Here is a 144,179-nt window from a genome sequence, read left to right as displayed (position 1 = left end):
GGAGAGTGGCGTCTCCACGGACCCCGAGCCATGCGGGTTCGCCCGCCCACGTCTGACTGTGCGTGGCTTTCCCGTGTCTAGGGAAAAGGGCATCTTGGTGGTTGAGCCAAGCCCGGGGTAGGTTTGGACCCTTCGGGGCCCCCCGGGAGAGGCAATACACCACTTCGGCCCCCGCTTCTCATAGACGGGAGTCCTGGTAAGGCCCGGCCAGGATGATTCAGTCTAGTCGCCACTTCTACAATCCCCTCACTACTTTCACCCTTGTCTGCTCCACCTTTTCACTCTTCTCATTTCTCTTCTTTCCTTTTTCAACTCCTTTGGCGGCAAGGGCTAACCTTGGGTGGCGAAAGACCTCTTGTCCAAAACCGCACTTGGTTGTAGATACTGGGTAGCACTAAGAGAGTACCGTCTTCAGCCAAGTCCTTCTTGTTATGAAGCGTTACCTATTCCCTTGTTGGGCTTGGTGGTAGCGGTGCACCACAGGTTCCGAACGCCCTTCCCCTCAAATGGGTTCCAAGCTAAACCTTCTGATCGGGCCCCAAAAAGGGTCCGCAGCGATGCCTATCTACAACCTTTGGACAAGAGCAACACTGACTACGTTACTAAGTTTTTCATTGTACATTCCGAAGTTGAGACGAAACCGATGTCGAAACTCTCCCCTTTCCTTATGGCTAAGGTGTTAAAAGACTTGGTAGGGGAAAAGTGTAATGCAAAAAAGATTTTTTCTGGGGACCTTTTGGTAGAAGTATTTGAGAAAAATCAGGCAACAGCGTTGCTCTGCCTGAACCAAATCTTTGACACGAAAGTGAGCGTCTCTGCACAACGTACGCTCAACACCATTCGTGGTGTTATTTCTGAGGATGACCTGATGGAGAGTCAGGAGGAAGATATTCTTGAAGGCATGCTCAGCCAGGGTGTTGTTGCTGTAAAGCGCATCACCATCCGTAGAGATGACAAAGAACTTCCTACGCGATACTTGGTTCTTACCTTTGAGTTCAACAGCCTGCCTTCTTCCGTGAAAGCGGGGTACTTGAATTGTAGGGTCCGGCCTTACATAGCGAACCCTCTCCGTTGTTTCCGTTGTCAGCGCTTTGGGCACGGCTCGCGGTCGCGCCATGGCCGTGAGACATGTGCCAGGTGTGGTAGCTCCGAGCACAACGCCGACGACTGTCATGAAAACATGAGATGTGTAAATTGTAAAGGCAAGCACCCTGAATATTCTAGGTCATGTGAACACTTCAAAAGAGAAAAGGAAATTCTGACCCTGAAGGATAAGGAAAACATTTTTTATCCCGAAGCGAAGCGTCGCCTCTTAGGTTTTCAGAGAGGCTCTTTTGCCGAGGTGGCGCGCCGGGGACCTGCACCGCTTGTGGCGTCTGTTGGAACGCAAGTGTCTTATGGGGACCTTGCACAACCACTTAAGTCCTCTGGTCCCAAACTAGAGGTGAAACTTCCAGGGCGTGCTATCTCAGCTGCCCAGGCAGGTGCCCTCCTCAACAGTGCAAAAGTCTCGGATTCATCAAGCGAGCAGACGGAGGCCACCCCGTCGCAGAAGAAAGGCACCTCTGGAGCAGTGCACACTGCTATACCTCGGGATGACAGGGTGGATGCCGGTTCGTCGGGATCCACCCGAGCACAGGGGCCTGCGTTCCCTGCACAGGGTTCTGCACCCCCTGCTTCTCCGTCCAGCAACCACGAGGTCGGGGACCTGGTCCCTCTGCCCCTGGTGGATCTCGGGAAGCAGGCGAGCCGTCGAGGTTACATGCCTCCAAGGAGGAGCCCCTCTTGGCTCCAGCTGAGCCAATGGACGAAAGTGGGTCAAGGTCTGACGAGGACAGACCCTCACTCGAGTTCCGAATCTCTACTTCCGGCCTCCGGTGGCACCACCGGCAGGCCAAATGACACTTCCAAAAAGAAAAATGCTCCGCGTGTGAAGATAGATTTTAAGTCGTAGAAAATTTGCTTACTCTTGACAGCTACTTTTAATTTTAATTCTTATTATAAACTTTACAATGGTCCACAATTTTAGCATTATGCAGTGGAATTGTCGCGGCCTTTTTCGTAACATTGATGACATACATTTTTTCCTTGATGAGCTCCGTCCTGTGGCCTTGTGCCTACAGGAGAGTTATCTGAGTGACACCTACACAGAAGTGCTACATCGTCATCAGGTTCTCCGAAACGACCGCATTTCATCAAACCCTTCGAATGGTGTAGCGGTGGTAGTACAGAGTGGAGTTGCCTGTGCTCCAGTCCCTCTGCAGACTCCACTTGAGGCAGTTGCAGTTCGAATTCTTCTTGACCGCCTCATTCCCTTGTATCGCTCTACTTGCCACCCAACACTCCGCTGCATTTACAAGAACTTCAGGGACTCGTCGGCCAGCTGCCCGAGCCCTTTTTAATTCTTGGCGATTTTAATTCCCACCACCCCTTGTGGGGTAGTCCTTGACAGGACTCTCGTGGCGGAGTCATTGAGCGACTTTTATTATCATCCGGGTTATGTATTATGAACTAAAAAGAATTTTTTAGTGCCGCCCATAACACTTTTACAGCTATTGATTTGTCCCTATCATCACAATCGTTACTCCCAAGTTTTTCATGGAAAGTTTTAAACAACCCTTTTGGCAGCGATCATTTTCCCATTATTTTAGAAAGCGTTAAACCGATTCCATTGATTCCGACCCGCCTTCCTAGGGTGAAGTTAGAGAATGCCGACTGGTCTATTTTTGAATTAGAGGCTGTGATTGATCCGTCTTTGCTTCGTACTATGAGCCCCGAGAATGCGACAGTTTATGTCACTGAATATATAATTAGTGCAGCTTCGAATTCTATTCCTCAATCATCTGGACATCTTCCTAAGAGGTGCAAACCGTGGTGGACTAAGGAGTGCACAACCACTCGCAAGGACCAGAATAAAGCCTGGGGAGTTTTTCGTCGGTACCCTACCGATCAAAACCTAATTGCATTCAAGAAAAGTAGGGCTAAGGCGAATTGGACACGAAAACAGGCTAAAAGGGTTTTATGCACCAAATATGCCTCTTCTATAAATAGCCTTGTTCCAGTGAAGGAAGTGTAAGACCGATTGCGAAAAGTCCGAGGAGACTGCCAACCCTTCCGAATCCCTCTTTTTCCCTTGCCTGCCGTATCTCTCAAAGATCAGGCAAATGTCCTTGGTATGCACTTCCAACATATATCTCTTCCAACTTTAGTGTAAAATTTAAAAAGTTTCAGTCTACTGCTGAAAAGCAATCAATCTCAATGTCAGGATATGACCGGGCAACTTACAATAGACCGTTCAGTATGTGCAAACTGGAAGTGGCGCTGGGTGTAAAAAAGCAGTCTGCACCAGGTTCAGACAGGATTCATTACGAAATGCTGAGGCACTTGTCCCCAGCATCATTAAGTCATTTGCTTATGTTTTTTAATCATCTATGGAAAGTAGCTGCTTTCCCTCGATGCTGGAAAAGCGCCCACATTATTCCTCTCCTGAAGCCTGGTAAAGACCCCTCTCTTCCAGCGAGTTACCGTCCCATTGCGCTCACTAGTTGTCTTGGGACGACTTATGAAAGGCTCATCAACCGGCGTCTGGTGTATTTTCTGGAGGAAAAAAATATTTTTGACATTAATGAGTGTGGATTTCGGGAGGGACGATCAGTCACAGACCATTTGGTTTGTTTGGAGACATTTATCCGCGAGGCATTTGTACATCGAAAGCATTGTGTCCCGGTATTTTTGGATCTGCAAAAGGCCTATGATACCACATGGAGGTATGGAATTCTTCGGGATCTGCACAACTATGGAGTATGAGGCCGCATGCTCCAGTGTATACAGATTTTTTTAAGCGACCGGACTTTTCAGGTCCGCTTGGGTTCTACACTGTCTGATGTGTTCCCTCAGGAAAATGGAGTCCCCTAGGGAGGAGTTTTAAGTGTTACTCTGTTTGCTATAAAAATTAACAGTCTTGCGAGTGTGATGCCACCGTCTGTGTTTTACTCATTGTATGTGGATGAAGTACAGATCTCTGTTTCTTCTTGCAACCTCTCCAGCAGTGAACGACAACTACAACTTACAGTCAATAGGATGAGCAAATGGGCAGATGAAAACGGCTTCACTTTTTCTCCTGAAAAAACTGTCTGCGTTTCATTTTCGCTCCGCCCAGGATTGTCCCTTGGTCTTTCCTTGGATTTAAACCACATTAACATACCCGCTCGCCAGGAACACATATTTCTGGGCATAATTTTTGACAAGAAGCTCACTTTTGTATCTCATTTGAAGGAATTGAAGCGCAAATGCTTAAAATCATCAAACATTCTCAAGGTGTTGTCCCACAACTCGTGGGGGTCCGACAGGCGTTGCCTCCTGCGACTCTACAATTCCTTAGTTCGGTCTCGCCTCGACTATGGTGCAATTGTTATGGATCTGCACGTCCATCTACACTAAAGACGCTGTATCCGGTTCACCACCTAGGGCTCCGACTGGCTACAGGTGCTTTTCGCCCATCACCTGTGTTGATTTTGTATGCAGAAACCTTTCAGATGTCTCTCGAGAAGCGTAGACACTACCATAGCCTTTCTTATGCTTGCAGGGTCTATTCTGACCCGCAACATCCATCCTACACTACCATCCATACCTGTCGATTCTCTCAACTTTTTTAAAACAAGCCACGTATCGTGCGTCCTATTAACTTCCGCATTCAAAGCCTTTGTGCCTCCCTCTAGTTTCGACTGAATGATGCTGTGATAATAAAGCACAAAGAAAAAGTTGCTCCGTTGGACGAAGCGCCGATTTTCTGCGACTGGTGACTCACAAAGTACGATAAACGGGATATTTCCCCTCACGCCCTGCAGCAGGAGTTTCAGTCATTGCAGGAGACATATAGAGGTTATACTGATGCGTCGAAATCTTCATCTTTTGTTGGTTGTGCCGTATATTCTGGTGCCTTCGCAAAAGCTTTGCGAATGGATGGTAGGGCAAGCATTTTTTTGCAGAGCTTTATTGTGTTTTCCTAGCCATTCAACATATCATAAGCAACAACATATTAAAGGCTATCCTCTTTGTCGATTCACAAAGCGTGATACAGGCTGTTTCTTCTAGACTTCCCACAAAGAACCTTCTTGCACTACATATACGGTCTGAAAATATCTTGGGTTACCCTATCAGGACCTCAGGCCACTTTGGAAGAAATAACTTTTGAAGGCATGGCAGTCGGAGTGGGACGCGGAGTGTAACAATAAACTTCATGTCATTAAGCCCATCTTGGCTCTGCGGGAGAGCTCGTTTCATAAGGAACGTCGACTGGAGGTTCTATTATGCCGCGTGAGGGTTGGACATTCACGTCTGACTCATCTACATCTGCTTTGTGGCGAAGACGAAAAGCTCTGTGCCCATTGTGGAGTACTGACAGTTTTACGCATTTTATGGCATTGTAGATTTTATCACCAACATCGCCGACAAAGTTTTCCTGAGCTTTTTAGAGGTAACCTTCTATTTCATACTATGTTTCTGCTTGGTGATCATCCTTTCGGTGTCACTTCACCGTGTTTTTGACTATCTTAAAAAGACCGGATAAATACATCAGCTGTAACTTAAACATGAAAACTCTCTAATATCTCCTTCTTTGTAGAGCCGTCTTAAGTAATGTTGTCTGGCGCAATATGGCCTAAGTTGCTTGTGCGCCATAATACCCCATCATCATCATACGCTGGAACACCCACTATATACAGGGTGACCCATGTCACCGGGCTCAATCTATAATGGACCGTAAAACTCGACGCCTGCACGTAGCAATCTAAACTTTTCGTCAAAGGTGTATTTCACAGGTCTGTTTTCCCTTGTAAAATTACAAAGCGTAGCATTTTTTTTTTGTGAAAAATAGGGCCAAGAACTTGCCAGGGTCTACGGTGGGCGGCGACGCAGACGACGAAGTCTAGGAGCGGGGAGTGTTTAGCGTTCGTTTTGATAGATGGCGCTACCTCCTTATAGCAACGGGTCGAGACCACCGTGGTTTATTAAAATAAACATAATATTTTTGCAAGATACCTTTGGTTAAAAAATAAATGCGGACAATCAAAGCAAAACGTAAAGTAAAAAAAAAAAACTTTTTTTGCATAACGACGGCGCTTGTGCTGGCAACGGATTTCGTCTGCGTGTCGTCTGCTTCCTTTCGCTGGTCGACCGCAACTTCGGATGCCCCTCCCGACACCATCTATCAATACGAACGGAAAACACACCCCGCTGCTCGACTTGGTCGTCTGCGTCGTCGCCCGCCGTAGACCCTGGGAATTTTCTTGGCCCTATTTTTTTACAAAGAGAAAGCTACGCTTTATAATTTTACAGGAAAAAAACCGACCTGTGAAATACACCTTCGCCGAAAAGTTTAAATTGCTGCGTGAGCCGTCGATTTTTACGGTCCATTTTAGATCGAGTCCGGTGACTAGGGTCATCCTGTAAATTGAAACAGATGATGGGCCTTTTTTCAGCTAACGCCCCAATAAAACGTAAATTAATATAAACGAACAATGACATCCACACAATTTAAAAAGATGAAGATTAGTTTAACATAAACGTAATGACAATTAAAAGTTAGGTCTATATTTTCTGCCGCTGTCACTTCTGCTGATTCGCATTAGTATGACTGTAATCTGACCATACTTGCTGTCACCTCGAGGGCTAAAGTGAAACGAATCCGACTGGTATCGAACCGCTTTCAGATTTTTCCAATGAAGCGACGCCATGACGTGTACACAACACCACTCTATGTGGGAGGGTGGTGGGTTTTAAATCTTTAGCAACGAAACCAAATGCCGGCAAGCAATATAGTACATGCCAGGAGCAACAAAACAGCAACATAGTGCCGTTTATTAATTGTCAAAGAAAATTAGCCTTAAAATTTTGGTATGTATTCTTCAGCTACTTTTCATGTAAATATTTCTTATATCGTCTTATAGGTTATGACCCTATTGCTTGCAATTTCTCGGACCGGCGCTAACATGTTGGAGTAAAAAAGGTTACATTGTTTTGCAGAATGCCCTGCAGGTGAAACCTTGTAAACCAAATTTCCGATTTTTTTCCGTTTTATCGGTGTTGTTTACAAATGTAAAAACCAAAGTTGTGTTTATCATTTGTTTAGAGTTTATTAACTTATTCATATAGTCGGGTTTCAAGCCGCTTTTACGGCCAATGACTGTCGTATGGGCACATGACCATCCAGCTTGCGAGACATTAAGTGCTGAGGGCCCCTCCTTCACCAGTAGTAATAGTAAAATTAGTTGGACCAGTTTACGTGAAAATTACGGGGAGATTTAGTACTGGCTTCTGATGATCTTGGTCTCACTTAAATTTCGGGGTGGCTTTGTTTCTACGTCAGTTGAATGACCCACTCACTACCGTCATCCGACTCACCCATGGTGATTTCGGTAGAGCTCTTAAGGTTATTCAATGGCTGAAAAGGTCGAACATCGGTGCATGTTCACAGCGGTGCAATCAGGTATGTCATGTTTTGTGGAGCCCGAAGTACGGAGACGGGCATCAGTTTTGCCGAGAATCCTTTCTTCATTGCGGCAGTCTAAATAAGGTTCTTAAAAGACAGCCATTTTCGAATATCACTCTTTTTTCTGGCTGTCGGCAGGACACACTCGAACCTCTTTTTATAATATATTGCACTATCACCAAAATTACACTATTCGGCTAATTGCAGCCCAGCAGACGGAGAAACCGCGCTCTAAATGTGTTTTTGAATAGATTTCCTTTTCCTAATCTTCCTCTTTCATGCACGGAAGCCGCCCATACATCGGGGAAGATGGCATGCTTAATTGTTTGCTTGGGTAACAAATACCCTTCCATGTTTTCTCAGAAGGAGTTTAAACCCAATACTCGTTCAATTAAAAACATAAATAAAAATGATGATTTCAAGTTTTTGTCGGTTTATGCGTCTTCAACTGCATAAGACCGGTGTTGACACAATTTTTTCCTTTATCGTGTATTTGCGGTTCTCGGCCTCGTTGCCATGATCACTCTGAGTTACCGCCGTTTCCACTTGAGGATATCCTCGGTCTTGATTTGGGAAGAATCGCGGCTCCGTTTTAATTTCACAAACCACGTCTTCTTTTCTTCAGCTTTGTAATTGTACACTGTAAAGAAAAAAACAAAAAACAAAAAACACGTAAGCTTAGTAGCCTTTTATAAAACTGGAAAGTACTATGAGAGGCGCGCACGAGCAAAACGCCGTAAAGGCGACATGACGGTTGTGGAAACCACGAGCTCCCCGCATCCCTATCTAGGCCTAGCTCATTCAGGCCGTGGGACGTCGCCACGTGGGGGCGCGTCCCGGATGCGAGGGCGAAGCCGTATTCCCTGGTGGGCGGCTTTCCCTCGTCCTTCTCGGGTGATTTGCCTAAGGCACACCCCTCGGGATCATGACTTGGACGCGTCCGCCCCTCCGGGGAGCCACCTACATCCGATCCACCCCGGGCGCGTCCATTCCCGCAGGCTATATAAGACGGCCCTGATCCAACGGGCGGGACTCTCGCTGGGGGAGGCTCTGCTCGACGGAGCCTTCATATCTTTATCTGATCCTCCCCCTCCGTGATACTGTCAATAGCGGCAGCGCGGACTCCGACTGGTGATCCTGTCTAAAGAGACAGCGCCGTCATCTCCAACATTGTTGGCCTTCGGGCAAGCGTGTGGCATCTAAGTCAAATAAACACGTCTTTATCCGGACCCAAGAAACCTTCTGTGTTTCTAAGTGGTACCCCCATAAAAGGGGAATCCCACACGGTACGAGTCAGTAAATGTACGGCTTCACATATTTCTTAGTGTAAGTTTGTGTTCCCTTTTCTTTAAAGTAAAAACACATAACACACGCCACTTTTGCTCCAGGGATAGTTTTCTTGTTGGCAAATGTCTCATGTTACGTGCATTTCGCAAAGTGTCGAGCCGAACTTTTTATCGGTTCAGTTCCGGTTCGGGTTCACAGCTTTCGGTTCAGTTCCGGTGCATTTCTGGGGAGGAAAAAATAACGGGTGAAACCGGTTCGAACCGGTTCGAACTGGTTTAAACTGGTTAATTCGACTATTATATTTGTGACTTGTTAACAGTAACCCTCCATAGCTTTTATTTTGCGCACCGTCAAGTTTAAAGGGGTCATAAAACGATATCGGATTTGAATGCTCATGACTTTGCAGAGGCTTACTTATCCTTGTCTGGCGCAAAAATACTCGCACAGACCGGCACTGATTCAAAGGCTCCTTTGTCGCGGTGAAATTGCGAGGATATCATAAGGCTATTTCTTTCAGTCTTGCCTTCGCAAGGATTGATGACGTCATTGTGGGATGGAAATCACCCGCCTGACGAAAGTCAGGCGGGGTGCAATGGACACGAGAACTGCGTTAGCAGTGAACTTCGGCTTGTAAGAATCAATGCCTCGTCTGACACCCGGGTAGTGACTCCTGTCCAACCACTCCGGGGATGAGAATAGCCGAACTTTAACAATGCCTGGAGCTCGGTACGGGTTTTCTAGTTTTCCAACCCCAGCGCGTGGGTATGATTAGCGTTGGTGGAATAGGATAGGCACCAGGCCACGTCGCCGCTTCTGGCTCCAAGTTGAGAGGATGAACGATGCTTATATTTCTCTAATTTGTTTGGCAAGTGCCATTGCCTAGAAAAAAGTGCTAAGGCAACTTTATGCAGTTATTAACGTTAGGGAGTGATTCTAAGTAGTATTCAATGAAGGTAGCAAAATCGTTTCATGGTTGCTTTAAGCAAAATACAGAGCTGGTCGAAGTTTGGGGAATAACTTAAGAACGACGCTCGCGTACAATTAGAGCGGCTGCCAAAGTTCGGCTGTCCCTCTTATGCCACAAATATCTTTTTGTTTCAAGGAATCCTTTTTTTTTCACACAGATGTCACGTCATATTAATAACTCACATTTAGTCTCTTTAATGCTTCTATTCCCGGGGAAATCTTCCGAGGCAGTTTAGCCACAACAAAACTTGTTTGGATGCCTGAATGATTTAAAGTTGGTCGTGCAACATTTTTTTTTTGTACTTTCAATAAATACTGTTAAGGAATAATCGCCAACTTTGATAGCTTGCGAAAACACCCGTTAGTTTTCCCCTCCGCGCCATAGCAGATGCAGAAAAAAGAAAGGAAAGAAACAGCTGTCCCCTCCTCAACTCTCAACTAGAATAAGCGGTTACGGGATCTGACACTAATTATAAACCGTCAGTTTTCATCATAGTCACGCGCTGGGGTTGGCGAAGTACGGAGCATGGGCTGAGCTTAATATATTGTTAGAGTTAGGCTATTATCATCTTTACTTGAACACGAGCCGTTGGCCAAATGTTCGGCGATGCTGATTGTCATGAACCCGAGCACTCGATCGACTCGGGGTTATGAAAATCGCTTACGCCACGCTGTCACGTGACTCTCGCTGCGAACTTCTGATGTCATGTTTCGTCACGCTGTCATCAAGGTTAATGAATCTAGAGACTTTCTCAGATTAAATCCACTTGACGCAGTGAGTCACTTGACGTTACGGGGTCACGTGACACCACTTGACAGCATGTATTGACACCATGACGTCACGTCACCAAAAGTGCCACGAAAACCCACAATTTATCATATATTGCAATTCGGTATATGGCGATTTGATCAATACATAGAAATACAGCTGCCGATTTCCATTCCCAAATATTCATTTTGTTATACTGCCAAAAAGGAAAAAAGAAAAACATTTCCTCGAATCGTTTGAACCGGTAACCGTTATATTTTTTCCGGTTCGGTTCCGGTTCAGTTCCAAGATGGCGGCGAAGATTTCGGTTCGGTTCAGTTCCGGTTCGGCATTCCACTTTAGCACCTGTCCCTGTCCATAAGTAAACAACTCCAAGGACTGTTGATTCCCCAGCGACTTTTCCTTTCAGCCACAAAAGTTCGGCGCACTCCTTTGTGATCCTTTGAAAGTTCATGTTCTTAATAAATGCTCCAATTCCACCTCCCTTCCTCGTCCCCTTCATCCTGTTGCATTTTTCCCAGACATAGTCAGGGTTGCTAGGTGGCTGCTTCATGTCGCCTGAGATGTGTTTCCACAAACCCATACACCGCTAAATCCTTCTTTCTTAGTTGCTCCTCTACCTCTTCCCATTTTAACCTATTTCTACCACCCTGCATGTTAATATATCCAATGTCTGATTGTGATGTTTGTTTATACCCGTTCTTACGTTTTCTCCTCTTTTTAACCTTGGGTGCCTCTCCTGACTTTGTTGGGTTTTCAGTTACTTCAGTGCCCCCAGGGCCCCCGGTCCCCCCCCCCCCCCCCCCCCTCCCCTTCCCCCCCAAAAAAAAGCAATCACCGTGCGGCCCATCCTATCCACCACCCTGTAACCCGTGGCCTCACTGTAGTGAATGCCATCTGGAAAAGGGCGGAGCCAGCCTCGTACACTTCCCTGTTTACTTCCATTACGTCGTACCGAAGCTGTCGACTCATACCCTTAATTGCTCTGTTGGCTTCGACAACCCTCCTCTCCGTTACCCCGCGCTGCCCCCGAACTTTTTGAATTTTGCACACAACCACGGGCACACTGCCAGACACATCCCTCAGCTTACGTATTCCCGTGTTTAGGTGCTTTCCAAGGCTCTGGCTCCTACCCTTGAGCACATCATTAAGCCCCGCATGAACTATTACTAGGTTCCTCCCCTCCCGGTTATCCCACACCCCCTCACATGCTGCGGTCATAGCATCCACCATACACTTCCCTGGCTGGACCTCTACGGTTACCCTCTGGTTTCCCTCCACCCTGTTCAGTACACCCCTCTTAACCCGTACTACGTTAGAGCTCCCCACTACCAGTACCCTAGATCCCCTGGTACCTGCGCGCCCTTGTCCTGCGACTTATCTCCTGTCACCTGACTGCCCGACGCCTGCTGCTCGAAGACGCTATAGAGCTGAGGGTCACTCGGCTCTCCAGCGTCGTCGAGCCCGTCTGCCAACAGGCTGAACTCCAGACCACCAGTGACCCCAGCCTGCAGACTGGTGGTTCGTCCCGCTAGAACTGACACTTCCTCCTTTCTTCCCTCGCTACTCTCACTCGTTCGAATTACCCCTCCCAGGCGCTCTGCCCTACAGTCTCACTCCCTCTTACGCTCCTCAAAACCCGCCTTCCATACTTCCTCCAGCTCTTCCGCCTGCTTCTCGAGGCCGACCCGCTGCTCCCTCTCATGATTAAGCTGCCTAGTCAGATCCTCAACCTGGGCCTGGAGACCCACCCGCTTCTTTCCTTCTGCCTTAAGCTCGGCCTCAATCTCCCGAACTCTACCCTCCCATTCCACATTTACCTGCGTAAGCTTCACACAAAGCCAACACTCGAAACTCATCCCCGCCGCCTCCTCCAGAACCCCAAAACCCGTCTCCTCTAGATAACACCACCTCCCACACCCCTCGCACTGCACAAACCCATCCCCACCCTTGTCATGCCGACCCAAATCTAGAGCCATATGTCTAGATCGGGAACAAACCGTCACTTCCCGTCAAAAATTCAAACAGAGCCTACTTTGCGAAACTAACTTCTTAGTAGCCTCAACTTACTTCAACTGCTACTGTTCAAAACAGGCGGCACGGACACGCAGCGCCATCTGGCGGCGGTCGCTGAAACTGACGCGCACAGCGGCCAATGGGAGCGTCGTCGCCGTGCGCCAGACAATGGAACCTTTCGTATTTGGAAAACTAGGTGCCGCTTTCGCGCTTCAAACTGATGACGTCTTCTCGTTCCATGGGACAGCTAATGCTTTTGCATTAAAATATAAATATTTTACTGAAAACACGGCGCACAGGCTCGGTAGTATAAGAACAATTAAAACGCTTATCTTCGTGTTTTTTTTTTTTTCATGCCATTTACCACGTAAGTGCAACGGATCAAAAGTACTTTTAAAAAATCGTCAAAATATGTTTGGCGTTTAGGTTGTTGTAATTCGTCATGAAGGTGCTACTAAGTGGCGGACATGTCTTTGGAGAATTCTAAAATAAACACTTGCCTTCATCAAAAGTTAGAAATAAAGACGCCAATTTTTCTATGGGCATAGAAAAAAATTTAGCATTTCGTGCTCCTGAAAAAAAAAAAAAAAGAAGCTTTTGTGAGGTTTGGGGGCATTTCAACAAAACAATATCTGAAAGCGAGGTCAAACAAATTTCCCTCCTGCCGCGTCCCTGTTTAGCTCAAACAGCCAAATAACCATAAAGAAAGGTTTTGTCTCAAAAGCCTAGCTCCTTCTATGCGAATAGGAAAATAAACGTCTTTATTTCTAACTTTTGATTGAGGCCAGTGTTTTCTTAAATATTCTAAAAAAAAGATGACACGCTTTCTTAAAGTGCCTTTAAACCATTGGACCCAAGCGGTATGCGCAATATATATATTGCGCATACCGCTTGGGTTACAATGTGCCGATATAAAGATGTTCTTAGCGGCCCGAACTCTACCCGGTCACGATTCAACGATTCAAAGATTCACATTAATAAGTGTTTGACATTAGTACGCGTAGGTGATAAAAATATAACGTGCGCGTTAATTTGAGAGAGGACGCCTTTTGTCAAGTCTAGGAACGAAAATTTCCTATATTAACCAATATTTCTGATGTGGGCCTATCTGAAGAGGTAAGTGAATTCGGGTATTAATATAATCTTAAGCGCGACAAGTTGGCAGTTCAAAATCAGACACAGTCTGGGAGAACTGTTTTTGCAACGTGAACTTGGACTGCAGTCTTTCATTGCAGTAGCCCTCTATCACACGTGAATGTTGATAAGGGTGCACTGCAAAACACCATTGTGTATTCGAGGGCGCACAAATAAACTAATAAAGAAAATCGTTGATATATCACAGAAAACCTTGGGCTTGTTCGCTAGGCTTGACGTTCAAAGACATAATCATGGCTGCTGTGAGTTTATACTTGGGTGTTGATCCTATGCGTAGCAGGGGAGGGAGTTCCTCAGCTCATATCTGGATTCAGGCATCTTGACCTAAATTCCCCACTCTATGGACTTTTTTTTTTTGTAAGTCGATTTTTTTTTGTTTTTTCTTTATTTTTTTTTTACACAAACTAGAGGGAAATTGGCCACGCGGTACTGGACATTGGACTGGCAGTGAGCCTCCTCGTACACACTGCGCTCATCGCTACTGCCATCAGTTCAGGATTTGTTCACTTTGCAAAGTATCAGCATCGGTATCGGCTAATCAATTTGATTAGAGGTGCTGTTTCACGCATTTGCGTCGAGTGCTACTTTAAAGGTTCAAACATAGTTTGACTCATCGCGGGCGCTATCGCAGCGCAGAGATATGGTAATAATCACAGATCTTATGCTGCAGTCACACGAGCGGTTGAAAAGCGCTTGCAAAGCGGTTTCGAATGCGGCTGTTTAAAGATTCAGTTGAAATTCACGCGCATTCTATGACGAAAACGAGCGGATCCGCTTTGCGGTTGCGGATCCGCTCCCAGTGTGAATAAGCCAATAAATCTCGTGCTCCCATGCCACTGAAAGGCGCGCGTGATGGGCAACGCTGCGCTCGGCATTCGAGACTTTTAGCAAACTATTACCCTGCATCGCGTACCGCACTGCAGGAGCCTTTGACGCATTCTTTTAAGCGCGCGCCCGCCAATCACGGTACCACTCCGGAGTCCGGACAAGCAGTTCGTTCAAAGGCTCTGGAAGTACGGTACCCGGAACACAGTAACGGTTTGCTAAAAGTCCCTATGGGACCGTTCGGCTGGGCCAGGGGGCGCGCTGAAGCGATACCAGTGGCGCCGCGCCGTGGCCCGAATTCTCCCTCGTTAGCAGTTCGCTCGTCCCATCGCGCTGCCAGTTACAATGGCGGGCACCGCGTTGAAGCTTTCTGTCCGTTAAAAAAACTGATATTTTTTTAAGGAGGCGAACCTCCGCAAAGAAAGGTTGCCTGTGTATCAGGTCTCCGGGGTGAAGCAAATAATCCAGGCATAGGAATATTTGTCGTTTGCGAAGTGTGTCTCGCAAGTGCAAGACAGCGTCGACTGTGACATCCGCCTCGAGATAAATGCTCTTTTTCTTTATGGTTTCGCTAGCTCTTCAAAGTCAGGGCTATTTGGACAAAGATGAGGATGCAATATTGTTTAAATTGTCTTTTCGCGCACAGCTTCACTGTCGCATACAAATCTTCAACTCAGGTCAGTTCTCGGAGTTACCGGCTGATGGAAGCATGCCGCGCTTGTTCGAATTCATCCGAAAAAAGTTAATGACGAGGCGCGTACAGCCTAATCGCAACACTGGGTCAAGTTCTATTAAAAAACCGAAACGGTACGTCGATAAAGCCTCCACTTTTGTTTTGAGCGGGTCCAACAAAAATAAATATATTAATATACGCCGCAACACCTTGCTGTGTTTGCGCGCATCTGTCGCTGCCGTCAAAGCGATAATATCCCAATTCATGTACGTGCGCCAGTAACCCACTTTAAATTTTATTAGTGAAAAGAGGGATCTCCAATCGGACTTGCATTTGCGTTGTAAAGCGTCCCCTTTTTTGAACTTATTTTTATGTGACCGCAGAATGATAATTTCAAACACTGTTCCGGTTCATATCAAATAAAAAAATTTGCGTGACTATTTTTTGTTTGCTGTTTAGGTTCAATTAAACTTGATATATCTTGAGTCTGTATGCCAGGAGGGGATCGTCAATATTCCTTCGCTCTCTCTCTCTGCAAGAAAAGATTACGTAATCATAAATTTAAGTCATGAATGCTTAGTTACTGGCCTTTGTGACGCGCCCTGTTCTCGTCCTCTTTATTTTGATTTCAATTTATACATCTAACATTACCAACACAATATTATTGGTTGACTGAGGAACGTCCGGGTTTGATGTTTTAGAGTTCCTTGGAAATTAATTATGCCTGTTATAGGTTAACTAGATCATTTTAATAATATAAATGTATAAAATATTGTAAGAGTACGGCTGTCAGTGTAAATTGCTTTTCAACTATGCGCTGAAGTCACTCAGTGCTCAATAGGGGCTATGATTATCTGCCTCATTGGCCCTCATGTCTTTCGCTGCTTACTCGCCTTCTCTTGTAAGCCTCAGGGAACAGAATTGATAGAAATTACTGTGAGAGCGCAGGTGAGCCAGTGTGTTTATTAACAATTTGGATGAATTGCCCGAGACTTGGGCGAAAAAACTAAAAATATCAACCGCGAATGAGAGATACCTCTTTCTGTCCGCGGTTGATGTTTCTAGTTTTCTCGACCAAGTCTCCACTAAATTATCAAAATGAAAAATCGGCTAGTAAGGAAGGAGAGCTGGGTTCTCGAATTTAAACTTGGTTAAAAAATTGTAAGTGCAAAATCGGGTTTATTTTGTCGACACCCACGGGGAACTATCCTAGCTATTACATTAGAAACATCTAACATCGCCAACACCCTGAAATCGGTCGACCCAAGAATGTTCTAGTGTCTAATTTTGTGACGCCCTTAGGAAGTAATGATGCCCGTTGTGGGCTAACTACATCATTTTAATATTATACAAAAAAACTAGAATACAGCCGTCAATTTCTTTTCAATTATGCGTTCAAGTCAGCACGCAATAGGGGCTTCTGCCTAATTTTTCCCCATGTCTGTTGCCGCTTACCCGCTTTCTCTTGTTAACATCGGGGAACAAAATAAATGGGCGGGTAAGCAAAGTGAGCATGGTTCTCAGATTTAAAGTCTTTTATAAAAAAAATGGTAACTGCATATTCGGGTTTCGTTTGTAGACAGCCATGGGGAACCATCGTAGCTATTACATTAGGGACTTGTGTCGTAGAACATCAGTGTCGGAGTGCGGGCCCCATGGGCGCCAGCTCATACCGTCCCCAAGCAATGCGAAACGCCTGCGTGCTCTCGCATGTGACCTACGAAAAGTCCCTATTAAAGTGACAAGCAAGCATAGCTGCATTACTGAATCACGCGGCAAGATAGAGAAACAATAATTAAACCTGTCCTCCGCACAGCTGGCGATTCATGCTTCTGGCGATCTTGAATCACTTCCCAGGAACCAAACAAAACTTTTCGGGAGGCGGATGTCTTTCTGTTTAATACGATGCTGTGACATTTGGGTACCTTTTGCATTCGGTACGTTACTTTACAAAGCGTCAGGCCAGCACGACAAGCGCACCAGCCTCCCGCGTCGTGTACTCCTCGTGCTTCTAACAGGTGTCGGTGCGCCTCGCCAGGGGGAGGAGTGGCGCTGCGTGTGCGTGGCGAAACTTCAGCCGCACAGCCCTATAGAAGAGCCTTTACGACGAAACGGTCGGTATGAGTAGGTTCGAGACGCCGAGACGCTACGACGAGTTGCTATCATATCAGATCCGCGGCGCCAGGGGAACGCCAGGGCACGCAAAACGAAACTGAATCTGATCTCGCACAGAGTTACTATAATATCTCGACGGTCTCGCATCAATCTTCTGAATGAAAGTACAATGAATATAAACACGCATTTTAATGCTAATAACTGTTGACACAAAGTAACAAACCTAAAAAAAAAATCATTATGCTTCTAAGGAGACGAACAAGGGAGTCATTGCAAAAACCGCACCGCCATTGGCATAATAAAATGGACGCAATGTTGCATGGACGTGATGGCCGGATGACCGCGCTTCAAGAGTGTGGGTATGGGGTAGTGCGCGGGCACCTGCGAAAGGCCGATATGTATATAAAAGCAGCTCTCCCCCTGCATTTTGAAACAGTAAGTCCGACGCGCAGTCTAACATAGTCCAGCCATTGCGGCGATCGTAGACGCCACTGTCCTGAAAACGCGGTCAGGTTGCAGTCGCACTCGGTATATTGTCACAGTTTACGTGAGAAACGATGAATGAACCGAAAAAGAAAGACAATACAGAAATGAAGAGGCGCTGCAGACGCAAAGGGCCATTCGCTAATCCGTCATTCGCTCAAATGAGCGCCGCCATTCGCTAAAGTGTCATTCGATAAAACTTAGGGGGCGGGGTTTCATTCGCTAAAACGTCATTAAATCAAGTGAGTGCCTCCTTCGGACGGCCATCTGGCATGTCAAGAAATCACGTTTTTTGGAGCGTTGCAAAGGCTGGCGGCAGCGTGCTAAAGACACGGTTTCTACTCGTTCATCGTCATTCACTGAAGTTCTTTAAAATCCTTTGTAAGACGTGAGACTTGCTGTTTTACGAAAATTTTACGAGAGCACAGCGCCGCAAGAAAAAGGCCCAACTGGTCGAAAACAAGTTTCGCCGGTCTCGCGGCGTGATTAATGCTTCCTTGGCACACCGAAGCGCTGCGTCTCTGTGCCTTTGCAAGCTTGGACGCCGATCAAGAATCGACACCGTCTGGATATGTTTTGCGAGTGCAATGTGCCCTCTAGCCGATTGTGCCTCTGGAGCAGCGTTTTACATTACTCTGACGACTGTATTTGTAACTAAGTAGCGACGGAAGAGGGGGAAAGGTACGTCAATTTTTTTCGTCGTTAGACGGTTTACAGAATACCGCACACAGCAGCTTCTCATCATTGATCAGCGGTGGCTCATTATCAGCCTACTTAACTACACTTAACGTTTGAGCGCGGCTCGCCTAATTGTGATTGGTCAACGGATTGCACACAACAATATGGGCCGCGCTTCAAAGATTTTAATTCTCGCCATCTTGTACTTTTGCCTTCAAAAACATTCCTTGCTCCACACTGTTGCTCTATTAGTGCTGCCATGTAATTCATTAGAGTAGATTTGGAAAATTGCCATGGTTAATAGTGAATAAGAGACACTGTAGAGACTGCTTTTCCCCCTTTATTCATAGCGACTCGCCTGAACATCTGGACGATCCAAAACCCTGTGGCCGATATATGATGCCAAGACATCTAGGCGCCACACACCTTCAAAACTTTTCCGCGGCGCCGATTCTTGATCGGTATCCGAGCGTGCGAAGGCAGAGACTCAGCGCTTCGGCATACCAAGGAAGCTTCGATCACGCCGCGAGGGCGGCGAAACTTGGTTTCGACAAGTTGTACCTTTTTCCTGCGGCACTGAGCTCACGTAAAACTTTACATATGTTCTCAATAGCAAGTATCACGGCGACACAGGGTGTTAAAGAACTTCTTCGGCGAATGACAACGAACGAGTAGAAAATGTGTCTTCTGCACGCTGCCGCCAGCCTTCGCAACGCTCCAAAAACGCAATTTTTTGATAAACAAGGTGGCCGTCCGGTGGCCGCGCTCGCGGAGTCGGGATGCGCGATCCAACAATTGTCACCGAGATCAGTGAGTTTATATGTAAAAAAAAACTTATTGTCTTTGGCAGTTTGTTTCGAGGTAGGCCACTGATCACCACTAGAGGACTGGATAGCGTACTGAGCAAACAGTTATGAAGCCACTACAAGTAAGCGGATTGTCCCAGAAGTGAGCGCTTGACAGGCTTTCCCACCCTTACGAGCGGGGGTCCAAACAGTGTCGAAGGCGCTTGATTTGCTTTTGTTATAGCAGGAGAGCCTGCTTGTTGCGCAATAACAGTTCATGCAGGCCCCAGAAGTCTTCTTGGAAGCAATTTGATGTGTGAGAATTTCGAGATTCTAGATTATTAAGTGTACATGCCCCAAGTTCAAGTGCCTCATTCTCAAAGTTGGTCACTAAAAGGGATTATTAAAACCCGCGTAAAAATGCAAGAAAGCATGAACCAGACATTAACTAAATGCACTATAAAACACAGCAAACACTGAACTTCGGGGCAAGCATCCAACTTATGGTGGCCTTACTCGCGCCAGACTCGGAGAGAGGCTAAGCGCCTTCCAGCCCCCCCCCCCCCCCCCCCCCCCCCTACACACTAAAAATTTCAACACCCATGTTCGTGTTAAAAGGGTGTTTTTCCGAGCTCACACCCTTCCTACACCATTTTTACATGATTTTTGAATATCCAAGGGTGTACGGAAAGGCCTACATCCTTTGTACATCCTTTTTACACCCTACGGCTACCGAAATTGTGTTAAGAGGGTGTTGCGGTGGTACACCCATGATTTAAGAGTCGTCGAACTCGGAAACCGCCGAATTGCAGACATACGCGCCGACAGCAGAAGTCAAGAAGCAGCCTGCTCAATTTAGAGGATTTCGTGAAGTTCAAGTAAGCACGATGGGCAGCTGACATCCAAGCCAAGCCAACGCTCAAGTTGTTTTCAAGCCAGATGAATGCCGGCGTTGTGTACAAGCTCCTTGGTTGTTTACGTGCAAGCGACCACGAAAATAGCATCGGTTACTCACGCACTTATGCTGAGAATGGTGATACCACATCGGTTCTATTATGATACATTCCGTCTCATCCTGAGATGTACTAAAGCGAAGGCTAGACGTGCGAGACGGTTCGGGCTCACAGCTTTACTGTGGGCCTGTACCGTAAAGGTCGGTTCCGACACTTGCGTTTGAGTGTGTTTGTCTGCGTTGCGTTTAGAACCGAAGACGAGTCACCGGCACATCTGTGCTTCGTATGAAGCGTGGATTCCAATTCAAAGAATCATCTTGGCACGCGATATAAGCAGCAGGGATGTCCTGGTTTCTCGCAGCCGCAACGCGGTCAAACGCAACTGTTTGAACCAGGCTTTACGTGGTTGGCCTGTGCTTGTCCCTCGCGCTTTATTTTTTCGATTTTAAGTATTCATTTTCAACTCGCTCGCTTTTACCAGTACTAGTAGATACTCAAGCTGCACGAGGGCTCGTGCAGTGTGACCATCTAGCGATGCTATGAGCTTGTGCTCGAGCCTTGGCTTTAAAGGCGCTGTGCAACGATATTAAATTGGAATGTTTTTCTCTCTAGACGAGCTTACCGGCACACCTGGGACTCAAGGATACTCACACGCAACGCCATTGGCCAAGAAACTCCTTTGTTGCGGTGTAATTTCAAGGACAAAAGCGATCATTTTCATTCAATCTCTCCTTTGCAAAATTTGATGACGTAACTCGGGGATCGCAGTACACCCAAGTGACGATATCTGAATGCGGTTCATAGATTGGACCCGAGCATTACGTGGGCACTCGACTTGGGCTCGTGACAATTGCTAGCTCGAGGAGCATTCGGGTTGTGACCCGTGTCCAATCGCTGCAACGACGACAACAGCCGAGCCATAACAATGTCTGGAACTCAGCGCGTGTCCTGCGCTTTGCCAACCCCAGCGCGTGGCTATGATCCACACTGGCGGCATATAATCGGCTCCAGATCACGTGGCTGCCTGTTCTGGCTGCGAGTTGAGGGGGTGAACGCTGCTCGTTTTTCTTAAATTTTTTTCTGGGACTTCTATTGCGTGGGGTGAAAAACGAACGCGTGTTTCATAGGTCATTAACGTTAGGGATCCGTTTTAAGCGGTATTTGTGCACAGTACAAAAATTGTTGCACAGCTCCTTTAATGCATCTTAGTGGGGAATGCAATCATCGGGGATATATGACACACGATGATGCCAAGTCTGTTCACGGCGGACTCTCGTGCTGTTCTGATTGGAGGAGAAGGGGCGTCTAAAAAATTGGCAAATGGAACATGGTTAGCGACAGCGCAAATATATGTTGGAAAAAGTTCAGAATATTGAAGTGCAGCAACTTTGGAGTTAAGCAATTAGAAAATCATTTGAAGACATCTTTAGAGGTTCAGGCTTCTCTCCCCCCACACCAATATCGAAGGCTGCTAGGATATTGGTTCAGGCTAAGCCCTCTGTCTTTCAGTCAGCGAACTCGAGCCGTTCCACCTGACCTTGTTATTCCATAACAGATATGTTAGAAAATGGAATGCAGATTTTCTTTACACGGCCAAAACATAAAGTGTTATCAAATAATACCTGCCGTATTCATATTCTACATTTACAGACCGGGGCTGCCCCGCCTGTGGAGGGTGAAGATGCGAGCAGCCTCGAAGCCCACCAACAGTGGCTGTGTGCTGAGAGCGAAAGCTGGTGCCTGACGAAGGCCAGATTGATCTTCGAAAGGATGCGACTGCCTGCAAATAGCTACATACGTTGATATTGATGGGCATATGGACTGCACAGAATGCTTATCCCTACCTGATGGATGCTAGGAAGGTATGCATTCCATATTTTTTTACTGATCTCTACGACATTTGCTAAATTGCGCTTCCCCACTCCGTGATTGCGGCTGCCGGACGACCATCTTGGGACACGGAAAATTAACCTTTTGGAGCGTTGCAGAGGCTGGCCGGCAGCGTGCTGAAGACATGCTTTTTGCTCGTTTGTCGTCATTGGGAGCGTTAAAGTGGCCCTGCAATAACTTTTTGACTGGTTTTTAATTTGGACCGAACCTGAGCGCACTGAACGTAGTAATTTAAAGAAACTTTTCTTTTCTCAAATTTCGCTTTATTTTAAAAGTTATAGGCAAATTAGACTTACAAAACCAAGCAAAAAATAACATCCTTCATGACGTCGTAGGTCCTGGCTTGAGTGGCCGTGAAGTAGTGAGCTCATCGAGCGCTCACGGCTGCCGCACTCAAGTGTCGACGGCTCGAGAGGGTGCCACTAAAGCACGTGTTGACTAGGCTGTATGAAGCGGGCGGCCAGGGCAGCTCGCAATGCATTTGCCGCGCGATTAAAGACTAATTTGGCATAACACTTCATCGGCCACAAACGACGGCAGACACGGGGTAAAGATCAGTTCAGAACGGGAGCCACTTCATGCTCCCATACCGCCAAAGGGTCAAATCGCCAGCCAAGCCCGCGCCGAAAGCCTTGGGAACGCTCGGAACCGGTCGGATCCTCGAGCCGGTATACGACCGCAGTGCCACCGCGTACATCCGGGACCTTTCTAAGCCCATTGTTCGTCGGAGCCTCATCCCACTACGCCTTTCTAGTACAGTAAAACCTCATTATAACAAAACGGGATATAACAAACTAATGGATATAACAAAGCAATCATAATTCCCCTTGCTTGCTAATAGTGGGAAGAAATGGACATTGGCTATAACAAACTAATGGTTATAACGAAATAATTACGACCGCTCCTTCAACTTTGTTATAACGAGGTTTTACTGTATGCGCGGTTTTTTTCACCGCTTGGTGGCGGGTTTGTCGACGGGTCTTTTCTTGTTTCCGTACTTTATAAACTGCATTTGTTTCTTTTCTGATCTAAAATACTGAACAAAAACTACTTTCATACATAATTGAAACGGTTCGTGACACTTATATTTTGTATCGACTAAAAAAAAGCTTTTAGCGGCTCTGACCAGTAGTAAGCCCAGGACCAAAGACGTCACATATTCCGCGCTTTCGGCAACGCGGGCCGCCCTCGTAGGTGGAGGAGGTTTCCGCGTCGTCCGGTTAAAATATGACTCACTGATATTTAGTTATTCTCTCCGTGCCCGCTGGCTTGCCCGAACCCAAAGAGACGTGGAAACCGCAAAAGAGGTAGACGCTTAAGTATGATTGCAGCTCCCCTTTAAGTCCACACTCCTTTACTCCTACTCTTACTCTCCGAGTTTCATATTCCAGGCACAGCAACTAAACGGCGCATGGCGTACAGGAGCGCGACACACCGAATCTATTGACGAGCCGCACAAGCTCCTTCCCACCGCACGGTTATGACGAACCTGGCATCCCGTGGATACGGGTGGGAGAAGCCAAAATTATTTCGGTGGTAAATTAATTAAAGCCAGTGTAGAGCGGCAGGGTACAAAGTAAAAGAGACGGCGACGTTATGAAGTTTCTACGAACGTTTAAGTATTTCTGAGAGGTTTGGAGACTCGCTTCGAGCACGTGCGGGGAAAGGCACCTTGGCTGATCTATTTATTGACCGTGCAGGCTGTTTATATTTGAATTAAAGACAACATTCTTGAACCCGTTTGTCGACGCACGAAACCCTCACACTTGCCAGATACTTCGTAGTTCCGTATTGCAGCGAGACGGAATGCGATGGAAGCTGTTGATGTGCTATGCCGATACTGGAACACTGTCGTTCAATAGATAGCACGTCAATTCGTTTCAGGCGAGACATGAACATGATGTTTCGGCTTTCCATTCGAAGTATCTTGATTCTCTGGGCAAAGCGTCCTAGAAAGGGCAGCGCTCCGACTGTCTTCTCATCTTCTCATCTCAACAACTTTTCTGTCGCTGTGCTGTCGGTAACCTTCCGTTCAATGGATGAATTCGTTTTCAGGCGAGATGCACGAACAAACCTTTCCCGCAATGCTAACTGATGCTTCGGCTTTCCAATCTAAGTATCTTTATTCGCTGCAGCTGGACTAAGCAGTTTAAAAAGTGCAGCCGTCCCACTGTCTTCTCGGCAACTTTTCTGTCGCCGAGCTATCAGCACGCTCGTTCGATAGATCACTTTGTTCTCAGGCAAGGCACATGAACAAACCTTTTCCGGAATGCTAATTGCTGTCTTGGCTTTCAAATCAAATTGTTTTTACCTGCTGGATTAACCACTAATGGACTGAAAAGGAGCAGCTGTCCGGCTACACCTTTTGTTTCAACAATCTCAACAATAGCACAGCCATCTTGTTTGTGGACGTGACATCACGGAGCGCAAAGAAGTCACTTGTGCTCCAAGAAATGCTCGGAGCACGAAGAGCACGCTCGAGTGTCAGTCTCCGGTGGCGCTCCCCTCTGTTTAGTGAAAGGAGCGCCAAACGCTCGCAATGTGTAAAAAATGAGAATTTCCTTTGAAAACGCATGAAATGTTTTTGCAACAGCGCGGCACCGCAGGAAAAAGGCACAACTTGTCGAACGTTGAGTCTCGCCGGTCTTGCGGCGTGATCAAAGCTTCCTTGGCCTGCCAAACTGCTCCGTCTCTGTGCCTTTTCACGCTTGGATACTTATCAAGAATCGATGCCATGGCAGAGCTTTGAAGGTATGTCGCACATAGGCGTCTTCTCTATCACCCAGCTGTTCCAGCGAGTTGCTATCAATAGGAAACGAAATCGGTGGTTGCTATTATGTATTAACCATGGCTATGTTCCAAATCTACTCAAATGGATAACATGACAGCACAAATAGAGCAATGCTGTGGAAGAAGGCCGGTTTTCGAAGGCAAAAGTATGAAGCGGCGATATCTGAAGTTTGTCAAACGTGGCCCGTCCATATGGTTGTGTGCAATCTGTCGCCGTCGCCATAGCCTCCTACCCTCCTTTGTCGCCACTGGATCATGCCCGTTTCTGGACTGCAAGTGCCGCAAGTTACAAATACAGTCGTAAGAGTAAAGTAAAATGCTGCTCCAGAGGCACATGCATCTTCATGCACTTTGCACTCACGAAACAAATCCACATGGCGTTAATTCTTGATCGGTATTCAAGCGTGCGAAGACAAAGATGCAGCACTTTGGCATGCCAAGGAAGCTTTGATCATGCCGCCAGAACGGTAAGACTTGCGTTAGACGAGTTGCCCCTCTTTCTTGCGGTGCTGAGCTTTCGTAAAACTTTCCACGTGTTCTCAAATGCAATTCTCACCGTTCGGGGTTTTAACAAACTTCTTCGGTAAATGACAACGAACGAGCAGAAAACATGTCTTCAGCTTACTGCCGCCCAGCCTCCGTAACGCTCCAAAAGGTTGACTGATAATCTTTGTCCCAAGGTGGTCATCCGGTGGCCGCACCTGAGCTGCAACGACCAAGCGGAGACACGCGATCCAGTAAATTGTCGTGGAGATCAATGGTATTGCTTGCACGGCGTACTATTAGTCTTCAGAGCAAACACAAGTGTCGCTGCGGTCGCCACGTCTTGATTAGGTGAGGTGTACTGTGACGTCTGGTGACGGACTCCGCTTCGCGTTCTGGCATCTGGCTGGCTTCCCTGCGCCCGTTTCCTCACGATCGGAGTTTTGTGATCATGCTGACCTACTGTTCAGCGCTGCAACGCAATTTCTAAAAAGAAGCTGGTATCATATTCTACCTCTCGAAAACTTCAAGATTAAAGAGAGCATGGACAGTCAGACTAAGGATGGGAAAGGCACCGTCAACATCGGCCGTTGTTAGCTGTATGCACGTTGAGAAGCGGGGCTTCGTTTACCCAGTGTACAAGGCGCTGGGTGAGACTTATGCCGACAGAATTTTCATAGTTTTTCCAACCGTTTTTGTCACGTTTACCTTTATAATTGGGTTATAAGTATGGAAAGCTATCGGTGGAGGCAACTCCGTCGATGAACCTCCCCGCCCCCTCCACACGATATAAGGCGGTTGTGCAAGGGGTTGTGGAAGCGGCGGTGTAAGTGTTTCAGACACTGAAATTCTGTTCTTTGCAGATTCATGAGTTAAGCACGAGACACATACGCGAAAAATCCATCCGATCCGACAGTACTACTGCCTGATCCGAAAAATTTGGTCGCTTCAGGCGTCAGATCGGCGATCCGACATGCGTCAAACGCGCCAGATAGTTTCGCACGGCGGACGGATTGTCGGATGCGTCCAGCCAATGACAGCACAGCTAGCGCAAACGTCATGATGACGTACTTGGTCTGTCGGGACGAATAAGAAAACGGGACGGGCGACGGGAAGCCGGACGCGTGGATCCCGCTGATCCATTCGAGAAAGATGGCCCCGGCAAAGAATGCACGCGCTAACAAGAACGAGCTCCTAGCTTCGCTCGTGCGAGCTAAACCATCAATCTGAGACCAGAGAACTATGAACGCGGACCTCCGCTGGAGTGCTTGGAAGTTGGATCTCCTGGGCGGAGCCGAACGGATCGTTGTGTCGCTTGCAAGGTCGGAAGCGTGTGCGTGTGTCTCAATTCGGAGCGGCGTTCGGACTGTCGGATCGGACAATTCAGCCGTCCATTTGTCTCGCGCTTTAGGAGAGCATCAGACCCCGCTTTGCGGGCATACAAATGGCATTTAAGTCAAAGGCCCTTGGGCGGTCTCACTTGTAATTTTCTCCCCATGGCCCACAATATATTTCACATGTTGCTCGAGCAGAGTGCAGCTTTTTCGCTGAGACTATTTTATGTAGAAACAAAGTTGAAAAAACCTCTTAATTTATCCAAATCATCAGCAGCGTTGATTGTGCGAGATGTAAATATATTGCAATGCTCCTGCAAGTGTGGTGGCATTTCTTCCGTTTCATATACCAGCTGTGATTTATGCACTGTCTGCCCTGGAAACCATGCTTGGAATGTTGTTTGAAGTTTCGCCTGCAGCTACAGACCATACCTCAATAAGGCCGAATATAATAATTCACATTTCCTACGTAAAATGCGCACAAAAAAAAAAGAAAAAAAAACCCGAAAGTAATATGCCGACAGCTAACGCCGTCTCGGCCTTTGTAGGGCGAGTGAGGGGGTAAATTTTGTCCTCAGCATGACGTCACCCCGGCTCGCTGTAAAAGGTCGCCACCCAAACTTCTCGGTGCTAATACTCTCACCATACAATGCACCTGTTATTTGTTTGGCCCCTGGTCATGAAATCATTCTCAGTTTGCCATTCCATCTCACCGAGAGCCCGATTTTGGTCATTGAGGTCTCAACCGGCTTGCACTGAAGAAGTATTAGCGAGTTCGTTTCACGGCACTCGTGCCCACGCGTGTCCACTCGCAGCGTGGAGCGGGTTCGTTTCAGCCGGCACTCCACGAGTGGTTGCACTCTCCGAGTTCGTTTCATTGCTGACACCCCACGCGTGCATGCACTCGCTGCACTGAGAAAATCGAGATTGCGCCAAAATGCAATCCCGTCGTGCCTCGCTCCGGCTAGGCCGGCAAGGTGCTGGAGCAGATGACGAAAGTTTGTCTGCTACGATGTGTCGCGGAACTGAAAGGAAAAAAAGTAGATTATCTGATAGAAATTGCGTCCCGCGGGCAACGGAATCAAACGCGAGCTTGAACTGTGAGCGTCTGCTATGTCATGAAGGAAGCAGTTGACAAACCGTGCTTTATTTGGAGGTTTTAAGTCGCTCTGTTGCCGTAAAAACGCTGAAATATACCAGTGTGTAAAGAAATGCTCAGAACAAATGCATCAGCGGCCCCCGAGATGTTTATCACCAACGTGTGCGGGTGAAAAATTGAACATTTGTCGACAAAACTGTCCCAGCAGAAACTTTGACTGCCCAATAAGCATCAGAGAAAGCTAAATTTAGTGATTTTACCCGAGGCTTGGGCAACATCATCATGTTAAACATTTACCTACTTCAGCTAACTTGCCCCGTCATATTTTGTTCGAGAAAGCTCTCGTTCTTGACGCCCTCACCAAAGCTAATATCTGATCCACCTGTAATGACGATCGAAATCGAAAAGTTTTGCTGGGTATTCCAGCAGACTAGTTTTAAGGCGTACCCTTTCAGTGGTCCACGCATAATGCCACACTCAAATGGATCAAGCTTCTGCTGGGACAGCATCATCCATTTTCTTCAGTGTAAACGGTTATGAGAATTGAAAGATCGCAACCAGCTGCTTTGTAGACAGCTGGTTGCGGAAATTTACGCCGCATGTAACTATCCCTATGACAGCCGAGTTGCTTGAAGTCATCGCAACTATAAACTACAGGCTGCAGCGACCAACGTTTGTAGATAAACGTTGGTAGCGACTGTACTCTTGCATTCCCACACAACACTCCGAACAGCAAGGCGCCAGTTTCGGTTTGAGGTCGGTATTCTTTCTACAACATAGATGGCGGCAGCATCAGTCGTCCGCACTTGGTGCATTTGGCGAATTCGTTTGAGTCCAGTTCTCCGTGCAACACTCTGCGAGTGCGATGCATTCTGGGAGAGAACTCGAACGGTGCCAGTGCGTGTAAAACGAACTCGCTATAAAATACCGCTACCAAACGCATCGTCTGCTAACATGAGGGAATAATAATGAGTTTGTTTGCTACTAGGTAGGTATCATTCTCTGACAGAAACAAAACGACGAACAGACTGGCAAGTCATCTGCGAACAGAGCCAAAAAGGGACAATCGTCTGCTATGAATTGTGTGCTGCGCAGAGTGAGATCAAAAACTAATTGAAATATGGAACATCGGCTATTTTACGGATGCGATTGTCCTGTGCTTCGTTTGGCTATGCTGATTTGTTTTCTGGCTGTGTGTAACTTGACACCCACTGGTGCTAAAACAAGAGCTTGGGACACGCACCCACCTTACCACGATATCAATCTCACTATCCGAAAGAGTATTGAATTTAATTACTGAGTGCCTTTTCCATTGACAAGAAGGCCCCAACATTTTTTAAGAATGCCAGTAGGGTTTTGTTGTTGCATCTTTATACTCGCAACTCATTCACTTTGCCAATTTCGTTTTTCTAGCCTGGCTCAGCTGGCAAGCTGAGCGGCGAGTCTGAAACTGTACCAATATTGTTTCCGGTCAGACTGTCCATTATTATTTATTGTTCTTCCCTGCTATTGTGATATGTCTGCACTGTAGTCATGACAGGGGCTTGAATGGTGGCTCCTACTTTCTACACATGGGTCCTAGGAAACATTTTGTAAGTGATAAAGTGCCCACAATCATGGGCGTCAGCAAAGTGGCGGAAAAGGGGGGGGGGGGATTATTCTGAAGGGGTGTAGATTTCAAACCTATAACTTTGAGAGAAAACCAGGTTTGACCCCCTCCCCCTCCTTTTCCTGCAAAACGTACTGCAGATGCCCATGCCCGCAATCTAGGCCGACGGTTCTGGAAAGAGGGTTTGTGGAACCTCTCCGTAAAGACATTTTAAGAGTCCGCAAAACTCTTCCGGCAATAATTTTTTTTTTTTTTTTAAATATGATTTAGGGCATTGAGTTGAGCCCAGTCCGGCCATGGCACATTCACAGCTCCGGGAGAAAAAGGAATCTACAGAAGAATACCTCTTTTCACTCTCCCCCCTTTTTATTCTTGGTAAACACGTTTCCAGTCCACCCCACCCCCCCTTCCCTTTTCCTACACTGCCTGGCGTCTCCCATCACTTCTGCCAGTCCAAAAAGGGTTTGCTTGCCACGATTGGCGGTTTCCTTCTTTTCTCTATAGCATCCTTTCTGCCAAAGTGGAAAGAGTGTAGACGGAGCTTCTTCCCCTCACCGTACCGTCTTAACCTGCAACATACTACACTCTCGGGAACAAGTTAAAAGCCTTGTATCTTTTCTGCCGCCACAAATGCTGTGCTTAGCATGTTTTTGGCAGAGGCTTTTGCTGCCACCACATGCCACGCTATGAAGTGGAGTGCCACGGTGTGTGCGTGCTACATGTCGCATAAAGCAGTGCACTTTCAAGCTGCGTGGATGCAATGACGGCAGAAAAAACACCAGCAGAGCGGACAATACAGAGCATGTTATTAACAGCACTGGTTAATTCCCAATAAATCACAATCTGAATCATTACTGTAAAACCATTTATTTTTGCAAATCGGTCACAGAGGACATAATCGCGGCCACTAAATTTTGCGAATTCCAGACGCATGCATTCAAACTATTAAAGAGATTAAACAAGCAATTTCGAAATTTTATTTGACGTCTAAAATGGGCGTCGGGCTCATCTCAGACACTGTTGACCAAGTTCCAGCCCCAACAGAAGTTTGTGTGCCGCACCAATCAATCAAACAGTTGTGGCTAAGATGCCTGAGACCCCCCCCCCCCCCCCCCCCCCCCCAAGATGGCAGCAGAAAGGTGAACTAAAGTGCGCCGTCAAAGCGTGACGACAACGGGCTCCTCGTCAGGCGACTGCTTCAAACGGTTTAAACGAATGATGCGCTCTTGGTTTAGAATTCGGTAGTGAGATGGCATACAAAAAAGTAATTTGAATGTTGGATAATTTTTTTAAAGCTGTTGTTCGGAATTATTAGGTTTCATAGCGTGTGTAGGAATAGGTTCCATAGCATGTGTAGCGTGTGGGATGACAAGGAAGAAGACTTGTGGAAATAAATGACAGCTGTATGCTGTGCTGGTTTTGAGACGGTGGTGTGTATGTTCCTTTTTGTTTCCTTGTCTCAAGGAAACAAAATTTTGACAGCAAATTTTGAACCCTGCTAGTGCACACCTTTCTGATCCAAAACTGACTTCGAGAGCCAGTAGGTTTCAAAGCCGGTTTCAAATAAGAAAACCAACGCAAAAGTCAACTTCGAAACCTGGGATGTTTTGAAGTGAATTTTGGCGTTAGTTCCCGAAAAGATAGGTCATCAGTTTGGTGGCCGGGAGCTAAAAGCATTTCATGCTTAAAATCATAATCATCAGTGCGGCCTTTATTATTCTCTGACTGAATCAATTCTGCTTTTATATGCAGGAGGGAACCATTTGGCTTTTCGAAGGCTTTACTGTGGTCATGGCGGCCTACTGGCTTTTCGGCTTCGCCCATGGCCAGAAGACGTACAATACGAGCTGCCTTCTTCAGAGGCTTTGTCTTATTCTAATCTACTCACAGCTACGGTCAGTTGAAATCAAGGTGATTAATACAATCAAGAAAACACCTGTAGCCTGATTGCTGATCACATAGTGCAATCGCCAAAGTCTGTGAAACTCATGCCAGGATTGTTCCGATTTTCGAAATCATTAAAGGCTTTGTTTGTTTTTCTTGAGATGGCAGCTGCAAGTTGTGTGGCTCACATACCTAAGTATGCTTCAATTCATGACCAGCTTTATTCGTTTATATTCATCACATTTCTCTAGTCCTCCGTGTTGTTTCCTAGTCATCAAACTATTAGACACCTGTATGGAGTAGTTACATTTTGTTTTTACGTTTTTATCAAAACGGTTTGTGTCACCCTGTCTGGAATTCATCACCCTTACTACGAAATGTCAAATTAATCTCACGTTGAGATACTTTTTAAAAGTGGAGATGACCGGCATTAAATGTTGTGTTTCTTTATCACTCCTGTTCATACTTTGTATATTACTTCAGTCAAAAGACACCACCAGTGTTCAATACGCCCCGTCCGAGCACAAGCTTTTCAGCCTGGATAAGGTGAGAGTGAGTGAGCACGTACTAAGCAGTACCGAAGGTAATGAGCGTGCGCTGCTGCATTTTCAAAGTTTCAGAAATGCTCTGTTTTAGAAAAAAATAAAAGCCAGGCATTGTTGTGGTATATTCATAACATTGTGGCTTTCTTGAAGAATGCGGGCATTCTGAAGGTGTTGCCGCAGGCTTGCCAGGGTGACAGCGCGGTCGAAGGCGACAAGTGCGAGCTAGTACACGCTCTATCGCAAGCTCTTGTTCTGCGAAAGCGCTTCGCAAAGTCGCTCTTGCATGCCTGTAGCCTTTGCTGCCCTACAGTGGTAATGGTAGGCAACTCCGGCTGACACAAGAAATCATCCCATCGCTGCCACACTCCGTTTCCCTTTAAAGGGCTTGTGAACCGAAATTTGGATTTCAGAAAACGATGCAGAAGCCGTAGGCGGGACGCTACAATCCCTAAAACACTACTCGTAGTGACAAGGCGATATCTCGAATGGACGGCCGTATTTTCGGAGAAAGAGGTTGAGATTGAACGAGGCCGATGAGGCGCGTGACGTCGAGATATCTCGTTTTCTCCTCTCTCTGCTTCGCCCCCTCAAGGCGGCGAGGCGGAGAAGACGCGAGGTCGTTCCCCTTCCTTCTCGGAGAAACAAGACAAACAAATCTGTCAAATGCGCCTCCTTTTTTTAAAAAATAAGGTCATCCATTCGAAATATCGCTGTATGAGTGATGTTTTAGTGTTTGTAGCATCTAGCTACAAATTTGTAGCATTGTAGTGTTTGCCGCCGTGTTTTATGGAATCCAGATTTCGGTTCAACATCCCTTTAAGTGCAAGTGAAACTGAAATGCCAAGAATGAGCACGTTGTCCTGAACGACAGTTGCACTGCACGAGCGCGCATGCTTAGCAACATTCAAAGCATGGAGCTTGCTCTTAAAGCCTCTGCATCAGGCTTCCTGTTGCAGCTCGTGGTACCGAAGCAAGCTTTTGGGCAGACACTTGTTTATAAGCAGAAACTTCACCTGGCATCGCAGAGCTCCGACCGGTACTCGGAGTACTTAGTTGCGGTACTTTAGATAAAACAGAAGGGCAACAGGTGAAGTAGAAACTTCACCTGCACCGCAGTACTCCGACCGGTACTCGGAGTACTTACTTGCGGTATTTTAGATAAAACAGAAGGGCATCGAGCAGTGCAAACTATGATTATTGTCAGGTAAGAAGTATGCAGTTGCAGTAATTGTTTTGCTTTACATACAAAAAGGCTGGAGTATGCTTAAATGCTGGGCTAGCAACCAATTGCTACCAGGGGCCCTATGCTACACGACGGGACTAAGCGGAATCAAGGGACCGGCAGCCATCCAGCGACCTGGATGCAAAGATGGGTTCAGCTTCCACGGGATTGGTGCCACCTGGATCTTGTCCCAAAGGGCCAGCAGCAGCTGGATAGCCTCGCATTGCGATGCGGGGATGGGGATGCCGAGCGAGCTCGGGGCATGCCGCCCACTCAGTGTGAGGGCCAGGTGCTCCCACTGACCGGCTAGGTGCATGTTGATGAGTTCCTGGAAGGTGTTGTTTACACTTAGCCGCCGGAGCTTGGTGTTCGACGCGTACGGCGGCACCCCCAGTGCCAGCTAGTACCCCTTGCGAATAATCACGTCCATCTTGCCCTTACCTCTCGACAGCAGGTTGAGATACGGATTTGCGCAGGCGATGTGGCTCACGACGAGTGGTTGGGCCAGCCGGATCAGGTCCGACTCCTCGAGCCCTTGTCTGTGACTCGTTATCCTTCTCACCATGCGCATGACTTGCGTGGTTGTCTTGACGAGTCGGTCGACCGTGTACTTGGCTCCGCCGTCCCGCTGAAGGTGAAGGCCCCAGGATCCGAAAACGCTTCACCACCGGCACGGGGGTACCATCCTTTAACGTGAGGCGGATGTCCGCCTTCTTCTTCTTCGGGAATTGGCTTGCCCGCGCGGAGGAGCAACAGCTGAGACTTATCGGGGGCGCGCTGGAGGTTGCCGGCCTTGAGGTAGTTCTGCACCGTCTCGATGACTTCTTCGAGGAAGTCTTGCCTCCCGCTGTCCGATCCCGACGTAGCCCAAATCGTCAGGTCGTCCACGTAGAGTGGCATAGAGTGTATGCTTCATCCGGGGAATCCGTTCCAGTAGAGGAGGCGGCTTGCACATCGCCAGGTAACAAGGTGGGTGACAGGACCGAGCCTTGCCGGTTGCCCTTGCTCGGTATCGGGATGGTGCTTGTGCGGATGGACTCGATTCCGATGGTGGCCATCCAGTTGCTCAGGAAGTCCCGCACATAATCATACATCCGGGGCCCGCACCCAGTTGAGGCCAAGTTCTCGAACACCAGCGTGTGACTGACGTTGTCAAAGGCGCCGTTTATATCCAGGGCCAGGACCGCCCGTGTTGTCGTGCAGGAGATTCTGTCAAGGATATCCTCCTTGATCTGAAGCAGGACATCCTGCGGTGAGGTGTGACCAGAACCCGAAAATGGTGTTCATGGTGGCATTGATTCATACAGGATGGTCCCCTCAAAAATCGCTGTAAACAGCTCATCAGGGCATGGGCATTTAAAAAACTAAAATGGAGTGTCCAGGTCTGTGACGCTCGGCGGTATACCTGATAACCTCTATTTCTTTTGGATCCTTTTCAAGGGAGTATATTTTCCACTTCGGGGCACTTTTCTTGTTTCTGGCACTTACTACTGCAGGAACTGTTTCACCCTCACTTTCTTCTTTGCTTTCACAGCACTCATTTGATGTTAATGTGGAAGGGAATTGACCGGATTCCACTCTTCGTTCCTGCGTAAAATGTGCTGGCGTCCAATACCTGCCACAAAAAGGGTACTTAAGGTTCCAAAAATGACTAAGAGTGTGTAAACATATGATGCCAGCATTTCTTTTTTTTTTTTTTATTTCCAATGAGCAACATTATATTATGCCAAAACTCTCCCTAAGTGCACACTGCATTTCACAGCGCGCTAAACTCTGCCGGAAAAATCGGCACCTGCACGCAAAGGGGCGTCGTTTCCTCAGCAGTGTATTTTACCTTGTGAAATTTTAAGGCGCTCTTTCCTTTCGCAGCTAGAACGTCCTTAAAAATACTAAAAATGCGTTCGCCAAGGACGACCGAGTCTTCCGCCGGCAAACGATGTCGTTTGCATACGATACGCCTTGAAAGTTTCACCCCATGGTCAATCAGGCGCCGATTTTTCCAGTTGCTTTCCCATACCTTGAGCCGCCCAGAAACACCGCGCGCGCCCGTAAATTAAAAAAAAAAAAAGAATGGAACGGCATTGAGTGTTTTGTTTACTTACCGACTTTGTGCGTGGACCGCGCCACGTTGCGCTGCCTGATGCACCCGCGTTGACTTTGTGCGTGGACCGCGCCACGTTGCGCTGCCTGATGCACCCGCGTTTTGGAACTAATTCAGTTGACAGTTCCCTCCGAAGATGAAGCCACTGAAGCCACGGCGGTAATCGGGCTGGTAGGCTGTTCCCTTTCGAACGGGCGGAAGAAGACTACGAAGAATTCGGCAGCGAACGGGCGGAAACTCCATTAAGTACAGCTTCAGTAGTCGACGCTTTGTTTTCTCGATTGCGTTCGTGGCGTTCACCGTGGACTCGCGCACTCGGCCGTAGCCGAACGGCCGAACCAGCTGGACGGCTGCCGGCGCGCGTACCGACAGCATCGCCATAGCAACCACGCCGCGAGTGTGGTTGCCAGACAGAATTCACACGCTTTTTTTTCTCGTCACTCACGTTGAGTTACTAGAAGTTAGGCGCGTATCATTATAATACATTATGCTGTAAGAAGTTATTAAGGGATATGTGTACCCACCTAAGACAAATGCAGAAAAAAATTATTGAAAAATGAAATTGGCGTAATCTTTTCATATATTGATTAAGACTAGCGTGGTCACTGGGCTAACCGATGCGCGAAATAGGAGGGCATATATACCGCTCGGGGCACTTAAATTGTATAAGTAGGATGTATGTACTATTTGTCGTGTGTTGTGCATTTGATCGGTGCTTGAATCCCCGCGTGTATGTACAGTGTTGTGCGTATTACCATGTCGTGAGTAGATGTAACCGCGCGGCGGGCAGCAAAATAAAAAAAAACAGTGCTGTTTTCTTTTTTCTAATGTTTGTCACTTTTTTTTTCGTCGCTAGATGGGGGTTGTCGCCGCCCAATTTGAAAAGTGTGGCGGTTGGTGATCTATAACTATTAGAGGGCTAGATTCCATTAGTCCATCCGTCGTGTTGATCGCTCCGAGTTGTTCGGTTCCGCTGGTAGCTGTGTCGCCGTGTTATGCTGCCTGATTGCAACAAAAGGAGGTTAGGCGGCTTCCCCAGCGCGTGTTCTAGGTGCTGAATGCCGCTGTTCACGCACAAACGTTCATGAGTGGATAACGCACGTAACAGAGGTGAGCACAGGCAATAGTTAATCGAGAGCCACACGGAGCGCGAGTGCGATACCTCCTAGCCGCTGTCGACAGAGGGTGTCGGAGCGATTCGTTGTCAACTTGTCGTCCACGGCAAGTGGGCGTTTTGTTCAATAAAGCCAGCCTGTCAGTGTTTTGTAAAGCTATCCCTTCTTTATAAGCGCTTCTGATGCGATGAAAATGCGACCGGCATTGAGCAGGCCGAGCGAGACTTCGGCGACAGTCTCGGCTGTTCAGTCTCCAGCGGTTTCGGCCTTACTCGTATTATTTGCGCTGTTGGCGCTTGGACGTAGAGATGTTTGGAAAGTTTTTTGCGCCTACAGATGACACCAAACGAGCGTGCGAGCCGTATGCTCTTGCTCCGGCGAGAAGCCGCGTACGGCTCGCCAGGCTCGTATCGCCTGTCGCATACTGGCCGCCATATTGTTTTTAGGGTGTTAGCAGTTAACACGATTTTCACCACCTTCGGCGGCTAACACCCTTACACGAATAAAGGCGTTAGCCAGAGGACGAGCCATTTACACGAATAAGGGTGTAAAAATTTTAAGTGTGTATAGGCACCCTGCGTGCGCTAGGAGCCGCTACCGATGCCCCATATACGGCTCTGCGATGCCCCAGCGAACAGAGCCGCGCGCGGCCACTTTTGAGTCAACGTCGGGAGAACGGCAGGCGCTGCAGAGCACACGAGCGAAGAAAACAAGCGGACTTGGGGGCCCGCTGCCATTGGTTTGGTTTAGGTACGGTGCTGTGTGCGTCTCAAACGCTCTCAAGAGAACGTTCTAGCCGCCTGCTAAGTCCTTCAACCTCCAAGGGTGACACGGAAGGTGTTGTGAAATCACCATCTAAGCTTGCAACAGGCGGGTCTTCTCGAACAACACCGACGGTGCCGAGAAGAGGCGGCATGACTACGAGCGGGATTGGTTTGGTGTTGATGGTTTGAGGGTTTTAGTTCAAGGTGGGGAATCTGTTCGCCGGAATGTTATTGCCACAGCCGAGGAAGGAGTTAACACGAAGGATGTAGAGAGTGCGCCGAGATGGTGCACTTTATACCGGAGAGACCTTTGGCGTCGTCAGGTTTGACGAGCAAGCCATTCGACGCCGCCAGGAGATGGAGAAACGTGTTGTTTGTTTTTGAATTCCTCTGCTAGATTAGTACTTTGCACTGCGTTGGTAGGTATTTACTCTCATTCATGATGTTTTCATGAAGCTCGGGAATAACACTATGTCACTGCTTATTTCAATGTCACGGTTGAAGCACCCGATAAATATTGCATTCGGTGACACTTCCTTGGCATAAAGTCAGCAAAACATCTCCATGTATTTTTCGAATGAAAGCACCAATTCTATCATGAAAACTCGGCGCGTCTCATACAAGCGATTTCCGCTAGCCTTTTCTGTGGAATCTGGGCCTCTTGGGGCCCCCTAACGCGGCGTTCAAGATTCCGCATACGTTCCGAGCTATGTTTTATTCAGGACTGACACGCCGTGCGCCTCCAGTTGTCTCAGCGAAGTTCGACACGTTGCATTTGAATTTCTTAATGAATGTTTATGCAGTCTACATAATCATTCATTGGAGCAATTTTGATATATACGAATATATATTTTTATTTCAGCTTGCTTGGGTAGAAAAGCAAACACGGCATTGCTGCTAGTGTTGCGAACATACGTTCTGCGGTAATGTTTTTTTTTTTTCGATATTATTACTGTGACAGTAATACTATGGTAGCACAATAACGTTTGCGCCGGTTTTATTTGTTTTATTTTTAATCTGAATACTTTACGTTTCGGGCAACCATAGTGCGTTTTAAAGCGAAGTACTGCCTGTCGCTTTACGTTCGGCGCCAATGGTAGCCAAGAAACTATGTGCGTCGCGCGACGGGCTTTTGCGCTCATGTATTTTGGATACACAAATATCGCGATATATCGCCAGCTGATGCGTCATGCGGAGCGCCGCGCGGGCCGCGGCGCCCAGTTTCAGCGCTCATGTGTTCCTTGCTGTAGTCCAAGCAAGCATGCTGGCCTTGCAACACCCACCGGTGTACCAATACAGTCGAGCTGGGTCTGCCTAGGTCGCTTCCCGGTGAGTACGCGCGACGCCGCCGCGAGAGGCGCGCGTGTCGGCACTGAGTTTGATCTGCAGTGTGCCTATAGTAGATATCAGTGAAGTAGGCCTACCGACCGAACGACGGCCGTGCTCGCATAACGTACCACGGGGTGGCGCCACCAACGTCATTAGAGGCTAGAGAGCTTCAAGTAAGAGTGCCTTCTATTCAAACCCTAGAGAGCGTTTGCAATTTAATGGCTGCGTTCGAGATGGGTGATTATACGCCTTCTCGCGTGTAAAAAATTATAATCCTGTCGGAACAAAAATGGTGTCTATAAAAAAGTGTTAATTTATTCTTTTCGCAAAATTTTCAAGTGTCTGCTTATAACCGGATTTACGTTGAAAACCACCTGTAGACCTATGGACCCACAGACAAATTTTGCAATTTAATGACACCCATAAACACATACCCCGATTTAGCAGTTGCACACACTCTTGAGGCTCTCTATTAGCTGCTGGCTGGAAGCAGACGACGACATGCCACCTGGTTTTGCTGTTATGATTTATTAAATACTTTCAGCAAATACGATGTGTTACCGCTCGACAATAAATAGTACTGAGGAACACAAACCACTTCCGTCCCACGGTGAGCTTCCATAGACGAAAACAGTTTTGCTCATTCATGAAATTGAGGAACCCCGAGTTACACACTTATATTTTCCTACGTAAGAGCGAGAATTAAAATACATATTCCAGCAAAAAGTGGCCACTTTCCGAGAAGAGTGTCCAACCCTAAGTTTCCCTTTATAGTAGCTCCTCATTGGCTGGAACGATTATTGATGCCTTGCACGGGAGGAAGAGAAATGTCAATCATTGTTTCGGTGGCACCAATTACTCGAGGAACACTGGTATGAATCTTCCTCCCATTATTTTCAATTTAGGGGAAAATGCATGTTGTGACAGGTGTGGTTTATTCGCTATGTCAAAATAGTTTTGTTGCTTTGCAATTGTCGAAGATGGGCTGACTTAGTAATTGCATCGAGTTTTAAAGGCAATGAGGTGCTTGCCAACGCTCTTTGTATTTACTTTCTATCCCCTTTTAATACAACATTTCCAACAACAATCTTTTTGCTGCAAATAATCGTATGTGTTATAATTAAAGTTAATATAGTTTTATGGCACTTTGAGGACCTCCGGGTTTTCTATAGTACTTGCGTCGTTTTTAACAAGGTGATAAACCGGAATAACCAGCTCCAATAGGTCAAATGAGGGGGGCACGCTACCACAGCCATGATGCACTCAGGCATATTTTTGCCGCAGATTATACTTCTGAGCATCGCCAGCAATGACAGGGCCCATGTGCTGGGCGGACTACGGGACGCCACTGCACCGATCGTTCTCGAGCCAACCACGGGAAAAGAGTGGCTTCTGGGACCCATCTTGGTGGATTTCAAGTTAGGAGCGTTTAGGAGCCTGCCAACACTGGTCGTCAGCTATGATGCCTCTACAAAAGCCGCTATCCCACGCCAGTCATTCGAGGCACGCTACCACAGCCGTGATAGAGCGCTCGGACATTGTTTTGCTCCATGTTTGTTATTTGAATACTTCAGCTTGCCGTCGTTCAAGCAACTATTCGCTAGTGGTACCGTACTCCAACGACTGGTTGAGTCGTTTTTGTTGCGTGTGCTTTTGGTTTCGGGACGTCATGTCCGCAAGTCTGCAGTGTGAAATAAATTAAATGAATTGTGTGCTACAAAAGCCATATTTTTGCAACAAAAACTGCTACAAGCAGTTCTTTTGTAAGTTTCACCACTGATAACTACATTTTGTTTGTTAAGGCATAGAAACATTAGCCACTTGCGCTTTCTTGCCTTTGAAACATTCTCAGATAATGATATGTTTTGAAGCTGAACTGCATCATTGTTTACTTTTAGAATAAAAAAACGCACCTTCAAGGTTAAACTTGAAGAGCTTCCCGCAACGCCCATCTTTATTGCACTGGGTAAGCCTCTGTGCACCTTTTTGCATGGAGGATACAGTACTCTTTTATTTCAATTGTAGGCTACTCTATAAGCTTAGATTTGTATTTGGAGTGTGTTTCGGTACAAGGTAAATAGTTTTTCTCTATATGTTCACAAATCTGGTTCCCTCCATTTCCAATTGTAATGAAGTGGCACAGATAAGAAAGACTTTAAATAATTTGACTAAAAAAAACAAAAAAAAAAAGAAAAAGACGGAAGTGACACATTATTCCAAAGTTCACAGTTCATGATTTTTATCTCTGGTTTATTTCTATGGCTAGTACTACACAACAAATAATCACATGGTGACACCTACCTTACGTGAACGCCGAGAATGCTCGCTTTTGTTTATATCAGTCCGGGCTCTTCCTTGGCTGCTGGGACCACTGCTGTCGAGTCGGGTTCCGTGTCGTGCCCGCCCTTCTCTCACGTGTCACGAGCGTGTGTGATCTTCCCTTCCCGTCGTCGTCTTCCCTTTTTCATTATATCCATCCCTTGCGCTCTTCCTCTTCTCGTTATTCACATCTTCACCACGTTCAATGTGTCTTCTTCCTCGTCCTTTACTTAGTCTACAGTGTTGCTCAGTCCAACCCGCAGTTTTCACGTGCGTCGGTTTCATCATCGTTTGTTCTCCCATATCATCACAATTACCCCCCTCTCAAGACAATTGTTTATCAAAATGTTAAAGCAAAATAAATAAGACGTGTAGGTAAAACAAGCAATTGTTAGCAACACACACGACAACGACGAAGCGTGTTTCATACATAGGTAAACTATTTACTCCTCCCCCCCCCCCCCCCCGATAAAAAAAAAACAAAAAAACAACAATAGTAACTGCTGTGGGCACATTACATACGACTTAAATAGTCAGCTCCAACCTTCTGGCGGCCCTTAATGTACGTCACTTTAAGATCGTACTCGGCGACTAATAAGCTCCATCTCAATACCTGACTATTCAGATGCCGAGCAGAGTGAATGTATTCAAGCTTCTGGTGGTCGCTCTGTACAGTGAAGCGTTTGCCAAACAAAAATATGTGAAATGTTTCCACTGCCCACATGAGGGCTAGGCATTCACGCTCAATGGCGGAATAGGCGCTTCTCGTTGTAGTAACTTTCGGGTTACATACGCAACCGGATGTAAGACCCCTCCGTGTTCTTGCATTCGTACTGCGCGCAGACAACTATTCGACGCGTCTGTTCTTAAAATAAATTCCTTTGACGGATCTGGAGATTTCGAAATTGGCTTATCGGAGACGAGTTTCGTCAGCAGCTCGAACGCTTTTTTCTGTTTTTTTCTTGCAGATAACCTTGTTGGCCCCTCTCGGCGTAATTGGAAATGCAATCCCGGTAATAGCCGGTTAGTCCCAGGAAGGATCTGACTTCTGTTTTAGTCTTTGGTCTTGTTGCGCCTTGAATTTGTTCTAGCCTCTCTGTTAAAGGCTTGAAAGTCCCCTGTCCGACTTTGTGGCCAAGAAAAGTTATTCTTGAGAATCCAATCTCTGTTTTCTTTGGCTTGACGGTGAGTCCAGCTTCCCTCACCTTAGTCAAGAATAGGTTAATTGTCCTCATATGCTCCTCCCAAGTGTCGGTTGAGATTAGGACGTCATCGAAGTAGTGATGTACGTTTGGCACACCTTCGAGAACTTTCTTCATTAATCGTGTGAATGCTGCTGGGACTGTTTTTTATGCCGAATGGCATAAACCTGAACTGATACAGTCCCGATATTGTTGAAGAAACGGCCGTATCCTCCGATCCTTCGGTCATAGGTACTTGCCAATATCCCTTGGCGAAGTCAAATTTAGAAAAGTATCGTATAGTGTTTAGTTCAGCGAACACCATGTTGACTCGAGGAATTTGTTCGCAATCGGTTTCCAGAACCTTATTAAGTTGGCGGAAATCTATGCATACCCGTGTTGATTAATATTTTTCTTTACTACCACTACGGGCGAGTTATAGGCCGAGTCGCAGTTCTCGATTACACCTTGGCGTAACATATCACCTATCTCCTTTTCTACCTCTTCCTGTAGCGCGAAGAGAATGGGGTATAGCCGCACTTGGATTGGCGTATTTGTCTTCAGTTTCAACTGGAATTTTATGATCCTGGTTTAACCTGGAAGATCTGAAAATACGTCCTGAAACTCTTCCAGCAGCTTCCTGGCATCGTTACTTTGGGGCTCGGTCATCTCTTCTGAGAACTGGACGTCCTTGTAACCTTGAAGCTTGTGAAGACCTACATGAGGGGCCTCCTGTTCTTCGGGATCCTCTTCCACAGCAATACCAGCCAGTACTTGCCTGGGAGCTCCAAGCACTTCTCTCTCCTCATATCTCTTCAATATAATAATATGAAACAAGGTTGTATTCTGACCAGGGTCTATGACGTAATCCATGTCATTCCTCTTCTCAACTACCCGGAATGGACCCTTCCATTGTAGAATCAACTTGTTCCTGTCTGTCCATAACAAGATCAGTACTCTGTCCCTTTCTCGTAGTTGGCGCGCTCGACTCTTCTTGTCGTAGTGTTCCTTTTGTGTCAGTTGGGCCTTCTTGGGTTCCTCGTGGGCGGCTTTACAGGTCTCTTCGAGTCTCTTGCGCAGATCAACCATATATTCGAATGTTGTCTTGGTCTCAGGGTCGATGTTTTCGTTGGTCCAGAGTTCTCTGAGAACCGCCGCAGGACCGCGAACATACCTTCCACAAAGGAGGTCAAACGGGGAGAACCCCAGGCTGCTCTGCACACTTTCCTGTAAGATATCTATCCCACCATAGCGGTTTCTCCTGGAACATTCTCTTGATCATTCGTTTTAAAGTTCCATTAAATCGTTCAACCAATCCAGTAAACATTGGATGGTAGGGGGTGGCCGTCGGCAGTCTGAGCGACAATAGGCGACTTGTCTCCTTCATGAGAGCCGACGTGAAGCATGATCCCCGGATCCCCGGTCACTGACGATTTCTCGTGGCAGGCCTACTCGGGAAAACATTTGCAGTAGGCCCTCCGCTACCTCTACTGTGTCGATGCTTTTCAGAGCGAGCATCTGGGTATATACCTGGTAGCGAAGCCAACCATTGTCAGTATATACCTGTTGCCCGTCTCTGAACTAGGCGCGATAGGTCGTACGATGTCAATGCCAACTTTATGAAAGGAAGTGTCGATGATCGGCATGGTTCCGAGGGGTGCTCTCGGCACCATCTGCTTAGGAATGGTTCTCTGGCAGATGTCGCATGACTTCATGAATCGCTTGATGTCCATTGCAACTCCAGGCCAGTAGAAATTTTCCTCGATGCGATCAGTGGTCTTTTAGTTCCCTGGTGTCGGGACATGATTCCTTCGTGCGCCAAGTTCGTACGATGGTTCGAAAATTTATTGGAAACACCAGTTGTTCCGATTCTTTGTGTGTCGGCGTCTTGTACCTCCTGTAGAGGATTTTATTACGCAACACGAATTTAGACTAGTGTGAGTTTCCTGATATATATTTTTTGCCGGCGGCAGCAAAGAGTTTCTTCAATGATTTGTCGTTATGTTGAAACAGTTTCAACTTGTTGTGGTCAATTCCCGTCGGTTCGAGCGTTATAACTGGTAGCTGGGTATTTTTTTTTTCCTTGCCGGCTGCTCTATCCAGCATTCCCGCAGAATTAATTTCCGGTTCCAAGTCGTCACAGCCTTCTTTTCCTCTCTCGTGCAATACGAGTCCTTCACCAGTCTCACTTTTTCCTCACGGCCCCTTGGATATTTCTGTCTCTTCGTTCAATTTAGACGCGCTTAGTCTTTCCTCGTCATTCCCTTCTTCATCGGGATCATCGATTCCCCTCACCCCATGAACATTTCCTAACACTAAATCGTACAACGGGTTGTCCATGCACTTGGCTGTTAAACTGCCCGTAAAATACGGAGTCCTCACTTCTATCTCTGCCTCTGGCAGATACTTGACAGTCCTATCAAGAAAGAAAACCGGACTAGAGACACCAGTTAACTTATCATCGGGAACCAGATCTCTTTTCACTACAACCGTGTTGTAGCCACTGTCTCTCAGTACGGTGACCGGTCGACCACCCGCTTCTCCCCTCACCACTGGCGTATTATCTACCAGAAACCGGGGAGCCTTTCCGAGTGCCGCCTTTACTATCGGTATCTGTTCTCTGTTTCGCAGTACGATGTATGTCTCTCCTGAATTTTTGCTGTCAGCGATTGATAGCATACACGATGCCTGAGGAGTCTTGCTACTTTTATCTTCTGGCTTCCAGTTACAAGCATCTGATTTGTGTCCTGGCTTGCCGCAATTCCAGCACGCAGATCCGTGTTGAGCTCGGGAACTGGTCCAGAATTCTGCGGCTTTATGTCCAGGATTGCTGCAGAGGATACATCGACTCATTCCTTTGGTGGGAACTTTCAGTCGGCTACCCTCTTTATTACGACCTCCACTCTTAAGGCTTAGGTCCTCTTATTTCGAGTTAGACAAATTAGTTTGGCCCTGCGCCCCCAAAAAGTGGTCAGCAGTTACCACCAATCTCTCGAGGGTTTTGCAGTCTCTTTCCTTCAAAAATATAGAGCGTTTTGTACTACATCTTCTTAAGAACTGCTCTGCGACCATGCGATCTCTGAGCCCTTCGAATGTCTTAATGGTGTCACCCGTCTCAAGTTATCGGTCGAAATAACTGAGGAGCCGAGCTGCAAATGTCTTCCGGTCTCTGCCTCTTCTGGCTTGCTTTGACGAAATGTTTCCCGGTAACCTTCTGCCGTGTAGCGGAACCGCTAAAGCAGGCTAAGCTTTACTTTTGAATAGTCCAACGACTCTTTGGGCGTCATCCTTCCAACGACCGTTAAGGCCTCACCGGTGAGGCAAAGACTTAAAGACATCGGACACTTTTCTTGGGGCCATTCCTGACTGCTCGCCAGTCGATCGAAACGTCGGATGTAATGATCTTGGTTGTTCCTTTTGACATTAAACGGTGGGATTAATTTATGGGGGCGCTACGATAGAATGTTTGCCTCTCTGGGATTTCTCCATGGCCAGTATCCCGCGGATCCACATCTCAAGCTAAACTGTTATTTCCTCGCAACTGAAGACACATCTGCAGCACCGCCTGTTCTTGTTGGAATCTGTGAGCTTCTTTGTCAGCCGTCTCTTGCACCTTCTTAGCTGCCTCTCTTGCATCTTCTCTCATCCTGACCCGTTCTTCTTTCTGTCTGACTATTTCTTTTTCGACCCATTCGCGGAGTTCTATTCCCGCATACCCCAGCTCCCTCCGGACTGATAGAAATTTATCGGGATTCTCACTGTACTTCTTCTTACAGCACCGTCTGGAACTCTGCTCTCTATAAGATGTTAAATAGAGAGAGTCCTGTCGTGGACGCCAGATTGTGATGGAAAAAAATAATCAAAGGGACTCGGAATACTAGAGCGGTGAATATCAGAAGGTAGATATTATTTACAGTCGTATGAGCAAGAACTTAGGAAAAAAACGGTGTGAATATATATACAAAGTCCCCAGTTCAACGAATCGGCTTACGGCACTGCGTTGCACGTCGGCGTTGGCATGGCGTTTCTCTTGTCCTGGAAATGCTCGGCAGGCTCTCTAGGCACAAGTGGAGGTTTCTCAGCACGCTTGGGTGAAAGCCCCACGGGCCTGGACTCGTCCGTCCGGGCTCTTCCTTGGCAGCCGGGACCACCGTTGTCGAGTCGGGTTCCGTGTCGTGCCCGCCCTTTTCTCACGTGTCACGAGCGTGTGTGGTCTTCCCTTCCCGTCGTCGAATTCCCTTTTTAATTATATCCATCTCTTGCGTTCTTCCTCTTCTAGTTATTCACATCTTCACCACGTTCAATGTGTCTTCTTCCTTGCCCTTTACTTAGTCTACAGTGTTGCTCAGTCCAACTCACAGTTTTCACGTGCGTCGTTTTCCTCATCATGGGTTCTCCCACATCATCACAGCGAGTAGGATATCTTGTAACTCCATTTTGGTTGCCGGAGCACCATAAAAATCCACATTGTGTTTCATGAGAGTTACTTCAGCTGTAGAAATTACTTTAGCATTCAACTGGTTGTATACTTTTCAGGAATTAAAAAAAAATGAAATCTAAGATAAGTATGTCACTGAAACCCATTACATATTACTGTGTAACTGCAAATTTGTTAATCAAAGAACTCATTAGTTTCACACAAAAATTTTATTTAGTTGCGGGACCCTCGGATCCACCTATTCATCGAGCCAGCCATGTTTGCAAGCGTCGGTGACGACATCTGCCTCGTCCCTTTAGTGTCCCTAGTCAGCCCCAAACTGCGAGGCGGTGCTACTCGTACATCTCTTATATGCACTTCCAGACGTGGATCAGAAGGCACCCAGGCGTCCTTCTCCCCAACGTGCTCTTTTACCCCACTTTTCTCTCCCAAGTTTTGGGTAATTGGAATATCTGGCACAGCTTGTTCCTTCCAATTCAACTTCACTTTTGGGGGGAGACGGCAGAGGAAGAAACAGGTACAGAGCCTGAGTGACGGAGGAGCGTGGCGTGGTGAACGTGTTTAAAGAACAACGAAAGAGAGTGCTCGTCTCAGTCATAGTCACGTGGTTCATGAACGAACCGCCGTCCCCGGAGCAGGTAAACTACGTCAGAATTGTGTCAAGGTATCTGGCCGCCAGATAAAAACCCCGAACATTAAAAAATATTTTTATAATTATTGGAGTCTTAAATATCCTGAAATGTTTTGTGTATGTTCAGTATGCTATGGTGCTGTGAGGTAACGAATAATCTAACTTGCCTCATTTCTAAACCCAAGCCCCTTTCAAGTAATTTCATTTACGTGTACAGCTTTGTTAAATCACACTGGCACCTGCAGTGCACTTACGTGTAACTCATAGTTCGCAGATATCGGGAGGCTTAGTTTGTCATCGCATTCTATTCAGAACCTTGCCACATTCCACTTTTTTTGTTTTCCAGGTGCCGTAGTTGTTCATATGGACTTGATTGCTCTGGAAGTTCCACTAATTAATTCTCACGAATAAGGGTATGCAGGTGTTTGCTTACTACTGCATCGTGTGAGAACTTCCTTGAAAGTTCTTACTAACATGGTGTTCAAGCACCTGCGTATCTTTGGGAGGTGCACTTGGCAGTAACCTCTGAAAATAACTTGCGACAGCAGGCTTGAAGAAACTCATTGAATGTGGGACCTCCATTTTCAAAGTCATTTGTCAATTTTCTCTTGCTAAAATGGTTTCGTAGTGTAAGCCACAAGTTGGTTTCACTGTCTAGTGCCCGCCAGAATTAAGCTGAGGTTCCTGCATTGCACTTGTTTTTAACTCATCCCAGGCAGCACACCAATGTCGGTCCGACATTGGCCTAACATTGGCAAAGACCGGCCTCAATATTGGAAGCGCTACCCTTTCTAATGTTGGCCCAGTGATCGGTGCCAATGTTGGGCCAATGTTCAGCCATCGTTCCAGCCGATGTCGGCCCCATAATTGGTGCCAATGTTGGGCCATCGCTAAACCATGGTTCCAGCCAAGGTGCTCCCACATTGGCGAATACCGGCGTAATATTGGACAACACTGGAAGCGCGACCCGATCCAATGTTGGCCGTCATGCTGATTTTTGGCCATCGTTGCACTCGCCCAGCTCTTTGCAAGTGCCCTCGCCAAGTTGTTTGCAAAAAGGAAGGTAAACAGACACAAGGGATTGTTTTGAAATCTCCTAACAGTTTATTACACACAGCTTATTCTGTAGACAAGCACAATCTCAGCAATTCGTAATATGTGAAGAGGTACTACTCAGCTGTGATACAATTAAAAAGACTGCAAAGCAAGCAACAACCGGGGTAATTCTTGGGTAGTGTCCAGTCTCCCGGCAGCTGACAGAATTGTTTCGCCAAAATTCCACCACTAGTCGCCCCTCATTGGCGGTGCAATCAGTTCATCGAACTACATTTCATAGACAGATCGTTTCATCAACACGCGATGTTTCATAAAAAAACTCAAAATATGTTTTCTTTTCTTCTTTTTTTGTTGCAATGAACCGCTTCAGATTAGCATGAAGCGGCGTGAAAGGGTGGGCTGGTTCGGTGAGCACGCGCCTCAGGAATACACGCGCGACGAAATGCCCCTACAGCGCGCAATTCGCGTAACGAATGTCGATGAAACGTAAATGTCGACCAGAAAGGTGGCAACGAAACGTGTTTTTGCGAAACGCAGGTAGAATAAAAAAGTCAGTATTCTACCTGCGGTTGTGACATAATTTCAGACAGATAATGGCAGGCGACTGTCGGTAAGATTGCGGGAAAATTATTCTCCCAGCTGCCAGGAGATAGGCAATGCCCAATTCTTGAGGTTATCCGGAAGATTGCCCATACAAGAACGGACAATGATCATCAAGTAGGTTGCAGCACACTTACGTTGAAAATACTGGACTTGAAAGATGTAATCCGACTTATATGTCAACACGGGCACTGCAGAACAACCACTGAAACACAAAAACTACAAGGAAGTGATCCGTGAAGATTCAACACAATGTAGCACACGCTGCCATTTGCCGAAACGGACACTAAACTGTTCACAAGAATGTCTTGGGCCTCTTTGAAGAAATCGACACGGGTGGGACTTTTCGAACGAGATACCATTTACCACAGAAGCGAAATCCACAGCGGGCCTGCACCCCGCAGGCCGCATCACGCGCGAAACTAGGTCCGGTCCTTGCGACGCAGGCATTCCGAGTCATCCGTCAAACCACATGATCACACTTCTGCCGTTACCCGCGCACAGAGAGCGGATTCAAGTCCGGCGAGTACGCACAGCAACCGCGCCTTCAGCTTAGGGAGAGAGAGAAAAAAGAGAGAAGGAGTACAAAGCAAGCAGGCCAGAACGGGGGTGGGGTGCGCTTACAAAGGCTTACCTTCAGGGGCATCTCAACAATGAACGGAGCGAGAGAATTTGTCACCTCTACCCAAGGTTGATAGTGCAGTAGATGTTAGGCGTGACCTTGTGCTTTAGGCAGGTTCCGTGCTCTGCCTTATCGCCAGCTTTGAGGCAGTAGTCACGTGACCCTAACCGGAGACAGGAATGGCCTTAAAGGGGTCATGAAACGCTTCTCCAACTTTTTCCTGTTTCGCTTTCCTCCTCAACTCATAAATCGCGCATTCCACCAAACAGTTCAAGAAGACGAAAAGAAGGGAGGCCCCTCTCGCTCGGAACCTGGTTTGTGTAATCCCCGGACACATTCATTCTCCCCCTAGAAGATTAGCCCGTCGCTCAAAACTCAGACAAAAGTTTCTTTCCCTAGCCCGTTCACCCCTAAGCTGACAGTGCTGCGGAAGCTACGTGCTCCTTGGGCTAACCACACTTTTGCCGCGTAAGCGTGGCAAATGTGGCTGCAGAGAATGAAGTCAGGTGATGAAACGGAGGTGGCTGATTGGCCCGGCAAGCGCGTTGCTTCCACCACAATGTCAGCTTAGGGGTGAAGGTACTAAATGAGGTCCGGTTTTGTGTGACGTCAGTTTGGACCCGATGACACGCTTTTGGGACCGCGGATGTATCCCCGTGAAAAGGCAGAGCGGTTACGAAGGGGAGAAGGAACGAAATAGTCCGCTGTGTTTTCAAATTTTCGCACTGAATGTCAGGCTTTTGACTTTTTACCTTTTTTCTTTTGGCCCACTGAACGATGTTCTATTAGTAAAATCCCAATCTAAAATGATTTATCCCAACCCAAAAATCGTTTCATGGGCCCTTTAAGCACGCATAGCGTCTACCTTGCTGTCATTACCGATTTAACAGGACAGCTCTTTGAAGGTCAGCTTTCGAACTTCTAAAGAAACTGTCCAGTCCAAAAGTGGTTCTAAACGGGGCAAGTGTGACGACAGTGTGTTTTGCGTCGTATAACTTACATTATAATTTAGAATGAAGAACTAAGCGCGACTATTTTTTGCGCACGATGTACACAAATATATCTATAAATATATAAATATATTTTTTATCAATAAATTTAAAACGGTTTGTACACTGCTAGGTTCGCGTTTTTAAACTTCAAATTTTTATAGGAAAGAGTTGCACATAAAAGACACCTCGAACAGCACATCGTCCGACTTTCAACACACGATGAATCACCGACGCTCGCAGTAAGAAGGTTGCGATGCTGCGCGAACGGTTTCTGAAATATGCTGCGTAAGGTACGCCGGGCGCAACGGCTTCGCGACCGTTCGAAGGGCAAATGATTCGCGACAACAAAGTAGCGTCTTGCAGCATCATGGCGAATTCGCGTGGTTCTTTCTGCGCGCTCTCGAGCGCTCTTTCCAGAGCGCGCGAGATCGGGTGGTTGAAAGAGAGTGCTGCGGCCTGATCGGGTGGTTCATTCCGAGGACGCCTCTCCCTCTCAGAGCGCTCTTTGGCACTCCGTGTGTAGCCGTCGGAGTGCGGAGTGGCGCAGGGGTCACGTGGTACTTGGACGGGGATCACGTGGTTTTGTTGACGATGGCCGGCAGTGGTCTGTGGTTCGGTGGTGGTGTGCGGGGCACGGCATGACGGCGGTTGAAATGTGGTTCTACGAAGTGCTTGTGAATTCGACGATGCGAGGATTACGACGGACGGGACGACATTCCTTTGCGACCGTAACAGAAAAAGTCTACGTGTGAAGTATTCCTAGTGCTTTCACGAGATCGTTCATCTCACGGCGGTGAATCCGCTAAGCCTAACCGACGAACAAACAGCTCGCAGGGCTCGCCGCTGTTTTACCGGGTTTTGTGGTCGCTTCAAGACATTTTCAGGTTTGGTAAAAGTGCGTTCAAAGGTTTGTGTTCTGAAATAAAGGGAGAGCCGAATATAATGCACTGTAATTTTGGCCACATGGCGATGCTTGCACGATATTTCGCCGTGACAAAAATGCGGTTTATTAACCATTTTATATTTGCCTGTTCTGTCGCACGCATGACCGCTATCGCTGCGCGTTCACGGACGAAACCGCGATGAGTTGACAACTCTTTCCAAGCGTTGGCTTTCGTTCCGTTCTGCGAAAATCAATTCGCATACTGCCGTTTTCTTCTTTTTTTTTTTTTTTACATGTTGATGCGTAAACCAATTTACGTCCCAACACTTATTTCATCACGTTGCGAGCGTAAAATTTGCTCAGTCGTCCACCGTACGCTGTAAGATCGTGTTGTTTTTAACGCATTACCAATGTCAAGAAATATGAATTCCGTGACTGGTCTGAGAATCTCGGAGCGCTCTGAAGCCAGCAGTTGTGATCGGCTGAAAAGGATCCCGAGTAGCTCTGGCGGAGAGGAGGGGGCGCTCTGCTGAATCGAGGTCAGAGGAGAGAGGCGACCACGCGAATTCGCCATCAGTAAGCTAACGGGGCTCGAGAGTCCCACGCTCACATTTCCGCAGAGCGAGCGCGGCCGGCCAGATCGAGGCGCAGTATGCTCTCGCGTCGCGATTGCTACGTCGTTGCTCTGCCTATACACTGATGACATGTGCACTGGCAGTCGAAGCAACTCTCTTGAGACTTCACTCGAGTTTAATATATGACTTTATAGTGCGATAGACTCTCGCAAAACTAAAATTAGAAATCACTTCGGTTGCGACGTAAGCGGTGGCTTTATGTTTGTTGACACCTGCGTCGACAATGACTAAATATGCACAGAAACATTAAATATAAAAATGGAGCACGCACAAAGAAATACAAACATGGCAGGGGCACGGACAAAGAGAAGACGTTAACGCTACGTATACATACAAAATACATGAGAAAAGACAAAAATACTTAAATCTAAAAAACGGAATTAAGTTGTCACCGCCGAGGTAAGGCAATGCGAAGGGAGAGCAGCCGGCAAAAAACTGCAATAGTCCTATAGGCAGCTAAGGACGTATTTGTGATAGCGGTTATAAAGCCCCGGCGACGCACGCCCCATGAAGTTGGCTAAATAAAATTCTCGCCCGAGCGAGCTCATGAATGACTCTTTTCCAATTTCCTACCTCTGCAATGCAAAAAAGAGGGTCGTGGGTCTACAGCCTAGGCGACACAAATATCGATAAGCCATTGGCTATGGCAGTACAATATTGACCAGCCTATACCAAGACATCACCAATATTGGAAAACTCTTGGCTTTGACAGATTAATATTACCCAGCTTAAGCCAGCGTATATTCAATATCGGAAAACCATTGGCTCTGACAGTCCAATATGGTACAGGTTATACCGGCGTATATCCAATATAGGAAAGCTATTGGCTTAGACAGTCCAATATTGGACAGCTTATGCCGGCGTATAGCCAATATCAGAAAGCTAGCGGCTCCGGCAGTCCAATATTGGACAACTTATGCCGGCATATATCCAATATTGGAAAGCTATTGGCTTTGACAGTCCAATGTTGACCAGCCTATGCCAACGTATCACCAATATTGGAAAACCAATGGCTTTGATAGTCCATTATTGTCCAATGTGTTTCCAATATTGGGAAAGATATGGCTCAGTTGGGGCATTGTTGGGCCATTCTTTGCCACCTCAAATCCAATGTTGGCCCAATGCTGTGTGCTGCCTGGGATAGTTCGCAGAAATCGGGAGGTTTATTCTGTCATTGCATTCTGTCGAGAACCTAATCACATTCCACATTTTTTTGTTCTTCATATAGACTTGATTGCTCTGGAAATTAGAGATTGACTTCCGCATGAAAGCTGGACATGGCCTACTAATTATTTCTCAAGAATAAAGGTATTAATATGTTTTACGTCGTACTGCATCTTATGTGCAGTTGCTTGAAATTTCCTACTAACACAGTGTTTAATTATCTCTTGGAGGCACAGTTGGCAGTAACTTCTGAAATTAACTTCTTACAACAGGCTTGAAGAAACTCATTGGACGAGGCAATTCTGTCTTCAGAAGCATTTTTCAAACTTCTCTTGTTAAAATGGTTTCCTATCATAAGTCACAAGTTGGTTTCACTGTCTAGTTCCCGCCAAAGTTACGCTGAGGCTCCTGTAATGCCCTTATGTGTAACTCATAGTTTGCAGAAATTGGGAGGTTTACTCTGTTATCGCATTCTGTTCATAACCTAACAACATTCCACTTTTTTCCAGGTTCTGTAGCTTTTTTTATATGAACTTGATTGCTCTGGAAATTAGAGATCGCCTTCCATATGAAAGCTGGACATGGCCCGCTAATTATTTCTTAATAGTAAAGGTATGGGCATGTTTTACTTAGTTCCGTATCTTGTGTGCACGACCTTGAAATTTCTAACACAGTGTTGAATCACCTGTTAATCTCTGGGATGTGCAGCTGGCGTTAAGTCCTGAAATTAACTTGGGCCCACAGCCTAATCACATTCCATGGGCACTAGATATTTAATTTGAATTGTTCCCGGCATCAAAAATTAGTTGGCGCGTAGTCTGTAACTTGGGGCCGCAATCACTGAGCTGCTTGTCATGCGTGACGACGGGAAACCTGCCGACATTCAAAATTAGCTGGCGTGTTTTCCGCACCTTGCAGCAACGGCCAGACTCTGCCGAACTGCTAGCAGCAGTGATTTAACAAAACGGACATCTCAGTGGACGAAAAATACCGCACTCAAATGCTATATTGTTCGCTGAGATTGAAACTTGTACTCCCGGAGGTTGTACTTGGAAGAAGGCCAAAGTTTTTTTGTTATCAACAGGTGAGGTACTGAGAAATATTCCGTGCATCTCTGAATGATATCAGAATGGGCTGATTTGAATTAACGTCAAAGGACACAATTGACCATCTAAAGCCTAGGTTAGTTGCCACTTACTAAGTAACGTGAAAAAAGAAACTAGAACAATTCAATATTGCCTTGTGCAATTATAGTGCCGAATAAATTAATAACGGCGAGTTTCGCATAATTCAAACAATTCAATGGTCAAAGGTACAAAGTTTTGAGTAATTTGGAGTGTTTATTTTTTACACATGCGTTTTGGATTTCACGGCAAATTCGTTGCTGTGACATTTTGGGATATTGTGCGTCTTGGTTTCGGGACGGGCCTGGACGTTGAAGATCACGGGAGAACTGAAAGTATAGAGAGAACTTTATCGTTATTTTGTTTTAATGTATCATAAATTATAAACAGCTCTGACACCTGATTTCATTTGAATCGGCGCGTTTAATGGCAGTTTAAATTTACTTTATAAATCTATTAGCGCGACATAATGTCCCTGAATTCATGTCAACACTCAACAAAACCTGTGCTAAAGATTTAAGTATTTATTATTGTCGAAGTATTTGCGACCTCTCTCACGCCTTAGGAAAATGACAACCTTGGAAACGTTTTTTCTCGAGTGGGTTAAGAAAACGAACAAAGGAAGATAAATGTGCGATGAAACCAAGACTGATATTTTTTTTTATATGTCGTCTTTTTGCACTGTTCACAATGCCAGAAGTAGCAAAGGTGATTTTCCAAAACCTCGAGGCATAGTGTTCAGTTATTTACGTAAAGGCTTTAATCAGATCGAACTGATATGACATCCATTTCCACAAAATGTCAGACCCCGCCCCCTTTCGTCACTGCCTCACTACAAAAATTTGTTGGGACTAGCTTTTAACACCCAACTCCCCCCCTCCTCCCCCCTCCCCCTAATTTGATAAGGTGGAACCATAAATACTTTCCAAAACTTGCAGTTCCTAGCAGCAAACAGGCAACTACAGCAGAAGCACTTTAAGTTTGGAGCATTCGCGAGCACATATAGAGTCCACGTTAGTGCCATGTAGTGCATCTGGACGAAACTTTCTTTTGCGTAAATAGACAAATCAAAATGCCTGACAATACATAACTTACCATGACTGATAGTTCACCTTATATATTTGATGAAGCTGGTTTAATAAGAAAGAAAAACTCATGTTTATCATGACGATTTGCTATTAGTTTGGGTAAATGTAACTATAATATTTACCAGTAATGTATACAATAAGTCAGAAGACGAGATTAGCCGAAGAATCCGCCGCCGAGGCCGCCGTAGTGACCGCCGTAGGATCCACCGTAGCTTCCTCCGTAGCTTCCTCCATAGTGACCACCAAAGCCGTGCCCGAAGCCGCCCAGACCACCGAGGCCGTAGCCGCCGTAGCCGCCGAGACCACCGAGGCCGTAGCCCCCGTAGCCGCCAAAACCGCGGCCGCCGAGGCCGTAGCCGCCGAAGCCACCAGCAGCGGCGACGGCGAGAACGACGCAGAGGACGGCAAGGGAAAGCTGAAATAACAAACACTTGGAATTTGTTCGATTCCTTTTGAAATAGCCTGAGTACTGAATGAAGGTAGCATTCAAATTAGTCGCTCTACTAAAAATTTTCGCTTAGAACGTGGCAGACCACCTAACACATTACAAACATACCTCTACGCATGCATAAATCTGTTTGTTAATAATTTAAACGAGAAAAGACACTGCATACTCCATGTAAACATACATTTTCAGAGGAAGACGTCGTTCAGCTACTTATCAATTAAATGCTATCTGAAATGACCCAGAGTTCAATACGGCGCGCAAGTACGTCTGCTCTTTGCGCAACTGGTGTGTTTGTTTACACACTAGATGCCCCCATTTGCTTTTGTTTGCCCCGACCAAAATCAATTACAAAAAAAAAAAAAAAACTTGGCGGACACTTAAGCTTTGACTTTAAGAGTGGAACGCGATAGCGTTATCCGGCGCCGTTCACATCGCCTTCTCATTCGCTTCCCATGCTCGGAGACGAGAGTGCGCTCCGAGATCCGAAGACGCTATCGCATCTCCGGATCGTCCTGTCGCTGCTCTCGCCTCACTTCGGCTTCACGGGCACGCATATAAACATATAAACTCGCGCTCTCTCCCAAGCTGTCTTAAACCGATGGGTCGTGGGTTTAAGGCAAATGAATTACTTTATACAGTGAAACCATTTGAGATACGCGTCGACCTTTGTTTTCCACATAACATGTGATTTTTTAATTGATTTAATTCTAGGCATGACGTCACGTTTCACGGGAACTTTGTGGGTTGTTTGAAATTCCCGCGCGAGGTCATGTGGCTGTGACGTCATGATCCTATCGGCCAATCCTGGATTTTAGTGCACGCCACCGACGGCGGCTTTTCGGCGACGCGAGGTCCTTAACGCTATCAAGTTAAAAAAAAGTATTTAACTCTGGCTATTTGCCTAATATTTTAGCCAGTTTAGGGTGGCATACGATACCAAAATTTAAATTATCAAGAAACCCTGGAGCAATCAAACTGAGTAGGTGTAATGTGGCCATTACAAAACATTTGCTTATCTCTTCGCTTTGGTTTATTGCCCGTCCCTAAACTGTTCTGGTGCTCTAATTCATGCAGCTATGGAACTGTTTATCCATTTAGCTATTTAACGTAGCATTGATACTACAAGTTATATGTATCCGATATTTGGTGACAGGATAAGAGTTCTCGAGAAGCTCCTTCTACCTCTTTTCACTTTAGCAGAGCGAACGCTAGAGAGGAGGTCGCCTCCTCTTCAGCGATCGCTCTACTAAAGTGGAAAGAGGTGGGAGGAGCTTTCCTTGAACTCTTTAGCGGTCACCAACTATAATTCGTTTTATGCATCACAAAAAAAAATTGAAACAAAGTGTATAGCTATACCTATACTGTTCATAATATTCTCGAGATAATCAATGAATCTTGAATTGAAGTCCCTCAGATTGCACTAGGAATATCTATGTGACGATTAAAGTGATAAATAGTAATAATACACTTATCAGAAGGCGTAACTTTTTATATGAGTCTGTCAAACACACTATATGTAAAAAATTTGCCTTGACTCACCACGGCCTTCATGGTGCGGGTCGGTTGAGGGTGTCTAAGTGGAGTTATTCCAAGACTGGTTGTGGAGGCTTGAGAAAACGCCTAGCCCTTTTTATACTAGTTCCACCTCCTCAGGATCATGAGTGGAGTTCTGAAGCTAATGGCAATTAAATATTCATTTTGTATATCATGAGTTGCGAAAGGAGTGGCTTGCGTGATATTATACAATGTCTTAGTACACCTTTGAATGCGAAAATATATTTTACTTATCTTTTGGCTGAACTGAGAAAGTCCAACACTAGGGTGTTCACATTAGTAAGGTGAACTGTCTGCGTGCCATGCATGATTTCGTTCTTGGGTCATTTATTCCGTAAGGTCTGCGCGTTCTGTTGCGAATCCTTAATGTAATCTAAAGATGTAGAATGTGAGTTTCCAGTAGAGGATGAGCCTCAATAAGTACTTTTTAAACACCGATAGGAAATTTGCTGAGCAAAAAATAATCAAATTTGTTTGACTTAATCAGAGCAGTATGCAGCACACGAAACATCCCGCTGCTTTGCACGTATCTAGTGCCGCAAATGTGAAGTAATTTAGTAAAAAAGCATTGCTTCGAGGAGTTGGAGTTAGCACACAAACAAAAAACATTAACATCGCGCTAAACGTTCCAATTTCTTGACACCTGGTTGTGCTCTCGGGTTCACAGCGTTCATTCTTCCTAGAAGACAAGATCGAGGTATTTCCATTGATTTTGTAAATCTCTTGTTATATTGTATACAGGTTTTTGTTAAACCGCCCTACAAAACGTGTTTAGCACATGTGGTAAGGAAAACGTTCTATGCTGTTCAAGTGTGGCAACCACGGGTGCGTACCGTCTTAAAGATGAGACGATGCATACACAGAGGTACTCCAAAACAAAAATCCAACGACGCCGATAGGCCGCAATGTTTATTTTAAAGAAAAACTCTGTCGGAATTTGTTGACTAGAAGTCAGTTGGTTCGTATAAGTGATATACTACCACAATGTGCTGTAACTATAGTTCTTCAGACTGAATCCTCTGCCTGTATTTTAACAATATAATCAATACTTTAAATAAGCATCTTATTTGTCTCCTTACTCTTACAAAGATGACTTTCTAGTGGAAACACGCAATTGTCTCATATGCACCAGGCTATGCATTGGTGTCTCACTACGTTAGGCAACGTTGTGGGACTTAAGGCCCGTTCATAATGTCAGTTTAACAATGCTTGAACACGTTACAACTATGTGACTAGTTACAACTGGAACCACTAAATATGTTTTCAGAGTACCACATTTTTTTGGTTTTGCCCAGAGTTTTTTTGCTTATATTTTGTTCCGTGTCCCATCATCGCACCGTACTCGCTTTTTTACTTGACCGAGAAAAACCAGCACTATGGAATAGCTCTCTGAAAAATCTTCCCAACACTACTCAGATAGAAAGCCACAGTGCCGAATTCGTTACGTCCCCTACTGAGGGTCAGCGCGAGTCACAGATTCGACACCAGTGCTCTTTCAGCGTTTGGCAGGAACTCGTAGGTCTCCTAACTGATTCAGAGCGAGTTACATCCGAACAGTGACCGAACAGTGACGTCACGCAAGCAGAGATCAAGTGGGCTAAGATTTTAAGCCCGACCCGACCCGACTCGACCTTACCCGACCCGACCTGATAACGTCCTGACCCGAACCCGGCCCGATTCCGACTATGGTTTGTGAACGTCGACCTGTGCCCGACCCTGTCGATAAGTATGTCGTCCCGAACCCGGTCCGAGCCCGACTGTTATTTTAATATGAGTCTGATCAGAACTCGGCCGGAACCGAACTTTTTTTTTTTAACGCAGAATGTGTTTCTGAGTGACTGTCTCCTACGATTTGCGGAAACGAAAGTGCGTCATTCTTGGGAACGGATGTGACCGCCATGGTGAAATTCAGCTTGAGAAACAAAAAGATGAGAGGCAATGGCTTTCTAGATAGAATCCGGAACCTCTTCGTTGTGAATCTGGCGCTGAACCACTGGGCCGTACCTGAACGATGGGGAGGCAAAGTTCAATGTTGTTTGCAAGTTGATCGTGGTCTAGAAGAGGCTTCGCCATCGCGAAGCCTCCTCTTGATTACAGTCGCGGCTAAGAGTGCTACTCTTAGCCAGTGCTACTAACACATTCTGTGTTAGTAGCACTGCCTCAGCCACGATTATGGGGTAAAGGCCCCTCACAGTCGGCCACTCTTTTATGAGTATAAAACTCACCCTTCAATTTCTGTGGCACGCAAAGAAAATTTTCTGCCGGTTAGAATTGCACCCGTTGTAACAAAAATGTCTACAACAAAATTTTTAATTTGCTACCACAAGCTGTGTTTATAACGACGTCGTGGATATCAAAAGACGGCTCATTCGCTAAAATATTTTTTTTTTTAATCTAGCAAGGTCGGGTTTTCAGGCTTCAATCTCGGCCCGACCCGAGCCCGACGCAGCTTGAAATAAAAAGGCTCGAACACGACCGGAACTCAAACCGACAGCCATTTCGGGTTCAGGTTTTCGGGCTTGCCCGACCCCGTGCAGATATCCAAGCATACGTGTCCGATTTGTTTCCCGGCCGCGCTGGCCGTCAGTAGCTGACGTAGATAACTCAGCACTTCAATATCTAGGTGATGTTGACGTTGACGGCGCATGAGAGCGATAAGGAGAAGAGGCCAGCACATGTACCTTACTCTCTCGCAACCTGCGCAGTCGTGCGATAAGAAAAAGTGGACGGCACGTGTACCTAATGTTTCCGCACATGCGTATGCGTTTCGATGTGTTGACACAAATGTTTTGGGGGGTGAGTTAGAGAAGCGCTATCGCACTTAGGAGGGGAATTCACCTCGCAGTATATGAGATAAGTGAAAAGGTGGTAATGGACATAAAACTACGTGCGTGATTCTTTCATTTCCGAATAAACCAATCTCAGCGCCCTGGCAATTGTACTGGATCCGTGTTTTATATATCACCCTGTGAGGTGTAGCAGTGAAGCGACAAGTTTCAGTCCAGGGCGTCATCCCCAATTGTTGGTCACAACAAAAGTCTCCTGAAACCAATTAATTATTACATGTGATACAGACCTTAATGTTGGTATTTGCAGTGTCCTTTATTTGCTATTGATTATAAGCAGCTGTAAACCGAAACCTGAAATAACTGAAAGCTGGAAACACAGTATTTGCGGTTCAGAGTTCTCGACAACTGCCGGTATACTTGATGTGTAAGGGGATATAACAGAGCAACAGAGGTTGGTTGCACTATCCCTCCACGGGGCGCGGTGCCGCCGGGGCCGATATGCGCTCCGATAGCAAACCGAAACTTAAAAGCCGTCGATTTGTGCGGGTTTTCAGAAAGCCGTAAAATGCTTCGCGCGCCATCTATCGTTCTGCAATTTCTTGATTTAGTGTTTTTCGATGATGCTGAGCAATTTTCTAATTTAAACCATGCTTAATAACACCATATTAAAAAGTTAATTAAACAAAAATAATTAATAACTTAATTATCCTGAACTTTAATAATTTTCCTAAATAGGCCCCTCATCCCAGGACCAAAACACCACAAGCCGTTTTTTGTTGCGATGAGTAGTTTTCGCAGGAGCCAATTGGCCTGCGTTCTCTAAAACACCCTGTATATATGTTACAAAATGGTATTACTGCGAGTTGAATGAGCGATTTCTTCCGATAGTTTGTCATTTGTACCTTGCCACTCGTACCTTACTGTGAAATGTAATTTTCCTCGATGAAATTTCATCTGAGAGAGATGCCAAATAGATTAGATCTTTACATATGAGGACAAAGGCTTCTTTTGTTGCATTTTGCAACAATGACTAACTTTGCAGTGAGACAAAAAAGAGGTGATTCTAATCGTTGCAATTTGTTTTGATTGTGGCATGATCTAGTAGCAATTGAAACACTCTAAAACTGGGTTTGATACCTCTTTATGCCGATCACACAGTGCCAAGAAGTAAGCAATTACACGATACATTACATGTAAATATAGTCGCAGCCGCGAGAAAAACCACAAATTCACGGTTAAGATGACTATAAAACTATCGATTGCCATCATGAACGAAGTGAAGTGTCTAATAAAAAGGCAGTTCATTCAAGAGTGTCAACTAATCCGTCTAGAATAAAGTTACTGAGCGTATAGTCGTTGCCATTATGTTCTTTCTCAGTGAAGCATAAGGCAGGGGGACCTATCTCGGCTGTTCTCTGCTATGCTTGTGGCAACGACAATGGGTACAATGTTTAGCGTTTAGTTGTTATTAAAACTTTCTTTACATGGCATTTTGTACCGTCCACCCTTGTAGTTTGGATCCGTGCAAGCTTAAAGAACTGCGGTTTCCATCACTGCGGTTGGTCTTGGTGCGAGCGTGAACGCCTGGTGTAGCTTGCCCGGTCCGTCGTCGCCGAGGACGAACTGCCCGATCTTCGTTCACAGAAGGAAAATGGTCGCCCTGCCCTGTGTAATTGAAGGTGTGAAATCGACGTATGACTTCCGAAGGATCTTATAGGTAAGCTCTGATAGTTTTAGTGTTCTTAGGTGCACTCGGCTGTCGCACTCCCAGACTGCATGCATGAGTTGGGTTTTGAACCAAATGAGAAAATACCGCGGCAGCCATAGCGTACCAGGTTACCAGCAGAAACTAGTTTGTGAGGTGATGCTCTAAATCGCAGCAATCTCAATCTCAGAAATACAGAAGAACTGGTGCAAAACCTAACACATTTGGATGTCCAACCCAGAAGAATTAAATCACAAAATATACGGCTCCACACACTATCTCTAGATGCAGCCCTGGGCATTCATGTCGTTTTCTGATCTCAGGTTCATGCTCATGGTGGATATACGGGTAGAAATTGAGAGATAGGAGGACCAGAAAAATATAGTGAGGGTGCAGGCGAGGTGGGGAATACTAAGCATTTTGAACGAACCTGAGACTGGGGAAGAAAAGAAACTTTAAAGGAACCAGAAAGAGTTGGGACGACGTCGTCCTGTTTTCTTCCCTTTCCCTTTTATATTTTGATGTTTCCTTTCTTCCCCAGCCTCAGCTTAATTCAATATATGGAGGGGGAGATTAGAACGCGAGGGACACCCGAGCGCCAAGCTCTCAATGGAATGATTGGACCTCAAAGCAAGCTCCCTCAAGGGCTACCCACTATCTTTTAATGAGATCCAATGAAAGCTCACAATTCTGACGCCACTACAACTCCTGCAAAAAAGCAGACGAACTTGCGCTCACGACAGGCCTGCCACGTTGCCCAGGGGGCGCCGCGAAAAGTTACTTGTTGAGACTTATATTGGGTAGTTCAAACTTGAACGTTTGAAACTCTCACATATCTAGAGGCGTGCCTGCTTTTGTGCAAAACGCGATATATCACTGAAAAAAAAATCGAACGGCGTCGATATTCGGATAAAGCTAAAACGTTAAGGTCGTGAGCCAAGGCACGTCGTCTCATGCGTTCCAAACATAGAAAGGAAAGATAATTAGCAAAAAAGCGTCGGAACGCCAGGTGGGTTTTCATAGTTTACTACCCAGAGACAGGAGAAACGTACCCCTGCGGTGGTGGCGTGACTTTGGCACTTTCGATTGTCCTGCGGTGTTGAACCTAACCGATTTCGGACGTCGAAAAGTGTTGTTTCGTTGTTCAACACTACACAGAAAGAAAAGAGCTCAGCGGAAGTGCCATAAATAGTGCGAGACATAAACAGGTGAGCTTGAGCTTGTACAAGTCAAAATGAAGGAGCCGCAGTTCAAAGCTTCAGCGCAGGAGGCCTATTTGCCCTCGTTCCTACTCTCCCCTCGAACGCGTTAGAGCTCTAAACGCCGGCGTCTGGCGTTCAGTGCTCACGTTTGAACGGGTTCAAACAGGGAGTAGAGACTAAAGCAGGTAGCTTTGCGTCTACCCACTAATCGTACCATTCAGAGCTTGGCGCTCTGGCGTCCCCACACGCTTTACTCTTCTCCTGTCCCTCAGTTCCTATCTGTATGGTCAACATTATCTTCGAACATAGCACGGCAGTCAAAACCGAGACAGGGCGACTGGTATTTAATTTTGTTTTTACCGAAGGCCGAACCATTTTTACCGAACCATATTTTCTGGATGAACTTCTCCCAGCAGAAAACTTTCTTCGCGCGTAGAAAACGTATGTAAATACTCTTTCAAAATATAAAAAAAATAAAATTACAACATTTGGATGATGTTGCTATAAAAAAAATACGCTTTCTTAATGCCAAAATTAAAATATAGCTTTTTTTTTAAGAGAAAATGTTTTACTGCCTGTCATCTAGGTTCAAAGCAAGCAAATATTTGAGTGTAATTAGTTTGGGTGGTTATGATAACCGAATTTTAGCGGGCAGCTGAAAAATTATATTTTTTATTTCTTTTTAATAATTGCTAATTACGCACTTTCTTGTTAACTCAAGGAGCCGGATGCTTTGAGTTGCAAGGCGTTCTTTGACCTTGGCCAACCTGGAATGGTTTCCGGCGCGCTTAGGTCTTGTAAAAATGGTTGGGGGCTCGTGAACAAAAAGTTTTTGGTTCTCGTAATCGCAATTTGACAAAACGAGTGGGAAGCCACGCGTAGCTCTAAGGAATGCACCGGAAATATATTTATCCAAAAATATATTAAAATAAAGGCAGAAAACTATTGCCACACTCAATAACCGTGCAGTGTAAAAAACATTCTTCTATAGTGAATGTACCTTAAGAAACGCAGGGAATGTCATATTAAAACAGTGTGCGCATGCACCTGAAGGTCATCTTTAACTCTCAAACGAGGCACGTTTATACGGCATCGTAAACGGAAACGTCTGGCCACTTCTGAATTGCGGTCGTGTCGATCCTGAATACATTTGCTCACCGGTTGCTCGTAGCAAGCAGGCATTTTACGAGGATCGGACCCGATTTCCTAATTACGAAGCGTAATATCCTCATTAAACTTGCAAGATGCATGATACTTATCCACGTAAAAAGAGTGTGCTTCTAAAAAGCTTTCTGCGGAAGAATTCTACCCTAGTTCCTTGGAATGGCAAGGACAATACGAAAATGACACTCACAATTAAAGGTGAATGAACCGGGGCGAGTGTTTTCTTGTCAGAGTTAGAGGTGAGCGGGAGGGTAAAAAAAGAAGCGGGTTTTTGGAGATATTACTGCATATCAATTCACCGCTCTTCTGGTTTAACAAGCCTCATATCCGGCCAAATAATGAAGGCTTTCGTGAGTATTGTGCGGTTATTGCATGTTCTTACAAATTTGTTTTCAACGGACATTTTAGGCATGTTTTGTAATTTCGTGAATATTTCAGAAAGGATAGACCCAGATACACACAGAAGAGCCACCGTCGGATTAAGAAACGCAAGGCGTGGCAAATACCAAGCATCTCATAACCACTCCACAGACAATGAGATGGTAACCTTAGCCGATAAGAAGGCTGAAGAATGAATAACGAAGAAAGGAGCGTTAATATAAAAAAAACAATCACTGCGTTTCTATGCCGTCGGTGCATATAATAGTTTATTTTCCTGTACCTAGACTTGTCGCGTGCATTCTTTATTCTCAGTAGCGTTTGAAAGGCAAATAGTTAACTTTAAACCAAAGCAAGACTTCGTGCATCGCTAAATTGTGAGCCATAGGGTCGCATGTTACAGAACACGGTTTGCTACCGCTCTACTTTCTTCCATTTTCAGTTTATTATCTTTGGCGCGCACACTGAGTTCTGGCTACGACATGAAGACCGTTGAGTGCCAACTCTTAAAGCGCCAAAGAATTGTCGGTTTTGGTTCTTACAGTTGCCTCCGTTTAAGATTTCTTGCCCCAAAGGGGCATGAAATTGATAAATGTAATTATATAATAATCTATAAAATTGTATCTATTTGTATAAATGACAGTAGAAACTGCGTTTACTGATAGGTAATAAATTTTTTCTATATACACAGAGCTAGAAAACAAGAATGCTCAATGAAGAATTAAAATAACGTGGATAACCAATCAGGAATTAAAATCCACACAAAATAATCCTGCATTGCGATGTTTATTAGAAGAAGCTCTGACATGGTAATAGGTGTTTGTACCTACGGAACTGTATGGTTATGTCCAAGATTAGCTATTTTAGCAGTGCGAGTTTTAGCAGAGCTGGATGCTACGGCGCGTTCGTCACAACGATGACGTTAAAGTATCCACAAGAAAAAACATAACCAAGATGTAAAAAAAAGGGCAGACATGACTCACGAAAAATTAAAAATTAATACAATTTGATTGAAAAAGATATTTTGCAAAAACAAAATAAAATACAAAAATCTTTATGCTCAATGTTCCGAAGCCAATCAAAGTTAACGGTCATTGATATCCCTCCGGAGAATGCTGTTTTGCGAAGCTAGATAAGACATGTTTTAGGGTGCTGTGAAGTAAAACTTTTTTTAGTGAAATGTTACACATGTTTCAGACCCGACAGATTTTTAAAACAAACCTGCGTAACTTTCGAGCGACCGTACACTTTTTCGGCGTCATTTCAGTTCGGCGTGACCATCTTCGCCCTCCTCCTTGCTGTGTCCTCGGCGATACTTCTCAAGGCTGCCGGACTTGGTGCCCTTGGTGTCGGAGCCTTCGGCCTTGGTGCTGTCGGTCTCGGAGCTCTTAACAATGGCGGTGGCTACGGCTACGGCCGAGGCTACGGACACGGCGGATACGGCGGATACGGCGGATACGGCGGATATGGCGGATATGGTCACGGTTACAGTTATGGCCCGCATTTCGGTGAACATGGTTTCGGTGGACACTTTTATGGCTAAGCAAATTACCGATCTCCGCTGTATACCACGTTACGTAATTCGACATCTGACCTCATTTATTAAAAAAAAGAAGCCTCACACACCCCTGCGTCTAGAGTCCCAGACATGCTAAGAAATGCAGGGTGTAGCTAGTGTCGAGCACCTTAATATTGCTATGCAGTCAAAGAGATTGCAGCATTAGCCGAAAAGATCTTCGAATCACCAATCATAAAGCGAGGAGCCTAAATATGAACAGCCTTGCAAAAACGTAAAAAGTTTTGCATTTATTATGCTGTCTGTGGCTATAGAGTACCGCACGACGGCGAGATTCTGTAGTTATAGCACGGCAATGCCTGCAAGTATATTACAAGAACACTAATATGTAGCACCAATTAAACGATTTACCTGTAACGGCACAATGTCAAAACTAGAGATTGAATATTAATTATAATAAAAAAATACAGAACTCGCCATTGTATCACGGTTAAGATGCATTCGTTCCAAGAATTAGTGTAAAAGAAACAAGCTGTGTATGTGTGCGCGTGTGGGGGGGATTATGTTAGGCAGCAATTATTGGGGGGAAAAATTTTGAAAATTTGAGCAGCATGTCCATAAATAAATTGTGAAAACACACTGTTCGGGGTAAGTGCATTGCACTCAGACAAACAAACAAGAAATAGGAAAAAAAAAACCGCCCGCTAAAAAAGAATCGCGTGTGAAGAGAAATCGAACTACCTCTTGTCATGCAATGGTAGTAAAAAAATAAAAAAGCGCGCGGCGTTGGCAAACACAAAAAGACCGCGCTTTGAAAAGCACTCACGGTAAGCCCATTGTTTGGCATCTGCGGAACAAATATTGGAGTAATCAAGTGCGTGTCCTAATAACCTTAAACTCTATATCTTGACCCATGACATTGGCTGAGTCAATTTTTAGGAACCTTTCAGTTCAACAAAAAAGGAGAGGAGTACGCTGCGCTTCCATCTTGGTGGCTCATAATGGTACCTAATGAGATCATTTTCAGTTTTTGTTAGATGCTGCAAACTGTGTGGATAGGACTTCATCCGCAAACTAATAAATATAGTAAGGATGTAGGATTCGATTTTACCAATATAAAATTCCTCCCGGGCGGCTCAGATATGACCGTTAATAAAGAAATGAGTGTGATCTTAATCCTTTAGTGAATTTAGCTTCTCTTATAAATGATGGTTATTATGCCTATATCCTAATTAGCAAACCTTGAGTCATCAAACCTGACATTGATGCTTCCAGTTGATCTACTGTAACTATTCTACAGAAGTTGAGCAGGATGTGATCGAGTGCACCCTGCTGAACAACAACCTACCCATTGCATTAACATTGTAATAAAGATGAGAATCCATGTGAAAACAAGGCGGTAAATAAGAACGAGAGAATAATTTAGGAACTATGATGTGTTTACTTTTTCGTAGAATGCCTTAGGAGGTTCAATTGCTAAAATATACAGATGGTGCTGGGTGAATCATGGGGCTCAAAGTATGTGTAGACCTGAAGAAACTGCGCTATATCTTAGCATGGCACGTGCACCTGAAACATAGCGCTCAGTGTCCCAACGCGGACTGTTTTGTTAGGTCTAAACATATATTTGCACCTGCCATTCACCAAGTTCTCTGCTTAAACTGGAGCGATTGGATCTAACAAGTTCTTTGAGAGAAAATAGACGCACCATATTTCTTATAGCTGAGGCAAGGGACAGCGCTTGACCCTGTTCCTTCTTTCCTTTGGTCCTGCTTTTTGTCCGCCCTGTGTTCACCATACAAAATATAACTTGTTCAACTTTTGAGTATATGGAGATTAATTATAAATATTCTAGGAAAGATATATGGTGCACACAAATTTAAGCTTTGAAGTTTTTTTTTAAGAGTTATACTTTTGCGGATACATGCTGACTTTTTTTACCTTTTTTTATTTTTTGCAGGACATGGGAAAATTTGGAAGCGATGACGACCATGGAAGAACAAGCGATCTTCATTGCTTTAGGTATTTTGAATCTTCTCAGTTCTTCAACAGATAAATAAATTATATTCCTGTATATACAACCCTGCACGCTTGAGTTTGTAAGAGTATATATTTTTACATTTTGTGTTAAATCGGCATATTCGAGGTATCAGAAATACTTTGCAATATTTTAAACTGATTACTTCATTATTTAAGATTTCTTTCTTCACAACAACATTTAAAAAAATATTTTTACTTCCATAAAACAGTATAGGAAAATAAAGAAATAACAATTTTTTTTTTGTGCGCGAGCTTTGAAGGTATTAGAAATGGTGACAGTTTATGGCAGTGCATAGTCCTAAAGAAAGTAAGATCTCGTGAAACGGCGAATGTTCTTGGTCAGTTTCCACTGAATTCTATCTAATTTATAAAAGTTCCCCATTTTTTATTACTGCGAAAAAGTCACGGGAGGTGTTAATCAGCGTGAGAAAATAACCAAACTAGCAATGTTGACTTAAACGGGAATATAGCAATCGCGTATATCTTATCACCCTACACATATGAGTGGCTGATATTTTATTTGAAACATGTATGAAGGTTTAGAAATTGCTGTATATGCACCCCGTGTAGTGGCGGATGACTGCGACTCGAATTAGTTCATGAACTATTCGAGAAATTATTTGGATGTTCGTCTGTTCCTAGTAATGGGAGAACAGTACCATCGTATATTATACATTAATGGTGTCGGGATATACCTTAGGTGCATGAATTTATAAGAAACTAGGCGGTCCCTCTACCTCTCTAGGCACAAAGTCTACTACTTTTAACGTAAACACTATTGTTATGTACTGTGAATATTGCAGTAAAACAAAATTCTTAGTTGAAGCTGACATGTGCAAATACGCCCCATTCGAGGAAAATATAAAGTTCCGACCTTTTTCAATGTTCTTATATGGGAAATAAAGTTGTTTTATTCCTTAAATGTAAATTTTTCGTAAAGCGAGCTTTCTCTTAATACCAGGCACGTTTTGCTTACAAATTAAGAAATTATCAAACATTATATTCGACCCCTTTAAAATAATTAGCCTATATACCCCCCCCCCCCAAATGAAGTACGTCATCATAATCATAACTTTCTTAAAGGGAGTTGCTGGTGACAACAAAGATTTGAAAGTTTTAATTATTCCCAGTTAAATATTTTACCAGCCTGGCTTTGTGTTTTATTCTTTGAAATTTGAGTACGAGGTAAAGGTCAACGGAACAATTGCTAAGCATTTGGATCGCGACTTTGCATGGAGCCAAGGTAAACCTTATAGTTTTATGTGAAATAAATAGATAAACAACCATTGAATCGAGCAAACAATCAAACAAACAAAAAGTCAGAAACAATAAAACAATCATACAATAGTATTATGGATAATTTTAACGCACGGTTACCTTGCGAATGAAGAGTTCAACATTTTATCTGACTACAACTCGTCAGTCGCATGGCGCACATCATGGGCTGTGCGGGCGAAAAAGTAGCCAATCTCTTTTTCTGATATTCTAGGTAATGTATGGAGTTCGATCCTTACGCCTCACTAATCGCTCTTGGGCGAAGTTATATTCGCTGTTCAACGACGCCAGTCGGACCGTCACCGACCTGCCCGACACACCGAGCTTACGGAACTGCGCAAAAGCATTGTCTTGCGTGACAGCCCCGCTAAAAAAGTTGGCATGCACTTGATAAGCCTGGAACGGCAATAAAAAATAGGAAGAACATTGGGATACACAAAATTTCAAATGATGAAGATTAGAATGAACATAAACGTAATGACAACTATAAGTTAGGGCAATATTTTCTGTCGCTCTCACTTCTTGTGCTAATTGACATTAACAAGACTACAACGTGACTATACCAGCTGTCACCTCAAGGGCTAAAGTGAAACGAATCCGACTGGCATCTAACCGTTTTCGTTTTTTTCCAATAAAACAAAGCCGTGACGTGTGCGCAATAACAATCTATGTGGGAGGGTGATGGGCTGTAAATTTCTAGCACCAAAACCAAATGCCGGCTAGCACTTCGGCACTTCCCAGGAACAACAAACAGCAACATAGCGCTGTTTATTATTTTTCGACGAGACTTACCCTTAACATTTTGGTATTTAATCATTATGCTATGTGTCATGATGATATTTTTTCGCGTCTTTTATATGTTGACCATTTTGCTTGCAATTGCGCGAACCCGGGCTAACCAGTGGAAGTAAAAATCGTCAAATTTTTTTTCGCAGAATGCTTGCAGGTGAAATTTTGCACACCAAATTTCAGATTGATTCCGTTTTGTTGGTGTTGTTGACAGCGATAAAAATCAGAGTAATGCTTATCATATGTTTAGAGTTTACTTATATAGTCCGACTTCTAGCCGCTTTTACAGCAGATGGCTGCAGTATCCGCACCTGACCATAAAGCTTGCGATAGAAATTAGGTACTGGGGATCCTTAATTCACCAGCATTAACAGTAAAATTAGTTGTAACAGTCTACGTTAAAACGACGGGGAGATTTAGTACAGGTTTATGATGATATTGGCCTCACCTAAATTAAGAAGTGACTTTGGTTCTACGTTAATTGAATGACCTATTCACTCCCGTCATCCGACTGACCCATGGTGACTTCGGTAGAGCTCTTAAGGTTATTGAATGGCTTAAAAGGTCGAACATCGGTGCATGTTTGCAGTGGTGCAATCAGGTATCTCATGTTTTGTGGGGCCCGAAGGGCGGATACCGGCATCAGTGGTGCATAATTATTTATTCATTGTGGCAGTCTCAAGAAGGTGCTTAAAAGACAGCCATTTTTGCATGTCAATCTTCTTTGTGGCTATTATCAGAACACACTCAACCCTCTTTTTGTGATACAGTGCATTATTGCTCAAAATAACGCTATTTTGCTGATTGAGGCCGAGCAGACGGAGAGACCACGCTCTAAATATGTTTTTGAATCGATTTGCTTATCCTACACTTCCTTTTTAATTAAAGGAAGCCGGTCATACATCGGGGAATAAAGCCTGTTTCATTGTTTGCTTGAGTAACAATTACACGTTCATCCTTCTTACGTCAGAGGGGATTTTAAGCACGCTACTCACTTAATGCATAAAAAAAAACGTGATTTTACGGCACTGTTGTAAAACCATAAAAGTAAAAATTGTGTCGCCACCGGTGTTATCCAGTATAAGGCCGGTATTGACCCAATTTTTACTTTTATAATATACTTGCGGTTCTTGGCTTTGCTTTCTCTGATAATTCAGAGTGACCGCCGTCTCCACTCTAGGATATCCTCCCCTTTAATTTGGGAAGAATCGCGGTTCCGTTTTAATTTCACAATCCACGTCTTCTTTTCTTCAGTTTCGGAATTTGGGTTGGATGTTGGGCATGCAGTTTTTCACGGTCGTTTTCCACTAGTGTTCGGAAGCATGCAGGTTTTCAGATGTCGTAGTTCGCCATCCTCCTTCGTTTTCCAACAGCTTTCGGAAATTTCTTCGATAGAGGTCTCATAACTTGGTTGCCATGGAAAGAGAGATAACACTGACGACTGTTGTGTTGGCAGTGAGATTAACAACTGTATCTACAATTTTCTCGGTTTTGGCGGCACATTCAAGAAAAAAACGATGTTTAAAATAAATCGTTTCTTTTGATTGGAGTTCAACTGGACATTTCCACTCACAGGGTGCTTGAAGTATACTCAAGGGCAAGCGTCTATGGTGACTGCGAGTGGCAATAAACCGACCTTTGAATCTCGCTTTTATATTAAAAAATATCGAACGTATTAAAGTTATTTTTGAGTTATCTTGTCGGAAATTATGAGCTTCAATGCTCACATATGTGCCAAGATGTTTCGTCGGCGAAGTGTCACAAGGGCTATCTGGAGAAGCGGATGGACCTGTGAAATGGAATTCTACCAATAAGCACGCAGCAAGGTAGCCAGATCTACTTTTTTTTAGGTGAAAGCGTGCATAAATTTATGTACAATATTACACGAGCGTAAATAAAGCAAAGCAATGCTATCATCAGAAGGGCAATCAGCATCGTTCGAAATACCGTTTCGTATTGTGGGATGCACGCTTTTTATTATTGGTATTGTACATTTTATCAGAAGTCAGAGCATAGCCGGTGCTAGTAAACCATTCATGGGATCAATTACGCTGCGCCTTAAGAGCAATGCGACAACCACGACTTTTGTAGTCTTTTTTAGTGTGATATCACCACCTAAGCCTATCAAGTCCAGTGAGTGCGCTTGATTGGTGTGGCTGTGGCGGTGACTGGGATTTTACTTTGCGTGTGTGTGTTTGTGTGCGTCCGTTCATGTGTGTTTGTGTGCGAGCTAGTGCGTGTGTGTTTGTAACTCTTTAAGCCTTCGGCTGGCGCTCTGAGGGTGTAATAAAGCGACATACATATTTCCTGCGCATACCGTCACCCAGGCGAAAAATGCCGAGTCACTAAGCGGTGGATGCATGGTGTCAAATATTCAAAAAAAAAAAAAGAGCTAGTGCGCATGGTCAGAGCGCGTTCCATACCCAAGTAGACAACGATGGCAGGCGGCAGAACGTCATGTTTTAAAGGTCTCCAGTATCGATCTATAGTATCTTCTTGTCATCATAAGATGGTTGACCGGGGGGTGAAAACTTAGCACATTTATATATCCGACTGTTCTCTCCGGAGGATCTTATCTCTCTAAAAATCTAAAAGCGCTCACCGGCGCCTTCTTTCCGCTAGAAGGATTCTGATACGCGGGAGGTCACATGGTTTTGTTTAAAGCGGTTTCCAACGTTCACGAGTGTAGGCGGCAGTGGTATACGGCAATGCCGCGATGATATATCACTCCATGAAGTTTGCGCCGAAGAATTACTTTGAGAAGACCTTTTTCTGTGGTAATGCTTAAAAATATTGGCATGAGAGGTATCTTCGCTTCCAGCTTTCATGAGGTAGCTTTTTATCACCGCGATGAAGCGAGAAAGTCCAAAAGGTGAAGGAGCAGCTCTGCAGATCTACGGGTTTTTATCAGTGTTAACCTGATTTTCCATTCCTCGGGTCAGTTGGAAGATGCTCGGAGACGTTCACGAAAATTAAGGAGAGTATTGACCCCCTTAATTTCCGTCCATGTCCATTCTTCGCGTTCTTGTTTAATCGCGATTTTCTGAATTGCCATTTCGATAGTCTCTGTCTTCCGTGTGACGATTCCACCCAACTGTATTTTCACCCCTCCCGAAAACTGAAATGTTTCCTTAGCGTTCAATATTCGCATTTCAAGCCATAAATAGGTTTTTTAACATTTTTATTTTATTCCTCATTAACAGTTTTGACAGAAACTTGGAATTAACGCTGTTTATGTCATGAAACACTGGTACTTCCTATTGCTCTTGCTCCGCACGACTGTTCTGAACAGTACGTTAAGCAAAACAACGTTTTCTCAACCGGTACATCATCCAGCATTTGTCGTGAATCACAATTTGCTATAGATTTCGAATACTGAAACTTCTACTACCTCAGCTTCTACCCTTCTACTTTGAAAAACGCCCGAAATTTTCCTTGTCAACAGGTGTGGAGAACTGAGAAACATTCCGTGCGTCTCTGATCGAGATGAGATTTCAATGATTTGAAATGACGTCAAAGGACAAAATTGACCCTCAAAAGCGTATACGTTAATTTTCACTTACTAAGTAACGTGAAAACAAATAAAACAATTTAATATTGCCTTGTGCAATTATATTACCAAATAAATAAATAACGGTGGATCTTCGGACAATTCAAACAAGTCAAAGGTCAAGCAAACAATACTTTGAGATATTTACAGTGTTTATTTTGAACACATGTGTTTTGAATTTTACGGCGGATTTGTTGCTGTGACCTTTCGGAATATTGTGCATCTTGGTTTCGGGACGGGCCGGAATGTTGAAGATCACAGGAGAACTGAAAATAAACAAAGTATTTTATAATTATCTTATTTTGATGCCTCACAAATTATGAAAAGCGCTCACAATTGATTTCATTTTGCATCGACGAGCTTAATGGCAGTTTGAAGTAACTTTGTATATCTATTAGGGCCGACATCATGTCACGTGAATTTATTTCAGAACTTCACAAAACCCGTGCTGAAATTTTAAGTATTTAATTATTATTTTCAAACTATCTTTAACCTCACTCACGCCTTGTGAAGACAACCTTGGGAACGTTTTTCTCGAGTGCGTTAAGGAAATTAAACAAAGGAAGATAAATGTACGATGAAATCAACATGGATTTTCTCATCTGTCTGCTTTCTGTACTTATCACAATGTCAGAAGTAGAAAAGGTGATTCTCCAAACCTCGAGGCATACTGTTAGGTTTTTACGTGAAGTCTTTAATCAGATCGAATTAATTTGACATTCATTTCTACAAAATGTCAGACTCCACCCTTTCTCATGCCCGTACTACGAAAATTTGTTGGGACTAGGTTTCAACACCCAACACCCCCCATAATTTGATAAGGCGGAGCCATGCATACTTTCCAAATATTGAATTTTCTAGCAGCTGACAGATAATTATATCGCAGAAGCACTTTACGTTTGGAGCATTCGTAACCACGTATAGAGCCCATGGTACTGCCTTGAGAGCATGTGAACCAAACTGTCTTTTCCGTGAATAGACAAAACAAAAAGCCTGACAACAGATAAATTACGATGACTGATAGTTCATCTTATGTATTTGATGAAGATTGTTTAATAAGGAAGAAAAACTCATGCTTTTATGACGATTTGCTATTAGTTCGGATGAATGTAACTATAATAATTACCAGTAATGTATATAATAGGTCAGAAGACGAAATTAGCCGAAGAATCCGCCGCCTAGGCCGCCGTAGTGACCGCCGTAGGATCCACCGTAGCTTCCTCCGTAGCTTCCTCCATAGTGACCACCAAAGCCGTGCCCGAAGCCGCCCAGACCACCGAGGCCGTAGCCGCCGTAGCCGCCGAGACCACCGAGGCCGTAGCCACCGTAGCCACCAAAACCGCTGCCGCCGAGGCCGTAGCCGCCGAAGCCACCAGCAGCGGCGACGGCGAGAACGACGCAGAGGACGGCAAGGGAAAGCTGAAATAACAAGCACAGGGAATTTGTTCGATTCATTTTGATATAGCCTGAGCACTCAATGAAGGTAACATTTAAATTAGTCGCTCTGCCGAAAAAAAATCCAGTTCGAACGGGGCAGACCATTTAACACAATACAAACATACCACTACGCGTGCATAAAGTGGTTTGTTCATATTTTAAACGAGAAAAAAGACTGCGTACTCACCTGTAAAACTTGTATTTCCACAGGAAGATATCATTCAGCTACTTATTAATTAAATGCTAGCTGAAATGACCTAAAGCTGAATACGGAGTGCAAGTTCGTCTGCTCTTTGCGAAACTCGTGTGTTTGTTTACACACTAGATGCACCCATGTGCTTCTGTTTACCCCGACCCTAACCAATTACGGCGTGCACGAGGCTGCTTGTACCCTCGCGTGTCCTGCGCGATCTCTACCCTTCCCTTTGATTGGCCTGCCTCTATTTTCGCCCTGGTGCGCCAAAGAAGTATATTAGGACACTTACTCGCCGTATAAGCTCACCACCTTTCACAGGGTGCACAAAATGAACAGAGTTTTAGAAAAATATTACCTATAAGCACTTTTTTAAATGAAAAGCGACCATTGTTCTCAGGAATGGTCGCTTTTCTCGGGAAACGGGACGTTCAGGGCAGAAGGCGAACAGTGAGATGTGCTTTTATAATTAATTTTAATAAAGAAACTTGGAGGATACTTAAGCTTCGACTTTAAAAGTGGAAATCAATAGCGCTATCGGGCTCCGTTCACATCGCCTTCTCATTCGCTTCCCATGCTCAATGACGGGAGTGCGCTCCGAGATCCGAAGACGCTATCGCATCTCCGGATCGTACTGTCGCTGCTGCCGCTTTACTTCAGCTTCACGGGCACGCATATAAACATATAAACTCACGCTCGCTCCCAAGACTTGCAAGGCAACCCGGCATGGCCTAGTCAGTAGCGTGTCTGTATTCAGTCGAGGGGTCGTGGGTTCGTACCCCGCTTAAAATGCTACGATCTTTTTTCTTTAATTCAAATGAATTACCTTTTAAAATGAGATCACTTAAGGCATGTGGTGACCTCTTATTCGCATAACGTTCATGTTTCAATCACTTCATTGTACGCGTGAAGTCCCGTTTCAGGTGAGCGTTTTGGGTTGTTTGAGATTCCCGAGCGAGGTCATGTGGCTCTGAGGTCATAATTCTATCGACCAATCATGGATTTTAGCGCACGCCACCGATACCGGCATTTCTGCGACACGAGATCCTTAACGCTCTCGCGTTAAAAAAATTATTTTACTCTCGATGTTTGCCTCATAATTTTGCACATTTTAGAGTGGCATACGATATAAACATTCAAACTTATCAAGAAACCCTGGAGCAATCAAACTGAGTAGGTGTAATGTGACCATTACAAAACATTTGCTTATCTCTTCGCTTTGGTTTATTGCCCGACCCGAAACTATTCTGGTGCTCTAATTCCTGCAGCTATGGAGCTGTTTATCCATTTAGCTATTTAACGTGGCCTTGATACCACAAGTTATATGTATCCTATATCTGGTGACAGGATAAGAGTTCTGGAGAAGCTCCTCCTAACTCTATCCCTTCTAGCAGGGCGAACGCTAGAGAGGGGGTCAGCTCCTCTTCATCGATCGCTCTGCTAAAGTAGAAGGAGGTGGGAGGAGCTTTCCTTGAACTCTTTACCCGTCACCGACAATAACCTGTTCTACGCATTACGAAAAAAAAAAATAAACAGGAACTTTTTATTAAAATAGTTTCCTTTTTAGAATATCTGTTCTGTTCATAATATTCTGAAGATAATAGATGAACTTCTAACTGAAGTCCCTGAGATTACACTAAGAATATCGATGTGACGATTAAAGTAATAAATGGTAATAATACATCATCAGAAGGCGCAACTTTTCATATGAGTCTGTTAAACACACTATATGTATCAAAATTTGCCTTGACTCACCACGGCCTTCATGGTACGGGTCGGTTGACTGTGTCTAAGTGGAGTTATTCCAAGACTAATTGTGGTGGCTTCAAAAAACGGCAAGCTCTTTTTATACTAGTTCCACCCCTATGGGATCATGGGCGGAGTTCTGAGGCTAATGGGAATTAAATATTCCTTTTGTATTTTACGAGTTGCGAAAGGAGTGGCTTGCATAGTATTATACAATATCTTAGTACGCCCTTGAATGCGAAAATGTATTTTACTTATCTGTTGGCTGAAGGGAGAAAGCCCAACAATAGTGTGTTCACATTCGTAAGGTGAACTGTTTGCGTGCCATGCATGATTTCTCTCTTGGGTCATTTATTCCGTAAGGTCTGCGCGTTCTGCTGCGAATCCTTAATGTAATCTAAGGATGTAGAATGCGAGTTTCCAGTAGATGATGAGTCTCAATAAGTAATTTTTAAACACCGGTAGGAAATGTGCTGAGCAAAAAATAATCTAAATGGTTTGACTTAATTAAAGCAGAGTATAGCACACGAGCATACTGCTGCTTTTCTTAAATCTTGTGCCGTAAAAGTGAAGCTTTCTCAGTAAAGGAGTATTGCTTGCAGGAGTAGAGTTAAAACACAAACAAAAACATTAACATCGCGTTAAATGTTGCAATGTCCTGACAGCTGGTGGTGTTTTCAGGTTCACGGCGTTCAGTCCTACTAGATGACAAAATCGAGTTATTTCCATCGATTTTGTAAATCTTTCATTACATTGTATACAGGTTTTATTAAACAGCCCTAAAAAACTTGTTTAGCGCATTTGGTAAGCAAAACGCTCTGTGCTGTTCAAGTGTGACAACCACGGGCGCGTAGCGTCTTGAAGATCAGGCGATGCATACATAGAGGTACCCCAGAACAATCATCCAACGACGTCGGTGGGCCGTAAGGTCTATTTTAGAGAAAACCTCTGTCGGAATTTGTTAACTAGAAGTCAGTTGGTTCGTGTAGTAAGTAATATACTACCACGTTCGCCTGTAACTATAGTTCTTCAAACTGGGACCTCTGCCTATATTTTAGCAATATAATCAAAACTTTAGATAACCTTCTTATTCGTCTCCTTACTCTTACGAAGATGAGTCTCTAGCGCAAGCACGCAAGGCACCAATGCACCGAATGCAGCATGTTATACATTAGTGTGTCACTACGTTAGACAACGTTGTGGGACTTAAGGCCCATTCATAATGTAGTTTGACAGCGCTTGACCACGTTACAACCATGTGAGTCTAGTCATAACTGGAACCACTAAATATGTTTTCAGAGTACCGTTTTTCTTCTTTTTTTTTTGCCAAGTGTATTTTTGTTTACGCTTTGTTCCATGTCCCATCATCGCACCGCTCTCGCTTTTTTACTTGACCAAGAAAAACCAGTACTACAGACTGGCTGTCTGGGAAATCTTGTCAACCCCTGTAGGTAGAAAGCCGCAGTACCGAGGAGTTCTTTACGGCTGTATGCTGAGGTCCAGTGCGAGCCACAGATTCAACACGACTGTTGTGTCAGTGTTCCGCAGGAACTCGTCCTTGTCCTAACTGATTCAACGCCAGTTACATCCGAATGGTGACGTGACGCAAGCAGAGATCAAGTGGGCTCAAAATATAAGGCCGGTCCGACCCCATCCGACCCGACCGATCCGATCTGACCCCGTCCGTCCTGACCTAGACCGACCCGACCCGATAACGTCCTGACCCGAATCCGACTATGGTTTGTGAACGTCGAACCGAGCCCGACCCGATCAATAAGTATGTCGTCTCGAACCCGGCCCGAGCCCAACTGTTAATTTTAACATGAGTCCTATCCGTAGTCGGCCGGAACCCAACTTTTAAGCGCAGAGTTTGTGTTATCATGGCTGGCTCCTAGAATCTTTGGAAACGAAAGTACGTCATTCCCAAGGACGGATTTGATCGTCATGGTGAACTTCGCTAGAAAAACAGAAAGACGAGAGGAAGCGCATGTTCTAGATAAAATCCAGAACCTCTTCGTTGTGAATCTGACGCTAAATGACTGGGCCGTACCTGAACGATGGGGAAGCAAGGTTGAATGTTGTTTGCAAGCTGATCGTGGCCTAGAAGAGGCTTCGCAATCGCTAAGTCTCGTCTAGACGACAATCGTGGCTAAGACAGTGCTACGAACTCATTTTGGGTTAGTGGCAAGCTGTTTCAGCCACGATTATAAGGCAAAGGCGCTTACCATCGGCCACCGTTTTTATAAGTATAAAACTACACTGTAAGCAAGTCCCGTGTATTTGCTGAGTATTTGGGTAAACAACACGCTATTTCCACAGAATTATCATAAATTTACACGTTGAGTAATGGATAATTCGTTCAAAAATAATGTGAGGTTGTAAAAAAACGAGTTTTGGTTCGGTCATACACGCATAACTGCGTAACCGACCTCTAAAACACTCATCACCTCCGGCGACGACCGCAGCACTGCCGAAGCCCCGGAATGTTTGGCGACACACCTGGAAAGGACTGTGGAGACAAATGCCGCGGGAAGAAACATGTCTCGGAGACAGATATGCGCGAAAAGCAATTACGCCATGTCGCGGGACGTTGCGAATCCCGCGCTTGGTGCGCGCTGCCTCTGATTGGCACTGCGGCTTCCCTCATGTCGCCCATGTTTGAATTTATATTAGAGGTCTTGATAATAGTTTCTTACGCACCACAAATAATATTATTGGTCTAATTACTCGTTATAAACAATTATAAAAAGCGTGTCCTCGGTTTGAACACGTATCATTGCGTTGGTTATGTTTTAACTTCAACCCTTCAACTGCAAGCGCAACGGCCGTGTAACACCAGAGGGGGGATGCCCGAAGCTTTTCTTGCACCCTCTTCAAAATTTACGACTCCCCGTGGTGGCCCCCATATTAAAACTTTATATCAGTGTTGCGGCATCTGTAGGTCATGTTTAATTTAGAGCTGACAAAAAAAAAAATCTGGCCACGGCGAAACGCCGATGTACGCTGGAAGCTAGAGCCGGTTTAGCTTTTGATGTTTTTGTTTGGTCGAAAAAATCTGGGAACAGCGCACGTTTAACATGGCGCCGGTATTGTTTTGGTTGAGGGGACACGAGAAGCTCCGCAGTTTCGCGATCACATGTAGGGAAGACGTGACCGGAGAAGTGCCCCTGTGATGCTGCCGGAAGATGGAACGTATCATTCGTAATCGTCGTGTGTGCTTTGAAACCCGAAGGGAGTCACAGGGTCCACGAATGCGCAACAACAAGCCAAGGCCCCCGACAGCGCTGCGTTGACTTCGGCGATCTCGTTCTGTTTGATACAACACGGCGATGCGACAAAGAACTTAAAAGTTTGTGGTGTGTACTGCGGGGCTTGGAAGTAGAAAACCACACTTAACGGGAGCGCAAATTGGTTGTTGTGGGGTTGAGGTTCAACGGGTTCAGTCCCCCCGTCGTCAGCTGATCTGGTCCGGCTAGTCTGGCAAGACGCAGCTAGCGTTTTTTAAAAGAATTTTCTTTTGTTTTGTTTCAAAATGTGGAAGATTCCCGACGCATACCGTCAGTAAAAAGCTGAAGGCGTTTTTAACAAACTTACGTTGTTTGAATTGAACAATGGATTTTGTACTGTTGTCCTAAATTTGCCATTTTTATGCTTCGTGTTGTAGGACTGCGTTTGCGCAGCGACGTGTTTGCACAGCGACGCACATTGCTCAAGTAGATGATTCGGTCCTGCAAACGACCGGTTATACAGAATTTCAGGGAAACTTGTTACCGCCAATATTTTCCTGCAAATCTCGTGTGAGTTTGTTGCGCTCATCATGCGGTGTGAATAAATTAGGGCAAGGGTTTCTACCTGCCCAAAGATGCGTGAACGGAGACCATTTTTTACGTAGTGAACATAGTGCTTTTTTGTTTTGGAAAGAGGCGTTGGTGCATTTATTATTGTCGCTTGAGAGTTGAGAAATTAGGGAGAGCGAGCAAGCTTTCCCGACTTTGTCTTATTTTCTATGGCACTGCCCCTAGTTTCAAGTTTCAGTTTCAGTAGGCATACTTACTAACAGGTACAAACTGCTCTAAAGCAGGTACAAGACTGGGAAGTCAGGACGGTGCGTACTCTGTGTTTCGCGCTTTTCGCTAAGTGAGTGGGTACGTGCTTTTGCGAGGTACGCGGGATATGCAAACAATTTTGTTATGCCCGTCGTTTGCGTCTCTCCAGCAAAACGAATAAGATGATCTTCAAAGGCGCAATCACAAGCCAAGATATTGCGATAACAGTGTATTTGCTTCGATGGTCAGTGTAGTTGTATTTTACCCTGCTCTCTGCAACACCGTGTCATGACGAAGAGCTGTAACGGTCACGGTTTGTGCTGGCCTACCGGTTGACAGAAATCCGGATCGCCCGCATCGGCACCGAGTGCACTTGGGCTGTTGATACTCAAGCACTTTATACGCGGCTTGTCGCCAGCCGATCCTGCTGTTCGACGGTGAGGAAGCGGCGAACAGCAGAGATACTTGCTGTTCTGGTTTCCTTGCCTTGCGTACTCCAAAATGACGGAAACAATAAGTTTCAACAGGTCGAGTACGTCACCGGGGATGTAGGTTATACGGTGCATGGGAACGCGACAGAACAGCACACGACAAAACAGCACGCGACAAAACAGCACGGTCAAAACAGCATGCGTCAAAACAGCACAGCGTCAAAACAGCACAGCGACAAAACAGCACGCGTCAAAATAGCACGCGACAAAACAGCACAACGGCAAAACGGCACAGCGACAGAAGAGCACGTGCCGAAACAGCACGGCGTAAAAACAGCACAGCGACAAAAGAGCACGGATGTAGCAACTTCAAGCGCGTTCTTCACCTCCATCTGAGCGAATAATAGCGAACCTCCTTCACGTTTTCATTTATTGTCGCTAGGTTATAGAGAACTTTATTGCCCATTTCTGAGCTTACCAAACTCCCCAACCCGGAACCCCCCTCCCCCCCCCCCCCCCCCAAAAAAAAAAAAATATCGCGTCACCATCTTTCCTTGGGCTTTTCACGAAGTTACAAAAGTCAGTTACAATGATGAGTACTAGTATCAGTCCACATAATAAAATGTATGCTAAAGATGGCTAAACTTAAATCCATAAAAAAATATGACAGCAGAAATTGCTTCGCGATCCCCCACTGGATCTGTCGGACCCACAGTTTGGAAGGCACGGCAGTTGGTAGTGGACCACGATTTTTATCACAACAGGAGTTACCGATCGGCATCCAGCGTAAAGCATTCCCGTAAGGTGACAGGCGGAAAGCTTTAACAAACGAATGCAATTGCTCGAACTTCCTTCAGCGAAGCTCTTGTAGGTACGTTTGTCAGATTTTTCCGTGTCGTTTATAGTCAGCAGAAAAGAAAAGGTCAGTATTAATTGAAACAGGTCAATATTTTTGATGGCGTTTGGAGGGGCGGGGGGGGGGGGGGGGTGGGGTGATTCATTCCTGACTATATGACCACTTCCTTTTGCAGTTTCAGCTTGTCTCCGAGGTCGGTTCAACCTTCAACAAAAGCTCAGGGGCCGCAGGGGTCTTCAGGATGAAATCTGGATTTTTTACCTGATAGGTATTTGTGTGCCAAATTCTTTGTTCAAAGAAAATCTAATCGTGTACTGCATAATGCAAATCAAAAGCGTCCGTATAAAAGCCGCTCATTTTTTAACAACACTAGCTTCCGTCTACTAAAGAAGGGCGTCAATACAATATTTTTTTTTTTTTGCCGTTTCTGTAATCGGCGCGAATTTACCAGCTCTTGCAGTCGTGAAAATGGGGAAAAATCGCACTGAGTACAATGCTTGCAAATTTCTGGATTTTGATACTTGCCTCTCCGACCGAAGTGGTAGTGAAGCTCATGCTCGTCCTGTGTACAAATACGCGCACACGACGATAATGTCAGATCACGATAGGGCCCCAGTCCGTCTTGCTGAAAAGGTCACGTAGGCTGCCACACACAGTAACAAATAAAAAAAAAACAGTACCTTCTTAACTGACTATACATTTCAAACAAAAGCTTTTAAATATTACATTTTCGTCAGTATACTGATTTTCGTCAATAAACCGAAAAGAACCGAGACGTTTATGAGTCTACAAATATTTACCGCAATAATTTCCGGAACACTTTTTTTTGGACGCTGTGCTGTCTTGTCGCTGTGCTGTTTTGACGCCGTGCTGTTTTGGCACGTGCTCTTTTGTCGCTGTGCCGTTTTGCCACCGTGCTATTTTGTCGCGTGCTATTTCGACGAGTGCTGTTTTGTCGCCGTGCTGTTTTGACGCTGTGCTGTTTTGACGCGTGCTGTTTTGTCGTGTGCTGTTCTGTCATGGTGCCTTTACGCACGGTGCACACTGTTTAAACGCTTGCAGTATCTACGGGTGGTACCAGGAAAGCGACGTCGACAAAGAAAGAACTAGCGGTTCAACATAATGTAGTGCCACGCAACCGTGAAGCTTCAAAGTTCGGGGTGCTGGCGGTATAAGAAAAAAAAAGGCATCAGCGCCACACCAATGATCACGAATAACACCGGTCACAAAATCCAGGCATCAAAACTACCCAAAAGTGAAGGTGTCTGCTTCCGTACGCGTACTGCAACTAGCGGAAGTGTTGGGTGGATGTCCTTCACAAGAACATATAAAAAATACTTTGCTCAAGGATCATTTCCATTTATTATTGAATACATTATGACAAAATCCCAATAAACGTTTTTTTCTATCTGATTCAAGCTAGTCGGACTGCTCATAACACTGGACAAGCGGGAAAATAACAAACATTTGAACTTTTGCATGAGCGGATTAAGATTTATTGTTAATATATCGTTACTTGTCGTAACGGACTAAAATTATAGATTTTTCCTCCATATTTTTTAAATGCAGATTTCTATCACACGACTGTCTGTTGCGCCGTGTTTTGTGTCTTCTATAAATCTGTAACGCTCAAGACCAAAGAGCTCACCCGCACATGTCAAGCTTATATGCGCCGCGGGGAGAAATGAAAATGTGTAATATGTAATATGTAGTGCTCGTGTTGTCTCCGATGTATGTAGGGTTCCTGTCAACTCGTGATCGCTCGCAGCATACGAACAAACGATTTTTTGTTTCCATAGGCTGCTAAAACTCTCACTAGGTGGCGCAAGTTACCGCCCGATCCCAAATATTTTGCTCGAGTTATTTATCCATCTAAGTTCGGCATTCGTTTGTTTTTCTGTTTTTCTAACAATTGCGTTGTAGCTGCCCACCGTCGCTACGCCTAGGTGGCGCGAGTCGTCACCCGATTCTAATATTTCGCTTTCTCGAGCCAATTATCTATTTAAAAAGTTTGGCATTTGTTAATCTGTCTAGCAGTCTCGTCGTAGCTACCGACGCCGCCGACACAGGTACGTACCTTTGCACGTAGCTACGTCCGCTGCTTGGAGACTGTTTACTGTGTATAAAAGACATCGAACGAGAACAAGCGTCGTCCTGTGTGCTCTCACTGCGGCAAACAGGCACGCGGCTCGCTGGGCTCGTCTCTTGCCTGTTCTCGGCTTCTGGCTGCCACGGTTTATAATGAGCACGCTCAGCCGTGTTTCGCGGTAGGCAAACACGCGGTGTATCTCGTTAGGTTTACATGGCACCTTATGTGCGGACTAATAACACACATGGCTGCGTGTTATAGGACCACGTTTTGACGTGTCCGCTAGGGGACAACGGTTTACACGTCTAGGCGTGTTATTTTTGCTAACAGTGTATAAACCTTCGATTTATATGGCACGCAAACTAAATTTTCTGCCACTTAGAATTATACCTGTTGTACAAAAATGTCTACAACAACGTTTCAATTTGCGACCTGTGGATACCAGAAATCGGTTGATTTGTAAAATAATTTTTTTTTTCAGATCTTGCAAGGTCGGGTTGTCAGGCTTCAATCTCGGCCCGACTCGAACCCGACGCAGCTTGAAATAAAACGGTTCGAACATCACCTGAACCTGAACCGATAGTCGTTTCAGGTTCAGGTTTTTGGGCTTGCCCGACCCCGCGCAGATATCTAAGCACATGTGTCCAATATGTTTCGCGGCCGCGCTGGACGTCAGTGGATGACGTAGATAACTCAGCACTGTAGCTTTATATCTAGGTGATGGTGATGTTGACAGCGCATGAGCGTGATAAGGAGAATTGACCAGCACGTGTATCTTACTCTCTCGCAACCTGCGTAGTCTCGCGATGAAAAGAGGAAGGCAAGTGTACCTCACTTTTCCGCACATGCGCACGCTTTTCGATGTGTTGACAAAAACGTTTTGGGCGGTGAGTTAGAGAAGCGCTATTGCACTTAAGAGGAAAATTCACCGAGTGATATAAGAGATAAGGGAAAAGGCAGTAAAGGACACGCAACTACGTGCGTAATGCTTTCCGTTTGCGAATAAACTAGTCTCATGTCCTGGCAATTGCACTAGATCCGTGTTTTATATATCACTCTGTGAGTGTAGAAGTGAAGCGACAAACTTTCAGTCCAGGGCGTCATCCCCAATTATTGGTCACAACTGAATTCTCATGGAAGTAATGAATTATTATATATGATACAGTCATTAATGATGTTATTTGCAGTGTCCTTTATTTCCTATTGGTTTTAAGCAGCTGTAAACCGAAATCTGAGGTAACGGAAAGCTAGAAGCACTGTATTTGTGGTGCAGAGTTACCTGCACCGCAAGTTTACCGGAAGCTGTCGACTTCTCGACAGCTTCCGGTAAACTTGATGTGTAAGCGAATGTACATGGATATAGATAGAAGCAGGGTTGGGCACTATCGCGATAGTATTTCAGAAATACATTTCGTATCTCTATTTCTGTATCGCGATACATTTCTTTTCACAGGTATCTGTATTCCTGTATCGAAATCCATTTGGAATGTTTCTTGGTATCGAGATACAATCAGGATGAAATGTATTTCATTACATTTCTTGAGAAACATCCCCCCCCCCCTCTTCCCGGAGATACAAGTCTGAACGAATTTTTTTTTTTTACTTCTCATGGCACCAGGGTCAAGGAGATGCTGGGGCACTGTTACTATGCTGGCCAAAGTTCCTTCCGACTCTCCAAACTATTTTTCTATGCGTCCTCTTCTCTCTTCTGAAAAGTGTTGCGCAGTCGGGGACTCGAACCAGGTGGCGTGCCAGGAGTGGAGTCAGAGCATCGTCTGCCGCAGGTCCTTAGAGGGATTTTTTTAGTCATTTTTTGCTGGCATCCAATCTCCACTTATAAATGTCTCTCTTGCCTTAGCGTACACACACAGTACACCCAGCGGGCAAGGCTGAGTCTGTCTGTTGCAGCACGAGCCTGGTAGTGGTTTACTTGAAATAGTAGGATGACTCACGCAGTGAACTTCAACACATATTCGAATACCTCTGCGGCTCCGCCCGTGATATCGCACGGCTCAAGGGTATATCATCAGCCGACGTGAACGTGACCCGCTGCTCTGGTAATCCGAAACCCAGGAAGGAGGCCAGACGTGGCCTCGCTGTGCCAACCCAGACTTCGTACACCGGCGACTCAAAGCTCGCTCCTGGGCCGGCAATATCAGGTCGCAATCCACGAGGTCTTTGTTTAAATGATGCTAGGCAAAACGTGAGGACTGCAATCCATGCGTCGGTGGCGGAGGCTCGGCAGGAAGGACCCTCACAACAGGGATGCCACCGTACCGTTTTTCAACCGTAACAGAAGATAAGACTTGTCTTCCAGGATGCTTCAGGTGGTCCACTATTCTAGAAAATTCCAAATGACACTGCCTGCAAAATCTTCAACGGGGTAACGTACAACGAAAGTACTTATTGCCCTTTCATACAGCAGCGTGGTGAAGCTTCATATTCAAGGTCGCACCTACAGATTAAGAATACCAGTTCATTGCGCCGTGACGTCTTGTGATTAATGTTGACAGGGGCTTCCTTATTGGACAGGGGCGTGGTGACGTTTTGATGGGATTTAGGTTGACACAATTTATTCAGAGGTCCAAGTCTTTCCGCATCCCTCGTCAGACAGACAGGATGTCAGGGAAGAGACTGCGGTCGGTCCTTGATGAAACTTCTTTTTTTTTTTTTTTGAGCCCATTGTAGACTTTTCGTCGTCCGAAACTACTACATTCAAGGCAAAGTGCCAAGCCTACGGGAAAGTAATTTCGGGGTCAAAAACTTCCACATCAAGCTTCTTCTCAGCTCGCGTCTCACACAAATGTGAAAATGTATTGCAGTGTCAGTATTTCTGTATTTGTATTTCTGCCCTAAACAAATTGTATTCCTGTATTTGTTTTTCCAAAGACTTTCTGCCTCCAGTTAAAATGTATTTCCGATACCTATCGCGATACATTTTTAACAGATATATTATAGTATCAGTATTTTAGCTACTATTTTAATGTATCCCAGTATTTGTATTTCCAAATACATTTTGAGTATTTCTGCCCAACCCTGGACAGAAGTAACAAATTAGTATTACTGCGAGCTGTATCAGCAGTTTCTTCCTTTAGTTCACCGCTTGTACCTTACTGTGAAAAGCAATCTTCGACGATGAACTTTTATGTAAGAGAGATGCCAAATTGACAAGAGAACTTCAGATATAATAAAGTCAAAGGCTTATTTTGTTTCATGTTGCAACAATGACTAGTTTCGCAGTGAGGCAAGAAATAGTTGATTCTAATGGGTGCAATCGGTTTTGGCTGTGCCAAGATGTAGCAGCAAATGCAACAGTCTAAAACTGGGTTTGATACCTATTTATGCCGATCAAACAGTGCTCAGAAGTCAGCCATTACACGATACGCCGTATGTAAATTTAGCCGCAGCCGTGAGAAAAACCACAAATCCAACGTCAGAATGCCCCTAAAACCATCGAGTGTCATCAAGAACGCAGGGAAGTGTCCAATTAAAAAGCTGTTCCTTGAAAGTTGTTAACGAATTTGTCTAGAATAAAGTTATTGAGCGTATAGTCATTTCCAGTATGTTCTTTCTCGGAGAAGCATGAGTTGTACGGGGAGGCAGGGGGACTTGTCTGGGCAGTTATTAGGGGCTCCGTATTATATTATACTTGTCCTTACGACGATGGATACAACGTTTAATAGTTTAGTTGTTGTTATTAAAACTTTCTTTACATGGCATTTTGTACCGTACACTCTTGTAGTCTGCATCCGTGTGGACTTAAAGTACCCCGGCTGCCCTCACTGCGGTTGGTCTTGGTCTGTGCGTGAACGGCTGCTGTAGCTTGCCCGGGTCGTCGCCGCCGAAAACGAACTCCACGATGTTCCTCCACAGCAGGCAAATTGTCACTTTGTCCTGTATGATCGCAGGTGTCCAATCGACGTATGACGCCGAAGGATCTTATTGGGGAGCTCTGATAATTTTATTTTCTTTAGGCGCACTGGGCTGTCGCACTCTCAGACTACAGGCATGAGTTGAGTTTCGAACGAAATGAGAAAATATCGCGACAGCCATAGCGTACCAGGTTATCAGCAAAACCTAGTTTATGAGATGATATGCTAAATCGCAGCAATCTCAACTTCAAAAATACAGAAGTACCGGTGCAAAACCTAACACCTGTGGATGTCCAAACCAGGAAGAATTAAATCGCAAAATATACGGCTACCCACACTACCTCAAGATGCAGCCATGGGCATTCATGTCGTTTACTAATCTCGGGTTCATGCTCATGGTAACTATACGTGTAAATATTGAGGGTGAGGAGGTTTAGAAAAATATAGGAGGCGTGCAGGTGAGCTTGTGAATATTATGAATGCGGAATGAACCTGAAACTGTGGAAGACAAACATGAAAACATAAAAGGAACCAGATATAGCCAGGACGACGTCGTCCTGTCTTTTTTGTGTTCATTTTACATTTTGGTGTTTCCGTGTTTCCCAAGTTTCAGGTTAACTCAATTTGTAAAGGAGGAGGTGTGAACAATCGGGGACAGCCATGCGCAATGCTCTGAATGGTATGATTAGTGGGTAGACGAAAAGCTATGCAAAGCGAAAGTTCATCGGCTTCTTTCGCAGGGGTTATGAGGACGTCAGACTGCCGACCTCTGAAAGGCTCTGATTGAAGAATAGTGGGTAGACCTGAAAGCAAGCTCTCTTGAAGCTTACCGACTCTCCTTTAATTAAAGCCAATCAAAGCTCGGTGTTCTGGCGTCACCAGAACTTCTGCTAAAGGAGCAGACGAACTTGCGCTCAGCATAAACCTCCTGCGTTGCCCAGGGGGCGCTGCGAAAAGTTGCTTCTTAGGACATATATTGGGGAGTTAGAACTTGAACGTCTGAAATTGTCACAAATCTAGAGGCGTGCCTACGTTTTTTCCGGAACGCAAAATACAAAAAAAAATAGAAAAAAAAAACAAAACAAAAAAAAAAACGAAACCCGCCGAAGCACTGGTCAAAGCTTAGTCGCTAAGATCATGAGGAAAAAAAAAGCCGTTTGAGGCGTTCGAAAAAATAAAATAAAAGAAAAATAAACAGTAAAAAAAAACGTCGGGACGCCAGATGCTTTTTTGTTTCCACACAGGGATAAGAGAAGCGTACACTTGCGGTGGTGGCGTGAATTTGGCACTTTCGATTGTCTTGCGGCGATGAATCTAACCGATTTTGGAAGTCCAAAGGTGTTGTTCTGTTGTTCAGCACTACACAGAAAGAAAGGAGCTCAGCGGAGGTGCCATAAATAGTGCAAGACCCCGAACCAGGTAACCTTGTACAACTCAAAATGAGAGCGCCACAGTTCAAAGCTTCAGCGCAGGAGGCCTGTCTGCCTTTGTCTGAACTCACTCTTCAAACGCTTTAGAGCTCTAAACGCCGGCGCGTGGCGTTCAGCGCTCACTTTCGAACGGGCTCAAACAGGGAGTAGAGACAAAGGCTTTGCGTCTACCCACTAATCATACCCTTCAGAGCTTGGCGCTCTGGCGTTTCCACGCGCTTTAATCTTCTCCTCTCCCTCCGTTCCTACCTGTATGGTCAACATTATCTTCGAACATATATCAGAGCAGCCAAATCCGAGACAGTGCATAAGGTATTTAATTTCACAAGGAAGGCAGTGTACCATATATTCTTGATGAACTTCTCCCACCTGAAAACTTTCATCGCGCGTAGCAAATGTATTTCTATATTTTTCAGAATATATAAAAAATGAAACTACAGCATTTGGATTACGTTACTATCAAAAAAGCTGCAATTTAATAATGCCAAAAGAAAACAAAACAAAAACAGTCTGCTTTTTAATAGAAAATGTCGTTTTACTGGCTGCCATGTAGGTTTGAAGTAAACCAATATTTGGGTGTAATTAATTTGGTGGTTGTGATAACCGGATATTAGCGGACACCTGAAACGAAACTTAATTATATTTTTTTCCAATATTTTCTGACCGCGCACTTCCTTATAAACTGAAGGAGCAAGATGCATTGAGTTGCAAGGCGTTCTTTGACCTGGCTTGGCCAGCCTGCAATGGTTTCCGTAGCGCCTAGGTCGTGTAGAAATAGGTCGCGGCTCGTGAATGGAAATTTGTTGGTTCTCACATTTGCAATTAAAAAAAGTGTGGGAAGTCACCCATAGCTCGAAGAAGTGTGCCTGAAATAAATTTATCTGAAAATATACTCAATAATTGTACAGTTGGTACAACGTTCTTCTATAGTGAATTATAGCTTAAGAAATGCAGGGAGTGTCATATTACAACAGTGTGCGCATGCATCTGAATGTTATCTTTAAATCTCGAATTAGGCACGTATACACGGTATTGTAAACGGAAACGTGGGGCAATTTCTAAAGAGTAGGCGTGCCGAGTCTGAGCACATTTGCTAACCGGTTGCACGTAGCCAGCAGGCATTTTACGAGGATCGGACCCGATTTTCTATTCGCCAAGCGTAATACCCTCATTAAAGTTGCAGGATCCATGATACTTATCCGCGTAAAAGGAGTATGCTTTCAAAAGGCATTATGTGCAAGAATTCTGCCCTAGTTTCTTGGAATGGCAAGGACAATTCGAAAATGACACTCACAATTGAAGGTGATTGAACCAAGGCGAGTGTTTTCCTGTCAGGGTTAGAGGTGAGCAGAAGGGTATAAAAAAAGCGGTACTTTGAAAGGATTACTGCATATCGATTCACTGCTGTTCTGGTTTAATAAGCCTCATATCCAGCCAAATATTGAAGGCTTTCGTCAGTATTGGGCGTATTTTGCATGTTCTATCAAATTTTGTTTTCAACGAAAAATTTAGGCATTTTTTGTAATTTCGCGAATATTTCACAAAGAATAGACCCAGATACACACAAAAGAGCCACTGTCGGACTAAAAAACGCAATGCGTGGCAAATTTCAAGCATCTCATAACCACTACAGAGGCAATGAGATGGGGACCTTAGCCGATAAGAAGGCTGAAGAATGAATAGCGAAGCAAGACGTGTTAATATAATAAGCCAATCTCTGCGCTTTTATGCCGTTGGTGCATATAGTAGTTTATCATCCTGTATCTAGACTTGTCGCGTGCATTCTTTGTTCTCAGTAGCGTTTGCGAGGCAAACAGCTAACTTCAAAACGGCGCAATGCTCCGTGCATCGCTAAAATGTGAGCCGTAGGCTCGCATGTCAGAGGACTCGGTTTGTTACCGCTCTACATTCTTCTTTCTTGAGTTTATAATATTTTGCGTGCAACACTAAGTTCTGGCGAGGATATAAAAACAGTTAAGTGCCAGCTCTGAAAGCGCTAAAAAATTGTCGGTAGGGGTTCTAACAGTTGCCTCCATTATAGATTTCTTGCCCGAAAGTGGCATGAAATTGATGGATGTAATTATGCATTAATCTATAAAATTATATCTATTTGTTTAAATGGCAGTTGAAACTGCATTTACAGATATGTAATAAATCTCTCCTATATACACGGTGCTGGACAACAAGAATACTCAGTGAAGAATTAAAATAAATTAGATAACCGATTAGGAAATAAAATCCGCACAAAATAATCCTACATTGCGATGTTTACTAAAAGAATCTGCTGACATATTAATAGGTATATGTACCCACGGAAATGCATGGTTATGTTCAGGATTAGCTACTTAATTTCGGGTTGTACATCAATATTGAATATTCGTTTCCTTTCCTCTCGAGTGCGAGTTTTTGCAGTGCGAGTTTTAGGAGAGCAGTGTGCTACGGCGCATTCGTCACACCGATGACGTTGAAGTATCCACGAGGAAAGACATAAACAAGATGTAAAAAAAAACAGAGGTAGTCATGACTCAATATTCCAGGCCAATCTAATTTATCGGTCAGTTATATCCGTCCGGAGAATGCTGTTTTTGCGTAGCGAGGTAACACATGTTTTAGGATGCTGTGGAGTTACATTTTGCTGAATGAGATGTTACACGTGTTTCACACCCGACGGAGTCTTAAAACAAACCTGCAGAATTTTCGAGCCACCACTCATCTTTCCGGCATCATTTCATTCGGCGTGACAATCGTCGCCCTCCTCTTTGCTGTGTCCTCGGCGATATTTCTCAAGGCTGCCGCACTTGGTGTCCTTGGTGTCGGAGCCCTCGGCCTTGGTGCTGTCGATCTCGGAGCCCTTAACCATGGCGGTGGCTACGGCTATGGCCGAGGCTACGGACACGGCGGATACGGCGGATACGGCGGATATGGCGGATATGGTCACGGTTACGGTTATGGCCCGCATTACGGTGAACATGGTTTCGGAGGACACTTTTATGGCTAAGCGATTTACTGATCTCCGCAGTATACCACGTTACGTAAGTCGACATCTGACCTCATTTATTAAAAAAAAAAGCCTCACACACCCCTGCGTCTATAGTCTCTGACATCCTAAGAAATGCAGGGTGTGGCTAATGTCAAGCATCTTAATTTTGCTATGCAGCCACTGAGACTGCAGCATTGGCCGATGAGAACTTCGAATAACCAATCAAGAAGAAAGGAGCCTAAACATAAACAGCCTTGCAAAAACATAAACTGCCTTACATTTCGCATGGTATCTGTGGCTATAGAGTACCTCACGACGGTTAGATTCTGTATTTTTAGCAGGACAATGCCTGCAAGTATTTTACAAACGTACTAATTAGTTGAACCAATTAAAGGGTTAAACGATTGCGGCACATTGTCAAAACTATACATTCTTTTTATAAAAGGAACTCTACTTGTAGCACGGTTTAGATGCTTTCATTCCAAACATTGGTGCAGTAGAAACGGAGGGGTGGGGGAGTTATATTAGGCTGCAATTACGGGGTGCAAAAACTTTTCAATTGAGCTGCAATGTCCACAAATAAAATGTGAAATCTCACGGTTCGGGGTAAATATGTAGCACTCAAACAAACAAACAAGAAATAGAAAAAAAAGGCAGTCAAGAAAGAACCGTGTATAAAGGGCATTGGAACTATCTTTGGTCGCCCAATGGTTCAAAAAAATTAAATACAAAGCGCGCGGCGTTGGCAGACACGAAAAGGCCGCGCTCTTGAAAGGCAGTCACGGTAAGCCGATTGTTAGGCATCTGCGGAACTAATATTAAAGTAATCAAGTGCGTGGCCTAATGACCTTAAACTCCCTATTTTCGCCCATGACATTGGCCTGACTAAATTTTTAAGAACCTTTCAGTTCTTCAAAAAAGGGGAGGAGCACGCTGCGCTTCAATCTTGACGGCTCATAATGATACCTAATGAGATCATCTCCAGTCTCTGTTGGATTCTGCAAAATGTTAGGACATGACTTCGTCCTCAAACTGATAAATATAAATACGATGTAGAGACAAGATTTCGCCGACATAAAATCTGTCCAGGGCGGCTCAGCAATGGCTTTTAATTAAGAAATGAATGTGATCTTTATTTTCTACTGAATTTGGTTTCTGTTTCAAATGATGGTCATTATGCCTATACCCTAATTAGCAAACCTTGTCTCCTCAAACCTTACAATGACGCCTCCAGTTGATCTACTGTAAGTATTCTGCAGAAGTTGAGCAGGATGTGATCTAGTACACTCTGCTGAACAACAGTGTACCCGTTGTACTAGCACTATAATGAAGACGAAGGTTCATGGCGAAAACCAGGTGGCACACAAGGACGAAAGTACACTTTAACGAATATAATGCGTTTACTCTTTTTTAGAATGTCTCGGGAAGCTCAATCGTTAAAATCTACAGAGGGTGCTCGGTGAATCACGGGGCTCAAAATGTTTTAGACCTTAAAAAACTGCGCTCTAACTTAGCATGATACGTCCACCTGAAACGTAGCACTCAGTGTCAGAACGCTGACTGTTTTGTTAGGTCTAATCATATATTTACGCCCATCATTCAACAAGTTACTTCCGTAGACTGGAGCGACTGAATCTAACAAGCTCTTTGAGGGAGAATAGACGCACCAGACTTCTTATAGAAAACGCGAGGGACAGAGCTTGACCCTGTTCCTTCTCTCCTTTGGTCCTGGTTTCAGTCCGCGCTGTGTTCACCATGAACATTAGCACTTGTTGAATCTGCGCGTCTATGTAGATTAATTAAAATATTACAAGAAAGATATATAGCACACACAAAATTAAGATTTGAATATTTCTGAAGAGTTACTCAATTTAGGATATGGGCCGACTTTTCTTATCTTTTTTTTTAATTTTTTGCAGGATTGGGAAAATTTGGAAGCAATGACGACCATGGAAGAACAAGCGTGCTTGATTGCTTTAGGCATTTTCGATATTCGCAGTTCTTCAACAGATAAATAAATTATATTTAGTGATGGGACGAATCACCGGAGATTCGGATTCGGACAGATTCGGAAATTTCCAAACTTCCCGCGACGAATATTCGGCAGATTCAGAGATTCGTCGCTGGTTGCAGGCGGCAGCATGAACCTTGTACACCTCGCGAATGCGGTCAGTTGTGCTTTTTTTAGGTACTGTTAGTACATATAGCCAGATTTCATCTTGTTTATTTCAACGTATGGTATGTACTAAACTGTCATTCTGAACCCTGGCACGCGGCTAGGTCCAGCTGAGCTGAGCGAACTGAGCTGATCGGCGTGGTTGACATAGGCTTAACCTATGCACGGTCTCGTTTTCTTTGCGGTTTCGCGGTGATCGGTAAAATGTAGCGAAACGCTCTGGTATTATACATAATGTGGCTCAACGCACAATAAACATATTCAGGCAAGGAACTGTTTCGTCTCCTTCTCTAGACCTGCGTATTTCTGTACCTGTAAGGCGCGAGAGCGAGATGATTGTTGCTCGTCACAACTTCGACCACATACCGGCACCGGTGGCGAAGAAAAACGTCGCACTGTCGTTTCTCCGTTCTCAGCAGCAAGTTTTGTATACGTGAGCTTTATTCGATGAAATAGAAACACAACACAGGAGTGTCCAACGCAACTTTATTATTCGGAATAGCATAGCATTAACCAGTAGCTTAAGATTGTTTCCAATGTTCCGGTGGCAATACTTCAGTGGATACTCGCGATCGTTGGAGATAATCGAATCGAACATGCTCACTTGTGCGGTGTGCACCACTATGACAGTAGTTATGGGCACGAAATGTGTCTGTACCGAACAGCACGTACGGCATCGATCTCTTGCGGCGATGAAAACATGCGATTGTATTTCCACGTGCGTATACGAAGCATGCCTATTTGGGTCGTAATCCGGAACCGAAACCAATTTTCCTCGATGTCTGGCTACCGTTCTCGACAAAAATCCAAAATAATATAAACAAAGGGGAATTTTTTTTATTACTGTATTACAATATTACATTATTACAATATTATTTTGCACACTTTGTAGACTTTAGTGAATTTAATATCACGAAAAGTTTAAACACTCATCAGCGTGATTTGGCAACCATGGCAGCGCTCCGAACCTTTCCGAACTTTTCCGAATCGCTTGAGATTCGGCTACTTTTCCGAATCTTTCCGAACCTTCAGATTCGGCTCCGAATCGCGATTCGGATAAAGATTCGTCCCATCACTAATTATATTCTTGTACATACAAACATGCACAAAAAAGTATGTATGAGTATATGTTTTTTTTTTAATTTTATGTCTAATCGACATATGTATGGTATCAGGAATACTGTTAAATAATTTAAACTGATTACTTTATTATTTAACGTAGGTTTATTCGTAATGATCTATTAATTCCCTAATGAAAAATACACCAGGCAATTTTGGTGTGACGTCAGAGGATCCTGTTGTGACACCAGAATATCTGCTGTGCCCACCAGAGGTGCTGATGTATCGAGCACACCAGCCTGGTGTGCCCACCAGAAATGCTGGCGTACCCGCACATCAGCCTGATGGGTACACTAAGAGAGTCTGGTGTCACATCACAAGGACTCATGCGCCGATCAGGCAGCCTGGTGTGCACACCACGCAGTTTGATGTGACACGAGAGTTGTGTTTTTGTTGACTGTTCCCCCCGTCCGCGCGCGTGTTTTCTATTAGTTTGTGTGCCGCTCCGTCCCCCGACGGGGTGCCTTGTTTCCTCCCGTCTTGGTGGTCACCAGAGATCCCGCGGTGGGCTCCTTTGCGCTCAAGAAGTGTCCCCATCATCCCGAGCACTTTCCCGGGCGGCCATGAGCAGCTTGGGGCGCTCGCCGGCTCGCCTCTTCGAGGGTTTCTCTTTCCCTTTCCGCCGGTATTCTTGTTTACGTTTGAGAAAGTAAGGAAGTCTTCTTTGTAAGTCGAAGCCGAAAAGATGTATTGGTGCGCTTTCCTTACTTCCGACGAGCTTGGTTTGGTAGCAAAGCAACAAAGGCAGCTAGTAATTATTACAGTTTTTGGGGCCGAAATGCCTACTACGAGCGAGGAGGGCGTCAACCGCCTGAAGCGAAAGAGGATTACCCTGCGAGCCGCCACAACACAGATCATCAACGAGATTGGCGTCTGCTGGCCACGGATCCAACCGTCATCGGTGAGCTCGAAGAAACCTTTTATTTTCTCCTGCTTAAGGAGGCTTCCCTGGAAGAGCTGGACAAGGAAATCGAGCCATCTGTCGAATATGATGCCTTAGAAGAGATTTCTGGGGCGGAGGGGTACGCGGAATGAATCAGCGTAACTGAGACACGAGTGAACCGCAAGCTGAAAGGCCAAGACTTGCGGAACGACAGGGCGTCCGGTTCTTCGACGCAGGGCAGTGGCTCTGGACAAACTCCACTTGATCACGGCCAACTCCCTACAAGAGTAAAGATTCCGAAGCTTTACTGTTGTGCTTTTTTGAATAAAGTAACTATGACAGTAGCGTTGTTGTCAAACTTATCATTGTACCCTTTTTTGTGAGTAAAGCAGCACCCAATCAACAGGTGGTCTGGTATCACATTACAACATAACCTGATGTCCCGCCAGAACACCAGATTTCTGGTGTAACATCAGAACACCAGATCTCTGTTGTCATACCCACACATCAGATTTCTGGTGTCACACCAGAACACCACATCTCTGGTGTCACACCAGAACACCAGATTTCTGGTGTCACACCAGAAAATGTCCCAAATCACATATGTGAAAAAGTCTGGTGTAACATCAAGTCACACCAGCCCTCGAGCTGGTGTATTTTTCACTAGGGAAGAATATATTTACCTTCCATAATACAGTAAAAAAAAGAAAGGAATTACACTTTCTTTTGTGCGCGATCTTTGAAGGCATCAGAAATTATAACGGAGGATGGTACTGCATAGTTCTAGAAAAAGCAAGATCTTGTGGAACGGCCAATGTTTTTGCGAAATTTCCACTGAATGCTACCTAACTTTCATAAGAATTCAACATTTTTTAGCTCTACAATGAAGTCACGGGAGGTTTTAATCAGCGTGAGAAAACAACCAAGCTAACAATGTCAACATAAACGCGAATTTAGCCATTGTCAATATCTTATCACCCTGCACATATTAGTGGCCGATATTTTTTTTGAAACACACATGAAGTTTTCCGAAATTGCGGCATATGACACCCCATGTAGCGGCGGAGGGCTGTGAATAGAATCAGTTCATGAACTATTCAAGAACTTATTTGCATGCTCGTCAGTTCCTCGTCATGGGAGAACAACTCCATCATATATTATGCAAGAATGGTGTTGGAAAATATTTAAGGTGCATGAATATATAAGAAACTAGGCGACCCCTGTAGCTCTCTTCAGGCAAACTCTACAACGTTTAACGTAAACACTGCTAGTTTTATGTACTTTGTGACTTTTGTAGTAAGATAAAAGTTGTTGGTTGAAGCTGTGATCTGCAAATACGACCCATATTAGAAAAATATAAAGTTCCGAACTTTTCCCATGGTCTTATATGGTAAAGAAATTGCAGTTTTATTCCTTCTTGAAGCGAGCTTTTTCTTAACAGCAGGCAAGTTTTTCTTAAGAATTCCGAAAATTGCTAAAATTACATCGTAGCCCTTTGGAATTAGCGTATCTACTCCCCTTCCATAAACGTAAAACATCATCATAATCACAACATTCTTAAAGGGAGTCGCTGGTTACAACAAAAATTTGAAAGTTTTATTTCACCCCAGTGTTAAAAATTTTACCCACATGCCCTTGTGTTGTATTTTTGAAGTTTGAATTTGAGGTGAAGGTCAGCGGAACAATTGCTAAGAGTTTTGATCGCTACTTGACATGGAGCCAAGGTGAACCTTAGTGTTCTGTATGAAATAAATAAATAAACACTAATTTAATCGAGCAAACAGTTAAATAAACAGAATATAACAAACAAGAAAATTATCATACAAAAGCCTCAAGGAAAATTTTAACGAACGCCCTAGTGAAAAATACACCAGCTCGAGGGCTGGTGTGACTTGATGTTACACCAGACTTTTTCACAGATGTGATTTGGGACATTTTCTTGTGTGACACCAGAAATCTGGTGTTCTGGTGTGACACCAGAAATCTGATGTGTGGGTATGACACCAGAAATCTGGTGTTCTGATGGTACACCAGAAATCTGGTGTTCTGGAGGGACAGCAGGTTTCGTTTAATGTGATACCAGACCACCTGTTCGCTGGGTGTTGCTTTAATCACAAAAAGGGTACAATGATAAGTTTCACAACGAAGCTGCTGCCATAATTACTTTATTCAAAAAAGCAAAAAAGAGCAACAGTAAAGCTTCGGAAGCTTTATTGGTGTAGGGAGTAGGCCGTGATGAACTGGAGTCTGTCCGGAGCCGCTGCCCTGCGTCGAAGAACCGGACGCCCTGTTGTTCCGCAATTCTTGGGCTTTCAGCTTCCGGATGACTCGTGTCTTAGTTACGCTGATCCGTTCCACGCACTCCTCCGCACTAGAAATCTCCTCTTCTAAGGCATCATATTCGACAGATAGCTCGATTTCCTTGTCCAGCTCTTTCAGGACAGCCTCCCCTTAAATAGAAGAATATAAAATGTTTGTTCGAGCTCACCGATGTCGGTTGGATCCGTGGCCAGCAGACGCCAATCTCATTGATGATCTTTGTTGTGGCGGCTCGCAGGGTGATCCTCTTTCGCTTCAGGCGGTCGACGCCCTCCTCGCTCGCAGTGGGCATTTCGGCCCCAAAAACTGTAATAATTACTAGCTTCCTTTGTTACTTTGCTACCAAACCAAGCTCGTCGGAAGCAAGAAAAGCGCACCAAGACATCTTTTCGGCTTCGACTCACAAAGAAAACTGCATTACTTTATCAAACTTAAACAAGAATACCGGCGGAAAAGAAAAGAGAAACCCTCGAAGAGGCGAGCCGGCGAGCGCCCCAAGCTGCTCAAGGCCGCCTGGGAAAGTGCTCGGGACGAGGGGGACACTTCTTGAGCACAAAGGAGCCCACCGCGGGGTCTCCGGCGACTACCAAGACGGGAGGAAACAAGGCTCCCCGTCGGGGGACGGAGCGTCACACAATCTAATAGAAAACACGCGCGCGGACCGGGGGGGGGGGGAAGTCAGCAAAAACGCAACTCTGATGTCACATCAAACTGCGTGGTGTGCACACCAGGCTGCCTGGTCGGCGCATGAGTCCTTGTGGTGTGACACCAGACTCGCTTGGTGTACCCTTCAGGCTGATGTGCGGGTACACCAGCATTTCTGGTGGGCACACCAGGCTAGTGTGCTCGATACATCAGCATTGCTGGTGGGTACACCAGATATTCTGGTGTCACACCAGGATTCTCTGATGTCGCACCAGTATTGCCTGGTGTATTTTTCATTAGGGCGGTTACCTTGTGCATGAAGAGTTCAACATTTTACCTGGCTTCAACTTGTCAGTCGCATGTTGCACCTCATGGGCGGTGTGGGCGAATAAGTAGCCAAACTCTTGTTGTATATATTCTAGGTAATGTATGGACTGTGGTTCTAACGCCTCACCTAGCACCCTTGAACGAAGTTGGGCTCGCTGCTCAACGACACCAGCTGGACCGTCACCGACCTGCCACAACAGACCGAGCTTACGGAACTGCGAAAATGCGTTGTCTTGCGTGACAACAGTGGAACCGATGTTCCAGTGTTGGGCCCTTGTGAAACTCGTGAGCCAGACCCCAGGTCATTTATCGAATATCCCACAACCGTCATTCACCGCCACAGGAACTGATCGAAGTCGCGCAATCGACTCGTGTACCGAAAACGTAGAACCCATGTACATGTTGAACGGAGACGAAAATTCGTCGCGAGACACTTCAGGGAAGTAGAAACCTTTCGCGATGGCCCAGAAGCCCTAACACTACTGGCTGGAGCTAAGCTAGTTGGATTATAACCTTGCGTGGTGCCAGCTGCACAATAATGAACAAAGAAAATTTACAACCGCTAGGTTGTAAGTTTTCCCCTCTTCCCTAACACTGACGTGTCAACAAACCTTTGGATCTGGAAATCGTTGTCGATGCTGTAGGTGGTAACACGAAAAGGCGCTCCCGTCTAAAGCCGGAATTCCAGAGTTGGCTGTAACTTAAGTCGTCCGAGCGGCCCTTTTGAACGTCGGGGAAGGGGGGGGGGGGTGTAACCTACGAAATAAATTTGTTTTCACAGAATTGCAAGAAATGACTCGCCGTTGTAAGAGGTACTCCACCACGAGTCCCTCCGTCGATGGGATCTTCGACTTGGCCCTCGAGCTTCATCGCCGCCAAAATGCGTGGGTTAGCGTTCGCTAAATCCCTGGAAAAGCTATCTCAAGTCTTCAATCTGCGCATCGAAAACAATCCCGATCATACGCTCGTCAGCCTCGGTGTCAACGCTAGCGATGATGAAGTCAGGGAGGACGAGAATACCACCAAGAAGTTTCGCTTCGAAGCATTAGAAGGACCCTGACCAAGCAGCCTAGGGCCTGTCTCGAAAACGATCCGGACCACATCCAGCAATGTTTCAAGATACATTAGACTCTTCTTTAAAGACATGTCTGCACCAACGGCGCGATCACACGTCATCTCGTGCAACTATGGGAGAATGCTAAGAATGCAAAGGAGGATACCGAGTACGTTCCTCCAGACCCGAAATGCTCCTACTGCGAAGTGCTCGTTCCGCCGAAACTCCGTCACGTACAGTGGGAATACAAACAGCACGATACTTCGCGCAAGCAATCATGGAAAGATGTCGCCCCTGAAGACCGGCCTGGAGACATGAGTCATAGACCAAGCCGTCGGGAGATTTCAAAAGACGATTTTGAGGTGCTGCAGACTGTACTCAGCTTGCTCGAGCTGAGTGGACTCTGCACACGCCTCCAGCCAAATCATTAACTTCAAGCCCCGCTCGAATGCGACCGCTTGAGAAAGGCTGAACATTTATTGTAAGATACATTGGGGGATCCTTAGGGAATACGTTAGCATTACCTTCGGGAAAGGCTAACACTGACTCCTTCACTTTCTATTTTGCTTCCTTCATCTTAGAGCGCAGCTTCCAGGCGCCCGTTATAATGATACACATAATTTTACGCCGCCAAGGAAGTAGACGCCACGCTTGAAAGCGACTACGCCGCGTCGGTCCCTTTGGCCGGGGTCGCGCTGCTCATGCCTCGTCCAGGGGACGGCCTGCGAACGCGAGTCGCCGCGGTGTTCGCTGTTCGGGTTGCGCTTGCCGAATTTCTTTTTGAACTTGTTGCCCCGCGCCATTCGGGGCACGGTTTTCGCGGTGGCTCGCGCTCAAATATGTCCGAGGACTGTCTTTTGAGTTGAGTCTGACCGGTGTAGCCCCCGCTTTAGGAACTGGCGTTTGTCCTAGCTTTAAATAAACGTTGCCCTCACCTCACCTCACCAGGCGCCCGTTTCCGGCTTCGGCGGTGACACTGTCGGCGTCGGCGACAGTTTCGGCGTCGCCTTCGGCGCAACCGCGCGTTGCATTATGGGACGCTTCCCATAATGACGTCACGTGTGGCGTCACGTGACGTCGCACGCAATCAGCATTGACAATATTACCGCTAAATGTAGCGGGGAAATATTTCCCCTAAATTTGGTGGAAAAAATATACGTGAGAAATTTACCCTCGTGACAACACGTGTGACGTCGCACGTGACGTCACGTGTGAGGTAACGAGCGTAAAACATTCCCGCTAAGTTTAGCAGAAAATTTTCCACGCTAAGTTTAGCGGGGAAGCAAGAGACGCATACCCTCCCCTCCGTACCCTCCCCTTCTCCTCAAGAGCTGCGCTCTAATTCGGCGTAAGAGAAAATTGTAAACATTTTTAATTTTTTGTTACCTCTTTTTTTTGCTTCATTACGTGGTCAGTGTTTAGCGTTTCCCAAGGGTCATGCTAACTCATTCCCTAAGCATCCGCCAATGGTTCTTCCTTTAATAGGGAGTTTTAGTAGACCGTATTTCCCCCCCCCCCCCCCCCCCCCCCCCCGCTAGCACCCCGCTACAAAGAAACCGCCACTGCGCCTGCGTGCCCATGGCCTTGACTGTAGAGTTCCGGGTAGCGGAGGGGTTTAGCGGAGGGGGGAAACACGGTCTACTAAAACTCGCTAATAAGTAATTTTCGTAGATCGTTTTCGCCGTCCCGCAAGGCCCTCCGCAACCCGCTACGATAGCGGGAACTCAACAGTCAAGGCTATCGGCGCGCAGGCGCAGTAGCAACTTCTTCGTTGCGGAACGCTTAGCGGAGGGCGCAACGCGGTCTACGAAAACTCCCTAGTATCTTCCGGCGCAGGAAGACCCGCGTTGCAGGAAGACTCGCGTTGGCTTGCTGCTTCTTGCGCCACATTTCGGCCAGCCTAGCTGGGCACTGCTTTTCACCGCCATCAGCTTTTCGCTCTAATGTAAGCGCTAATGCCAACGCAGTAAAAACGTTTGCTCCATCCATCCGTCCATATGGCTTCACGCCCGCTTTATACACGTCACACGGAAGTTATAACAGTGGTAGAGACCTAATTTTACGTGCATTTTTACTCTTGATAAATAAAGCAACACGTCACAGCTTTGAAAACACCCCCGTGTTTGCCACCTTGCTGATCAGTTTGCAGAATACGTTTTGAGAAAGACGAGTCTCAAGATCTTTCGGATTTGAATGATGAGAATGTACAGTATTACATTGTTTAGGAAAAAGCGTTGGTGTAAAAGTTTTCACGTGACGACATATGGTTGCCCAATAGGTACGGTGCTCACAAATGTTATACGGAACGCGCGAACTGTGTCTCGTGGGTGCGTTATCTTGGTGGCGTCCGAAGAACTGTTTCATGACGTAGCGCTCAATGAAACCACCCCAACAGGGAGGGTCGCTAACTCAAGGCCTAATTCACGGCTCGATTGGGACGATCCAACGATTTTGCTTGCCGGACGATTTACGCTGTTGGCCATCCTGAAATAAATTTCCCACTGATTCAGCGTTTAGCGTTTTGCGTATTGGTGAGAGTAACAACCGGGTATTTGACAGGGCGACCAAAACTTTCCGTGGGGATTAGAGCGCCGTTTTTGTTCCTAAGCATTTGTCTTCTTTTAGATGAATTAACATGGGCCTCTAAATGAAGTTTGTCTCCTGGCAGATTACCTGGAGACGTAACTATACTCTTCGTCAATCACAGCGGCTTTTTCAACTAAAACCCTAGACATCACGGTGAAATGAACTGGTGTTCCTTATATTTCCGTCAAGCCAAAACATCGAAGCTTTTCCTTTGCCCATGCATATAAAAGGTAAATGATGGACCTGTAAGCATGTGCCGGCACACTCTCAGAAAAAAAGGGTGTATCTGGGTGTATCGCGCACCCTTACACCCCCTTCGACTGGAGACACCCGGCGAGCGTAATCGCACTCCCATCACGCGAAACCTCCTCTCCCAAAGGAATCGGCGGGCGAGGCGAGGGTGTTGAAAGGTGCACCATTACACCCCCCCCCCCCTTTCCTTTTTCAAAAAGGGGAGAGGGAGTGCTATCAGGAGAGCGCAAGAAAACAAACAAAATGCGCGCGGTAATAGAGTAGTGCGCGTGTCCTGATTAGCAGTCACTGGTTACACGTCATCCGACTGACAACCTATCGCGATAGCGATCGCGTTCCGCGCGTTATCTGGCCTTAGTGTTGCTAGGAGACTTGACCTCCTCACCTCCTGCATTCCATCTCGGCGTGCTTCGGCGGCCATACTTTTGCTTCGGCTGGCGGGTGACATCGCCTTTGTTCATCCGCGCTACTTTGAATTGCGTGTTTTTTTAGAAGGTGGTTGGACAAAGCGGATCGTGTTCACGAAGCGATGCTTGGCACGTAGCTGCAGTCACAAACCAAGATGTGCCCGCCCGATAAAGGTAAGTTTGCCGTTTACATGCACTCGTTGGATGCTGCGTTTTGCGAGGCACGGGGCCTGCTAGCTGGGGACGTGCTTTCCTTTTTCTCCTGTTTATGTCAGAGTTTCTTCGCTTTTGTATTTGTGGCATGTGTGCGCGGTGGCGGTGCCCGGTTCTCTGAGTGTACAAACGAGCACGACATCGCAGCTTCGAGACATTGCAGAGCAACATGCTCGCGCTTGTTACCGGCTTCGCTCGCACGTATGGTTATGCAATGCGATTTTCAGTGGGGATGATGGAACTAAGGCGGCGCTTCGGGACAAGGCAGTTAGAGTTCTTTTATAGGTTCCCTACGGGAGTCAGAGTTGCGCGTCCATCTTTGTAGCGCCGTCTTTCCTGCACGGCATGTTGATCCAGCTCCTCACGCGACTTTTGGACCTCTTAGCGAATATGTGCTGCCACCTCGACACGAGGCTAAGTGTCGAGAAAACAACGCGCGCGCCAGGCCTCTCCCACCCGTTCCACACCCAAAACGTCAGCTACATCCTGTTCAACCATTGAGGCGCTGTGACCTAGATACTGCTCCCCCAAACTCGCCTTTGTCCCCATCGTGCGTAATCTTCCGCCCCCGAGGTCGACACAACAAAACCATATTCCCTCCCTGCTCGGAAGAGGGAGAGGGTACTGGAACCATTGACTCTCGAACCGACGAGGCGCGCGGCGCGCTCAAAAGCAGAGGTGCGTACGGCGGGGCGCGTGCAACGTTGCTTTCTTGCACGGTACGTGGTCGGATCTTGGCAAATAGCGGCGCGGCGGCACGTAGAAAATAGACGCGCAACTCTGGCTCCCGTAGGGAGCCTATACACGAACTGGTACTCTAGAGCAGCATTGAGATTATAGGCTCCAGCCAGAGTTGCGCGTCTGGTTTCCCCGTGCCGCCGCACCGCTGTTTGCCACTATCCGATCACGTGAGGAGCAGACTCCAAATGCCGTGCAAGAAAGCCACCGGTACGGCGGCTTCGCCGACGGTGCAAGCGCCTCGGTGTGCATACCCCCGCTTTTGCCTCCTCCTGTCCTGCTTTCCAGGAAATGAGGAGGTAGAGCGCGGCGGCCGCTATTCCCCGAATTCAGTCACGTGAGGAGCAGACTTGAAGTGCGGGAAAGCCGGAGCTACTGGGATGAACGCGCAACTCCTGACTCCCGTAGGCTGCCTCTGCAGGAACTCTAGGGCAGCATGGAGTTCCTGCGTAGTCCCCCTACGGTAGCCAGAGCAGGGTCGCCAGGTATTTGCAGATTAACCCGTCAAAATTTCCTGATATTGTGCCCAAGAATAGCCAAATGTCGGGCTATAAAAATAGCCCAAGAGATAAAATTTCATACAAGGTATTTACATCTCTTTGGAACACGGGTAACATGATACATGACATAAGACAATTATTTACAGAAGAAGGCAATAAGAGGATAAAGCGTCCCCATGTATATTTTAGTGCAGCGAAAGAAGAGGGTTCTCAAACATCTGTTAAGCTGCCCCCACTCCTCTTCCTGCCTCCTTCTGGAAACACGTGCCTCCACCCCTGCCTGCGGTATTAAATCGTGCCAAAAAACTTCAGAAAAACGATATTGCACCTCCGCAACCAACACCAATGAGGGTCCAGATATTGTATTTGCACGCTTGTGATTTGGATATTTTCCTTTCCTAACCTCTTGAGTTGATTGTTTTTCTCTACCCGGCGCAGAAGTATCATGTTTAAGGCTTTGAAAATTGTTGAATATCGGGTATGAAATAGCTTAATAGCCAACCACCAGATTTTCCTGCCTATTACAAAACTGAGTAGCCCGATTGGGCTATTTATAGCCCAACCTGCCAACCCTAAACCAGAGCTGCGCGTTCACCCCGGAGCACCGGTTTTCCTGCAGGGGACGAAATTCTGCTCCTCATCTCACTGGATTGGGCGAATAGTAACGTGCTCCTTCTCCTTTCCTGAAAAACAGGAAAGGAGGAGGAGACAAAAGCAGGGGAACGTACGCTGAGGTGATTGCAACGTCGGCGAAACGGCCGTATCGGCGGCTTTCCTGCACAGTATTTGGATTTTGCTCCTTACATGATCGGATCTAGGCGAATAGCGGCGTGTCAGCGTGTGGATAACAGACGCGCAACTCTGACTCCCATAGAGAGCCTATGCAGGAACTCTAGGACAGCATTCACCAGCTTCGGTGTCTGTGGTGCTCAGTTTGGCGTTACTTTGAGAGCTCTATTTGGAAACATGTGCAGTGGCTGTACCCGCGGATGCTAGCTTTTGCGAAGCTCGAGTTTGGCTAACTTTGAATTGTCATGTTGGTACCCTACTTGTCAGACTCTTTCTTGGGCAAAATTTGTAAAATTAGACTACACGTTTTATTGCATGTTTCATTTGTGAAGCATACACTTTGTCACACTACAGCAACAATTAGGTGTCGCAGTGTTAATGGTTCAAAAACGCGAGTGTATCCTTGTGCTTGTAGTATGCAAGTCATCTCACGCACCTGTGAAGTGTGAGATAACATAAGATGCTTAATTAGATCACGTGTACTAATGACTTGAATCTCTAACGCACAGGAGTGAAGCTCTGCTGCTAGCACAGATGTCCCCATAGTCTCGAGGCACCGTCTGGCAAGGTAAGCGATCAACTAGCCTGCTGATTTTTGTTTTCTTGTCAGATTGTTAAGCATATGTTGTGAAATTGGGCTAAGTGCTTGCGTAGATCACGTGTACTAATGACTTTCATCTCTACTGCACAGGCGAGAGGCTCTGCTTGTAGCACAGTCGCTACCATAGTCCCGATGCCCTTTCTGGGTAGGTAAGCAACCAGCTATCCTGCACTGGTTTTTTTTTTAGTTTGTAATGCATGTATTGTGAAATTGGGCTTGGTGCCTAGCTAGGTCACGTTTACTAATGACTATTTGCACCTAGCAGTGATGCCATCATTGTCCCGAGGCACGTTCTGGCAAGGTAAGCAATTCACTACCCTGCGTACCCTATTTTCTTTTTTTCTTCTTCTTTACTTGTCAGGCTGCTAAGTAAAATTGTGTGACTAGGTTAGGTGCTTGTCTAGATCACGTATACTAATGAGTAATCTAATGCACAGGCGATAGGCTCTGCTTGTAGCACAGACGCTACCATAGTCCCGAGGCTCTGGCTGGCAAGGTAAGCAATCAACTATGCTGCAGACTGTTTTTCTTTTTCTCAGGTTGTTAGCGTATCTTGTGAAACTAGGCTTGGTGCTTGGATAGATCATGTTTGCTAATGCCTATTCTCTGATGCACAGATCAGAAGCTCTGCACCTAGCAGATGCCGCCATGGTCCCGAGGCACCGTCTGGCAAGGTGAGCAATTGACTATCCGGTGGACACTGTTTTCTTTTCTTCTTTACTTGTCAGACTGCTAGGCTTATATTGTGTGATTGGGCTTGGTACTTGGTTAGATTACATGTACTGATGACTCGAATCTCTGATGCACAGGCTGCCCTCACAGCAAAACAGGTTGAATTTTTGCAGACGCCTTTCGTCAAGCATGGTACGCAGTCTTTACCATTTTGTAACTATTTGATTCAACGGGGCGACAAGTTTTCTTTAGCGGCATTAATGATAAATAAAGAGTTTGAAGTAAGAACAGCATATAAAATGGCACAAAAAAGGAGCAAAGCATAGATACCATTCACATAAGCGTACCAACCGGAGGTGGGGGGGGGGGGGGCAAGGGGGGCGCAAGGCATGTGTTGTCCCCCCCCCCCCCCCCTGCCACCCCCCCTAAAACAGCCGCCACAGGGCAGGTCAAAGACTGGCCGGCGGCGCCCAAGGGATACCAAGAGCACTCCCCCCCCCCCCCCCCCCCCCTTCCTGACTCGAAAACAAGTTGGAACGCCGCTGACCGTACCTATTCCCCACGAACTACACCCTCTACAATACAGATACAACTACACATTGTATCTGTATTCCTGAATACTTTTTCACCAGTTTCGCAGAAGTGTCTCGGGGATATAGCATTGCATAAAAGACAATGTATCTCAGTATCTGTATTTTTGGCCTTAAAGCAGATGTATCTCAGTATTCCCGAATACTTTTTGGAGTGTGTCTGCCCAGCACTGGTTTATGGCACATTAATTTATTCTATCATTCTTATTATTTTCCAGGTACTTCGGGCCAATCGACCCATCTGAAGTGCGATACAAAAGTGCAACCAGTGGCATTGCACCGAAGTTGCGAACTCTTCAAGTGCTTTGACATCTGTAAGTGTACCGTCCTTCAATTATACTCCGTGTCACTAGTTGTGTGTAGTGCAGGTGAATGCAACGCCATGCGAAGAGAGAAACGGCGAGCACTAAGAAGGCATATGGGAGGGGAGGGCAGGGCTGGGGGAGAGGGGGAAAGCACTACGAATGTTATATACGAGAGGAGGTTGCTCTCCTCACCCGCCTTTCTAGCGCTTGCCCTTTCCCCTCTTCGGGCATTGCCTTAGCCTGTGCTGCGCGCAAGTAGTGGCTCGAAATATATTCACCATTGTACAGATTATGATACACTGGCAGCTAATAGATAACTGGGTAAAACTAATCTGCTCAGTGCTTGAAGACGCAGCTCGCGACTTGCTTGAACACGGCCCACAGGAAACCAGCTGCAAGCTCCCGTTCTCATAACGAGCATTACAAATGGCATGCATTATAATATGTCGCTAATAGACCGATCTCACCAGCTAGTTTGAGTACGCCACCGCTGCCGATATGCATCGTGGGAGCTGTAGTCTTTCTACACGCGCGACAACCATGCTGGAGGTTTGCGCGAGCAGACCATGAGGCAGCATGAGCTGTCGCGTGAACTGGAGTCTGCCTCCTACGAACTACAGTTATGGCGGCGTCACGCATGCGTGGAACGCTTGGTGGGATCGGTCTATTCATTTACGCTGGAAACGTAGCTATGCTCTTATAACATATCCACATAGTTAATGTAGTTTCGTTTTTATTTTTCAGGTGTTTAGTCTCTATTTTTCCTTCCCGTCTTTTTTTAGTATTTAGCACCTGCACGACAATTCCGCTGGTAGGCTGGAACCACGAGCTCTTTGCCCAAGGATGCACTTCAACTGCATGACCTCTCGCTTGTCAGAAGCAACCACCAAAGATAAATTCATGAGCTCTGGATTCTCGCCCTCAGAAAATATCACCATTAAAATACAAGTATTCGCTCAGACTGGTGCTATCAGAAATTCTCAGAAAAGCAAAAGGCATTCTTTCGAGACATGTTCAGCTTGAATATATCCTGAGTGAAATAAGCAACGGCAACAACAGTGTACTTGTTCTCTTGTCCTCTTCCAAAATGCCAGTATGTTGGCGGCAGTACCACTTTAATTCTTGTGATTGCATCAGGAAAGGGATAAGGGGAGCACTACAAATGAATCATGGCTAGAAATGTCACTGTCAAGATTGCAAGTTACAAAATGTGGAGAGCGCAAGGTCCCTTTAACAAATTTCTTGACCCCCATGCCTTACAGAAGCCCTCGATCTTTTGGGGGTGGGCTATCTGGCCTCTACACTCAAATGTGTTTGAGAGCACTGTTTTAGATGGTCCAAATTTTTTTTAAAGGAAGCTTGCATTAGGACACCTCTGATGTGGGCATTCGTTTATCTGGTTAGGCGCCACTGAGTACAAGGTTGCTTATGGCATTTTTCGGCTAATTGCGCATTTTATTAGTAAAAAATAAACACAGTTGCAATAAGAAACAGGCTGGCATTGTTAAAAACCGCCAAAATCAGTTGTTTAAGTATTTTGAAAACACATGCTTTTTATCTGTGTTTTTGGTTTTCCAGCCTTGAACCTGTATCTAAATTGGTAAAATTTCCACCCCACTATTCTTCAATGGTGTGCAAAATATTTATGAAGTTGGCTGAGTTCCTGGTTTTTGGTAATGCTCATTAAGTAAGGTGTGGGGCCTTGACAGTGTCCTATATGTATCTAATCATGGTATACAACTGGGTTTTGCTTTTCAGGAATGTCCATGGCTCTTTTTGGTGGTCAACACCCAAGGCACAAGACTAAAAGATATGACATGCAAAAAGAAGAAGAAAAGAAACAAGCGACGTTTCTGGTGCATGCATTCAATGTGTATTCTTGTAGTATATGTTTCACCCAGTGTTTATGAGCAATAAATATGAAGGAACAGATACCAATTTTCGTAGCTTATTTTTTTAAATATTGCATGATCCTGACAATGTTATGTTCGCAGGAGTGACACAAAAGCTCTCAATTGTATTTCAGATTGACAGTTAGGACGTCAAAATGATGCCAGGCCATATAATGAAATGACAATAGAATGTGGGATTGGCAGCTTAATTGTTTTCGGGTGGACAATTGGGACATGAAAATGACACAAAACACCGTCGTTTGACGGTTAAAAGCTTAGAAAAGAGCTGCAAAGACATTTCCTGTCAATTTGATGGAAAATGTTCTAGTGTTAGTTTTGTTGACTTCGCACATGTACACCTAAGGGTGGGGTTTATCGGTTCCCAGTCAGTGAGAAGGGTTTGGAAAACGGTATATAAGTACACCTAAGAATGGGGTGTAACTGCATTCCCAGTAAGTGAGAAATGGAATATCTGTGCACCTAAGAATGGGGTGTATGAGTATTCCCAGTAAGTGATAAACGGAATATATGTGCACCTAAAAGAGGGGTGTATCAGTATTCCCAGTAAGTGAGAAACGGAATATACGTACACCTAAGAATGGGGTGTATCGGTATTCCCAGTAAGTGAGAAACGGAATACACGTACACCTAAGAATGGGGTGTATCAGTATTCCCAGCAAGCGAGAAACGGAATATACGTACACCTAAAAATGGGGTGTATCAGTATTCCCAGTAAGTGAGAAACGGAATATATGTACACCCCGGGGTGGGGTGTGTCATATGCACCCGCTGAGGTGCACATGTGCACCTCAAAATGAGGTGCATGTATGCACCCCTTTTTGGGGTGTCGCATATATACCCATGGGGGTGTCGTATATGGGACAAGTCACATACACCCCACTGGGTGTAAGTACTACACCCCTTTTTTTAGAGTGCAGCGACTTCAGCGTTTGGAATCTTTAGGAATAGTAAAGCACCTTAAGCATCTGAAAAAAAAAAAAAAAAATGTGTATATTTGCAGAACATGAGATAAAAAATGGAAAGTATTGAACGAGGCTTGGTTTGCAAAATTATTAAACCTCGGCATTCCTTTTATATCTGTGTGGCGACAGTATTTAGCTTTTTTTTGTGTGTGTGTGTACCATCATCGCCCCGTGCTTGCCCTTTTACCCGACAAAGAAAAGCCAGCACTACAAACTAGCCGCTTGGGAAATGTTGCCAACACCGCCTATAGATAGAAAGCCGCAGTGCCGAATTCATTACGTCTCCTCCTGAGGGCCAGTGCGAGTCACAGATTCGGCATGAGGTCTGCGACAATGCTCAACATGGACTCGTAAATGTCCTAACTGATCCACCTAAGCGTTCACGTAGCACAAGTAGAGATCCGATCGGGCTGCAATCTTGAGGCCCGACCCGACGCGGCCCGATAGCGGCCTGACCCGAAACCGGCCCGAGTCCGATTATGGTTTCTGTACGTCAGGAAGCTTGAGCCGACCGAGAAGTACATCGGCCCGAACCTGGCCCGAGCCCTACTGTTATTTTGAACACTGGTCCGAACCGAACATGGCCCCAACCCAACTTTTAACTCGAAATACGCTTATTGTCTGGATTTCATAAAAATGCGTTACACGCAGGACAAAACAACATAAAGGCCTGGATGAACGAGCCACTATATCATTCACGAGGCTGATGGTAGATGCACGAGTTTGAGGCGAATTATTTGAGTTTTTTCTTTCTCTTCTTTTCTTGTCAGTAAACGTAGTTGTGAGTAGCGCTCTTTTCTGTCCTGTACTTCTTCTATATACCTTGTGCGCTGAATACCTCAATATGTGGTATAAGAAAAGCATTCACGAACACTCCACGAAAAATAAAAGGCTTTGTAGAGGGGCAAAGTGTTGCGACACACCGGAAGCCTCCGACAAAGACCACGAGTGTGCAACAGGATACAGAGCAGATTTAAATGAAGAAAAAACTAAATTCTATTCTCGAACCTCCATAAAACTTTGATTAACAAGCCTATACATTTTTAGAAGATTGTTAATCCCTCTGCCTCGCCTCCCCTACAATTCCCTGACGATGCCGGCATAATCAATCCGGTCACCAAAGTGCTCTTTCACTTAATAATTTATTTATTTCCGTCTTTACGGATAAGAAACTCCTGAGTACTCTCGTCTAACGTTAGTTTTTACACACTCCCATGGGGCCCATCACCATTGAATATGCCAGCGTTCTAAAAGCCACCGAGAACTTGAAGCTGTCTTCCAGCTTCGGGGGTGACCAAATCAATTTCAAGATGCCAATAAACACAAAATACACTTCTGCAGCTTTTATTTGCGACACATTTTCCCAGTCACTTAGTATTTTTGAAATTTCGCGGGACTGGGAAGTTGGTAACGTAAGACCTTTTTTCATATCTGGCGCACTCGGATTTAATTACAAACTATCATCCCACCTCTATAACTATCTTACCGTCTAAGCACATTGAACACGTAATTCAGTACAGTATAATCAAGTATTTAGACGATAACCATCTCCTTTTTAACCACCAACATAAATTCTGGGAAACATAAATTTGTAAAACCCAACAAAAGGCATTTTTTTATGACATTCACGCAGGATCTAATACAAACAATAAGACTGACGCAGGATATTCTCGACGTTTCCACAACATTCGATAGGGTCTGTCATCAATCAATTATATTAAAACTTAAAAAAATATTAAAATTTAAAATCGAGCCCCCATTGTAATCTGGATATTTGAATTTTCGACTAACCACACTCAGTACATTATTAATAATTCTAAATCCCCCTTTTGAGCGGTAACCTCAGGTGCACCTCAGGGCAGTGTACTCGGGCCCTTACTCTTTTTAATCTGCATTAATAACATCCATGAGCACATGTCGTCATCAATTGGTTTGCTTGCAGATGACTGCGAAATTTACAGGCCTACTCCCTCGCCCGACGGTCACCATACCTTGAAAACAAATATTAAACAAATTATTCAATGATGCAGTAAATGGCGAATGAACCTAAATTTCGCCGAATGCAAATTTCTTTCCTTTTCTCGTTGTGCTCTTCGACCATTTTCTTACCCTCTTGGCGCCTCCCCCATCACCGTTTGCAGCTCATATAAATATATCGGTATTCATTTAACATCTGACCTTTTATGGACGTCTCACATCGATAATATAGCAACTAACGCAAACCGTTTCCTCAGTTTTTTCGCCGAAACCTGACACCCGCAACAACAGAGATAAAACAACTAGCACACTGAACTTTAGTTCGGTCTACTCTCTAAGAAGTGCCTGTGCGTCTACTTACCTGCAAAACACTAGAAGAGCCGATCTCTGCGATCCACGAACTCAGCTCAGTGAATGATGAGGCAGAACATCTGTTTAGGTCTCAAAATTAAGTCTGCGCTGTGGCATTACGCAATGCAAGCATGACGCTTTGCATTGCGTAATGCCACAGCGCAGACTTCATTTTTAGGTATAAACGGATGTTCCGCCTCATCATTCGCTGAGCTGATTTCGTAGATCACAGAGATTGGCTCCTCGAGTGTTTTGCGGGTAAGTAGACGCGCAGGGATTTCTTAGAGTGTAAACTTGTATTAGCTTCTCGTCTATGGAACCCGTGGCAACCTTACCTAGTTATAAAACTTGAATCCATCAAATACAGAGCTCTACGCTTTACCTTATCTGATTACTTACCACTCACAAGCATATCTGGATTGCGCGAAACTGCTAACCTTTTAAGGCGCCGAGTGTCCCGTCTCTCTCTCCTTAACCGTAACTTTCACAATAACATGGCGCTTCGTGAATCGCTACTTTTACCCCCTTGGCAGATTTTCCCCTGCTTTGAACGCTCCTGTAAGTTACGGCCTATTTTTTTTTCAACTACTTCACACAGTAATTCAACTTTACCATTGGCGATCAGCGATTGAAACATACTACCAAACGTCATTGTAACTATAACTGATACACATGAATTTGCTGCTTCTGTAACCACTTTAATTCCTGCTTTATCTGTTTAGTCCCCTTCTACTGTGTTGAAATTGCGTGCAAATTTTTCGGTTAAAAAAATATGCCCCTTTGTTGTGTAAGGGCCTTCAGGGATAATAAATTATAATGATGATAAACATCCAAACCATATTTTATTTTTATTTGTTACATGTACAATAAGGAGCTTCGGCATTGAAGAGGGGAGTGGTTACAAAATTCAATGATGATGAAGAAAAAACAGTTACTGGAAGTACAAAACAAAAGTGGCGTCTATATATACAATATTAGCTAAGGCGTACTTGCACAATTGTAGGTCTTTTATTGAAGCTGTTGGTGCATGAAGTCGGTTCCAATTTTCTGATGTGCGTGGGAGAAATGACTGAAACACAGCATTAGTCCTGTGTGATAGCATACTGACCTTATGAACGTGATCTAATCGAGATGAAACGTACTGGCGTAGTAAAAGGAGTTCGGCGCGGAGTTGGGGTTATAAAATAACTCGTGAAAGAGGCAAAGACGAAAGCTTTTACGACAATATGCCAAAGACGGTAGGTCGAGGCTGGATTTCATTGTGGTTATGCTCGCAGTTCTGTTTAGTTGGACAAAATAGAACGAACAAAGTTATTCTGGATTATTTCGAGTGAGTGAATTTGATTTTCATGACAAGGATCCTTGACTGAAACGGCATATTCAAGTTTTGGACGAATTAGTGCTTTCTAAAGTAGAAATTTTAGAAGTGAGGAAACTTTTGCAAAATTACGTCGTAGATATCCCAAGACACGGTTAGCGTTATTAATAATATGTATTATTCGAACTGTCCGAGTGGGATTTGGTGTGATGTGAATACCAAGATATTTATAACTAGTCACAGGGTCCAGGGGCAAGTGACCAAGATGGTAAACAGGTAGATTATTTATTTTCTTGGACACCCGCATAAATTTAGATCTGTTAATTAATGTTCAATTCCATGCACTACGTCTTGCAACAAACAGAAGTAGTGTTAAGATCCGGCTGGAGCGTGCTAATGTCATTTTCACAAGTTATTTCCTTAAATACAACACAGTCGTCGGCAAACAAATGAATATGGGAAGAGACACAAGAGGGTAGATCATTAATGCATATAAGGAAAAGGGGAGGTGCGAGCACAAAGCCTTGTGGCACACCGGAGTGAACGCCACTCGGCTGAGGGAGATGATTTTTAGCTACAATTAACTGCGAGCGATTAACCAGACAACATTCAAGCCAGATAAGAAGTTTTCAATCCAGGTTAAGTTGGTGCAGTTTGTAGAGTAATGGCTTATGGCATACCATTCCAAGGGCTTTTGAAAATTAAAAACAAAGCAATCGGCTAATGAGGAATGATCAAGTGGGATATCTAGCTTACGAAAGACTGATACTAACTGGATTTCGCACGAGTAGGTTCACCGAAAGTCATGTTGTGACGACGTGAAAACGAATTTGGTTCAAGGAAGTTGGCGAGGTTCGAAGACAGTATATGTTCGAAAATTTTACATGGGATGCTGGCAAGTGATATTGGTCGGCAGTTAAGTGGAAAATGCTTGTTACCTGACTTATGAAGTGGAATCGCCTTCCCTATTTTCCACTCAGCTGGGAGACAACCATTATCGAATGACTGCTAAAAATGATTTGATAGCTTAACTAAACAATAAAAGCTCGTACATTCAAAAATTTAGGGCTGATGATGTCACAACCAGGAGCGGAGGAAAGTTTAAGTGGCCTAATTATGCTTTCGATACCTAAAGGCACAATGATTATCGGAAACATAGCAGGATAGTAGTAGGAAATGGTAGTCGGAATCGGGACGTTGCAATTTATAGAAAAATTACGCGTAAAAATTTAATTGAAGATAATTAGACATTGTTGAGGGGGAATGAGATTCCCTCAACTATCAAAGAGTGCGATATTTTCATCATCACCGGACAAAAGTTTTTAATGTCGGTCCCAAGCATGGATGACAAGGCACTTTTATGGTATTTTTCTCTGGCTGTTTTAATTGCCTCCACTTATTCATCGGAAGCCAGTTTGTAAGTGGCCCAACGAGCATCGTCTGAGGATGATTTGGCCAATTAGTACAGTCGTTTTTTTTCTGTTGGATGGGCATCTGAGGTGGGGGCTATACCAGGGAGCATTACTGTTGATGTGATAGTGCTGTTAGGAATATACTTATTAGTTAAGTCTTTGATCTTCGCCACGAACATATCCCAGTTGGATTGCACGCTGCGAATTCCAAAGTCCTTCAAAAATATATAGAGGAAAACGGATATATCACTATTATTTGCCTTTTGGTAATTACGAATAGTTTTCATTTGTATTTAAGTTTTAAGGCGCTGCAGGTTGACGTCAAATGTCAGAAGGGAATGATCACTCAAGCCACATAGGTAAGCAGTTTCTGAGATGGGATTAGGGCAAGATGTTAGTATAAGGTGTAGTGTATTCGCGATTCACGCCATTATTCTTGCGGGTCGCTTGACCAGTTGCGTGAATGAAAACACAAAACATAGACTAAGGAACTTATTTGCTAGAGTGAAGAAAGGTTACATACAAAGCTATTCGCCGTCCCATGACGTATATGGAATATTAAAATCGCCCAATAAAATAAATGTACTGTGGGATAACGAGAAAGAACTAGTTTAATTACATCGTGTAGCTTGTTATGAGGGTGGAAGAATAATTAGAGAGACGATAGAAAACACCAACAATAACTCTTCGCTGATTTATTTCTAAAATAGCCCATACTATTTCCAAGTCGCCAGGGATGTAAATACACTGGGAAAGCAGTTCTTTAGAAATGGCCTAAAGAACGCCGCCTCCTTGATGAATTGTATGGTCGTAGCGATAAACATGAAAATGATGTGCTGCCTCGAAGATTTCGTGATGGCGAAATTGAGAATGCAACAAGGTTGATGCTATGATATTAGCATTGCAGGTATCTATAGCTGAGGGTAGTGGATCGCGCTTACTAGTTATGCTAGAAGCATCACAGAAAAGGACCGATACATCAGATGCGTTAAGACTACTGCCCCTCGCGTTTCCCTGTCTCTGATCGTGTGCTGAGGCAGTCGGCTGTGGGTTATCAGGAGGACGCTGGGGAGCAAGTTCGACTATACACCAACTCAACTCTCCTACGTCACGCCGCGGTGGTGGCGCGCCGGACGCACTTCCGGTCTGGGGCGGTGGGCAGAAGTCGCCGTGCCAGACATGCATTCCTGTGTTCCTTTGCAAGAAACGAGACAAAAAACCTGCCTTCTCGTCAAAATGCTGCGATGGGGGCTTTACAAAGAGAGTCTGGGAAGGTTTGAAGATCAGTTTTCATGTGTTTTTGCACCCTCCGTTCGTCCGAGAACGTCGATAGCAGCCGTGAAAAGGGCAAACCTGACGCTGTCGAACTACGGTTGCGTGTGCGGGCCACAATTTGTAGTCGCCAGATGTATTTGCTTTGTTCCAACATGACCGAGAGAAAACCCCCAAGTTGTCCGGACCACCCACGGATTCAGTGAGTCTTCAAATTCACACGGCCGCCTGATCGTTCGAACTTTCGTCTGCTCTTTCAAAGTTGTCTGCTTTTTGTCGTCTGCTCGTTCAAACAAAAGCGGCCCATAGACCAAACTTTGACCCGGTGATTGCAATAAGAAGTAATTGCAGGCCTCAAAAGACTTAAGTAGGCTCAGTGTAAGCAGTAGATACAAGATGTTGATCATTGGTACCGGTGGCCATCACCTACTTGTTACGCTTTGTCTGTTCCCGCTTCCGATTTTCAGTATCGACGTCGATCATCGCCTCTACCTTCTACACTTTTGCAGCACGAGGGTCGTCGCGACCGAAAATAGCTAGAAGAGTCTCATCATGGTTTTGTACGTCCATTCTGCGGCGGTCATGCAAATACATCGCCGCACGTCAAATTATTTATGCAAAGTTTAGCAACGTAACGAGCCTTGATGATTTCGCTCAGGCGATTAAAGTGGTAAGACATTGCGATGAGGACGTAGAATCGACAACTCCAACGCGAAAAAGAGTATGCAGACTCACACAGACGCCGACAACGTGACATTCGAATGGTTTGTTGACGCGGGACGCGGTGCTTCTTGCCCGTACTCCATTGCGCGTGCGTTCCAACTGTCGTCTGCTCTTTCAAACTTGGCTGCTTTTTGTCGTCAGTTCGTTCAAACGACAGCGGCTCGTAAACCAAACATTGACCCGGTAATTGCGATAAGAACTAAGTGCAGGCCTCAAAACACTTTTGAAGGTTGGTTGGGGTAAGTCGGCTAAGTGTAAACAGATACAAGAAGTTGTTGATCATTGTTACCAGTGGCCATCACCGACTTGTAATGCCCGATTCTACTTGCGGTTTTCAGTATCGACGTCCACCATCTCAGCTACGGTCCACGCTTTTGCAGTCCGAGCAACGTCGCGACTGAAAATAGCGGGCAGAATCTCGACGTGGGAGTCAGGCTTTAGCGCCCGTTCTGCGGCGTCCACGTGAAATGAATCGCCGCAAGTCACATTATTCACGCAAAGTTTTGCCTCGATAGTTTTGCTGAAGCCGCTCAAGTAGTCAGACATTGTTAGGAGGACGTAGAATCAACAATTCCAACGCGAAAAAGAGCACGGGGACTCCCACCGACGCCGACAACAACGCAACTCAATGGTTTGTTTATGGGCGACGGCGGTCTTCTTGCCCACCATCCACGGCGCATGCGCGGCGCCGGTGACGTCCGCTAGGGGCGCTCCGGTTTGTTTGTAAACATGAGTTGGTGTATATACCGTATTTACTCGAGTAATAGCTGTACTATTCATGAACGAGGCCCTTGCGTCTGCTTTCCCACAGGACACATATACAGCCAATCATCGCGTTGCGCATAAATAACGTAGCGAATAACTAGATCAAGAAAAAGAGTCTCTATACAAATGCAACCTTCACAGATGGTATCTTCGCGCGAAGACGTTATCTAAGTCCTGTAAACCGCTGGAATCATGCTGTCGATTGCGGTGATTGGCAATTCGCGTGATCCGCGGAAAAGCAAACCCTCAGGTTTTCTTCATTAACAGTGCGGATATTACTCAAGTAAATACGGTATACGCTCTCGGTTGCCAAGTCCTTAATATATTTCTTTTTGTTTATCACAAGCCTATTGTAGCGCAGTTGGAATGTCGGTGACTCAGGTTAGTTTTTAGCAAACTCAATAAGCTTTCTTCGAGCATTACGCGTTGCGAGCGAAAAATCTTCGTGAACAGTAACGTTTATTTCCTTAAGCTAAGCGCGTGCCGAAAGGATACTATCTGATTTTGTAGCCAGAAAACTTAACTAGAATGGGGCGGCATCTGTTCGGCGAAGGTGGCCCTAGGCGATGGGCGCTTTCAATAGAATTTTCAGACATAATTAGAAGACGTAATTAGTCAATAATTTATACATTAATATAACGAGGAAGAAAAAGTCAGGGCACTTACGCAACCCGTGAGGTGAAACACCGTGACAGCTGAGGTGTGCCGTCGGAGCCGCGGAGGTGTCATTTCGGAGAAGGAGACCTTTCTAACATAATTAGCGAAAACGATTTTTTTTAATTGTTTCTATTATCAGCAGTTTCACGCTTATGTTTCCAAGTACGGCCATAATGGTACGCTACGACGGATTTCACGTAACGCCTAAATGTCACGTGACTTCACAGAGTCACGTCACGTCATACACCACGTTACGTCATGACATAGCGTGACACACGGTGTCACCTGAGGTCATTAAGTCCCGTGGTGTCACTGTGCAACGGGACTTGACATGACAATGCCACGTCATTGTATCAACTAACGCCGGTAACAAGCGATTTGATGCGCGGCTTGACGGCAGAGTCGTGTCGAGCGGCGTGACGACGGACTTCGACATGCTCTACGTTCAACGTTGGACGACGGCGGCGTCCGACGGAGGCTATCCCAAGAGCCCTCCTGCGAATGTCTCCTTCGTGAATCCGGTGGGAGGGTCGGGGCGTCGGGGCCAGTTGGGATGTGCGAGAGCATCATTTCTGGGATCTGAACCTGTCGTTCTTCCGGTGTGTCGCGTGCTGTTGTCGTGTTCCCGTGTTGGTGTGCGTATTTAAAGTTCATGCGCTTGACTGGGCGAGTGTGTGCGTGCACGTGGACTGCTCCGAGGATGCGCTACCCTTGATTCTCGACAGGCCTATCAACTTAACGAGCCGGTGGTGGTGGGCGGTAATGTTGGGGTGCCGGAAAAAGTTGAAAGCTCGATGCCGCGCCCAAGGTAGGATTAATTAGAATTAAGGATGACCTAATGTGTGTGCTATTTATAATCATGTATTAGTCGCACTCACCGGAAGTCGTTTCCGACCAAAAAGGCGTCGTCGTCTGTGCGGGAACGGCGGACAGAGTGAAACCTCTGAACTATTTAGCCGGCCAGACATTTTCAATTGGGCTGTCTCAGCTTGTAAGCGGGCTGAGCTTGTAGAGGATAGTAGCGGTACGCGATGACAAGTAGACTGAATCTTGGATTGTTTGCATAAGCTTCATAAAGTGCGTTACAATTTCGAACGCGTACACTGCGTAATTTAGGCATCGTCCACTGTATTCGGTGTCCGTTTTGTAAGTCAGCGTGAAAGTCTACGATGATGATAACACACCGACTATCTGTCAAAAAGAGGTTTCTGTCGAATATCGAGTGCATCGATTTCATCGAAGCATTCCGGCGGAATCGCCGGAGTCGCCTGACACGATTCCGGCGAACCTGCAAAGCCGCTAGGTCCCATGTACTCGATATCGGGCTTGCTATTTTTTTTTTTTTGTTGACATTTGTGTGATCTTTAGGAGAAAATAAATGCCGGCTTTCACTTGTTATCACAATCATTTGCCTGTTTTTGAACTGCTAATGATTAGCAGTTCCGAATGATTATTTTGAAGCGTGAGATGACAACACGAGGACGAACCACACTGACCGATTGCATCTAGGCTAGGTGACGCAAGCTACCGCCCATGAATAACCCGTAGAGACGATGCGGTTGACACGGAGACGCGCATGCGTAAAGTGGGGCAGTTCCTCAGGGCGCGCTGGCTCAGCGTTGGTCTACGCTGGACTGTAAACACTATCGTTCGGGCGCTTCTCGGCGCGGCGTAGTGGCCGACGAACGTCGGTTTGCGCCGGCGCGCGTTGCGTTCGTCGACGTTGGAGTATAAATAGCCCTTTAGTGTCGAGTGATACTTAATCCAAAATACTTAGTTCACAGGAGACCGTCAACGGCGAGTTATACTTGGCGTCAACACCTCTGTGCTCTATTTGCAAGGCTATACCGTTTCACCCTAAATCCGAGCGCGGGAAGGACCAATCCAACGGCGCGAAAAGCGCAACGTCATAGCGTGGTCTTTTCGCTTGATAGGACAAGCCGGCGGAGGAGCACGCACAGAGAAACGGCAAACATTCCTGTGCAGAGAGCATGCCATGACGTTGTGCCCTTTTTGCTGTTTGATTGGCCTTCGGCTCATAACATCGGCCCCGCTCGGACCTAAGGCGAAACGAATTATTGCCTATACTTCGTTTTAGTATAGGTCGGAGCGTGGCCGATGTTACGACCCGAACGGCCAATCAAACAGCAAAAGAGGCCCAACGTCATGGCGTGCTATCTGCAGCTGGTAGGACCCTCCGGTATTCCCCGTCTCTCTGTGCGTGCTCCTCCGCCGGCTGGTCTTATCAAGCGCAGAGAGGACGCCATGACGTTGCGCTTTTGGCGCTGTTTGATTGGCTCCTTGGTTCATAACATCGGCCGTGCTGGGACCTAAAGTGAAGGAAGTATAGCATCCGCAGGGTTCCCACTCTGTCAAAGCACATGACATCGAAGGGCGTATTATCATCTCTTTTGACACCACTTTCGACAGTAAACTAGCCCTCCTTATCAACGTGCAGGCGCCCGCCAATAACAAACGTCTCAACAATTTGTTTCAAGCCTATTCTCGGCGTCAACTGCTTTCTGCTACGTCACCGAGGTTAGCGTAGGTTCCACAGTACTGCAACTCTGTCAAATCTACTTGCGCGGGTGCGTGCGAATAAAGCGCAAGATAACGCCGAGTACTTTCACAGCAGCGCGGGGGGTTGCAGCGCTGTGGATGTTACGCAGGCCTTGGCAATTCAGCATGAATTAGTTGGCTCCAAATAGTCCAGCAGAATTTGTCCACAGGCGACCGTATGTGGCAAGTTATTCTTAGTCTAGTGTACTTAGTGAACAGGCCAGAGTTGACGGCTAGTCAAACTAAAGGACGGTTCACACACTTGTGTTCAGAGCGACCGCTACTACGAACGAATGCAACCAGTTGGAGTGAAGAGTTGCCATGCAAGAAAGCGCCAAACAGCCGCTTCGTTCGTGTTTGTTTTCAGCGTAAGGAGTTGAGCTGGGGTGAACGCTTTCGCTCCGTTTGGGAACGAACGGACCGACTGCACCGACAGACCAATCACAAGTCGAGGAGAGCTCGACCGCGCGCGTTGCATGTCGTACGCGGCGATCGAGCGTGGTCGGCGTGGTGGAAGCTCATTGTTCAGCTTAAAGCGACTGTGAATTCTCGCGGTGTGTTGCGATGACAACTTAGCACGTCCTAGAAGGGAAGATCCAGCTACTCGAGCGCCGACGTCATGGCGGCACTCTCAACATAGGAGAAACGTCCATCCCGTCTTGTTTGTCGGCCTCGACTACAGGGGTGATTGCGTAGCATTTGTGTCCTCGAACGTCGCCCGGATTTCTTATTTTGTGCAATCCGTGCGTGTGCTCGTGTTCTATGTATTACTGGTCCGTACCGTATTTAGAGGTGTCTATCACCTGATCTATCACACGTTTTATCACCTGAGAAAAAGTGATTAGTGCTAGCATCTTTGAACGCTCGTTACGTATATGGGATCATGAAAACACATTTCTACGTTGCTATATCGCTGTTAAGATTACATCATCGTTTGTAATTGTAAAAAAAGGCGTGTGCAGAAATTTATTCTACCGGTAAAACCGTGTGTTAAAGTCGTTATCGTCCAAGAGGGCGTACTGCATCTTTTTCTTTTATTTTTTCATCCACTCTTCCCTGCGAGCCTATTAAAAAAAAAAAAAAAAAAACAGAAAAAACGAATACAGCTCGAGTTGATAGAAATCTTTGTGCATTTTCTGCTACGCCAGTGAGTGACAGCGCGTCCCCTTCTTTTTTAGCGATACCACGGAAACGGCTGACGTCGGCGGAGAAACGGCTGTCGTGCTGAAAACCTGCTGTGCTTGTTGCAGCGGTTGCAGGAGTGTGTATGCGCAACACAGAGCTGTCGTTCCGGTCGATCCCGTCAGAACGGACGCAGTCGTAGCCAAAGTGCTCGCTACAGATGTCTGAACCAGCCTTTCGTCCAGCATACTTATTCTGCAGGAAGCCGTCGGCGGGAAGTCATATAGTTAGTCTAGAATACTTAGTCCACAAGCAAGCGTATGCGGCAAGTCATACTTAGCACACCGGCAAACGTTGGCTGTGATTCATACTTAGGCCACGGGAGTTACACCGCAGGTGACCGTCGTTAATTAATTAACCCACCAAGAATACGTTTCAAGTCATGTAGTCCCTATCTCGGCAGCGTAGTCGGTGCGTCATTGACAAATGTGACAACGTCACTGTAACGACTACGTCATTTTTATAATCGTCACTGTGGGCAGAGATTTCGGCACTTTTCGCACGCATTTTTAAATAATGCTGAAAGCAGTGACGATTGATATATTAATATCTTGAAAATATTACATTTCCGCAATTTTTTTCACTTGTCTTGCCTTTCATTAAAACTTTTGTCTATTCTACAATGGCAATATAACCCCTAAAACCATTTCGCGATATTACCATAACAATTGTCTCCTAATCAAATGTCCGCCGAGCCTGATAAAGACATGTTGAAGACGGCGCTCGTCTAAATCTCAGCGACGTTTTTAAATCTGTTGGATTGTTAGAATTAAGATGAAACACCATGAATATTTTGTATTGGGTTGAATAAAAAACCCTTGCAATATCTTGAATTTGTGCCCGCCCTAATGAAAAACTATAACGTTCTCCAGGGAATTAATATAGCATCGGACTCGTAGAGCCTATCTCAATTAAATTTTTATCGTTTTCATATTTCTTTAATCCACAAAAATAAATAAAAATAAACTGCAATGTTGTCAGAAATCTAAGCCCTCCAAAGAAAAATTCAAGCTGACTTTCTTTGCAAACGTATGGAGGTTTCTGTGGAAGAGAAAGCCAAAGTTTTGTAATTGTGACGAATATGTTTCATTCGAGACTTTATGTCTTTGAACTTTTGTTCTGCAAAGATAGAAAATATTTTGCCGGATGCTTCAGGTGATGAACTATTCCTGAAGGTTCGAGACGCCGAAGCGCTTCCCGCACATATCTTACAAGGGTAGAATTTCCCTCCCATATGCATGGGCGCGGCTAACGTTTCGATATTACGGTTCAATAAAAATTTAAGGAGAACACCAATTCATTTCATCGCGAAACTCGAGATTTCTGCTAGCTCAAAGAGCGGCATGGCTTGCGCCAACACCGCCTAGAAGACAAGGCCGTAGCGCTGTCATTTTTGCGTTACCAGCGAAGGCCAACGCTGGACACAGATTGGAAACGAGGGCTGCGTCAGTGCTCGCTTTCGAGTCAAGTTTGAGCGGAACATTGACGCAATCGTTGTGTCCCAACCTGAGACCAGCGTTGGCCTTCGCTGACGACGATATCTCCATCAGCACTACGGCTTTGTTATCTAGAATGGGGTTGGCTCAACAAAAAAAGAACTTACGTATCGTGGTAATCTGGAAGAAGACGAGTGTGATATAGAAACCCCATTTTATTTTATCTCAGAAAAAAAAAATCCCAAGAACAAAGACGGTGGTGCACACTCTCCTATGGAAAATGTTTCTCACCCTATCGAGTGCCCGGTTGTTTCACTTACCAAAACACAATACGCTAAACGGTGAACCTGCGGGAAATTTATTTCAAGCTGACAAATAGCGTAGATCGTCGGCAGACAAAATTACTGCTTCGTCTCCGATTCAGCCGAGCTTTAGGTTTTGAGTTAGCGACCTTCCCTCTTCAACTGTGACATTGAGCGCTTAAAACAGTTTTTCGGCTGCCTCCAGGATAGGGCTTCCACAAGATAAGACAGAGTTCGCGTGTTCCGCATATGTGTGGTGAGTACCGTACCTACCGTAGAACCAGATGCCTTGACGTGGAAACATTTACACGAGCGCTCTAACCTAAGAAATATGATACTGTATATCTAGCGTCATTCAACAGTCAGAAGGATCTTGAGACTCGTCTTTGCCCAAATGCGCTCTTTAAAGTGGCATGCAAGGCTGCAAACACGTGGGCTTATTTTGTAGCGTGAGCTACACTGGCCGAAGTTGAGCAGTTTTGCGTGGCTCCTGGAGAGCCGTGCTGCGCATGCGCGAGGAGCAGTGATGTCACACGGCGCACAGCTGGCGCGCTGGAGCCGCCGCCGCCGCCGCGCGCGCCTCGCCGGTCTGCACATTCCAAAGGAGTGCCCAGCTGTGCGCCTCCGTTGCGCAGTAGCCAAGTCTGACGCAGCACCGGAGCCACTTAATAGCGCCTCTCAATTTGTGCGCATGCGCAGAGGTATCAGTGGGGTATACATACAGCGGGGCGTTTGCCAGTTTGGTATAGCCATGCAGAAGGAGAGCGAAATTGCTGCTCAGTGGGGCAGAAGAGCGGGGAAGCCTATCTCATCAGATCCAGTTTCCTGGCAAATAGCGGTTGAGCGTAGGAAGAACGAACAGAAAGCTAAACGTGCTGCGGAGACACCGGAGCAAAGGGAGGAACGTCTAGCAAAGCAGCGTCGCCAGGAGGCTGAGCGACGTGCCCGACCACTCACGCTACGTATATCCTGGCATAGCCGAGCTAAGCCACTGCAATATTTTTAACGTTGTGACGTGTCCTTCATTTATTAAGAATAAAAATGCACGCTAAAATACGCCCGGACCATTGTTATAACTTCAGCGCGAGGCTGCTAGAGCGAACGTAGAGTCAGATAAAATGTTAAACTTTTCATGCGCAAGAAAATCGTTTGATCAAATCTTTTGTAAGACGTTTGATAATTTGCTATTTTTTGCTTCGTTTTTAATTCTTTGCTTGATTGAACGAATGTTTATTTCTCTATTTCTTTGCACAAAACAATAACGTTCGTCTTGGCTGCGTGCCAATCAGCGTTTAAAATGCTTAAAACCTGCTATGTTCAGCTTTAACTTATGTTCGAAATGATACAACACAAAAGCGAGTTGGTAAAAGTTGAAACACTGGGGAAAATTACAGCTTCTGTATCTTTGTTGTCACCAGCGCATCCTTTGAAGTAAGTCATGATTATGCGATGCGTTACATTTTTTTAAAAATATATATGCTAATTGTTCAACAGTGGTACACTAAACTTCTCGCGATTATCCGGAATTTTAAACAAATATGGCCAGCAAATAAGAAAACAACTCGCTCTTCGAAACATTTACACTTAAGAAAGAAAACGCCAATAGTTTTTTCTATAGAAGGTAAGGACATAAAAAATGGTCCGAACTCTATATTTTTCTCAAAGTGGACGTTTTTGGAGCTTTAAGCTTAAACAACAAATTTTCGTTTTCCTGCAATACTCGAAAAGTGCCGAATACTACAAAGTTTAAGTTCAAAGTTGTAGACTTGGTCCGGAGAAGTCCAGGGATCACCAGGTTCCTTACGCATTCATGCACCTCAAGAATTGCCCGACAAGAGGAGTTTATTTTGCTCGTATTGTTCTCTCTGAACTAGAAACAGACGAGCATTCAAATAATTTCCTGCGGTGTTCCTGAACTTATTTGAGTTGCAGCTATCCGGTACTATACACAGGGCGTCATATGCCGCAATTTTGCAAGCTTCATGCATGTTACAATGAAATATCAGTCACTCACACATGTCGGGTGATAACATACTTGCAATGGCTTTATTCGCTTTAAAGTCAACATTGCTAGTTTGGTCTTTCTCCCAGGCTGACTAACCCCCCCCCCCCCCCCCTCTGAATTTTTCGTTAGAGCCTGTAAACAAGTTAGAGCTTTTATGAAGCCCTGTATATAAAGCAGTAGAAATTGAGCTGACCACCCGCAGTTTCACGACATGTTGCTTTTTTTAGAACTTTGCATTACTATGTGTTGTCAATATCGTTTATGCGTTCATAAAAGGCGCACAAATAAAGAAAACGTGCGACCACTTTCCGGTGGACAAAACTATAACTTTTGTTTAAAACGTTGTAATAAAAAGAGAACTTTAAATAAAAAATAAATTAGTTTAAAATATTTCATAATATTCCCGATGCCATGAAAATGTCGATTAGGAAAAATATATAAAAAATATATACTCAAACAAACTCGAGAATTTCGGATTGTATGTACAAGAATATAATTTATTTCTCTGTTGGAGTACTGCAAAGATTGAAAATGCCTCAAGCCATTAATCTTGCTTGTCCTTCCAAACTCCTCTTCGCTTCAAATTCGATTCCTACGTCCTGCAAAAAAAAAAAAAAAAAAAAATGAAGAAAGAGAACAAAGGTCAGCCGATATTCGAACAATAGGAAAATGTAAAAAAGAACTAAAACATTTGGTTTCGTGTCAACATGTAGCTTTCCTTGAATACTTTTAATGCATCTTCATAAAATCGAAAGTTGAACAACTTTCCATTTGTTCATGACGAAGACAGCGCGGACAGAAAGCAGGACAAAAGGACAGAAGGAACAGGGTCAAGTACTGTCTCTTGCCTTCGCTATAAGAAATCTGGTGCGTCTATCTTCCGTCAAAGAACTTGTTAGATCCAGTCGCTGCAGTCTACGGAGAGAACGTGGTAAATGACGGGCGTATATATACGTTTAGACCTAACAAAACTGTCAGCGTTGCGACACTGAGCGCTATGTTTCGGGCGCACGTGTCATGCTAAGTTACAGTGCAGTTGCTTCAGGTATAAACATACTTTGAGCCCCGTGATTCACCGAGCACCATCTGTAGATTTTAGCAACTGAACTTCCCAAGGCATTCTACGAAAAAGTAAACGCATCATATTTTTTTAAGTATTCTATCGTCCTTGTTTACCGCCTTGTTTTCATCATGGACCCTCATCTTCATTACAATGCTAATGCAACGGGTGCGTTGTTTAGCAGGGTGTACTGTCAGGGACCCTAGGCCCAGCGGTGTGTAACGGTCTGTTTTTGAAATAAATATGGTCAGATGACTACTCACGTAACACTGTCTTGTGCAGATGGTTAAACAGATTAGCCGTAGTAGTGTCCTCCGAAGCCATGTCCACCGTAATGCGGGCCATAACCGTAACCGTGACCATATCCGCCATATCCGCCATATCCGCCGTATCCACCATATCCACCGTGTCCGCCGTATCCGTAGCCTGGGCCATAGCCGTAGCCACCGCCATGGCTAAGGGCTCCGAGTCCGACAGCACCAAGGCCGAGGGCTCCGACACCAAGGGCACCAAGTGCGGCAGCCTTGAGAAGTATTGCCGAGGACACAGCAAGGAGGAGGGTGAAGATGATCACGCCGAACTGAAATGATGCCGAAAAAGTGTCTGGTCGCTCGAAGACTCGACAGGTTTCTTTTAAGAATCTGTCGGGTGTGAAGCCCGTGTAACATTTTATTGAACAAAGTGTAACTCCACAGCGTCATAAAACTTGTGCGTATCCAGCTGCGCATTAACAGCATTTTGCGGAGGGATATCGGTGACCGATAGATTAGATTGGCTTCGAAAAATTGAACATGACGCTTTTTCTTTTTTCTTTGGTTTTGGCAAATTATCCCTTTGAGTTCAGATATTTATATTTATTTCTTGTGAGTCACAACTGCATTTCCTTTACATATTGGTTATGTCTTTCCTCCTGGATTCTTCAACGTCATTGCTGTGACGAATGCGCCGTAGCATCCTGCTGTGCTAAAACTCCCTCTGCTGAAACTCGCAGTTGCGAGGAGAGGAAACGAATGTTCAATATTGATGTACGACCCGAAATGAAATAGCTGATCGTGAAAATAACCACACATAACCGTAGGTACAAATATCTATTAATATGTCAGCAGTTGCTTTTAGTAAACATCGCAATGCAGGATTATTTTGTGCAGTTATTTTGTTAGTTCCTAGTAGGTTATATCTTTTATTTTAATTCTTCATTCGCAGTCATGTTTTACAGCTCCATGTTTATAGGATGAATTTATTACATTTCTAGAAATGCAATTTCAACTGTCATATATACAAATGGCAGGCACGAAGTCAGGATTTTGTGTCAGGGGGGGGGGGGGGGGCGCCCATGACCAAATGCTGTATGAGAGGGAGGGGGAGAGGAGGGCCCAGCAAAATGGAAGATCTGAGGGGGGGGGGGGGGCGGGCCCTAGCTACGTGCCTGACAAATCGATATAATTTTGTAGATTTATATATAATTACATCTTCTATCTATTTCATGGCACTTTGGGGCAAGAAGTCTAGAACCAAAGAAAGTGTAAGAATCCCAACCGAAAATTCTTTGGCGCTTTCGGAGCTGGCAGTTAACGGTCTTCACGTTCTCGCTGGAAATGAGTGTTGCGTAAAAAAGATTAAAAACTCAAAACGGAAAAAACATAGAGCGGTAACAAACCGAGTTCTGTGACATGCGAGCCTATCGCTCACATTTTAGCAATGCACGGAGTCTTGCTTTGGTTTAAAGTTAGCTGTTTGCATCACAACCACTGCTGAGAACAAAGAGAGCAAGCGACAGGTCTCGGTAAAGGGATATAAACTAGTATAGGCACCGACGGCATAAAAAACGCAGATATTGGCTATTATGTTATAACGCTTCTTGCTTCGGTATTCGCTCTTCGGCCCTCTTGTCGGCTAAGGCCGCCATCTTATTTCGGGTGGAGTGGTAAATTGATGCATTGAATTTGCCATGCCTTGCGTTTCTTAATCCAACAGTGGCTCTTCTGTGTACATCTGATCTTCCGTCTGTTCTTTGTCAAATATTCGCGACGATACGCAGTTTGCCTTAGTTTTCCGGTGAAACAAGAAACGTCTTAAGAACATGCAAAATCCACCAACTACTCACGAAAGCCTTCATTATTTGGCCGGAGGTGAGGCTTCTTAGACCAGAAGAACTGTGAATCGATATGCAGTAATCCTCGGAACGAAGCGCTTCTTTTTATACCCTGCCGCTCACCGCTAAACCTGACGAAGAAAAACTCTCGCCACGGTTATTCACCTCTGATTGTGAGTGTCATTTTCCAATTGTCCTTGTTATCTCACGAAACTAGGGCACCATGCTTCCGCGCATAATGATTTTTTTATGAGCACCGTTCTCTTACGCGGATGAAAATCTTGTATCGTGCAAGTTAAATAAGAGTTTTTCGCTCGGTGTGTAGGAATTCAGGTCCGACCCTCGTTAGATGTCCGCCCGCGACGTGCAACTGGTGAACAAGTGGATTGAAACTCGGCACGCCCGCTGTTTAGAAATGACCCAACGTTTCCGTTTACGATGGCGTTTCGAGCGATGTACATGTCTAATTTGAGATTTAAAGACACCCTCCAGATGCATGCGCGCACGTGTAGTCACGTAACTTATAGCTGAAGAAAAGCAGGGCGTGACTTGGTACAGGTTCGCGCTTTTTGCATCGTCATTTGTTCTTCCTCATTCTTATCGGATAATTTGCAATCTGAGTAGCTGCGAAGCGATAAGAAAATTATCGGGAGTCGAAACACGCTGCGTTTTTTGACCCATCAGGCACACTAAAAAATTTAAATTTTCCGGAGGTGGGCGGGGTGGGAGGACGTTCCCAAGCATTCCGGTATATACCCCAAGAGGGTGCGCCGCCTCTATGAAGGAAATGTTTGGCCCCAATAAATTCGAGAATCTTCCCGCGTCTAGCGTAGCGCTGCATGGGTTTCCACGTCATTGGACCCGCAGGAGCTGCTCGGAGCTTGTTGTTCAAACGTGTGTCCCGCAGTTGTAAGTGGCAACGACGGCAACACCTCGAATGGTTTTTCTTTATTATTTTTTGTTTTGTTTATCTGCTCTGGAATATGCCTCTACGAAGAAATGTAGAGGCATAGTCCAGATGCTGGAATATGCCTCTACGACGGTCAGGAAATCACCACGAGACGACATTCACTAGTGATAATAATTTATGAAATCTGCATGTTAAGCATGTTAGGTTTCTCTTATTATCGGATTGCTCTTCGCTTGCCGGCAGACCGAGTAGGCGTGATGCGATGGCGATTAACGTGGCAGGTTTTCGCCGGCGCATGCAGGGGATCTGTTGTCCCAATTCCCAGTTTTCGTTTAAAAAAAAAAGGTTAACACCTAGTGTGGCCCAAAATTTTTGTATAACGCTCTGCTCAGGTAAGGTGCAATAGATGAAAAACTAAAGTTGGCTGCCACACATGATGTCGAGGCAAGTCCGGCCGCGTTTAAGGCGAAATTCTTCTGCTAAGAGCCGCACCGTGGCGCCGTATATGTAAATGCTGATCACACAGTGCGAAGAAGTTAGTCAGTCATTGCACGATACGTCCTCTGCAAATGGAACAGCAGCCGCGAGAGAAACCATAAATCCGATGTTAAGATGATCATAACATCATTGAGACCAATCAAAAGGGCAGTGAAGTCCAATAAGATGAGAGTTCGAAATTATATGTGACTCTAGCTAAAGTTAAGTTATCTGGCTTATACTCGCTCCTTTTATGTTCTTTCCCGTAAAAGCATTAGTAGCCACGGGGAGGCAGGTGTCCTTGTCTTCAGGTTCCAATGACTCTGTATCACTATGCTTGCGCCAAACTACAATGGGTGCAAGCTTTCACAGATTAGTGGTAATTATTAAAACTGTCTTTGTATGACATTTTTTGTATCGTGCATTTCAGAGTGCAGTTCTTAGGTGTCCATTTCCGGCTTGAACAGCGTCGCCGTCGGCGTCGTCGTAACCGTGAGATCACGTGACCACCCCCAGGTCATGTGACCCCCCAGGTCAGGTCACCCCCCAAGTCAGGTGACCCCCTAGGTCACGTGACCCCGAGGTCACCTGACCCCCAGGTCACGTGACCACCCAATGTCACGTGACCCCCTCAGCTCACGTGACCCCCTCCCCCCCAAGATCACGTGACCCCCGTGAGGGGAGGAGGAGAAAGGAGGGGAGCGGGGAGGATCATCAGGGGGGACGAATCCGAATTTTCATTACTCCGAGAAATTATTTTAAAGACTTTAATCTCTTGTCCCTCGGCCGGCTTCGAACCGACCGAGGGACAAGAGATACGCCAGTTGACGAGTAGCAGGTAGGATCACGAGGGAGGAGGAATATAACCTCCCCTCAGTACCCTTCCCTCCTCCTCCTCAAGAGCTGCGCTCCAATTCGGCGTTACAGCGAGTTGTAAACGGCTTTCATATTTTTTTTTGTACTCTTCATCCATGCATGCGCATTAGAAAGTTCGGAGAGGGCAGCGCTTCACTAAGCGGCGTAACGTGGAAGCTGTCACTGGTGGCGCTGCCAACGATCTATACTCTAAGAAAAAAGGGAGCGCGATTTAGTCCCCGAGGGGAGCAAGTGCGTTGCCACTACCATTAGTCCCCTCGGGGACTAACGGGAAGGGGAGTAACAGTCGTGCCCCTTCATTAGTCTCTCGCACTAGCACCGTTGGGACTAACTGTTACACCATTTCAATTGCACCTCGAGGACCAACATTTAGGCCCCTGCTCTTGGTCCCCTGGGACCAACTGTTACGCCTTTTCAACTGAACCCCGAGGAAGAACTGTTAGACCCTTGCACTTAGACCCCTGTGACTAACTGTTACACCGTTTCAAATGAACCCCGAGGACCAACTCTTAGGCCCTTGCACTTGGACCCCTGGGTCTAAACGTTGCACCCTTGGATTTAGTCCCCTGGGACTAAAGGTTTATCCTTTACATTTGGTCCCAAGCCACAAATTTCCGAAACAGAATTGTGCAGTTCAGGTTAAGCATAGCTTTATTTCCTCGTAGATACACATCGCATTCAAGGATGACTGAAGTCGAAGTTCCTGATCGGTAGGCTCCACGATAAGGCCAAATTCCGAAGAGTGCACTTGCGTCGACGATTGCTTGAACACTGGGACGGCTGTTCAAACCGGTCGTGGTCCAAGCACCGTTTATTGGGGCACCAGTAGCTTCTGGCCTGTTTGCGAGGAATTTGTATTATTAGCAGCAGGGGCAGCGTGAAATACCCGATCGCTCAACAAAAGTATGAGATATAACACACACATAATAAAATAACAAATAGGCTACAAAAGTGCTACAATGGTTCACATCTAACATCCGATCTGTTGACAGCAGACCAGCGCACTATAATATTTTAGTAGACCGTTCGCTGCGAATTACAAACCCAACGTGTGCGTGCTCAAACTATGCTTCGAAGTGACGGAACGAGCTCCCGCCATCAACGCGAAAGACTGTATAATCGAATAAATTCATTAAGGCCGATTTCTCACACAGCGTAGCGCTGAAGTAGCGCTGCTCACGCGTCGTGAGCTGCTTTTCGTCTGCCATGAGCAACAGTTTTGACGGTGCGATACGAAGCTGGTGAAAGCTCCCGCCAGCACACGCTTAGCGCTAGGTCTGCGCTATGCTTGTAGCTCTCCGCTGCATGTGTAAACAGGCCTTTATGGTAAAGCGATCCTGCCAGGGTCTGCAAAACACAAAAAAAATAAGCCATCGGTGGAACTGGAGTTTTGCTCGATAGGATTGAATATCAGGTCTCTGTGCTGCATAACAAAATAAGCAACCATGGTGCCAAAAAGAATGGACCATGGCGCGCGCTTTGGAAGCTAGAGAACGCGCTCAAAATAAAACACTTTCTGAAGCCGAAGTTAATGAATATACCATAAACAGAAGTACTTCGACATACCTTAATCGAGCTCCCTTGTTTTGTGACTTCAGAACAGATTAAGTGCAATGTTGCAGCACCGCGAATCCAAACCGGATCCCTCAATCATCGGAGACGACCAGCTTCAAGTTCTGACGAAGGCTATTCGCGTCTCCAGCTCGGCGCTCGCCCTCCCGCGGCGGAAACGGGAAGCGCTCTAGTGAGGGTTTCTCGATTCTCCTGCTCAGCGGGCACGCGGAAACTGCTCTCGATCACGGCTCGCCAAATGTCATTTCCGAATGCAAACAACACTCTTCACTGTCCGAACGTAGTGCTGCAGCCGGTATGTACTTACTGAAGAGTTATGTACTGAAGAGAAGAGTGTGGAACACGCAAAGCTAACGCAAACACACAGCGCTTGCGTTCGCTCGTATACGCAATACTAATCTCTCTCCTGTTTCACCGGCTTCCAACGCCAACGAAACGTGCTGCAGTGAGCAGACGTGCAAGCAGGTATAGGCGTTTCTTCGAACTGGAAAGGTCGAGATTGGCGAAACAACGGAGCGTAAAAATAAAAGTACCTAAATGTTATGAAAAAATTAATAATTAAAAAACAATTTTTTTAATTTTTTTTTTTTTGGGGGGGGGGGCATTTGGATTGGAAGGGTATTGGCGGCGTCTTTGGACGTTTTGCTGATTGTCAGAAGTCACGACTTTGATAGCAAAATATACTTTACCCACAATTAATGTGATTTGACATGGATTTCTCACATTAGTTAGAATGTTTTCATTGATTTTAAACTATTTTCATTTTATTACTTGGTAATTCAAAATGCTGCAATTGCCACCAGTGGTGAAAATTAGTACACTTTCGATCGTCATATTTGTTCGCGCTTTTGAAATTAGATCATAAGCAACACGTTATATAGAGCTTGAAAAATTACATATTAAAATATCTTAATTTTAATATTAATATTATAAAAAACATATCGCGGCAGTGTATGCCCCCAATAACGCCAAAATTACGAAAATACGCCATTTAACCATAATAGCCTCCAGAAAGGTCTAATTTTTTTTCTTTTAGCATATAAAAAACGCTGACATTGTTATCAAGGTAGACAAACAGTCAAACACTGGATATAATATAAAGTCCTATGCGTCACGCGTTGCTATAAAAAAACACACACACTTCAGCTGTCTGACTCGGATTCCGTCTTTGGGTTGTTGCAGTGAGGACAACGTTTATTAATTTATAGGTTTTGTGAACATATTGTAAAAATTGGAATTATTCTCTTATTTCTGCGCTGGAAATAATGTTAAACTAACAAATCTCTAAACACCCAAAACCAAATAAAAGGCCAGCAGTTCATTATTTCCCATGTGAATCACCTGAGCGAGAAAAGGCAGCGAGAACTCAAAAATTTGAGACGTTCTCTGTGTCTGTTCCTTCTACTGAAAGTTTTTCCGATTTCTTCCACCGCAGTCTCAGGTGTAATACGACATGATTAGCTATCAAAAATATCAGCACGATTTTTTCAACAACTACAGCTACAAATATCAGCCTGGATTGAACATGTATATGAAAAAATAAAGTTTACGCGAACAACTTGTCTAACTAAATAATTACGACGTGAGACACATCTTCAGTTATGGAAAAATTCGAAGTTAAGACCTATATCGAGAAATCCAGTCCAAAATAGAGGTTAGTTTCGGTTTCGCTCCAGAATTAAAACGCGAACCCTCGCGTAAATATTACGCTAAACTGCGTTTTTATTTTGAGGATAAAGAGGTGACTTGCAATAATAACACCCTAGCTTCCTCGTATTACCAGAAATACTTTGTGTCGCTCAGTGAAGCCAGCACACTGGACAGACTCAGCAGCCGGCACGCATCTCCGACCCTCACTATAACCGCCATTTTGGAAAATGAGTGGCGCCACCTATAGTTAGTTGGAGTCGCGAATACTAAAAACAAGTTCATTTCAAACAAAGACTCTGCCAAACCCCCGCGTGAGCGAGGAATGCGGGGTAGGGGGTTGGTGGGAGGGGGAGGCTCGCGTTTAGGAAAGTCACTTTTCCTCCACCCACTACACACGACACACGGACGCACGGACGCTCCCAAGGACGGCAAGGACGGGAGAAGGTCGAAGGTCGCCATTTTCAACACGTCGGTCAAGTGATGTACAACTCACAAACAAACACTTTTTTTTTGTCTTTTCTTTTTTTTCTCTTTTTTCTCTCTCTCTCTTTCTTTTCAGTTTTCTCGCGGGGCTTTTTTTATTTCGCATTTCTTTTGTATTAGCAGGGTGTTGCCATGGGTGACGATCCGGGCTCGGTGCGTTCTTCGTTGTTCATCTCGAATGTTCTCTGAAACAGCGACGACGATCGTATGAAGGCGTCTAGATACTGCCCCTGAATGCGCTTTTTAAGTGGAACATGCCGTGCATCAAGTGTGTCGTTGTGGATTTTGAGTTCGACATTGGACTACCAAGAAAGGTTGGTTACAAGGAGACGCAGAGACGAGGCTCGACTTGTTCTCACTTACTGATCAGTTTTAGCGATTGAAGTGACCATTTATTCTGACTGCGAGACTCCGGTGTTGAAAGCGCGGCTTCTACAAACTCCTAAGTTTCATTTAAGAGAAAAAAAAAGTCTTAGTATTTGGAGGTGTTGCGTTTCGATAAATGCTAATTTTTTGCGCGAAGGCAAATTACGTGAATGGGACTTGTGAAATGTAAACAGACCATTTTCGACGATATGGTTGGGTGAAGTAGAGTCAACACATTCGTTAACTCGCATTCGCACAACGCGCGAAGCTCTACCATGTAATGTCTGAACGCTCGTGGCACATTAAGCAAATTCGCCAGTTTTGTCCGAGTTTTGTCAACACTTTCAATCGTGCTGGGCTGAGCCTCACCGATCCGCAAGACAAGCGAAATATCACCCGTCCTCCTGGCGAACATTCCGTTTGCCTTCGGGGACTAAATCCTACAGATGCACCCTGTCTGAGGGGGACTAATGGCTGCTTTTGCTCACGCACGCCTATCGGTTAGTCCCAGTTGAGCGCACTTAGTCCCCAGCTTTTGCGCTCGGTACCTAGCTTGAACCAGATGGTCCTTTCGGGGAGCAACTGGGAGTTGCTCCCCGAAAGGGGAGCAACTCCCAGTTGGAGTTGCTCCCCTTTCGGCAGCATTTGGCCCAGAGGACCAAATGCTGCCGTTAGTCCCTCGAGGCCAACTTTTTTCTTAAAGTGTACCAAGGTGAAGCCCCCTATATCTGTCGCACGCACCCAATAGTTCCGCTGTTGCCATCACTGCGGATGGCTTTAGTCCGAGTGCCTTCGGCGAAGGAGAAGTATCTTGCCCTAGCCGTCTTCGCCGGAGACGAACTCCGCGAGTTTTGTTCCCAGCAGGCAGATGATCGCCTCGTCCTGTGTAATCGGAGCGTGTAATCGGCGTAGGACACCAAAAGGATCTTACTGGGGGGAGGGGGGGAGGGAGGGTTAATAGTTTTTTTTTCTTTTTGAAGAGACTCACGGCTGTTGCGCTTCCAAACTACGTATAAACAAATTTAGAAAAAGAAAAAGACGCGATGGTTATAAACTAATTTAGGACGCGAAACTTGAAATAAAAATATTTTGACATCTAAAAGTACGAAGCACCTGTGTACCACCTAAGAGCTGTAGTTGTCTAACCCAGAATAATTAGATCGCAAAATGTGGGTCCACACACTATCTCAAAAACATACCATGGGCATTCATGTTGTTTACTGTTCACGGGTTCATGATCATGGTGGTCGTGTGGGTGGAAACTGTGGGAGAGGAGGATATGAGAGCGCGCAGGGATGTCAGAACGCCTAGCTCTTGTTGGTACGACTAGTGGGTAGACGCAAAGCTATCGCTCCCTTCGTCTCAACTCACTAAATCTTCATACGCGTTTAAGCGCCGAGCACCGGCGCCTGGCGTTCGGTTTTCGCGTTCGAACAAGTTCGTACAATCAGTGGCGAAAAAGGCAGCTAGCTGTCTTTCCGGCTGCTTACTAATCTTTACATTCAGAGCTCGGCTCCCTTGCGTTCTCGCGCGCTCTAATTTCGACCACTTCCTCATTGTCTACCCGTAGAGACATAATTTTCTTCGAACGAAGCACACATGCGAATACAAGACATTTGCTTTTTTTGGGAGCAGGTTACCATTTATTCTTAACGAACTTTTTCCTGCTGCAAACTTAAAGCGCGTAGCAAATACATCTTTATAGTTTTACAGAATATTGATAAACATAATGCTAGAGCATTTGGTTTACATCGCTGTAAAACTGTTGCATTTTCTGAATGCCAAATAATGAAACGTGTCCGCTTTCTCATAGAAAATGTTATTTTAGTGGCTGTCATGTAGATTCGGTGCAAACCAACACTTGGTTGTAAATAAATTTGGGGGGTCATGATAACCGGATATTGGCAGGCGTCTTCAAAGTAAAATAATTATATTGCTTGAAAAAATTGGTGACTGCGTTCTTTCTAGTAAAGTGGGGGCGCGAGATGCTTTGAGTTGCAAGGCGTTTGTGACCTTGGCCAAATATCGATGGATTCCAGAGTGCTGATGTCCTGTAAAAACACTTCGTACTTGTGAACGAAAATTAATTGATTCTCATAATTACAACAGGAAAAATAAAAAGGAAAGTCATACATAACTCGATGAAAGATATCTGAAATAAATTTATCTCGATACGAGCTGAGAAGAGATACAACACTTACACCACCTCTAAAAATCGTGCATTCGTGCAAATATTCTACTAGGTAACTTTATTTTCTTTTATAATCAGTCGTGGTTTACTGGTGATTTTATTTGCAAATAGAGCCCTTAATTAATGCTCAGTTCAAATGGTTGAATTGGATATCACTCAGGGATAACATATTGGAAGCGTGCGACAAGACTGTGGCGCCACGGTGCGGCTTCTTGCAGAATGATTTTGTCTGGGACACGTCCGGACTAGCAAAGACATCCTGCTTAGCACCCAACCTTAGTCTTAGAGTGCAGCTCTTAGGTGCCCGTTTCCAGCTTGATCGGCGACGCCGTCGCCTTCGCCGTCGGCGTAACAGCGCGTTGCGTTATGGGAAATTTCCCATAATGACGTCACACATGACGTCACGCGTGACGTCACGAGGGCAAAATTTTCCCGCTAAATTGGGCGGGAAAAATTCCCCGCTAAATTGGGCGGGAAAAATTCCCCGCTAAATATAGCGAAAATATTTCTTCTCTAAATTTAGCTGGAAATATTTCCCCGCCATATTTAGCCGGGAAATTTTTTCCGCTATATTTAGGGTGGAAAATTTTCCGCTAAACTTAATGCTGACATCTTTGCACGGAATTTAGTGGAAAAGTTTTCCCGAGTTTAGTGGCGCCACGTGTGACATCACTTGGCGTCACACGTGACCCTCCCCTCCGTACCCTCCCCTTCTACTCCTTAAGAGCTGCGCTCTAATTGGGCATTACGTAAACGTCTTTCATTTTTTATTACAATCTGAGTTTTTCGAGCACAGCGCTATACCGAATGCTCTGGGCCACACTAGGCGTTAACGTTTCTGCGCAAGAAGCCTGACGACTTGCTCTCCACACACACGCCGCCTTAAGCGGAAACGTGGGGCCATTTCTAAATAGCGGGCGTGCCTAGTCTTAATCCACTTGTTCACCGGTTGCACGTCGCGAGCGGGCAACTTACGAGGGTAAGACTTGTACTTAACTTGGACGATACAAGATTCTGATCCACGTAAGAGGACGGAGCTTCTAAAAAAATAATTATGCGGAAGAATGCTGCCCTAGTTTCGTGAAATCACAAGGAGAATTCGAAAAGGACGCTCACAAATAAAGGTTAATAACCGGAGAGAAAGCTTTTTTCTCAAGGATTTGCCATGACCGTGACGGTATAAAAAGAAGCGGTTCTTTCGGAGGATTACTGCATATCGATTCACTGCCCTTCTGGTTTAAGAAACCTCCTCTTCGGCTAAATAATAAAGGCTTTCGTGAGAACTGGGCAAATTTTGTAGGCTTTTTGACGTTCTTTTTTTTTAATTTTTGCAGCAGAAAAATTATGCGTACTGCATTTCGTCTCGAATATGTAGAAAGAAAAGAGCGAAGGCTATATATACGCAGTAGAGCCACTATCGGATTAAGAAACACGGGTAGTGGCATGTACCGATAAACTTATTCTCGCTCCTCATCCAATCAAATTATGGGCTTAGCGGATAAGAAGGCTGAAGTGAAAATAACTAAGCAAGAAACGGTAACATAGTAAACTGTAGCGAACAAGCGAACGATATCATCTACACGTTCCAGCAATGGCCACCAACGCATGCACAGCGAACGAGGCAGGAGCTACGCACCACGAGAGGCGGACACGCGACACAAGCTCCGATGGAACACGCCTAGCTTCAACCCAGGCTCGCCTCACCTGCCTCAGACATAATCTCGGACTGGCCGGTTTGTAAATATCTGTCTGTAAAATATGTAAATAATAAGTGTGTCAGCGAAAAACGCTTCTCGGTATGTTGACTACAAAGCCATTTTCTTCGTTTCTTATACTGTCAGTGAATATATAGTTGTTTAGATCCGCGTACCTTGTCCAGTTGCTTCCTCTCTTTGGTCTCAGTAGTGTTTGCGCCGTCAACAGTTATATTCAAACAGAAGCAAGAATCCGTGCTCCACGAAAGTATAAGCGATAGGCTCGCTTGTCACAGAACTCTTTGTGTTACCCCTATACCTGTTTCCATTTCGAATTTATACGTTTTGGCGTGCTACACTAGTTTCCGATGAGGACACGAACATCGTTTAGTGCCAGATCTGAAGGCGCCAAAAGCATTGTCGACTGGGTCCTTATGCAGTTGCCTAAGTTGTAGATTTCTGGCTCGAAAACTGCATCCCAATAACAGGAAATGTAATTATGCATTATTCTATAAAATTATGTACTACATTTCAACATATAACAGTTCAAACTCTTTCGCACAAATTTCATAAATTGCCCCTATTGGTCTCAGTGCTGTAAAGCAAGAATGTTGAAATTAGAATTAACGTAAAAGATATAACCAATTAAGAATTGAATAAAAAAATCCTGAATTGCGATGTTTACTATAAGAAACTGCTGGCATGCCAAAAGTATTTTGAACCTACGGAAGTTTGTGGTTATGTTTAGGATTAGATATTTCATTTCGGATTTGCCACAAATATCGAATAGATCGTGGGCGGTTGCTTAATGCAGTTTGTTTATGTCGCTAGTGATGCTGAACTTTCTACCAGAAAACATATACCAAAGATGTAAAACATGCAGTGGCGACTCACCAAGAATTATGGTTAAGTAGTTTGATTCAATGACATTTTTTGCAAAAACAGAAGGAAAGGAAAACAAGCAGCATGATCATTATCCCGAAAACGATCAAATTTATCGGTCACCGATATCGCTCCGCGGAATGCTGCTAACGCGAAGCGAGATATATTGGGGGCTGTAGGATGACATTTAGTACAATGAAAAGTTACGTGGAGCTCATACTCGATAGATTTATAAAACTAACCTGGAGAATTTTCAAGTGACCACAAACATTTCCGATATCATTTCAGTTCGGAGTGATCATCTTCGCCCTCCTTCTTGCTGTGTCCTCGGCGATACCTCTCAAGGGTGCCGCTCTTGGTGCCCTTGGTATCGGAGCCCTCGGCCTTGGTGCTCTCGGTCTTGGAGCTCTTAGCCATGGCGGTGGCTACGGACATGGCTACGGCTACGGCCCAGTCTACGGATACGGTGGATACGGCGGATATGGCGGATACGGTCACAGTTACGGTTATGGCCCGCATTACGGTGGACAGGGCTTTGGAGGATATCTGGGTGTCCTCGGCTTCGGGGTCCACTTCTACGGTTAAGCTCTTTACCGATCTGCACGGGACAACTCTACGTGAGTCGCCCATCTGACCCTATTTTTTTTTAAAATAGCGTCTTACACACCGCGGCTTCTGGAGTAGCTGAGAGCTTACGATTTGCAGGGTGTAACTAGTCAAGAGCATCTTAATATTGCTCTACAGCCAATGAGATTGCGGCATTAGCCGATTGGAACTCCAAAGAACCAATCACAAAGAAAGGATCCTAAACATTGTTATACACGCCTTACATTTGTTAAGCAGTTCTTTGGTATAGTGTAGAGTACGATGGCGAGGTTCTGCTAAGCATTCAAGCTCCAATCGATTACAACAATTCTCATTCTCAGGAAAATGTGTGCAAATATATCGCAAAATCACTAATTTATAGCACCAATTAAACAATGAACAGATTGCGACGCAATGTCAAAATTATGCATTATAAATTACAACCAGCATGCCGTTTTATAGAACCGAATATCGCCGAGTGCACGGCACAGGCACACTCCAAAAGAAGCCCGTGCGTCTGCTTTCTCGCACAACACTCAGATAGCCTATCACCGCTACCAACTTACGGAGGCAGCTCAGTGAATGATGATGCCGAAACACATGTTTGGACCAAAAAACGCAGTCTGAGTTAGGACATTAAGCAATGCTAGCGTGACGTTTTGCATTGCGAGTGTTGTGCGGGAAAGTAGAAGCACGGGCTTTTTTTTTAGAGTGCAGCCCAGACATGGAATGTGCGGTTTACTTTTTTTATTTTGTCACACGGCTATGATAATTTTATTCCACCGATTAGTGCAACAGGAACTGTAATTGTGCAGTAATGTCTCTGAATAAAATCTGAAAACTTACTGTTAAAAGTAAATGAGCAGCACTAAAATAAAATCATCTGTCTAAAAAAAGAGTTCAGTATGACGAGAAAATCGAACTTCCTTTAGTCACGCAACCGTAGTTACAAAAAAAAAACAAAAAAACGCACAGCCTAAACAAGCAGGAAAAAAGCCACACTCTTTAAAGACAATCACGGTAAACGGACTTTTATGACGTTTTTGGAACAAACACCCGAATAACAACGTGGCTTGTGTGAACGACATTGGATTTTACATTGGCACCCATGCCATTGACCTGTGCAAATTTGTGTGAACCTTGCAGTTCTATCAAAAAGGTGAGCAGGGCTCTGCATCCATCTTGGCGGTTCTTAATTGTACTTTTTTATATCATCTCATCTTATATCATCTTGAAAATGATAAACATGAAAATTTGGTTTCGATTAGAAAATACTGAGATTAAATTCCGCCATCAGGGCTCAGCGAGGTGTGTTAAAGAAGCAATTAGTGTGATCTTTATGCTCCACTTATTTTAACTACTATTTTATTTGACGTTTATTAGGTCTATAGCCTAATTAGAAAACTTTGTTTCGTGAAACTTGACAATGACGTCTCCAATTAAAATATACTGTTACTATCCCACAGAAGTTGAGCAGGATGTGTTCGAGCACACTCACCTAAACAACGACGTACTGGTCGCAGTAGTATTTTGATAAAAATGAATGTTCATGGTGGAAACAGAGCGGTAAACACGGGAGAAATAACACTTTAATGAATATCGTTCGTCTACTTTTCCATAAAGTCACCTAGGAAGTCCAATTGCTTCAATCTACAGAGGGCGCTCGGTGAGTCAGGGGGATCAAAGTATGTTAAGACTTGAAGAAACTGCACTGTGACTGAGCATGACACGTGCACCTGAACCATAGCG

General features: G+C 45.2%; 2 protein-coding genes and 1 long non-coding RNA gene across 3 annotated transcripts; 1 reads left to right on the top strand and 2 right to left on the bottom strand.

The window, feature by feature from the left end:
* Positions 1 to 54,285: 54,285 nt before the first annotated feature.
* LOC115323415 (neuropeptide-like protein 31) lies at positions 54,286 to 57,127 on the bottom strand. The gene is made up of 3 exons (XM_040217530.3): positions 57,080 to 57,127; positions 55,215 to 55,507; positions 54,286 to 54,333 (listed from the first exon to the last, which is right to left on the bottom strand). Exons 1-2 carry the CDS (start codon positions 57,089 to 57,091, stop codon positions 55,247 to 55,249), a joined length of 273 nt encoding a protein of 90 aa, XP_040073464.2. The 5' UTR covers positions 57,092 to 57,127; the 3' UTR covers positions 54,286 to 54,333; positions 55,215 to 55,246.
* A 17,533-nt stretch (positions 57,128 to 74,660) lies between these two features.
* LOC121833214 (glycine-rich RNA-binding protein 3, mitochondrial-like) lies at positions 74,661 to 76,899 on the bottom strand. The gene is made up of 2 exons (XM_042286342.1): positions 76,888 to 76,899; positions 74,661 to 74,921 (listed from the first exon to the last, which is right to left on the bottom strand). Exons 1-2 carry the CDS (start codon positions 76,897 to 76,899, stop codon positions 74,661 to 74,663), a joined length of 273 nt encoding a protein of 90 aa, XP_042142276.1.
* A 30,236-nt stretch (positions 76,900 to 107,135) lies between these two features.
* Positions 107,136 to 107,493, top strand: LOC120836970. Its single transcript, XR_006076564.1, has 3 exons — positions 107,136 to 107,158; positions 107,282 to 107,340; positions 107,457 to 107,493. It is a non-coding gene; the product is annotated as an uncharacterized LOC120836970 (long non-coding RNA).
* The last annotated feature ends 36,686 nt before the right edge of the window (positions 107,494 to 144,179 follow it).

Source organism: Ixodes scapularis, unplaced genomic scaffold, assembly GCF_016920785.2.
Source record: "Ixodes scapularis isolate PalLabHiFi unplaced genomic scaffold, ASM1692078v2 PGA_scaffold0__279_contigs__length_252992795, whole genome shotgun sequence".
In the NCBI taxonomy this organism is placed as follows: domain Eukaryota; kingdom Metazoa; phylum Arthropoda; class Arachnida; order Ixodida; family Ixodidae; genus Ixodes; species Ixodes scapularis.
The sequence above is the reverse complement of the archived record's forward strand: the minus strand, read 5'-3'. Positions and strand labels throughout refer to the sequence as shown.